The sequence below is a fragment of the Chelonia mydas genome, chromosome 18, assembly GCF_015237465.2.
Source record: "Chelonia mydas isolate rCheMyd1 chromosome 18, rCheMyd1.pri.v2, whole genome shotgun sequence".
NCBI classification, from domain to species: domain Eukaryota; kingdom Metazoa; phylum Chordata; order Testudines; family Cheloniidae; genus Chelonia; species Chelonia mydas.
This window is the reverse complement of record NC_051258.2, coordinates 15,347,277-15,469,172: the sequence shown is the minus strand read 5'-3', so window position 1 is coordinate 15,469,172 and position 121,896 is coordinate 15,347,277. Positions and strand designations below refer to the sequence as shown.

Here is a 121,896-nt window from a genome sequence, read left to right as displayed (position 1 = left end):
CTGGCTGGGGCTGGGAACCGGGAACGTTGCTCCGCGGCAGATCCCGGTGTCGTGAGGCGGAGGAAGCCCAGAGCTGATGGGCCGGGCCGGGCCGGGCCGGGCTCCCCGCGCCATGGAGCCGAGCCCGCCCCACTGTCCCCCGCCGCAAGGAGCGTCTCCGTTCCAGCGGAAGCGGAAGCCCGCTAGGGACCGGAAGCGGAAGTCGAGTGGGTGGCGGAAGTAGGGAGGCTCTGTCTCCCCTGGAAGGAGCAAGAGGCGCGCTCGGTCCCGCCTCCCGGAAGGGGAAGCCGGCTCTGGCCCGGCTCCGCCTCCCTCTGGCGGCCATCTTGGATAGCCGCGGCGGCGGAGGGGGGCAGCGGACGGACCCGGATCCCGGCGCTTGCTCTGTCCCGCCTGACGCTCCTTGTCCCCCCTCCCCGCCGTCTGCGGCCGGCCGGAGCTTCCCCGAGGGACGGAGCGGCCGAGGCTCCCGCCTGAGCAGCGAGAGGTACGCGGGGTCCAGGCCGGGCCTAGGGCGGGTCGGGGAGCTGCCCCGGCGCTCGGCGGGAGTGTGGGGCCGGCCGGGGGGGCACGGAGCCCCGCGGGGTGGGGGAGGCGCAGGGGCCGGCGGGGCAGGTACCGGCACCGACGAGCTGCGCCCTTCCCCGCAGAGCCCGCTGGGGGGGGGCCTGTTCTCCCGGGGCCTCTCCCTGGGGGTGTCTGGGCTTGAGGGGCCTTCTCTGGCTGCCGCTGGGGGGTGCGGGGCTGCGGCCCCCAGACTCTGCTGGGTCCTGGCGGGAAATCGGGGAGCCGGTCCCTGTGAACGGGCGGGCGGTGAGGCCCCCTCGGTCTCTGGCTAGGAGAAGGGGAGGGGGTCAAGCCCGCCGCAGCGCGGATGCTCCTCACCGGGATGCGTTCCTTTACTTCCCCCTGGCCTGGTGGTGTCGTTTCCTCACCTGCCGGTGAACATTTCCTCCTGGCTGTTTAATCTTTGTGGGGGAGCAGTTTATTATCACAGGGAGTTTCTTACGGGGCTGGGGTGGAAGCTCTTTTGTCAAGGAAAACTGTCAGGTTAGACATTATTATTTTTTTAAATAGTGTATTTGTTAACAAAGGTCTTTTGAAGACCTGTTGGCTAGCATTCATCACTCTCTCCTTGGTTACCTGCATTCATCAGGTAAGACCCTGCAGACCCATAGCCAAGTGAGTAAGGGTTTTCAGGATTGGGTCCCGCTTTTGGCGCTTAGACACACAAATATCTATGTAAGGTATGTAGAAATGCTACAAAGGGAAGTCTGATTCCAAACAAAAGGTGTTGTCATTGAATGTGTTTTAAAACATCCCAGATATGTTTCTTTTCAGTTTTGTAAATGTTTTCCTTTTAATATAGGGGAACTATAAATGTCTCTATTTGTGAGGGAAGCCAACAATACTGTATACAAATATATTTGGTGCTACAATATATTTTTTTGTATTTTTCATGCAACCGATAAGTAGTAAGGCACACCATTCTCAAAGACTTGCGACTGCCAGACACAGTACAATTATAACAAATGAAATACCTCACTGGGCCAGCTTCATGCAAGTTTCTCTGTGTGGGTGAACCCCCATTGACCTACACTGGGGCTTCAGAGGTCTGCCCAGGTGGAGCAGTTTGCAGGATCAGAAATCTCATTTGGTTTACAGAGAGGAAGTTGCAGGAATAAAGACAAAACAAAAATCTGGTGTGAAGGTCAGTTTTTTAGCAAATATGGATCAAACAGAGGCTTTGGTGCTTTTTTCCACCTATGTTGAATAAATTTTTGAATTAAAGTCTGAGATGTTAATTTCTTCATCTTTAATTTCTTCCCCCCAGAACTTCATTTACCTCCCCTTAGCTCCTGTCAAAAATAGGGTGTTACCACTTGTTGTCGATTAATAAAATACATAATTAATATCCATATTAGATGTCTTCAGACCTGGAGGAAAAATTTTCTGTTTAAAGCTGGGATCTGACTGCTCATTTCATACATGAGGTATAACCCCAAAACAGAAGTTTACTAATTTGACCAGTATTTCTCCCTGGGCAATGCTGTAATTGGCATTCACAGATAAAGAAATCCATTTAGAGGGTATTGCAGCTTAGTAAAAACTAACTGTGGTAGCCCACATCCTTACCAGAAATAACATTGTTTTAGGTAGAACAGAAAGTTTAGCAAGCTTTGTCAACCACCCTTGGAAGGCAGCCTACCAGTGATATATCCTTGAGTACTGATTTGTTCATCCTTAGCATCAGTCAGCTGTAAATTTCTCTGCTTGTTATTTCAGTTCCCAAAATTGGGGCTTCATGTCCAACCTGTAGTATAACTTTACTCTCCTTTTTTAAAAAGAAACAAACAAACAAAACCTACCATACCCCACAGTTATTTTCTCTGTATTTCTTTTATTTCATCCTAAGGCACACAAAACTGGTCTTTTGGGAGAACACATCCATTTGTACACTAGTCAGATTTCAAGGGACACCATGTAATAGTATGGTCCTAATAAAATCTGAAAATTGTCTATGGGATTTTATTTACTTCAGTGCCTACCACAGCATTAAATGAGCAGTGTCTCATACCTTTGTAAAAGTTGTCAAACTTCCAAGAATAAGGCCAAGTGACTTGCTTGATTTTGTGATTTATTGTGTGAAAAAAGTTGAATGGCAGTCTTTTAATTGGTGTATATTCTAGAGATGTTAGTTGAGAAGGGGTGTTGCTTCCCTTCTTCCCAGGAGAGACATGACACTTCACTTTGTTACTGACGTGTTTGATTTCAGTAGGAGCTGCATATGCGTCTGAGGGCACATAGTTTGGTTTCAAAACTCCTTTTCTGTTGATTTAATGGGTCTTAAAGCAGACAACATAATTCTTATTTTAGCATCTTTCACCCAAAAGTAAGTATGCTTTGTAATGGGTTTCTCAAAGTTTTTTAGAGTCAAAAGCAGCACAGATAAAAATTAATTTTGCTTTAAACACATATTGAATCAAGAAATTAATTCAACTCTTGAGGAACTTAGCTGCTAAAAACCCTGCTCCAGATGGCTGGAGGTTCAACTTTACACAAACTGTGTTTAGTAAAAATGTATGTTTTGTTTTTCCATTTCTAATTTTTAGATAACATTGATTGTGGAGAGAAAATAGGTCTATGTTAATACATTGTCACACTAATTAGTTTTTATTAAACTTATAGGATAACAAATTACAAATACATGACTGCCTCTTCTCTCCATTGGGGACATTATTTTAAAAATCAAAGTACAAAAAGGTATGCAAGAGTTTGAGTGTATAAAAAATGTGTTAAAATTCATGTGCACAGTATCCCTTAGTAATCTTTCTAGTGGCCCTGCTGTGCAGATCTTGTGCTTAGCATGTCAAGAGTATCAGCCATCACAATCTGTTCAGTTTGTGCTGTGGCACAAAACCAGATTGATTTTTCAAGGTGTCTTGCATAATGCAGAGCCATTCATGTAGTGTATTTTTGTTTGTCTTAACAGTAACTGCTACTCTCGGGTAACAGTCTTCTCTGCTTGATTTTAATGTTTAGAGAAACCTCTCAGCCATGAATGCATTATCTCTGGAAACTGGCTGGCTAACAGGATGTTCTAAATTTGCCATCTGTGCATACAGTGTGGTGATGTTGATATTTAAGAATCCACCATACGTAGAGGTTTGAGTGGAACTTCTTTTAAAAAGCTTTTAGGTCTGAAAAGTGGAAAATCACTGGAGAATTAGCTATTCAGAAAGGAAGGTGGTTTGAAGTAGGTTTAGGGTGAGTGTTTTCCTACTTCGAGGATGCAAGAAGGACATGAGGGACTGTGAGGCAGGTTGACTGGCGGCTGGAGATGAGGAGGATTGGGGCGGAGGGGGGGAAGGGTTGTTATGCAAAGGGAAAACTGGGAAGAAAATGTATTGTGCTTTCGACAAGTTGTCTGTCTTGTCTTTGAGTTAGGTGCTTTTTGTATTCTATATTTGTGTCGTGCCTAACACAATGGGGTTGGAGCCTTTTGGTGCTCCTAGAATATAAATAAAAAATAAAATTAGTTTGTGCAAAGTAGTCCTTGGCTCAGAATTCAGAAACATTAAGAGGAGTGTTTGCCCACCTCTTTGAAAAAATAAACATACAAAGCAAATTATTTCTTGGTACTGGAGATAATCAAATAAAATCAGGGTCAGACTAGCTGTTCGGTTGTATTTGATGTACCAGAAATGCCAAAGCACGATGTTACATTGTTCAAACCAGCCTTTGTATCCATTAATCTGTTTAAACAGAACTAACTGCATTGAGTCCTCAGGATCAGAAAGTCTAGCGCAGGGGTCGGCAAGCTTTCAGAAGTGGTGTGCCAAGTCTTCATTTATTCACTCTAAGGTTTCGCATGACAGTAATACATTTTAACGTTTTTAGAAGGTCTCTTTCTGTAAGTCTTTAATATATAACTAAACTGTTGTTGTATGTAAAGTAAATAAGGTTTTAAAAATGTTTAAGAAGCTTCATTTAAAATTAAATTAAAATGCAGAGCCCCCCCGGACCGGTGGCCAGGACCCGGGCAGCATGAGTGCCACTGAAAATCCGCTTGTGTGCCGCCTTTGGCCCGCGTGCCATTGGTTGCCTACCCCTGGTCTAATGCTAGTTGACAGGAATTTAGTTTGTTGACTGCAGTCTGTCTTGTTGGTGAGACAGCAAGAACAAGTTGTGACCGCCGTTTATTTGAGGGGGATTCTTTCATTAACCATGTTACTGGTAAGATTATACTGAGCTCATGTCTATTTATAATTTTTTTAAAAACTAGATGAGCAACAACAGTAATAAGAGAGCACCAACAACAGCAACGCAGAGACTTAAGCAGGACTACCTTCGAATTAAAAAAGATCCAGTGCCTTATATCTGTGCTGAACCCCTCCCATCCAATATCCTTGAATGGTAAGAATCCGAATGAATTGCTCTTACAAGCATAGAGATCCAGACCATCTGGATTGTCAAGTCTGAGCTTCATATACACCTTCATTTTTGTATTGGAATCTTTTTTTTGGTGTGAGGGGTAGTAAAGGGAGACAAATATGAAGCTGTTGAGCTGAGGTGATAAACCCATTTATAATTTGTGTTCCCTTTGGAAATTTGATGCGCATAAGGTGTTAAGTTTCCCCCCTCTAATACAAAATTCCTTTGTTCCTTTAGGCACTATGTTGTACGAGGCCCTGAAATGACTCCGTATGAAGGTAAACATTAGCTTGTTGCAAAACCATGTATATTGCTATCTATATTTGAGTAGTAGTAGTTCATAATTGTATGAATGGGTCGTATGTAACAGAAGTGGTTTTCAGTGTATGAGCATAACGATTTACTTCAATCATAAAACTGTAATACTTGCCTTTGACTTGTGTAATAGCCTCTTGAAATGAGATAGTGTTAGCATTGTCCTCGAATGTAATTCTAGCAAATCCCTTAGTGTTCATCAGAGTCTTAGCACAGTTCTCTCTGATCTTTTTTTGTGTGGCAGCCTTAGTTCTTTGTTTAAAGAAGTCTGATTTTTAGTGATTGCCACAGATCTCCTGGAAAGCAGAGGGAGCCCAGTTGGTTGGTAGCCAAGATGAACAATGTTAAAAATATCAAGTATTGTCAGTTTGTACTTTAAAAAGAAAAACTGAAAGCACTAATAAAACTTATTTCTGGCTTATCACATACTCTGCTCTTATTAGAGTTGAGGCATACTCCCTTTTTGTAAATGTCATCCCTGGAGAGGCTGATTATCATATCTAATTAATTTGCCTAAGTATAATAATTCACTGTATATTCCGGCCTCACCCAAAGGATCTGCTTCTGAAATTGGATTTTTCAGTGGACTTAAAATGTCCAGCATGATGATAGCGTGCAAGACCCTTCCATTTGTGCAGATGTGGTGTTTAAATACATTTAGGGAGAAACCTATGTAGATGAAATAAAGACTTGACAGTTGGAAAACATTGCTTGCCTTATGCAGATGACAAAATAATAGTACCTCCAAAATGGGTCTTTCCCAAAGGTACTGACGATCATTTGTATCCGTGAAGGGCCTAAGTTGATTAGTTCTTAAATTTTGGAGTGTGTATATAGTAAACGTTCCTTTAAATCTTATTTGCTGCAACATTGTAAGTATTTGAGGAAAGCATTTCCTTAGTACAGAACAAATCTTTCCTTTTTTTATACAATACAGGTGGCTATTATCATGGGAAACTAATTTTCCCCAGAGAATTTCCTTTTAAACCTCCTAGTATTTATATGATAACTCCTAATGGAAGATTTAAATGCAATACAAGGTAAGGATTTTCTTCTAATACTTGTAATTAACACCTGTTTTGAAACTTGTATCACATGTAACATTATTTTCCATTTTTACTAATGGCAAGGAATAAAGTGCACTGCTTGTTTTGTTTTTTGAAGGTTGTGTCTTTCAATCACTGATTTCCACCCTGATACATGGAATCCAGCTTGGTCAGTCTCAACAATCTTGACAGGCCTCCTTAGTTTTATGGTGGAAAAGGGCCCCACACTGGGCAGCATAGAAACCTCAGAATTCACAGTAAGCTCCTAATAATATCATATCTTTTTAATTTTAATTTAATAATTTATTTTTTTGTTCAGGTCAGGGTACGTTAAGCACATCCCAGTGGTTAGGCATGAGACTGGAATCCAGCAGTCACAGGTTCTAAACGTGGCTCTGCCTTTTAGTTTGGTCATAGGGCAGAGGAGAAGATGAGGGTGTTTAAAGGAGCATAAGTCAAGGGTTTGGATCACAGGTGGGAAATGTAACTGTTAAGTGCCACAGCTTCTGACTACAAAGCTAATTTTTTATGTTGAATATTTTATGCTGAATAGGTCAGTCTTTCAAATCCAAGGGAGGGATTTTGTAACCTTTTCTTCTCATGCACCCTTCTGGACAAGACCTTTTGATTTGAAGTGAAGGTTCTCCATAAAATGTAGCTACTTTATTGGACTATTTCTCCCCTCCCCCAATCGCCATTGGGCAGACACGGAATGGAAAAGCATTAAAATAAAATGCAGTTAAGAACTTTTGAAGAGTAGGGTTTATAGAAAGTCATTACCAAAGCGTCTATATTCACACAGGTGAAGTAGCTACAAATATTATAAAGTAGTAGGTTAGCACCTTTTTAGCATTCTTCTTATGTGAAATATCCTCCAGATGTGTTAAGGCTTAATGTATATTTCAAACTGATGTTACTTTCTTGTTTCCTTCATAGAAAAGACAGCTTGCTGCACAAAGCTTAGCATTTAATTTAAAAGATAAAGTCTTCTGTGAGCTGTTCCCTGAAGTGGTGGAGGTAAAAAAGTTCAGTTGATTATTTCTGGTTTTCACGTTTTATTGCTGTGTAAATATGCAGATTATGTGAATTAACTGGCCAAGATTTTCAAGAGACTAGTCACTTTTAGGTGTCCAATTTGAGACCCCTCTAAAGCATCCTGATTTTTCAGTGTACAAAAATTAGAAACATGGTTTTCTAGCTAGAAAATTCTGAATTTAGATACCAAGATCTGTTGCTTGGAGAATCAAAAGTTATACATTTAGGGACAGATTCTAGCTGTCCAATGTAGATGTGCTAGAGAAGGGAGAGAATCTACAGAAAGCACTTCCTCCCATTGGACTCATACAGAGGAGGCAGCCATAATTTGGATGCAAGCATGGGGAAGCACAAGGTGAGCCTGGCTAATGCTGTTAGCAGTATTCACAGGCACAAAGGGAATTTCTGGGCAGAGTAATCAGTCAGTAGGTCCAGACCTCCCATCAGGGCTTTTGAAACACAATGCATTAAATAGATCTAAACTTCAGAGTTTGATTACCTACATTCTCTGTTACACATCTGTGTGCATTCCATAGTGCAGTTTGTTGCCATTTTTTCCCTTGGGGCCTTCTGAGCTCTGGGGTCTCATCTCCACTTCCTCCTCCCCTCAGAATTAGTCTTGGACTGAATCATTGGAATCTGCTTTCCCTATAATTAGCTAGTGCAGTTACCAGAGAACGTGAAATCCTCTGTCCTTCACAATGCTCTCTTCCTGATAGTCCCAAAATGATTGATGTGCAGTTTGCTACCCTATTGTGGTAATGATATTGTTGTCAGAACATGAGTATCTATACCAGGGGTGGGCAAACGTTTTGGTCTGAGGGCCGCATTGGGGTGCAAAACTGTATGGAGGGCCGGGTAGGGAAGGCTGTGCCTCCCCAAACAGCCTGCCCCCTCCCACCCCTATCTACCCCCTCCCATTTCCTGCCCCCTGACTGCCCCCCTCAGAACTATCCACCTATCTAACCCCCCTGACTGCCCCGCTCCCTGTCCACACCCCTGCCCCCTGGCAGGCCCCCCAGGACTCCCACGCTTATCCAAACCCCATTGGTTCCCTGTCCCCTGACCGCCGTCCCCCCCGCCCCCCCGAACCTCCACCCCATCCAACTGCCACCTGCTCCCTGACTGCCCCTCAGGACCCCCTGCCCCTTATCCAACCCCCCGGCCCCCTTACCATGCCGCTCAGAGCAGTATGTCTGGCAGCTGCGCTGCCCGGCCAGAGCCAGACATGCCGCCCTGCGTGAGCGCACAGCCCCACTGCCCACAGCCCTGCTTGCGCGGCAGCGTATCTCCGGGGGGCAGGGGCTAGCCTCCCGGGCCAGGAGATTTACTTGGGGCCCTAACCATGAGACGGTGCTCTAAGGATTCCTATTTCTTCCGTTTCAGTTTGAGAATTGTTGGGTTATTCATAACTCTTTAAAAGTACTTGAATTACATTTTCCCACACAAGGGTCTTCATGGTGGTGAATACAGAGGGGGTCTTAAAAGACTTTTTCTGAAAAAATGTGTCCCAATTCTCAGAAAAAATTCAAATTATACGTTTTCTACACCTGGTTTAAAATTTTAAAAGTGAACATTTCAAAACTAAACATAGTTTGGCTACATGACGACCACGCAAAGATCTCGTAGTTATTGTCTGCAAATATTTGAAGGTGTAAACCTCCAAAGAGTATGAAGAATTTTTTTAGGTCTATTCAAATGGATATAAATAAACGGGTTATATTAAGAGAAAAACATGTAGGGTGAATATTATGGAAAGGTTGCTAATAGTGAAGTTCATTACTCTGTGAAATAGTTACCTCGAGAAATTGCGCAATCCCCATTGTTTAGGACATTTAGAGTGATACAGAGCATTGGAAAATATAGTATATGGAACAATTCAATACTAGATGGGACCTGTACGACTACATGACCTTCCATCTCTTAACTTTTATAACTTCATTATGGATAACAAATGAGCAAGAAGCTGTCTCTGTGGAGCTGCACCTGGATATACATTAAGAAGGAATATCTTCTGCATCAGTTTCGCTTCTTTGGATGGATAGACTTTTTAATAAGACACAAGGTGACTTGGCAGAAAGCTTAATCCACTTCACTTCCAATGATTCCTCTCATTTTTTTCCTCCAGGAGATCAAACAAAAACAGAAAGCACAAGAAGAGCTCAATAACAGACCTCCACCCCTCCCGTTACCGGATGTTGTCCCAGATGGGGAAGCACACCATGGTCAAAATGGAATACCGCTTCTTAATGGGCATGTACCACTGGCAGCTGCCAATCACCCAGGTCTTCAGCAGGCCAATCGTAACCATGGACTCTTAGGAGGAGCTTTGGCGAACTTGTTTGTTATAGTTGGTTTTGCAGCCTTTGCCTACACAGTCAAGTATGTACTGAGAAGCATAGCGCAAGAATGAGGAACATAACAGAAGTCCAAGACCAAATTAGTGGTAGTTGCAGAATGAGTGGGACTCTGGGCATCAGACTCTGACACTGGGATAAATATTTGTGCTACCATGATGCAGGTAATATATTGGTTGGCTCATGGGTTTAGTTTGGAAAATGAAGCAGGTGTGATTTGTTAGGGAAGAAAAAGGTGTTCTGCTCACAGTTCCTTTGTCCTCACTACAGTTTTAAGTGGTTCACTAGCAAGTCAAAGCATTATTGATGTGAAACTGGCATTTTGAATGCTTTGATTTTTATAGCACTTACCCCCTTGTTTTCTGAAATTAAAAATCTTTTAAGTAAATGAGGCTTTTTACCAGATTGAACAATTTTTAAAATATGACACTTGAAGATGCATATCATATGTTCAGCGTACGTTTTCAGCTGAGAATTTCATTTGCGAAGAGTCAAATGGTACAAGTTTGGAATGAGTAAAGTGCAAGTTTCCTCACCGACTTTACTTCCAAAAGGCCTGGTTAATGTGAACGCTGATGTTACAGAAAGCAGCTAGTTCACTTTGTAATAGAGAATGAATGTCATTGCATATGTGGTCAGTAACAATAATTAGATGAATTGGAAAGTAACACAATGTGTGTTGGTTAAATATGTTTTGTCTAAATTGTCACAGTAACATTTAAGAAGGTTTACTTTGGCTACAAGAAGTGCAGTTGCCAGCCCTTGAAAACCATTTGCACGCAAAAAGCAATTAAAATGGATTTAGTGATGGTGCTCATAAGCAATTTTTTCTTTTAACTTTTTGGTTTTGTTTCCTTAATTACAATTTTCCATTTTGGAAATTAGTGTGATTTAAAAGTGAAACAACTTGTGCTCAAAAAGAAAACATGTTTGCCACTGTTCTGTTTAAAATATCTGCAAAGAACAATGAAGAATGTCGTATATTTTTTCAGAAGAAATATCCTTGGATTCTGGGTTTTTCGGTGAGTGAAATGACATTGCCCCTTTAGGGCCTAATGAGGAAAGAAAAAGGAGACTGAATACTGAGCCAGCTTTTCAGAAGACTAGTGGATTCCTCTGAAGTGCTCTAATTACAGTAAATTTAAGCCATTTATTTGCAATCAGTTCAATTTAAATTACTTGACCCTGTTTTCAAACTCCATTACAAAAAGACCTTATTCTAAGAGACTTCTTATTTTGCTTGAATTATGGAAGCCCTCTGCTTCTATTCAATTTAATTCTTAGCCATGGCATATGACCACTGGATGATGATTACATTCCAGTGGGCGGTAATGAGGTTATGGTAGCATGGATATGCAGTAAAACTATTTGCGTAGTTTACAGACAGAAATGCTACTTTTACAGCTCAGACTTTATTAAAAATTGTAATTAAGGGAAAATCCTTATGACTTTATCCAAATGCTGTGACTTATCATAAAGGCAGTCTTACTGTGCCTTTCATAATTGGCAATGACTTTTAGTCACCCAGCAAATGAAATATTCCCTGTTATGATCTAGCAAAGACTGTAAAAGAAGTTGGCAGAATGGAAAGCTCTGCGCCTAGCCTCATATTGTGTTAAAATGTTCTAAAGAGCCCAATAAATGTTACCTCATGTATTTAAGAATGTGTTTTATTTGGGCTGTTTGTTTTGTTTCCTTTGGCAGGTTTTTGATGTTTGATTTTTTTCCGTTTCTGTTTGGTATTTTGAAATTATTGGATTGCGGGGGAGGAGTGTTAAACCCATGAGCCATGTAGCTTAGATAATCAGAAAATATGTGCTGTGACCAATTCTCTGAAATAGGTATGGATTAGCAGAACTAGCAGAATAGCTCCAGACAAAAGACATCTTAAAACAGACCTTATTTGGAGGCGGGAGGAGAGCGTGTGCTGGGCTTGATTTAAAACGTATTTATAAACTGTTCAAAAATTGGTTTTGTTTTTGATCAAATTTTATTTATAATTGCTCTTTAATTTGCCTCTTGTATGTGCTTAATCTGCTCTTGTAAAGAGAAGCTCCGGTTGTATCTTTTGTTTCTAGAAACTGTTCAGTTCTGTCAGTCGTGGGAAAAAGAAATGTCGTCTTGTCTCTTCTGCAATTATGGTTTTAAAGACTGATTTGCAAAGTATACAGATCTGTAGCAAAGGTTGAGCTGCCTCTTATATCATCATAACATTGAAATACGTTTCAGGCTTTTCGTTATGCCTTCTTTTGCTACCATTGTCGTTCCCTATAGGCAGATGTTTAAGCAGACTGCTACCCAGCATTGTGTATCTTTCTCTCATGAAGGCTCTTTGGGCCACAGGAATGAAGATCAAGACAAGGAGACCTTGGCTGTGGTACATTCATGCCCTGTGTGAATGTATGTACTGTAGGTGAAAGAATTAATAACATCAGGAGGATGTTGTTCAAAAATCCACCACTTTTATTGCATGGCAGTAAGTTGGCCTCGCAGTTAGCCCTTGGTATTTGAAAGTGGAGTCCTTTTTTTTTTAAAGTGCCTCAATTGGGAACGCAAAATTGATATTACTAAAGAACCCTAAATATGCTGCATTTTTTTTTTTGAAAGTTTAATTCTTGATTCTTTTAAAAAAGTGGAGTTCATCTCCGGTTAGTGATTTTTCTTGAACACCCTGAAGAAGGATGAAAAGACTTGGTAGTGATTGGGGGGGCCACCTGTGAAAACGCGAGCAGACTTGCTGCACCCTCCCAATGTTTTGGTACATGTCCTTGCTCCTTGCCTTTGGTAGCAGAATATTTATCCCTTCCTGGGTAGGTTTTAGTGAACTTAAATAGTATTTCCTATGGTATGCCGTATCCGAACTTTGATTTTGTTACCAAAGTCAGTAGATGGAATTAATCATTCTTTGCCATGCAAAAATGTTGATATCATGCCCTGAGGCAGTATGTTATCTTAATGACATAATAAAACTGAAAGTTGTCCTTTTGTGCGTCATACTGGAACAAATGGTGTCTTGACCCTTCACTTCTATGCTGCATTTCTTTAGAGTGCTGTAGGATTGCAGTGCACAGTTGGTGGGAAAGATTTGCACCTCTCTTGGGTCACGAGACATCTCAACTGTAGCCTTCTTAAATTTTTCAGAATTACAGGTTTTGGACTTGTGTGTGGTTAAATTTTGCCGCAGTATTCAGTTCACGGAAGTTACATCACCACCTATTCTTGATGCCTCAGCTGCAAACTTGAAGCATGTTTTTGAGGAGTAGAAATGACTGCATTGTAAAGTTATCCATTCATAATAAAAACCAAACTACTCATGTTTAAAATGCATGTTTTTCTATGGGACCTTTTTTGGGGGGGGAAAGGGAACGTTGGGAGAAAGAGCTGGAGATGTTGGATGGTCAGGAAAACTATTACTAAGGCAAAGACAGCTGACTTTTTGCTACTGAGAAAACAGGTGCTGACGACAACATCCCCACTTAAATATAATGACAAAACATCTGGCATACTATTTTTAATGATGACTTTGGAAGAAAAGATGTTCAATAAACCAATTTAGAAATGACAGGTGCTTGGCTTCAGTGTGGTGGTTTATTTGACATAGGCTGTTCAGGTGCACTATCCTCTACAAAGTACAGGAATTAATGTTTAGCAGCTACCTTAGTTCAGTGAATTACTCTGCCAAAAGTAATGTGTGTGGCTGGCATCTCAAATTGTTGCTTTCCTCTGTACATTAGTGGAGCATCTCATGTTTGTTGTTCTTCATGCTCTACTGTAACTGATCTGGTTTTAAAATGCAGAAATGCCAGCTCATATTGCTGATGCACGTTTAAACCCTGAAGAGGAATAACCACAAATTAAACGTAAGATTGAGCAAACTAGTGTCACATCTGCATCTCTGAATGCCAACAGTGTGTAGCCTGGTAAAGGTAAGGAAGAAATATCTTATTGAGGCTGGGTTTGGGAGAGAAAACTGCATTTCAACTTTGTGCTTCATTCATGTTTAATCAATTCATGTCAGCCCAAACACTTCCATATGAAAACTTCTAATAAACCATATATTTTCCAAGTCCAGCTAATACCTTGTTCCTCTAGTTCATTTATGCCTGGAGGTGCCTCAATTCCTATGCAAACTTTATACATCAATATCCTTTCACCACTGCAATGCAGCCACCTCTGTGGTTGGAGCACAGCATCCAGCTAGACATACCCATCAGTCTTTCCTCTGAGAAATGAATGAAATGGTGCAATAAGAAAAAGGACAATGAGTTCTAATTTGTCTTCCGTCTGAGGCAATCCTTCTGTTGAGTGAGGGGTAGCGTAGGTTTAGATACTGAGCAGAGTGGTCCTAGGTGACTAAAAATAAAACTTGAAAGCTTGTCTCTCGCCCACAGATGTTGGTCCAATAAAAGAGGCTACCTCACCTGCCTTGTCTCTCTGAAAACACAACTGTCTCAGTCTGAAACAGAAAATATTTCATGTTCCCAGTATTCCCTCCTGCATCTATAGTAGATGGCTATTTCCATCCTCAAGTTATGTGCTAGGTAAAACAGGTTAATGGCATCGTGTCACACATCTTTTAATTCTACTCTATAGAATTTAGCAGTTTGTAATGGGCTAATTCTAATATGTTGCATTCGTTACTTGAGAAAATCCATGGAAGTCAATACATTTGATCTGGATTCACACCGGTAAGAGACTGTGGTCCATTTGTATGTTCCCCAGTTTCCTTAAACTAGTTCTTTCCTCTTCAGGATATCTGCATTCCTAACTTTTGTCCAAAGAATTGTATAAAGAGTAGAACAGCATATGTGTGTGCAGAGCTCTTAGCACTGGAGTGCTTCCGAACTTGGTTGTTTAGAAGGACAGAAGCACCCATCACTTCAGCTGCCCTAAACAAAGGATCCAGAGCCTGCCAGTACTTGTGAATTAAATAGATGCATCCGAGACATTGAGTCCAATAGCCACGGCCCAAACATAAGGCCTGCTTCTGAGGTGAAATACTTATTCATAACTATATCACTTGCTGTAGCCTCCCAGAATTTTGGGTCTTGTGGGAGGATAACCCCTCATGTCATTCTTCAAAACTACCCCTCCTTGCCACAAACGTGGGGAATAATTTTCCTTTTGCTGCAGCTGTATGAATGCTTAGATGTGAATCTAGCCAGTAGGGGGCATTGGTGACACACAACTAGAACATAACATGGCAAGTTTCAGTTGCAGAAAGTCAGAGAGAGGAAGTAGAGGATGTGAGAAATTGATCTCCACCTGCCTGCCTGCAGCAGAGAGGAAGAAAACCGTTAGAATAAGGAAGTTGCAGATACCAAGAACTGTTCCTGTTTGGTAAGGACAGTCTCAATTTTAAGAAAGACATAATGGTTTCCTGCAGTCACACTGGAAAATCCATCTACTTCATTGCATTTCAGAGGGGCTAAAAGTGTGTCCATCTTCTACATTCCAATTATCCCTGCTAATAGCTTTCATCTGTTGGCATCTATGGAACCAAACAACAGCAAAGGAATTGGTAGGGAAGGAAAAGTGTGCCTCACTCTAAATTCCTTGTTTGTAGGTTGTGTGTCCTTCCATCAAAAGCCCAGAATTTTTAAAAAAGCCATAAATCATAAAAATAACATTCACCAGATGCTGAAACTGTTCCCATTTATCAGAGAAATCTCTGCTTAGGTAATTTTTTTTTAATGTGTAATACTCCAGGAGATGGGAACAGATCTTTTGATGCTATTCTGGTTTAATGAGTAAATGTTTACACAGGGTTTTTAACCCCCTCCCCTCATATTACAGGATTGTTCCAGTTTGGTTAATGGTCCAGTGAAGATGGAAAGACTCGGTGGGAGTTGGACTGGGCCCTAAATATCCCCCTCCATATGTCCCATTTCTATAATGAACCATTCTGACCTGTTGTGTAATTATGTATTTAGGATGTATGCTGTAAAATAATTGAGAATTTTTCTTGATCTTACAGTAACTTTGAAATAGAAAAAATTTGGCAATTTCTCATTCTTGCAAGATAATAAAAGCCATCAGACTATGCTATTCATTAATTGCTTGCTAATGGTCCCTTTATTTTTTTTAATTTCAATCACTTGTTTTTAAAGTTACTTGGGAACAAACAAAAGCACCTTTCCCTATTGCTCCTATAACCTTTAAAAACATTTCATCTGATTTTGTTGTCTTCAAAATTAGTAATAAAATAAAAACATGGAGCCCTTCACTGAGATTCTCTAAGTCCTTTTCCCCATGCCACATTCCTGATCGTGTTTTAAGGGCACAGAATGAAAAGAGAAACTCGAGAGTAATGCCAAATATCATAAGATCGAGTCTTGGCTTAGATATGCCTTTTGAATTGTGGTGCTTAGTCACCGGGTGGCACTGTAACACCATCTAGGTTTTTCTAAATGAGATCTGGAACCAGATGGGTGGAGAATATAAGGGTGTTTACGTTAGAAGCGTACAAGGGATCCATGGAAGGAGACTTCCCAAAATATTGAATGTGGCGTATTCTGTCATGCTAAAGTATGTTATGAAAGGTGATTGCAGTAACCCAAACCCTTGACCTTTCTTTGAAGCTGCTGTTTGTTTCAGACTTTCTATAACCCTTTGACCTAGGACTGTGAAGCTGTTTGTGTAAGCACCCAAATTGTGACTGGGTTTAAACAATGGGATATGGGCAGCGGTAAGCCAAAGACCTCGGCTTTCAGGGCCGATCCAAGTTGTTCTCCTCTAGATCTGTATAGTCCATGCAGCATCAGTGTAACCTGGCACCTGCAGAAGTGTATGTATGGGGCCCACTAGTGCATTAGCATATGGAAAACAGGATCATTAGCACCCAGGCCTAGGGTCTAGGCCCCATTGACTATATCTGGAGCAAGCAGTGCCTGGGGGATTCCAAATTTCTTCATATCTTTTGAGATTTGGAAATTGCCACCCTGTCATTGTTGGCAAGATAAAGTCACTTTGGAAGTAAAGGTGAATCACAGAGGTAAAGATTCATGAGAGTCAGGGAGGGGGTGTGGTGTGGTGTGGTGACCAGAGCACATGACTGTACAATTTCCAAAGGGGGTAAAGCTGGGAAAAATTCTCCCTCTGAACTAGTTTGCGTGGCTTTAATATTCAGTAACATACGCATCTGACAATGCACGTTCTTAGCTTGTTGCTTGCTAGCTATGTTTAGCTCCACTATTTCTAAATTCCCCAACATTTGAGAAGCTAATGCGGCTTGCTCCAAATCCTCACTGTTAGAAATCCTGTAGATAATGGCTGGGGACTGGGAGCCAGGGCTCCTGGCTTCTATTCCTGACTCTGTGTACCAGTGCATGGCTCCCTTCACTCTTGCGTGTGAGTTTCCCCCAGAGTAACATTGGTATAATGCTGCCTACCTCGTGGGTATGAGGCTTTGTGTTTTCAGGTGCTTTGAGATCCTTGGCTGGAAGGTGCTGCGAGCTGCAAAGCGGTTCTGTTTGGGTGGGTGGCCTGGTGTTGCTTTGCCTGGACGCTGTCCTATGTCTGCATGGGTGCGCAAGGTTCGTGCCCTGGAGCTGCTGGGGTGCTCTTATACTGAGTGGGGCAGGCTGCTTGTGTCTCTGCATCAGCAAGAGAGGTTGGATGGGGGGGTGGGTCAGCCTATTGTGGAGAAGGGCACATAGGCGATTAGTAGGATCTGCTAATGATTTGGGGTGGGAGGGTAGGATTCCTTCTCCAAGCCCCTAGCGGATTTCCCATGGGCATAGGGTGCCCTCAGCATGTGGCGCTAGGGATGAGAAAGGGGACACTGTGTGCAGCCCAGCACAGCCTGCTCCAACGGACTAAAAAAGAAATCGCCCCACTCCGGCCTCGAGAATGTCATTTCTTGCCATGGTGTGTGGATCTGTCAGGGCTGTTTAGCTGCAATATGACAGATTGTCCTATTAATGTGTCATCAAGTGCACTTTTACAAATTCATGGCTTGTCTACAACTAACCTGAAAAGGGGGCTTAAGTATGAGAAGGCGCCAAAGAAAGTTAAATATTATTAACAAATAAGACTGCCACATAGTTTTGATGGAATGTGAGCTGGGGGGGGGGAGGTGATAGGTTGTTAACTGTTTAGCTGCTCTATCTCTGTGTTTCAAAGATCTGGGTTTGTGCTCCCAGCTCTGGCACTGACTCACTGTCTGATTTGTGGATGGGTGGGGAGGAGAATGTTGCTTTGATGCTCTATGCCTCAGTTTCCCCATCTGCAAAGTGGTGAGTAAGGATCCTGGCCACCTTTGTGAAGCTCTTTAAGATCTGTGCTTAAATGTGCTCTGCAAGTGCTAAGTTGTATTACTTGGAGGATAATCTCAGTCATGAAACGGAGTCATACTCAGGAAAATGGAAGTGCCTTGTACTCTAGTGGATAGAGCAGAGGACTGGGAGTCAGGGCATCTTGAATTTTATTCTTAGCTCTGCCACTGCCTTGCTGGGCAACTTTGTGCCACTTCACTGGTCAGTCCCTCAGTTTCCCTATCTGTAAAAAAAAAAAAAAAAAAAAAAAAAAAGGGGGGGGGGGGTTGTTATTCCCTAGCTCGCATGGCATTGGTTAACACAAGGTGCCCACACACGTCCGCCAAGTGCTTCGAGATCTTCCTCGGGAAGGCAATGGGGAATGGCGACAAAGGCACAGTGAATCTGAGGGGGTTTGGAGAAAAACGTTTGCATGGAGCGAAGTTGAATGGAGAGGAAAAGAGGAGCCCTGACATCTGGATGTGTGTCTGTTGTGATGCTGAGTTCAATTCCAAGCCACATACTTCTAATGCTGCCACATTCCCAGGGGCAGTTTTGCGATTTTTCTGAGATAATGAAGGGGAGTGTGGTGGGGGGTGCTGATTTAAATCTCCCTGGCACAAGGGCCAGGTCCACTTACAGGGCGTCTCTAATAGGAATGTGAAGAGAATAGGCTTGACAGCTCATTAGAATGTGATCCCGCCCCCTTTTTTTCTTTCTCTTCAAGTTGATGGAAACACTCAGGAAAGAAGTACTTATTTGCTGAGATAGAGCAAAGGCTGAGGAGGGCTTTGCCAATTTGCAGCTGGAAAAAGGAGCACGGAGAGAACTCAGAGATGATCGAAACTTAGAGAGAGAGGTACCTGAAATCTTGCATGGGGTGGAAAGGAGCTAGGATGGGAGACACAAGACTCCACATCCTGACAGCTGTTTACAACACTGGAACGGATTGCTCGTCCTCTTATTAAAGCCAACGAAAGACAAAGCCAGACAGGGTTTGGCTTGGGACAAGTTTGTCTGCTCCTAATAGTCCTAGGTATCTCGGATTCCTTGCCTCTCCCAATTTTAACTCTTGATGCATGCGAGAGATCAATTCTCTCCCTAGAGGACTGAGTCCTTGGTTGGATTCTGACACATTCTGCTTCTCCAGGAGAAGAGCGATTGTAGCAGCTTTGGGTTTTCGTCGTCCAGCATTGATGAAAGAAGAGAGAACCGATGGGGGCTGGTCATTAAGGAAGGGGTCCCACAACTAAGCTGAGGATGGGCGGACCCCATTGAGGCACCCTTTGAATGGTGCATACGGGTTTAAATGACAGAAGGTGAAATCTCCCATTGAAAAGGAACAAACCCACAACCCCGCTCCTGGGCTTATGTGCTGTCAGCTCTGGCCTGAGCTACAGTTGCCCTGAGCCATTTGACTTTCTAGGTTTCATAGTTGAGTGAATTTTAATTGAGATCTGAAGACTTGGTGGAGGTGGGGGTGGGGTAAAATTTTTAAGGCAGAGTTGGGGGGAAATCTCCACGACAGTTTCCATTTATGAAAGCTCTGCGGGGCTGAGCAGACTGACTTCCTTCTTCCCCCCCTTTGCCTGATCAAACTGCAGCTGTGGATCAGAATCTGCAAACAAATAGATCCATGTCGGTTCAAGGTATCCAACTTGAACAGAGGATCTCTCCAGAGACAAGCGCGTTGGCGCGTGCTGATTTGACATCATCTACCAGAGTGGATCATCTTCAACAGCAGTAACTTCAATAAGAAAGAAAGAAAGAAAAGAGCCATCTGTATTTATTATTTCGTTTTGCTCCTGGAGAGTATTCAGCCTCAACTCAACACCCCCTTCTAAGAAAAAGCCAAAATGAGGGGCTGGATCTGGCTCCTTGTGGCAACTTTACTGTGCCAACAGCTCTCTCTCTTTAGAGTGATGGCAGCAAAGAAAGAGAGAAAGAAGATGAAAGAGCCCAATCAGTATACAGAGCCCTTCAATGCGACCCTGTCCAACAGTGAAGAACTGCATGGGCATCCCAAGGTATGTATTAAAGTAACCCACGTGTAGTCAATGCACTGAGTAGTTTCTGGATGTAATGTGTGGTTGGATTATTTTTTCATTGATCCAACCAGTTTTTTAACAAAGTCCCTTCCTCTTGCAAGAGAGAGGTGTTTAGAATATTTCTGTGGCATGATTTCTCATCCCCCCCCCGCACCCCCTCAAAAATGACCAGAATGCTAGGGATGATGATGATGATTTATTACTTTATTTACTTGCATTACTAATGTGCCCATCCTGGTAGTATCTCATCATTTATTAAGGCACCTGGTTTGCGGGAAGTTTGTTTTAAGTATGCAAATTATCCTTGCTCAAAAACAGCTGTTAGTTTCCAAGGGGATATCCGGGTAGCCCCGAGTCAATTGGCCATCCTGATGCTAACATTCCAACAGCATTAGTGTGCGTCTGTTGCACGCACGCTTTTTGAGCGTGGGATACGATGCTAAAGCAGATTTAGATGACAGTGCTCTGAGCCCCTGAGTATGTCTGAGCCCTGTCTGCGCTACAGCTTCCACCAGGGAAACTGCACACATTGGGAATTACAGGTCAGAAAAGTCCTAGTGTAGCCAGACAACCTCTGTCAGGAGATATCGAATAGCTGTGTGTGTTGGGAAGGATTTGAGACTGTAGTAATAATGCATGAAGGCAGATGTATATAGTAGGATCCTTGTGTGAAAGATCAGCATAGACTATGTCTAGTGCATTAATGCCTGCTAATGCTGTATTACCAGGCACAGCAAGTGAACCAGTTCTGCAGGGTGGACCCTTCCCAGTAAGTGTCAGTGAGAATCAATCCCATCTGAAGGCTGCAAAAATTTGCAGGTCAATTGTTCAGAGATCCCAGAAACCCTTTAAGATACAGCCACTGAGAATTCGCATTGAGTGATGGGGTGGGGGGTGGAATTAAAAGCAGGTCCTGGGATTAGGAGCAAGACAGAATGAAAGGGAACTGCAGCAGTGAGAAAGAAGGGAGTAACCTCCTCCATCACGCAGTCCCTTTCTCTCTGACACACACACAAAAATGTCCCTTGTTTCAAATGTAGATGACCTCTAAAATGTGACTTCTTTGATCACGAGCATTAGGGGCGGCAGTCACTATAGCAATGGAGGAACAAACCTGTCAGAAACTGGGGGATGGCTGGGAGGGTGCATTAGAACAATTGGGCTGACATTCTAAATATCCCATTCAAAGCCATTGTGAGAATAATTGGTTAAGGTTGGGCAGGTCTGGGAAACTGTCTTCTATATTAAAAAGCTGGTGGCTGCTCTTAAGTGATCATTAGGGGAATATAGGCTGTATTTCTTCCGTTAACCTTGCCCTGCTTATTGCAGACTTTGTCCTTGCAGACTGTGTTAATTCTTGGCGGGCTCATGCTCCTGATCTCAGTCCCTTCTCCCAGTCAGCTCTTTAAATGTGTCCTCCTCCTTCTGCACGCTGGCCCAAATTCATCATGGTGTAACTCCGCAGCAGTCCATTCAGGAATGAATTTGGCCTGCTGAGTAATTTATCAGACCGTTAGCAGTGTGTGTCTTGCTTTCAAACTTAAACAAAATCTAGTCCGGGTTGAAATTGATATAGCAATGTAGGCATTATTGCTAGAAGTAGTGTAGCTGTTTCAAGGCCCCCCCCCCCCCCCACACACACACAGTAATTGTTTAGAAGCTGCAGCTTCTCAAATTGAACTATCTTGCTGCTTCTATGGCAAACCTTTTGGCTGCTATAACAGGTTGGTGGTGCAGTGAAGACAGCATCTCTGAAATAAAGATAGTGCCAAAACTAAATTCAAACACTCCGGATCTTGTTTGATATCCAGATCCAAAGTTTGCAACTTGAACTTCTCATATGGAGAGATCTTATAAAGTGAAGAAGTCTCAGTTACTAGTTAAGGATTGTTTCGTAATATATCCAGACTGTGGCTGAGTGTGTATTGTATTTACATTTATATAGCACCTTATGAGCCAAGGGGTTTTAGACAAACTATAAACATAGAGCACCACTGAGCTGCATCCACCTCTGGGGTGAATGTCAACTGCCATCTATAACAAGCAACACTTTGATCAAGGACACCAGGGCAAGCAATTAAGTAAATTGCCACAGGACCATGCAGGAGCTGAGTTTTTAAGGTCTCATCTGAAAGACCCCACACAATAAACAGCTTGAACTTTACATATCTACTTCTGAAGCTGACCCTGTCAGGCTTTGAATCTGTGGGCCCAAGGAGTCTAGAGGTTTCATACCTGATCTCGAGATCACAAAATGCTTTACAAGGTGCACTGTGTGTGCAGTGCCATTGAAATGAGTATCTTCAGCTCTGGAGAGGAAGGCTCTAGCCAACCAGTGCACAGCTTGCTGCATGAGAGATATGATACATGTTTTAATACAGACTGTGCATTAGATGCAATTGTACTAAGCTGCCTATCTGTAGGCACAGGCAGCTCAATGCAATTAAGACTAAGTATCCATTAGTTGAAAATAATATTTTACAGCATGGTTAAATTGCCAAAGCTTTTGTTTAAATCTGCCTTTAAAATCTGGTGCTGCCTAAGTGTTTGATCACAGTAGAAGTTCACTTTTTATGGAGAATTTGCAAAAGTATACTTTCCCTTTAGCCATGGAAATGCGGATCCCAGCACCCACTCAGCAGAAAATGTCAGGATGAAGTAACAGGCCCCTGGTTCTTCCTTTCAATTCAAAGTGATTGACTGTTGAAAGACAACTGTTTAAATACCCTATACATGTGATGAGAGAGATGAGTAGCCAGAAATTAGAGGTTTGTACTTGTAATCCATACCTTACGGTGAATGGTAACTGGCATGGTTTGAAGAGGCAATTACTCTCCTTAGCTAGTTGAGTGTAGAGATCAAACAGTATGTAAAGGACTGCATGATTTGTCTGTATTGTTTAGAACTCAACATATTAAAACCCACTTCGGAAGTATCCCTTCTCATATGCTGGATGATGATATCCCTACCTCCAGGGGTGGGGTGTCAGAAATCAAAGCTTCTGGATCTCACTCGTTTAGCTTGATCACTTGCTGGAAGCTGCTTTTTCATGAAGACTGAATTAGCCTCTCTGGCCACCACTAGGATTTGAAGATATTACCTTGGAGGAGTCTCTTTTGGTAAAGGTGACCTGCCAAAGAAAAGAAAAAAAATCTGGCAGTGTGCTTTTTCCCTTTGGTATTGTGCATTAAAAAGGCTTAACGGTTTGTTTTTGTTGTTGCTTTTTGAAAATCAGCGGTCTTTTACCATACAAATTAAGATCTTGTTTACCCTTGAAGACCTGGAGAAGGCTCAAGGAAGTGAAATCTGATTAGCTGAGAGGAGAAGTGATTTTTATTTAGGCTGCTTAAAACTCAAGTGTGTGTTTTCATGTGTTTAACTAGATATCTGGGAGGCCCATCTTTGTGGTGAGACCACACCCCGGCCTTTTCAATTAGGGGCTGGGAAAGCCCCTGAACATACACGGCCTCTGAACATACACAGCTCTCTGGAATCATCCAGGGAGACCTCTAACTAAATCTGAGAAGTGGAGCACTTGACACTCCTGATATTCCTAAGGAGGAAATACTATACATGTTTAAAAAGGGCAAAATCCCATCTCTCCCCCCCCCCCCCCCCCCGTTGGGTCATTTTTAAAGTGATTTGTCTTGTTAAGTATGTGCAAAGAGCTCTTGTCTTTAGCCCAAGGATGGACTTTCCAAGCCAAGGACATGATAAATTGATAGAGATGGTCAGGGAAACTTGTCTGCGAGACAGTCCCGTTTCAGTTTGGCTTGGTGCTTCGGCCACCCCCATGTCATCCACCAGCCAGGCTTATACCCTCCTTTCCAAAGGCAGTGCAAGGCTCCCTCACCCTGATGTGCAGGGACCACCTCCAGGAACAAAAGGGGAATTCTGTCTCCACAGCCCATTCAGTCCTTAGCTGCACTGCTGAGCTTGCCAGTTGTATCCACACCCACTCAGTATGGTGCTCGGTCCCCTTTTAGGGGAGGCTGGGCCTGAGGTCAAGGAGCTTTGGCTAACAAAACTGGCTCTTTCAGCTCAGCCAGAAGAGGCTCATGCTTTCAGATACAGAGGCCCTAGGTTCATTCCCTACTGTTGATCCACCCACATCCAACAATGGAGGGGTTCAGGAATAGTCACTTGTCTGATGGGAAGATAGCCTGGCAATGCCCAAACAGCCATGATGTGGTAGCTATTGACCAGTGCTGCTCTGGGATGGATCTGAACTGGCTGCCAGGGGAAGTTAATATTCTTTATCCTATTACCAAGCCATTGAAATGTCTAGTGCCCCTCTCCTAACTCCTGTCCCAAGATAATGGCTTTACATTAGCGCAAGTAACTGATCTATGTTTTCCCCCCCGAAGGAATCAGTTATTAAATCCTTTATTCTAGGCAGGATCTATTGTAAAAGGTTTTTTAAAAAATACCCGAACAGAGCTGGATCTGTACTTAGATTCAACTGCTGGAAACAAGAATTGTACTTATATTGCAGCACTCGGGTATGACTGGGCTTGAAACCACAACCTCCTCCTAGGTGTGTTGTCCTGTTTGATGGTTTTAAAAATCTCCCTGGGCAATTGCACTGGGTGCAAGAGAAGCCTTTTGTGAGCTAATTTCTGCCTACCCTGACCACCTGAAGAGTAACAGGTTATACTAAAAGCAGACTAGATTATTTTCACACACAACACGTGAATAATGATGACATTGGACTGCATGTTACCTGACAGAGGTTAGTGCTCACTTGGTCATCATCTTTTTGCCTTCACTGGCATCTAGCTAAAGCGCTGCCCTGCTTGCCCTGGGAATGCATGAAACAAGCTGGCTAGGAAAGGGTCATTTCTAATAGGGCCTTTCAAATGGGAGCGTTTTACAGATTTGGCCCATGCAGGAGTCACATTCTGCTCATCACTGTGATGCAGCCACCTCTGGGGTTGAACACCTCCGCTGTTCAACAGCAGCAGTGTAGAATGAGGAGAATATTAAGGATCCCACTGAAATTGTGGGGAGAATTTGAGGTAAGTGGAATTTTACCCTGGTTGGAGTTGGTGCCAGAAGTGTCTATGTATCTTTTAATAGTCATGAAGTGTGCAGGAGGTGCCTGGTTTTGCATTTCCCCTGAGTGCTATTTTGGGGCACTCATTCAACACCACCAGCACCACTTCCTTCACCACTTCGGTCTTTCCTTGGCAGTCCCACAATGAGGTAGTGCCTAGGTGTGAACCTGCTTATCTTGTGAGATCTGATAAGATCAGGGCTGCAGGCAGAAAGCTAATTATCCTTGCACTCAGCTCCCATTAAAGGATGTTTGGGAAGCCAAGAATGGGAAAAGGATGGAGGTTGGAGCTAACAGAGTTTGTATTCTTCCATCAGCCATAGGAATCGGAATTGGCTGCAGCCTAAGGTGAACAGGCAGATGGAAACTGAAGGGCAGCTATGTTACTCTGTTCAGCTTTCAAGTTGTCTTTGGAGCTTAGTTTGTCCATGGCAAATTAATAGGATTCACACAGATGGGAATTTCAAAGGTTTGAGGGGTTTGTGTGTAATGGGTCAATCTTCCCTCCTTCCCCCACCCCTGAACAACCAGTGAACCAACTGGTTCATGAACAATGTAAAGGCACGTCTGCTCCAGGCACTAGGTCTAGTGAGAAACTAGACCTTGATCCTTCCCACGGACACCGTTAGCTACTGGAGCCTCATTTTGATCCACTTGAAGAAAAGAATCTAGGGGAGCCTTTTGATGGCAGAACCCAAGTCAGGCTTTCACAGCAGCCAGCAAAAGCAAATGTAGCGACCGACATCATGGGGCTACTAGCCGCGTATGAACTTGGGATTTCCAGCACTAGACTCACCAAAAAAAATTTTGTAACGTTTCGGGTTGAAGGTTTGGTTCAGTTCTTGTCTTAGCTGAACAGATTCACCCATTCCTGAAAAATAACCAGGACCTGGTCTACCTGGGCTTTTTCATTTAATCTCCTCCCCTCTCGATCTACTTCTATGCCACTTTTTCCTTTCTGTTTGAATCCTGACCAAAACCCAACAGTCCTTCCATTTAGCCAGTCCATTGGAGTAGCACAAAGCACGTACCACCTGTGGTCGTGAGATGTGCATGTTTGCCTCACTTGGGAGATTGTGCACTCAATTCAAATTCAATTCAAGGAGACTTTCTTGGCATGACAAGCTCTATGGGTATAACCAAAGCTGTCTGTCAGAGATGGGTAGAACCCACTCAGGCTAGAGGATTGGTGTTTGATACCCTGTGTCATTACTGTCCATGCCTGACCCACTGTGCTGGGAACTGTGACAGAGAAGAGGGTATGTGCTGTTCATCACCCATTTGAGGTCGGCTTAGAATGGTGTTACCAGTAACGCCCAGACCCTCAGCAAGTAATTCAGAGCAACGAAATAGTTGGACTTACTTGGTCTTTCAGTCTGCAAGCAGCTTGCAAGAGTTTCTTGAACTAATATTATTTATTTCCCAAAGGACCTCACTTGGATTTCTCTTCAGGAGTTGGAATCCTATGAGCACAGTGTAGTACGGCTCTGTCTAAACTGTCTAATTCTTCCCTTTCTGCAGTGCCTTTCCCAACCCGTGCTCTGCCTGTAAGTTCAGGGATCTCTTCACCTGCCACTTCAATACAGCTAGCTCCGAGTCCAACTCTGCCACCTTTGTTCACCCGGACTAGCACTTACTCCTGCGAGTAGGCCTAATGACTTCAATGGGATTCCTTGTGGGAGTAACGGTGACAGGTGCATGCCCTCAAAGTGGATTAAGGCAACTTTCTGAGCGACACAACAGTGTTGGAGCAGGGGAATGAAGAAGAATTCCTCCAGTTAAAAGCAGAGGGCCATTTTAGAGAGGAATTCCAGTTGGGATTTGGCTAGGAGACTGAGCTTAACACCTCTGCTGTAGTGAAAATTCTCATGAGATCCTTCAAAACCACATGTGGTCAGGTCCTCGGTTTTACGTCTTGTTAATAACCAAGAGCGTGTGTAACCATGAGTTATTAGTAGCTGCCATGGGATTTGTCAGCCTAAAAAACAGCGATACGTCATTTTTAACTAGTTCCAAACAAAATATTTTACTGGGGTAAGTCATTTGTTACTAATTGTACAATGGGCCTGATTGCGCTCTTGCTAGTGTAAATCAGGAGTAACTGATGTCCAGGGGCTTCACGCTGCTGTAAAACTGGTGTCATCAATAGCAGGATCAGGCCCAATTTGTGGCTAGTCAAAGGTTAGTTAATTTATTAAGAGAGCAGGGCTTGTTTTCCTAAACCAAGAATGTTAACTTCAGTTTACCACAAGAGTGACACAAACCATAGATACTGTGGTTCTTCATTGAAGAAAACGCTTGACTGTAGTGAAGAGGGGGAGAAAGGAGTGGAGAATCATGGCCAATGTGATTCCTGGTGGGAGACAAGTTTGTTAGCCTGTTCAAAGGTAAGGGGCACTGCCACTGTACAACCATTCTCTCCCTCCCCTCACGATCCTCTCCTGTGTTACTAATGATACGTGAAGTTATTAAAGGAGCAGGAATGTATTTAATGTTGACTTGTCTGCCTTGTAAAGTAGTTTGTTTACTTTTTTCATTTCACTCACTCAGCACAGATGCCGAAACAACACTAGTTGGTTTCATTTTGGTTTCCAATAGAGTTGCATCAACCAACTGGATCCCAAATGCACTTTAACTTCCGGGAAGTTCACATCTTGCTCAGGATACAAACTTTGACGCTTTGAGGTCTCTTCCAGTCCTACATTTCTATCACTCTGTGATTCAACCTGCAGTGCTATCGACAGTTCATTCCATGATGGGTGAGGCCAGGCCAGAATTTAAGGGCTGTGTGGTGACAATGGGCTACACAGGTTGTATTAGTCAGCCCTGGAGGTAGAGAGCCCGACAGCATCAGAGCGTCTGTCCGATCACCCAATTGCAGCCCAGTCTGTTTCTTATCTACCATAAGGGACACGATGGAGCTTTAAAAAGAAAAGGAGTACTTGTGGCACCTTAGGAGCTTTAGTTTCTTGTCTGTTTCACAGTCTGGTTCTCATGCACTAGCAGAAACACTTTTGTATCTGGGTTGCAAAGTAATGTTAAAAGGTCTGATCCAAAGTCCACTAAACACTTCAACCGGCCTTTTGGATCAGGCCCCTAGGACCTGATTTTCATCCAAGTCAACGAGAAATCTTCCACCGCCTCCAGCGGGGCAGCTTTGGGCCTATAAACAGCAAACGATGATGCCGGGCCCATCTCCTGCAGCAGCCTTTGCTTTGCCTGGATTTCGAGAGAGAGCGCTCTCAGTCCCGGGCAATACCTGAGTTGGCTGCAAGCTCTTTCTGGCTGCCGGAGCCTGCCTCTGCCAAGAAAAATAAAGAGGCTTGCATGCTTATTCCGAGGATTGCTCATGCATGCCATAGTAATTAAATAATAATACCACAAGAATGGAACATTCATTTTAACCGTCAATCACCCTTGCGCTGGAGAAATTGGGGAGTGCCACGGCTGCCTTGCAGAGGGATTTGTAATTCAAGGAAGCTGCTGGAGTGATGGTTTTTTTACTTCAGGAGGGTTTCTTTGTCATTTCTTTTGCTGGGATGTGCCATCTGGGCTTTTTTTCCAGTGGGGTGTCTGCTTTCTGGCTGACTTCCGTTCAGCACATGGAAGGCTGAAGACAGTCATCCATCTTCACTGTAAATGGATGGGTCAGCCCAGGACCATCTGCCTGTCTGCTGATTATTTAAGCAGCAGGGAGAGGGCTTTGCACCTGACCTGCCGCCCAATGAAGTCAATGGGCATCCTTGGGTTGGGCCCTTATTTGCTAGCATGGCTCAGTGTATTCTGATCCCTAAGGAACCAGCCTGTAGGTGACACTGTTGAGCTTCTGCCACATGAGCCAGCCCGTTCCACCAGGGACCAAATAATCCTGCCTTCCTTTCCGCTGGAATCCAGTCGCGCTCTTGTTTTGTTCTGATGAGGGCTTGAGAGAATATACCGCACCACCTGAGCCAGGCACATTTATTAATAGGCCATTTCCTTCTGCTGCGTGAGCTGCACCACAGACCCACAAATCCCACTCACTGGGGGAAGAAAGACACCAGTTTACCTTGGCCGAATGTCAGGCAGACACTTGCCAGCCCTTTCATAGGGAGACTTTAACCTCTAGAAAATGAATAAACAAACAACAGCTGGGCATGACTGACCTAGAGTAAGATACAGAGATGCTGCATCCACTCAGTGTCCGAGATGGGCTTGAATTGGAATCTCAGATCTGAACCCCCATCCATGCCATGAAGTTCAGAAACAACCTTTGTCCCTGTTCTTAGACGAGATCCTTATTCTTGGTGAAAAGATATGGACCAGAAGTTTTCACAGGGCCTCTCTGATTTCCTTCCTCCTGTTTCAAAAGGGGCTATGCAATGTAGGTACCCAGCTCCCATTTACTTTCCGTGGCATATTGGTGCCTAAATCCCTCAGGCTTCTTTGAAAATTCCGGCCATGATAGCAAATAGTCGAAGGTGTAGCTGGAATGAACAGTTTGCTAGCTGTAATCCAATGAAGTGAGCTGTAGCTCACGAAAGCTTATGCTCAAATAAATTGGTTAGTCTCTAAGATGCCACAAGTACTCCTTTTCTTTTTGCGAATACAGACTAACACGGCTGTTGCTCTGAAACCTGTTCTTATGAATAGTTAGTCCTGCTCTCATTTCAAAGATGTCTGCTAAACCTGAGTACGTGGGGGAGTGTACCTGGCAGCCGTGACTCTGACACTAATTACTTGATGACAGTAGAATGCACAAACAATATGGAAAAATTATGCAGGATGCCCACACTTTGGCTTACAGTACAGACACCAGTATTTTACAAGTGTCTACCTGGAGGGAAGGTGGGCTGCCGGAATAGAGCAATTCTGTGGGAGTGAATTCTGTCTGTGGATCATGCCCCAACAGAAAATCACCTGCAAGCATTTGTTGAGAAGATAGAAACATGGATTTGGTGCCAAGGTTTTCTGAGACACTGCCCTCCCCCCTCAATTCCACAAAACATTTGTCACTTTCTGATTGATTGCTGTCTAGCAGCTTGTAAATCTTCTATTGACTCATGATGTTGAAATAAAAAGAATGGTGGTGACATCATCTCTCTGATCAATGGATGGATGTACCCGGGTGCCAGGATTCATGCCTGGGGGGAATAGCTTTCTGGATATGCATCAGCTTTGAAACAACATTCTTAATAACCACAAGATGGAATTCCATCAGACTCGACTCAACCTGTCATCCTTCAGAAGGAGAAGAACTGAGTTCCAGATAGTTTACTTTCCAGGGGTCTTTCAGATGAGACCTTACAAAATGTGGTCTTCTCTCAGGGTGGACATAAAGATAGGATTTGCCCTGATGTCTTTAGTCAAAAATTTCCAGCCCCTGCTTCCTTCTTCTACTGCTGTTGTGCACTGTGCTATATTCCAGTTATCTAATACTGTCCACCTCAGGGGTGACTGCATTTTTGGCAACGTGTTTTTGGATTCTTCAGGGTGAAAACAATCTGTACATCTAAGACAGTTATATCGGTCTGATTAAAATAATGCACAGGGGTAGTACTCCAGAAAGGGCTTGTTGTGTTAGACAAGGTGGGGGAGGTAATATCTTTTATTGCACCAACATCTGTCGGTGAAAGAGACAAGGTTTCGAGCTCCACGGAGCTCTTCGTCGGGTTTTAGGCAGCTAAATGAGATGGAGCAGTGAGCAAACCTGGATGTTTTGCCAATGTCAAGCTATTTCCTCTCGGGAGCAAGAACACTGCAGATATTGAAGCATCCATATCGATTTACCCTGGGTAAAGCTGGCATGTCTGATCAGTACCACCCCTCCATATAGCATTGCAAACGTACACAATGCTTAGCAGAGATAGACTGAGCCCTGGTCTACACTACAAAATTACTTCAGTATACCTACATTGCTCAGGGGTGTGAATGATCAATAATATACTGACCTATGCACCTGTGTAGACAACGATGTGTTGGTGGGAGAGCTTTTCCCAGCGACTGCCTCTGATGGAAGTGGAGTTATGAAGCCAATGGGAGAGTTGTCTCCCATCAGCTTAGAGCGTCTTCACCAGACAAATACAGTGGCGCACGTGCATCGGTGCAACTCCGCCCATGTAAATTTCTAGTGTAGACCTGCCGTAAGCAACATTTCCTGAATGGAAGATTTTAACTTTGAAACATTGAGAGACTTCTCCTTTCCTCTCCCCCTTGTTCCCACTTTGTCCCTTTCCCACTCTCCATTATGTTGTCCGATCTGCTACTAGATAAATCGCTATTTACTTGTTTCAGACTCAAATGGACTCTTAGTGGTCTAGGAGTCCTGTCTAATATCTTTTAAATTCACTGCTGTGTTTTACTGGTTTCCTGGTCCACACCCTGGCTTCCACCTAGTCGGGAGGGGGAAGCAAAGTGCAAAACCACTCGCTTCTTGGATGAATTCCCAGGATCGACAATAGACACTTTTTTCAGATTTGATGCATTCTTTCCAGTATTTCCTCTCTTCAGCTCTTTCATTAACAAGTCTAAATTCCAAGGCATGACTCATTAATCTCTGGGCTGTCAGTTTGCTCTGATGGGGGCTGAGAATACTGGGGCTCGAGATGGATTTGTATTTTCTTCTCCTCGCTGTGATGGAAATTTGCCAGACTGACATGCAAACGGATTGGGACCTCAAAAGTCAACGTCCATTTGTTCTTGATTGGGGGCGGGGGGAATTGGACAGCTCAAAAAATTTGTAACAAATGGGCCACTCGGCCTGCCTTTACAATGCAGCTAAAAATTCAATCCTAAGTCAGCTGAATATCAACCAACAGGTGAGGCCGTCTGCGGGCTGTTGGGCAGGCAGCCTTTGAGCCTTTGCAAGATGAACACGGAAGTCTTGCTCGAGCTCCCAGTAAACAAGGGGCCAAATTGCAAAACTCTCCATCAGGACAGACCCCATTTCTTAGAATACAGAGGATCCAGGATTGGAACTGGTAATGGATAAGATCCCTTTTAGCCTCTCAAAGTAATCCTTCCCGTTCATGACTGAGGCATGTTGGCAGGGAGTATTATGTTGCTGAGAAATCTTACGGCACTTCCCATAGTGTATATGTTCTGTGCTGTATAAAAGGGCTTCTTTGCTTATGGCTGTCAGTCCTGGCATCTTTCCTTACAAAACACCATTGCTGGGGGAGGTTAAGTTAAAAAAGATGATGGACCATTTCAAATAAGGCCATAGAATCTCTCTCTCCATAACTCTGCATGGAACCAACCACTCCCACCAGAATGTCCTATCCTGCCATAGGAAGGCCGAGTGGGGTACCATCCTGGGGCTCAGAACCATAGCGCACACAGGACAACCGTCCTGGGGGGCTCCTCAGAACTTTCACATAGAAACCTCATCCTCACCAGCATGACATTTATGGCTTGTGAGGGCGATTTTTAGCCCAGGATCAAAATGTCAACCGTGGCCCAGAAGGTGGAAACTGTATCCGCTGCTTGTTTAAAAACGCCATGCAAACAGCGTCTTGGAGGTACCCATTGGCAATGCACATCTTCTTCTATTGGTTCTATAAAATCCAGGAACTGAGCTACGTGTTCTTGAGCACCATCGACTGGCTCTTTATCTGTTAACTAATTATATGCCTACGTACAGGCACAGAGCCACTCCGGTAATGCTACTGACATGTCGGACGCCAGTGAATCCTCTAGTGCTATGGCTAGAAGGAGACTTGTCCAGTAGGTCTTTGGTTGCTTTTTATTTGTATTGGACTCTCAAAAAGGTTGTGCGTGTTCTTGGAAGCCTGCTGTTAGCTTTCTGTCCCAAACAATGGGGTGAGTTCCCTTCCCCTTCCCCTTCCCCACGCAGACCCAGATTAGTAAGGGACCTAGATATTAACACATCCTAATCAATTTGCCCTCTCCTTTTTGACACTGCATTCTAGCACTTCCCAGAAAGTACATGGCATGGGCATTAGGGATTAGTGTTTAGTCTGGAGAACTGGGGATAGAATATTAACCTGTTCCCCCCCTGCCTACCTCACAGAAGTCTTCTGAGAATTAATTAGCAAAAGGTTGCAACAAAGCCGAAAATAAACGCTAAGGGCCTTATTTTCCCCATTTGGCCCCTTGTGTCGACATTTGCACCTGTGCAAAGTGGCTACTCAGAGCGGTAGCATTTCACACCTACTTCATGCTCACTCTGTGCAGGTGTAAATGATGACACAAGGCGGATGGCAGTGGAGGATCAGACGTCAAGGGTTATTAACTGCTTGTTGCAGAGATAGCACAAAACATAGTTTCAGTGTAGCTCCTGTCTGAACAGTGGCAAGGTTGAAAAAATTTCCCAGTGACAGAATGATAAATAGATATATCTATATATACACACACATGCGCGTGCTGTTTGGAATCCAGAAGACATTCTGCACCAGGACAATTTTGTAGTCAGATTAAAGGCCTGACCCTGTCTCTTTAAATTCAGCCTTGTTAGCTCTAAAAGAATGCACATGTGTAACTGGGGTTGCCTCCAGTGGACAGTAGCAGTGATTTCCCCCAAGCCCATTTACTTATCAGCACCAGGTAAAGCTATAAACATTCAGCTTTGTCACTTGGTGCTAAGTACAAATGATTTGCAGCTTCCCAGCCGAAGGAGAGGGGGGGAAAGTGACACCGCAGGCTGTACGTGGCCCCCTGTGCTGTTGTGTTTCTTTGAAGCCAATCCATCGAGGCCATCTTTGACTCCGTGAAATAAAGCAAAACCAACGGACTGGTAAAACACGGGTGGAAACTGGGGTCAGGTCAGTCATTCTAGAATAAACCTGTGGGCTTTTATCAGACTCCTATCTGGCTGCTTGGCTGGCAGGGGGCCAGGTCTAGCCAGCTTTATTGCTGGTTGGGAAGTTTAGGGAGAAGATCCTGTGACCGCGCCAGTGAAAATTCAATTTGAATGTGAAATGTCGTTACATGTACATGCATATTCCTCTGCATACATGCTTGTGGGTGTGTGTATACATATTTGTGCAGGCATATATATCACATGCATGTGCGTACATTTGTGCATGTACACAGGCGACATGGCTCTTGTATCCATGCACGTGTGTGTGTGTGTATGAGCATGCGTGTACATATGTCTGCCGCTAGGATTACTTAGGTGTTGGTCCCTATGGACTTGGCAGTGAGCGTTTTATTCCTCTCAGCGACTCTGGGGCAGAAGGATGCTGTAGTCCATCTCCTTCGCTGACTTTCATCAGGTCACGTCACCTCTCTCTCCCAGTGTTCGGAGACTGATGGGTGAAATGCCCTTTAGGAACCCAAACGATGGTTGCTATTTTAAATAGCAAGGGGTTCTGGCTTTGGGATTTTCTCTTTTCTGATGTCCAGTGTTTACTTTTAGACACATTATGGCCCAGGGGGATTTGATCCTGATATGGGAAACTCTATGCAAATTGCACATTGGATGTGCATGAATGTAAAAGGATGTTGAGCCAGGGCTAGGAGGGAGAGTGTCTTGCCGGCCGGTGTTATGCAGACCTCCTCTCCAGCTCTGCCAATGCAGTTTGCTCCTGATGTTGCTTTGGTGCCAATAGGCCTTCCCTGAGTTGCTTAATTGTGCAACGGGTGTGAGGTGTAGACAGCAGAGAAGCCCCATCTCCAGAGGTCAAGAGAGAAGCCAGTGTTAGAGATTCACTACACCACGTGGAGTCCCCACAAGTGCTAGTTCAGTAGGAAATAAAGATTCATGCCTGGCTTGGTGCTCAGAATTATTTCAGGTGTCCAAATGGACTCTACTTATTATCTCTATCCTAGAAGGACCCAGCCAAGATCAGCACCCTATCCTGCTAACCCAGGGTTCCTGAGACTCAGTCCAGCCCTAACCATTGGACCACACTGCCGCTCAACACTCTGCACCTTCCTCCCACATTGTTCTTTGCATTAAAGCAATGGAATTTCTTGTGTTTAACAATTTTATTATTTTTTTATTCCAACTTTTCATAACGCAGCTTCTGCAAGCTGCAGCCTGCAGGCTCCCTCTCTGCTCTTATGATCTGGTCTGGAGCCCTTTTCCCCACCCTCCCTCTTGACCTCTGCAGCCAGCCCTCCATCCTTTCACAACGAAAACTGCCCCCTCACCCATCTGAGCTTCAATTTCTGACTTGCTCTTTATTGGAGCTAGGCCTTGAACTGCCAAGTTCAGTTCCATCTGTGAAATAAATGTCCTGCAAAGTTCAGGGTATTTGGATCCAGGGGGTTGGTTCAGGCCCCCTTTACTCATTAGGGCCCCTGTTGGATACCAGACAGTAGCACAGTCCGAGTTTAGGATTCTTGTCAATGGATGAAGACACACAATGACATCCAATCTTTGTTCTCGTTTCTCTTTAGATTCTAGAATCTCCAGATCCTCGAATCACAGATCCGCGGCGCACCTGGATCTCATTTGTACATCGCCCAGACGATGGCAACAACTCCAAAAGGAAATGCAAAGGGAGAGACAAGAAATTAGTAGGTTACCGCTAGATATGACACCGCATCACAAAAATCTGTGTTCTGGGCCCAGAATTTCCCCTTGTACGGCTGTTGTAAAAGGTGCTCTTTGTGTGCCTTCCCACCCCAGAGATGGCTGCATTTTAGTGGTGCTATATGTATATATAGTTTGTAAAGCGTTTTGGGAAACTAGGATACAATGTGCTATATAAATGTAAAGCGATAGTTGTGTCTGTATGCACGAGTATGTGCCTGTGTATTCATATATGTGTTTATATATACTGCTATTCTCAAAAAATCTTTTCAAATCACCTATTTCTTGTGCTGAGACTTTCCCTTTAACTGACAGGTATTAAGGATCCATAACAAAGTGTTTTAGCCTCCACAGGCACAAGATATAGCAGTATGACCTAGTGGATAGAGCACTGGACTGGCAGTCAGGAGACCTAGGTTCTATTCCTGGTTTGGCCACTGCTGTTCTGGGGAGCTTGGGCAAGTCTCTTTACTGTTCAGTGCCTCAGTTTCCCCATCTGTAAAAAGGGGCTAATGATACTGACCTCCTTGGTAAACTGTTTTGAGATCTACTGATGAAAAACGCTGAATAAGAGATGGGTATTATTATTATTTTTCAAGGTTGATGTGTTAATCAGTTTAGGACCCAGGTCTGTCACGGAGACCCGCTTCCAGGGGTACGGAGTAGTTATTTCTCCTTCCCAGGAGCCCTAGCTGACATCCTTGACAGTCACACCAAACGCCCAGCCTCACGTATTTATGCCACCCTTATGTCCTTGCCATATTCTTAGGCTTGGAAGGAGTCGATTTTTATCAGTAAATGCCAGTAAACGTCGATTTCACCATCCACATGCAGATCCAGGGGAAAATATTTCCATCCATCGTGACTGAAATTTACAGATAGGCACAGTCAGAAAAATGCCACTTGAGAACCAGTCCCACCTTGACGTGTATGAAACGTATTGTCGTGCTGGTGTTAGCAGGGTGCCCGTTAGGTAGGTTTGACTTCTTGATCTCAACATCTACTGCCGTGAAATAATTATCGTTGGGCCCTCTCCGCGAAAATTGAAATGGAAATCGATTAAAAATTCTGCCAAGTCTAACTGATTTTATGTAACTATGCAATAGGGTGGCTCTGCTGCTACCCTAGGGAGCCAGCAGGTGGCGCACATGGAAATTAACAAACCCAGCCCCCAAAAGGCTGGTGACATGCTACCATCAGTGATGCTGGAAGGTGAAAACAGAAGCAGCAAACCCAAGTGTCGTTCCCCACCCCCCCCCCCCCCCGGTCCCCAGAGCCCCAAAATAAGGGCCTGGCCTTGCCACCTCTTACTCGCATTGCTACTCAGGGAAATAGACCCCTGGGTGGCATTACCTGCTGGGCAGAGAGCCAGCACGAGACCTAGGTGCCACACCAGATCTTTACTTGAACCTGTCGTGAAGAAGGTCTCCTCAGGTGACTGGTAGCTCTGCAGGATGTAGCTCTTCATTTCAAGGGGGCCTTTGGTGTGTTGTGGAGAGTTACTGCCTGGATCTGATTCCCATTGTCTTGGCTCCTTCCTTAGCGTGGCCTTGTCGGGCCCCCAGGACCGCCGGGCCCCCAGGGACCTCCAGGAGCACCAGGGGCTGAAGTTACCCAGGAAGTCCTGCTGCAGGAGTTCAAGGAGATACTAAAAGGTAAAGGCGCTTGGAGCCGCATGTCTGTCTCTCCTTCTCGCCCGCAAATGTGGCATTTACAGCCGAGTCCCAGGTTAGCAGGAGCTCTTCTTGTTAAGGCCCCGTTTCAGCACAGTGCTTAAGTATGTGCTTAAATCCCATTGACTTGAGTTCACGAAGCCAGTGGGGCTCTGGGCAGGTGCCCAGCTCAGCTTGTGTGCAGAAGGTTGCAGGATCTGGCCCAAGTAAGTCAATCTTTCCCCCTCTTCCCATCAATGATACTGGGGAGAGGAATGGCTTAGGATGGTCCAGTTAAGTGTAATAGGACGGAATGAACAATATTGCCAATGACAAGTGTTCATAAATCAGGAGACAGGTGTAAACATCATAAGACTGGGGGATGGGGGAGATTGTGAACACTTTTTATTCACCTTCTGGATTTGGAAGCATCAGGGTGCAGTGGGGTCACATTTTCAAGTTTTATCCCTGCAACCATGAGGGCTAGAAACATACTTGTTTATCGGAAAGAAAAGCGCAGATTTTCCCATGATTCCGAGAAGGCCAGGAACTGGCGCTTCAGGAACAACCCCAAACATCGTGAGATTGGTGCTAGAATCATGAGAGTTGGCAACACAGAGCTAAGCCAAGTACCTTTTTAGGCAGCGCAACTGCAATAAAGGTCCAGAGTCAGATCTTTTAGACTGAAATGGTCTGTCCCAAGGGAAGTAGTGAGAGTTCCTTCGACTGGGTCATTTAAATTAAGACTGGAGAAAGCTTTGGAGAACACGTGTAGGGAACAATGTATGGACTAGAAGATGTAAGCAGGTCTGTCCATACTGGCCACGTTAGGGTCTCTTACTATTATTTATTATTTGTATCGCAGTAACGCCTAGGACCCCATTGTGGTAGATGCTGTATAGAAGAAAAAGATGGTCCCTGCCCCAAAGAGTTTATAATCGAGTTTCAGACAAGAAACAACAGAGCGTTACAGATGGATCGGTGGGGGAGCACAAGGAAATAAGACCATACCAGGCAGTGGTCTCAGGAAACTAGCTTCCTAGCTGATGTCAATATTTTTGTAGGCATTATGATAAAGGGGGGATCTGAAGGTGGGACAATGAGGTGGCTTTGCAGATATGTTTGAATATCATTGGCTGCCAGCATAAAAGTGCCTCAGTGTAAATAAATATTTAAAAAAAAAAGTTTTTATTAAAATTGTGTAAATTAGAAAAATGCTCTCCCCCTACTGCTCGGATTGCTTTGTCCAAATCCAAGCTGGCCTCCCATTCAATCTCTCTTCTCTTCAGAAACCATTGAACGGCGGGCATCTCTGGCTGTCTCAGCCCACCCCAGCCAACTGCCCCCACTCCTGCTGTCACTGGAGGAGACCTCACCCTACAAACGGGTGGAGGAAGCGTTCCACTGCAAACTGAAAGGGCAGGTCATTGTGGACAAGAAGACCCTGGTTGAACTTCAGAACTTCCAGTCGGTGAGCCAATGTCACAGCCTGCACTTGCACTATCCTACTCAGCTCTTCTGTGTTGCCTTTTGCCCACGGGGCTCTTATGGAGAAAGGGAGAGCTGATTCCAGGAACCCATCTCAGGCCTGGCTGCTGGGAGTGAGCACTTGTCTTAACAGCTGGTCATGGTTGGGAGAAGTAGCATCTTCGTCCCCACCATGGCCAATTCTACCCCACTGAAACTAATGGGGTGTTTTGTCATTGACTTCATAGTGAACAAGAGTGAGCACTATATCTGCTTCCTGAGTGCCTACTTTGATCCTAAAACTCCTCCCCTTGCTCACCTCCTACATTCAAACAATTGTCAGTTAGGTCCCCATTGTAGAATCTTTATTACAGCTAATTCTGTTCTGTTCTCTAGTATCTAGGTTCTTACACCATGCTCATCACTGTAGTCTCTGATTGCCTTCCAGTAGTTATTATAAGGGTTTGTCTGCACATGGAGTTATTTAAGACTAGCTATTCCAGACTAACTCCATGTGTGGACACTCTTATTTCCAAATTAGTTAATCAGGAATATCTGTTCCATATTATATTCATATTTTACCCTATCCCGGAATAACTTTCATGTGTAGGTAAGCCCGAAATGGCAGCAAGGACCTTCCTGCACCTTCCAGGCCCCTGGTGTGAATGTATGACTCCAGCAGTTACAAAAATCAGCATTTGATGTTGTTTGTTCGATGGGTCACACTTTAGATTAAGCTCCCATTTATAAATGGCTTAGAAAGGGTCACTAAAGGGTTAATCAATGTGATAAGGATAGTATAGATATGAGCAGCACGTTACCGATGGTTACAAAGCCATCGGTAGGAGGTGCTATTGATGGTTTTAAACTAGGGTTATAGGCAACCTGTTGGCAATTGATTACCCATGTATTAAAACATCTATGAAACCTTTATACATTATTTGTAAATGGAAGGGTAATGTAAAGCTTGCCTGTTAGCTGCAAAGGCGGGAGAGAGTGCTAATTATTCTCATTATTACTGTTGGGCAAACTTGATGCAGGCACAATGGACATACAATTCCATGACACCATTTTTAGAGTCATTTTCCAGAGCCCGACCGAGATTTTTAAGCATCTTAACTGGCAACAAGTAGGGCTGTTGGTTGCCATCAGTCACTCAGTCAACAGTTAGGTGTGTTCATATTGTTAATTAGTGACTGTGCTGCACCCCAGAAGTGGCTGCATTTGCATGGCAGCTGTACAGACTCCTGTCTATGAAGGGGCCTATCCAACAGATCTTATTCAGATGAGTAGTCCCATGGCTAATTGGACTCCTCAGGGCTGCAGGATTAGAGACACAGGTTGTAGGCCTGCAGTGGGGACTTCTGAGGCAGGGTGAGACAGCTGCCCAGATTTTCTGCAGGTGCTGGCACAGAAGCAACGTTGTACTTGAAGCGTAGGTTGTACTTGAAGCATCCCAGCGAGAGAGAGGTGCTGCCTTGTTAATTAGGAGTGAGAATGTGAATAGACCTCTTAGCAATCAATGTGTGGGCTGGGGCTTCCCAAGCCTTGTTATCAGCGCAGTGAGTCTGATTACTCGTGGCTCCAGAGCTGATGTGGGAGGGCTGGTAGGTCAGATGGGCCTCTGTTCCAACGCTTCATTTCTGCTTCCGGACAAGAAGTGCCTGGGTTTAGCTTGTTATCTGAGGCAGTGTCTCTCAACCAGTGGTACGTGCACCCCTGAGGTACGCAGAGGTCTTCCAGGGGATACATCAACTTGTGTAGATATTTGCCTAGTTTTACAACAGGCTATATAAAAAGCACTAGCAAAGTCAGTGCAAACTATAATTTTATACAGACAATGACTTGTTTATACTGCTCTATATACTATACCCTGAAATGTAAGTACAATATTTATATTCCAACTGATTTATTTTAAATGATATGGTAAAATGAGAAAGGGGGCAATAGTTCAGTAATAGTGTGGCTGTGACACTTTTTTGACACTTTTTTGTATTTTTATGTCTGATTTTGTAAGCCAGTGGTTTTTAAGTGAGGTGCAACTTGGGAGTATGCAAGACAAATCAGACTCCTGAAAAGGGGTACAGCTGTCTGGAAAGGTTGAGAGACATGGCTCTAAGATATTGCTCTTGGTGATGGCGGACACTCTGAGAGCATCATCTCTGGGGAAGTCGGGGTGAGAAGAAGGAAGCCCATTTTCACTGATTCATAGAACTAAGATCTCAAGGGTTTGATGCTTACCCAATTAAAGTGGGGAGGGAGCAACTCAGCTCCTGACCCAAAGCCCTTTGAAGGTCATGGGAAGACTCCCATTGGTTTCACTGGGCTTTGGATCAGGACTTAGCTGTTCTAAAGTCTCCAACACTGGAGAGCGGTGCCTCCATTCTCCTGGCCTGGGGTGCATTCAGAGGGCAGCAGGGCTTTCTTCTCCCTGAGGCAGACACTTCATAAGTCCCGTCCCTCTGTACTATAGTTATTCCCCAGTGATATTCCCCGGTCTTACTATATCCTCTCCCCTCACACACACACACCTGCTGCTGCCCTTACAGTGCCCTCAATCGTACAGCATCTGAGATGAGCGGGTGGTATTTTTTCCCCTCCCTCTGAGCATTGTCTACAATGCTCCAAGCACTCTGCTCTCCCAAGACCATTGCCTCCCATGGATGCGTTGCTGGGTGGGATCTGAGTTACTACAGAGAGTTCTTTCTTGGGTGTCTGGCTGGTGAGTCTTGCCCACATGCTCAGGGTTTAGCTGATCGCCATGTTTGGGGTCGTTAAGGAATTTTCCTCCAGGGTAGATTGACAGAGGCCCTGGGGGGTTTTCGCCTTCCTCTGAAGCGTGGGGCACGGGTCACTTGCTGGATGATTCTCTGCACCTTGAAGTCTTTAAAAAAACATGATTTGAGGACTTCAGTAGTTCAGACATAGGTTAGGGGTTTGTTACAGGAGTGGGTGGGTGAGATTCTGTGGCCTGCATTGTGCAGGAGGTCAGACTAGACGATCATCATGGTCCCTTCTGACCTTAAAGTCTCTGATTCTATGATTTTGCACAGGGAAGCTTAGATCAGGCACAGCTTGTAGTGTGCAGTGAAATTCCGGCTTTACGTCTGATTTGACTGAGGTCCAGGGAACATCGCTGGAGTGATGCCAGACTCACCAAGGCTAAGAGGGTTCTCAATGTGTTGAGAAGCCTTGGGTAGGTCCAGGAGGAATCCTGGTATCTCTCATGTTTTGAGGTCAGGCTAAACTCATTCTGACAGCTGAATTTTAACACTGGCTAGGCGGTCAGAGGGCTTTGCTGTGACTGCTTCACAGACTAGTTTCCGTGTTCTTATTCTAAGAATCCGTCAATTTAATTTTTAAAAAGAAAATCTTTCCATCAGGCAGCACCCAGCCCACATCTTAAATGATGCTTGATTCCCTATTCCCACCGGCAAGTAAATTACACAGTGCGTGTGAGGCAGGGGGAAAGAGAACCTGAGCTTGGATTGTGGAGGAGGGCTGGCACTAGCTTGTTATTTACATGCTTTGGGGCTGCTTGTTGAAATTAACTGAGAGCAAGTTGCAAATTTCTCGCAGATTACTCCCCGCAGCAATTATGGCAGCTGTGAAATGAGTTGTGCTAATGTCAGGCAGTGAACTCAGCAGGGAGTTATAATTGGTGTGGCGTTTGCTGAAGCATACTGTCCAATGAGTCCTCTTCCTTCCAACATTCCAGATTGTCTGTTTCCCCTCACAAAGAGTAACAAAGCCGCAGAGGACATGAAGAAACAGGAATGTTTTAACAGCAGTAATTTACTGGTGCCTGCAGTTGCCTTCCAAATTCAGCCAGTGGTTTTGGAATTAAGTTGCTTCTTCTGTTAGTTTAATTGCTTTAATGAGAAAGGAATGGAGAAACTCCCCGGCACAGTTCTACCTACACACACGGGGCCTGACTCTCCTCTGCTTACAGGAGTATAGGTCAGGCATCACTCTGTCAAAGACTACGGGGCCACATTGAGATAAAACCAGCATCAGAGAGAGTAAAGCGCTTTGAGAGCTAGGAAATACAAGTGACTCGCACTCGAGAAATGTTGAGAATGATTTTTATTTCAATCGGTTTTTATTTTCTTTCTGTTTAGAAACAATAAGAAGAGCTCACGGGCTCTGTGCGCTCTGCCAGGGATTTAAAATGGCCACCTTAACGCCATGTTTCAATCAGCTCAACGCTTCTACCACACAGCAGCTCTTCATACAAATACCAGCATATCCATATGTCTGCCACCGCTGTGTCACCTCAAAGATGAGGCCAAACAAACAGGCCCCGGAGTGCACGGGAAAAGCTGGGGGCAGGAGGGCATTTGAGGTCCCTGGGGTGCTTACAGAACATCCTCTGTCAGACAGCTCTTCCTTGTTCTATGGAAGGGGATCTCACATCAGTGCGGTGATGGCAACTTTGGCAGTGTATCATGGGGAGAGAGACTTTCTCTAAGATAGGTCTACTAGTGTAAAGTCATAAGCATAAATACCAGGCAATTCAGTTCTGTCAAGGTTCCTTAGTTCTCTGGGTCTGGATGTGTGTACAGATAACTTAGATGTGGTACATATATTTACATATATAAGCACCAGGACACTCCAGCAGCTGTTCTGCCTGCTAGAATGGTGCAATATAAACCTTGCAGAGGTAGTGGGGATAGCGCTTGTCCCGACGCGTTTAAATTTCACATAATGCCCTTGTGGTGGAGGCAGAGTCTCTGAGTAATTTGCTTTGTTGGCCCATCAAAGCTGTTTCTGATTCTCCCTGACTCCAGCCAAACCGATCTTGAGTGGGCCAAAACTAACAATAAACACGTCGCCTTGAGTTTATTTTAGCTTAAATCAGATAATCCGCTGTGAGTCTGACTTGAGACCACTTCCTTGCGCCGGGAGACGCTGTGCTTCGCTCGAGTTTTGCCTGCTATTTTCCTCTCGGATCCAAACTCTGAAGAAAATTAAGCTAAATATAGATTCCGTAAGAACTCAGCAAGGCTGTGCAGTGCTGCTGGCGCGAGAGAATCAGTCCTGTCTTATCAAAGCCTAGAGTGGTAGGAAACCTCTGGAGGCCCTGTGTTATTGTCTCCTCTGTGTCTGCATCACAAAACCCACACACAGCTTGGCACTGCAGAGACCCAGGACTGCCGTAGCGGGGGTAAGGCTGGTCAGGAGACTCGGGAGCACTAGGGAGTCCCAGGACTGGAACAGTAGGGGGCACTACAAGTTCAAGATGTCAGTTCTTGGCAGAGCGAAGGGGCTCCAAGGACTGGAAGAGGGGGTGGCAGTAGGTCAGGATTGAGATGCATTGGCAAAGCTGGTGTTGGAAGGGGGGGATGCAGTACTAGAATTGCAGAGAGTCCGGGCCAAAGTGCATCAACAGAGCTGCGTGGGGGAAACCTGCACAGCACTCAGCTGCCTACACCTGATACTGGCCAGTTCTTTTAAATCCTCCCCTTTCCTGGGCATGAAATCCACACAGAAGGAGAGCTCTGCCCATGATAGGATAAGTTTCTAGGGAGAAAAGAGAGGCCTGGCAATCCCTTCCCAACCTTCACACTCATCTGCTCCTCGCTCACACACACTTTTTCTCCCTGCGATGGGTAGAGATAACGATGGTTCTGATTGCTGGGGGATTTTGTTCAGCCGTTCAAGGTTTGCTGTTCTCTTTTTTTCCCCTATAGCCTTTGGCGAAAGGAGCTTTCCTCCGGGGATCAGGCTTGAACCTGGCGACTGGGCGCTTCACAGCAACTGTGTCTGGCATCTACCAGTTTTCAGCCAACGTTCACATTGGTGAGTGTTGTCCACTGGAGCCTCTTCCAGTTTGGCACGGTGAGGGACTCTGGAACTCCTCAGACTGCCTCATGGAGGCTATTCAGTCTGAAGCATGTGTAACGACCACCCATTGGCATGAGTCGTCAGTATCATACAGACCTCTACCACTTGAGCTAGCAGAGTAACTCCATTAGGTGGCAGCAGCAGTAGGGTGTTATCCTCTAGCGGACCAGCCACTAACGGTATGGGGGGCGTGGCATGCACTTTGCCACTGTATTACATAGGGGTTACACCATGTCAGGGTTCCTTCCCCACTCTGAACTCTGGGGTACAGATGTGGGGACCCACATGAAAGACCCCCTAAGCTTATTCTTACCAGCTTAGGTTAAAACTTCCCCAAGGCACAGATTCCTTTCTTGCCTTGGGATCGCTGCCACCTCCAAGTGATTTAACAAACAATCAGGGAAAGGACCACTTGGGGTCCTATTCCCCCAAAATATTCCCCCAAGCCTACACCCCCTTTCCTAGGGAAGGCTTGAGCATATATTCTCACCAATTGGTTACAAAGGGACTACAGACCCAAACCCCTGGGTCTTAGAACAATGGAAAAATCAGTCAGCTTCTAAAAAAGGAGGATTTTATTTAAAGAGAGAAAGGTAAAAGAATCACCTCTGTAAACTTGGGCTGGTAGTTAACCTTACAGAGTAGCAGAAAATTCAAAGAGCACAGAGGAACCCCCCTCTAGCCTTAGTTTCAAAGTTACAACAAAACTGGGATAAACCTCCCTCTAGCAAAGGGAAAATTCACAAGTTGAGAAAACAAAGATAAACTAATACCCTTTGCCTGGCTGTTACTTACAAGTTTGAAATATGAGAGACTTGTTTAGAAAGATTTGGAGAACATGGATTGATGTCTGGTCCCTCTTAGTCCCAAGAACAGACAGTCCTCTCTGCTACCATAGGATGGTGCAGTCTAACGAAGAGATGGCATTTTATAACTCTACAGACATTTTCCTGCCTGTCTATAGGTAACTGTGCATCAGACCTTTACGTGGTTTTTGGTACTGGCTGGAGCTGGCTGAATTATTCAGAGTGAACAATTTCCCCGTTGACTCTCCAGAAAGCACAGTGTCCATGGACAGTAGATCACAACCTTGACTCATTTTTTTGCCAGTTGGAATTTTCTGGCAGGGCTTTCGTATGAATGTGTTTTGCCCTTGGGGTTGCTTGGGAACTCTTCTCTGAGAATAGCTGTGTGAATTCGCTGTCTGAATGGCACAGGACTTTCTCGGACTGGGTGGCTCTAACGCTTTACCAGCTGTCCTGCTGCCGCCCAAAATAAATCTCGTTTCTTAATCAGCCAAATCTCTGTTATGGGCCCTAAATTCACTTTCGTATGAAGAAAACTTGTCCTCCATGAATGATTGTGGAAAGCATGGGCTGGGCGTGTGCAAACAGAGGCAAACACGGCTAAATTGAAAGGACATTCAGAACCCACCAAAATGTTCACTGATGCTTTTTCCTTCTATTCACTCAACAGTGGTAAAGGGCAGTTCAATGAGAAACCAGGGTGGTACTTCTCTTATGGAATCATGACATGCTGCTTACAGCCTAACGTGGTTGAAGATTCGCCATGTTGTAGAGGGAGTTTGTTTGTTTGTTTGTTTCTTTCTTTTCATGGTTTGCTTCTTTCCAAGACCACAGTGAGCTGAAGAGCAAAGTGCAGCTCCGAGCCAGAGACAACGTCCGTGTGCTGATCTGCATCGAATCCCTCTGTCATCGATACACGTGAGTCACTGCAATGCGGTTGTTAACCTGTCACAAACTGCCCCTTTCTCAGCTACTTTTGGCAAATGCCATGGATACTCTCTGTGAATGCGGGACAAATCAAAAACCTACTGGACCAAACATCTCAAAAGGCCCAGGGTGTTGATCCTTTCAAATTCAATAAACAGAATGGCTATTACCCCTGGATCTCCTAACAAATAAAGCACTCATCCCTCCTCTATGCTGTCAGGGTTCAAGGCTATGATGAGCTATGGCAATGTTCTCTAGTGGCTGGGGGAGGGGACACCAAATCGGGACTGGAGTCTTTGTGGGCTAGTTAATGAATTTGAATGCATGGACTCTATGAGCAATGGGGCCAGGATTTTGAAGTCGATGGGAGTTTTGCCATGGTAATGAGGCCAGGGTTTCCATATTGCTGCTGTGTGAGATGAGACAAAGGAAACTGACCTTCTTCTAAGCCCTATGGCTTTTGGCCTCTCTTCAGGGCTGGGGTGAATCCATCCATGTGGCAGTTTTAACTGAAGCTGCCTGACTTATTACCTGATCTGCTCGTTAGACAATAGAGGCCTTTGATTTTCATCACTGCCCATGTGGGACCTTTACAAGCCCTCAAGAAATTCATGAAAACGCATTTCAGACTTCGATGAAAAACAGCGAGAGAGAGGTTTCTTGAATTGGCCCTAATAAAAGCAGTGACAGGAAATTTCACGGGGAACTTCGGCCCAGGTAAACTTGGCAGGTGGACAACGTAATATATTTTGTACTTGCCCACAAGGAGCATCAGCCTTGCTGCCCTACCAGATGAGATCATAGATATAACATGTTGCCTCCGTTACTGCATAGCACTCTCTCTTGGGATGGCTGAGGGGTGTGTTATTAAAGCCGTGGGATACTGCTCACCAACCTCTCCCTCGGTCAGAAAGGCAGCATTCCAGCAGCGACCTGGGGCTGCAGAACTCGGCTATGCAAAGCGAGATCACTGTTAATTTTATAATGCCATGGTTGCCCTTCTATGAAAGCTCTGAATCCAAGGTCACCTAGCAATTCATGAGTATCTCTAGGCTGCACTTTATAGTCACTCAGAACATCTCAGCAAGGCTAGAACTCAGGTCCCCCTGCTCCAAATATTGAGTCCCCTACCACCTGAGTAAGCAGAGAACCTCTGTTAGTAGCATAAGGGCTGATACACAGGTAAGCAGTACTAAGACCATCCAGGAGAGGAGCTTCCCCCTTCAGCTTTAAAAATATGATTTTCTACCACTTGAGCCACTAGCTGGCAGCACTAGTAGACTCTTTTCTTCTTCTGTGGACTAGTCACTAAAGAAGGACAAAGATCCATGATCGTCTAGTGTGGGTTATATAAGCACCTACGCATAAACATGCCCCAGTCAGAACATTCATGGGTGGTGTTTGTTGTGGCAGAGATAGTTGGTTTTTGTTTCCTCAGAACTGAGAGTGAATTGCTGGGCTGGTGCCTTTTCCCATTGATCCCCAGCTTTGCTAGCTACAGGAAGGCTTTTTGCCATTCCATAATTGCTGAAAAAATGTATGCTCCACCCTCTGAGAGATCCTGACCAAAAAAACCTTCAAACAAACTTTTTTCCTATTGGATTGAGGTGCCCGGCACCAATCCGAAGCTTGTGATCTTCAGCCGAGAAAAAGTGACTTTGATCTTTAAGACTAATCGCTTGGGGTGAAATTCATCCCTGTGCAGGTCAGCACAAGGGCTATGCCCCACTTAAATCCTATTTTGAGGACTGATCCTCTGCAGAGGGGTACATTTCATATGAATTAGGGATGCTCTAGTTCAACCAGAAGCCATGCCCTTGATGTAGGAATCACTGGGTGAGGTTGTCTGGCCTGTGTTACACAGGATGTCAGACTAGATGATCAACATGTTTCCTTCTGGCCTTAAAATCGATGAATCCTGGGTGATTAGCTGACATGAAAGCATGTTTCCTCTTTCCCCACCATGCACACGGAGAGGTCCATTCATCTTCATCGGTGTCCTTGGGCATGGGACACTCCGGGAGGCAGGATAATGGATCTGATGGACTAATTATCTGACTGGTTTAGAAATCCTTGTGAACTAGACTTCACCAGGGATGAATTTTGTGCCCAAAGAACCCCCTGGGAAATAGGATCCGTCTTCGAACAGAAACTTGGTCAGGCTCTTGAGCTTTATGTACATTTTCCCATGAGCTCTTACTGCTTTTCAGTGGATGGTGCTAACCATTGTGTGTACCTAAGTAAATATTCAGTGTGTCCTAGACAAAATGGGCTAGAATTGAATTTGGCTGAGGGTGCTGAGCGGAGAGAATGATATAAAAGTGTCAGAAAGATACTGTGTTTCCAGGAGGCAGAAATGAGATTATGGGTCTGAAATACAGGCACTGCTGTGGCTTTCACAAGTTTTATTAGCTGTGAATGGAGTTCCTTCCCTGCCCTGCCTTCAGACAACCCACACCCACAAACTGCTTCCTAAATGTAATAACATAAGTGCCCTGCTAAACCCTGGGGATGTACAAGTTGTCATTATGGTAACCGACCCAACCCACGGGCCTATCAATCTTTCCGAGGAAAGCCTCCCACAAACCCATCTCTCAGACTTCACTGCACACGCGCAGAGTGGTGCTAGCATGTTAATTTGGGGTCAGGGAGACTATGGTTTTGTTATTTCACCTGCATCCCATCTGGATAGAGCTTAGCATCTCAATGATGCTGTCCTTCAAAATGCTGGACCGATCAGGAGGGTGGGTGGGTGTAGAACAGAAGGTGATAGTTCCTGATGCTAAATGTGCCAGGACCTCTATAAAAGCATGTCCCCCCCAGGCACCCATGGTCACTGGGATAAAGACACAGAGAGACCCCGCCTTGCAAACTGAACCCCACAACTCAGGATGAGCATTGAGTTTTGATGTGGCGCCAATGATTGTTAAATTCAGTGGCCCCCTTAGTATATGCCAGGCCAGGGAGAACTTACAAGAGATGTCATACTGTTCCTCAGCGACCGAAATAAAAAGCCATACCATAAAAAGACTCTGGGGTAGAATGTTCTAATGTGCCTCAGTGATTTAGGAGTCCACGTCCCATTTTCAAAAGTGACTTCGGAGCCCACGTCTCTCAGAAAGTCAATGGACTCCTAAGGGCCTACATCGCTAGTACGCCGACATCGCCCCTAGTGAAGAGCATCAGAAAAACAACTACTAGAATCTGGGGTGGGAGGGAAGTGCATGTACACTGTTGTCTTTGCAGGATCAGGGCCAACGTGTGCGTACAGACACAGGCACCGCTCTCACCAGCTAAACGAGTCGCCAAGGCCCTTACAACCATTATCTCTGAAAAGGCAGGCTTCTCCCTAGGGAGCTCGGCAGAGGGACCTGACAAACATACAAACAGGCCTGGCATTTTGCCCGGCAGAGGGCAGTGCTTCTCCCTGAGGGCAGCCAGTCCCTTTCAGGGTTCGCTCTGGTCACTTTTCACCGTCGGAGGATTCCTGTTTAGAACTTTCCAGGGTTGCTAGACCCGCCCCAGCCCACCTGCACTATTCGCCCAAATTGTAGCGAGACTTGGGCAATTAGAGCACTGAAAATGTGTCAATAAAACAACGTTATGGGCGTGACTTAAAGCCACTAACGCCGTTAAGCGTGTTGCCGAGCTGGAACCTCCACTTTCCCTGCTCTGTGCCTGGGATGGTTGTAAATGGGATCGACCTCGCCTCAACTTTATTAGAGAATTAAATTGAAATGAAGCCTCGTACCATAAATACCAGGTCTCGGTCCCGTGTTTCATTGGGCTGTGGAAAAGACTCGGTTGGTGCCCAAGTACCCATTAGTAACCAAGGTAACGATGAGTGCAGAATGCCTGCTGACCTGCTGGAAAGGCGAGGATCTTGCTAACCAGGGCAGCGTTGTTTTGCGGTCTGCTGTAGAGTGGTCCTTGGTGATTTCAGGGCTCAGAAAAATGAGGAGCTGACGGGGCCTAAATGAGGGATGAGGGGAAATGTCTCCCCCAAATGTTTTACTGGCCCACTCTGGGCAGCTGCAGGACTCAGAGCCTCCTACTTCTGGACCCACCCCCCACACGTCTTTGTATGTGGTTGCGTGACCTGAACCAGCTAGAATCAGGCATCTGAGCAAGCTTCCTTCATAAGTGCTCCGTGCATCTCTCTCCCAGCCTGCAGCTTAGCCTTAGGGTGACCAGATGTCCTGATTTTATAGGGACAGTCCTGATTTTTGGGTCTTTTTCTTATATAGGCTCCTATTACCTTCCACCCCCTGTCCCGATTTTTCACATTTGCTGTCTGGTCACCCTCCCTGGCCTCTCCTTGCTGTCTTACCGTCCTCTCCCTACTGATTATATTTTGGGTGCAGGACTCATCCCCTTAGCCCTGAGACTCTTATGGGCAGAGACTGCCCGTCACACTGTCTCTCACATACTTTTATTAGATGGGAAAATGTCTCTGATGGAAGAACCCGAATGGTGGCCAAGGTATTTTTCAATGGAGCCTTCAGCCAGTGGGTATCAGTGGTATCATCTGAAACTCTCAGCCTATTGGTGTTGCTCTCTGAGGGCGAAAGGCTATTTTTACTTCCACTATGATGCTGGGGTACCAGTTGTTCCCATGATTTGCTTTCTTAATAGTGTGGCAGAAGATGGATCTAAGGACTTTATCCAACGCCCCATTATCATGGTATCTGAGCCTCACAATTCTTCGTGCCTTTATCCTCACAGTGGTACTTTGGTAAGGTATGGAAATAGGACTATCCCCATCTTTTCATCTCCAGCACAGTGGCTTGCTCTGGGTCGCGCAGGCCGTCTGTGGTGGAGCAGGAAATTGAACCCACGTCTTCTGAGTCCCACATCAGCACCCTGACGGCTGGACCATCCTGCGTCTCTTGGAACAGCTGAGTTCCATTTCCAGTTTTAGTTCCAGTTCCTAGTGCACATGGGGCTGTCTTGGATTTCCCCAGTCATGTTTTCAGTGGTTTTTAAACTAGAGTGACCAGACAGCAAGTATGGAAAATTGGAACAGGGGGTGGGGGGTATTAGGCGCCTATATAAGACAAAGCCCCAAATCTTGGGACTGCCAAATCTCGGGACTGTCCCTGTGAAATCGGGACCTCTGGTCACCCTATTTTAAACTGAGCTCTCCTTACTCAATGTCCTTTTTGGATTTATTGGGCCCAGGAGACCATTATCCTTGTTTATTTAAAAGGCTTGATAGTTTCAGAGCCACAGGCACTTGGGCCTGATTGTCACTTAATGCCTTTTAGAGAGGGGAAGACAGATAACCCATTTGTAAAAATTAAAAAGGGTGGGGAGCTCTCCTCCCTTATCAGGTTCTCCACACTCCTGACTGCTTTGATGAAGGCACTTGTCTTAAGGGAAAACAAAGTGCTTTTCATCAGGGAGGCTCACGCACCTCCCTCAAGGACCTTGTCTGTCTGTCTCTCCACACTAGAGCATCAGCCATGCGCGGAGCAATCAAGTATTGAAAAATGGCTGTCAACAGCAGATCTCTTTTGACATGGCTGTCGCGAGCAAGGCTGGTGCAAGGCTACCTTGTTTTCATGGATTTTCTTCTGAGAGCTTAGCCAAAACATGTCACAGACTAATCCTTCCCCCAACTAGGAAACTAGGCCGGATGTCATCGAGAGCACTGCAACCTTCTAGGATACGGCGCAGCTGTCTTCAACTGTAATTTATGGCCACAAGCCCTGGTCCTGCAAAGGGGAGCCACGCAAGGCAAGCAGACCCATCCACACACGCAGTCCCACTGAGGCTGGTGGGATGCCATGCTTAGCGTAAGGGTCCTTTTTATAGGACTGGAGCCATAACATGGTGAGGGCCTTTGGCTCTAAGTAGCAGCTGCCATGACCCCTGCCTTGTTCTTGCTTCGTCAGAACTGATCGAAGGCTTAATCACCACTCCGTAGATTAGATTAAGATCCTGTAGGGCCATGTCCACTAGGAGGCAGAGCTGTGTTTCCACTGGGTGTCTACCGTGGCCCTCTTCGAATGGTGTTGAAAACGGTTGCCCCACCAGGGTCGTTCTACAGCAAAGCCTGGCAAACGCCAGGTTCTAGCAGAGGCTGTTCTCGCTCTCTGACAATGGGTGAGGACCCGACTGTCCCTTGGAGTGGTGAGAGAATGGGAGGAGGGGTAGGGGAGCTTTTCTGTCATTATGGGACCTGTTCGGACGAGCATTCTGCTGGCACTGGGTGAACTGCAACCGAAGCCAGCCTGTGGAATTTGCTAGGGATGCCTGCTTATGCAGTCATTTGTTTTAGGGAGCTGAAAGAGCCTCGGGGCTTCCAGCTGAGACTGGGCGAGAGAGGGAGGGTGAGAGAGATTAATGAAGGAAAGTTCCCGCCCAGGTTTGGCTTTTGGTAGGATATGACACACAGAAGTAACTCCCTAGTCGGCTCTTGGTGCCAAGCGGTTTGTGCTCTCTGGGCCAAATAGTCCCCTACGCAGGTTATCTGCATGTCTGGGGGCTGGAAACGCCACGTGTTGGCACTCGCTGTGTTTCTTCACCACCTCGCTGTGGAAAGGAGCGGGGTGGGGTTGGCCTCATGGGGGAAGAGGCTGGAGGTGCTACCCACTGAACAGGGAAGATCTGGGAGGATCCAGCCAGGTGGAGGCCACGTGCCTCTGTCCTGCTTCCTACCTCCGTGACAAGCTGTTGGGATGGAGCTGTGCTCCTGTGGGTTATCCCCGTAACCTCCCCTCAGGGAGTGTTTTAGAGCACGCAGGGTGACATGGAGGGACAATGCTGGCTAGGTGATACAGAGCTTTCCAAACAGGCTGTGACTTATTGGCACTCAGAGGATGGTCTGGCCCTTGGAAATGATTTTCTGTCCATTATGATTGGGCCTGTTAAAAACACCAGGCCAACGCACCCCTCCCATCCAAAGAGCAGGCTCCCACTACAGAGCACTGTCTTTTCCATGAACATACTTTTCTTTGTGACCATCACGCCTACACAGCAATTAATAAACAAGGAGCAATAAAAGGATGCCGTAGAACCTCCCACCCATAGTGCTTGGCAAACTTGACAAGCCGATTGGAAGCAGAGTCACTTCACTCATCACTGAAATGCAGCTGGTTCTTGGGTGGAAGGAGGCAGCAGTTTAGGAGCAAACAGCAACACTGCATGATGGTTCAAGAGAGAGGAACAATAGCGTTTCCAGTGGAAACCACAGGGGGTGTTTTCAGATTTCATCTGAAGGATGGCACCTGCAGCTCACCCCCTTCTCATTAAGGTAACCAACAAACAAACAAATGCCAAAACAAAGCTCACCTCCCTTCTTACCTTAATGTTACCCCCCTTCTCTGCTTCTCTAACACTACTTTAATGTTACCTCAGTTTCCCGATACTGTCTGGGGCTTCGGGAGAGTATGTTCTATCACTTTAAAAGTGTCTCCATTCTTCCTAAAGAGGCTTTCTTTCCTGGAAACACTCCCTGTATTCAGGGGATCAGCCGCGTCTTAACCTTACATGTGTTCCATCACCCAACTTTGTGCGTAGTCGATAAATATAAATGATCATTCAGACCACAGTGACCAGTTAGTCTAAATATGAGCACGTCACTGGTCCTTTACGAACTTTGGAGTTGCGCATTATCCTCTATTTCAGGGCACGGTTCATGGACTCTCCTTCCTCTCTTCTCCTTGGTCCACAATTCATGTCATTCCTTTTTTGATGCGTTTTTTTTCTTCACTAAACTTCTAAATTCCCGCTTAGTCAAAGGAATCTTTTTATATCAATGTATCTTTGTTTTAAAGCATTTTTCACTTCCTTATCTGCCACTTCTTTACCAGGTATCCCTACACATGCTGGAATCCTTGGTAGTAATATGTTCACCCGGTTCACACGGTTTCGATGTCCAAACATCCTAACTATGTTGTCAAAGACAATATTTCATTTATTAGATCACGCCTGCTTTCTGAGGTACCCTGGGAATGGCCAGAGTTCCTGGTGACGAATCTGAAAAGATAACATCGGTGATAGGCCGGATATCCCTTACCTAGTTCAGTGCTAACATTAGTCCCACCAATTCAGCTATCATAACGGCTACAAAATTAGATCTTCTTTTAGGTTTCTTAACTCCATTCTCAGGGATGCAAAAGGTTGTTTCCACTCAATGTATTTTTTTCAATTTAGGATTCGCCTCTGTGTGTGTGTGTGTGTGTGTGTGTGTGTGTGTACATACGGCAATGGTGACTTCATTTGCCATATATAAATGGATACACTTTACCTGCGCTGTTGTCCACAAATATCGAGGTGTATTGCCCAGCCTGTATGTTCAAAACAAAAGGGGGGAAAGGAATCGGATACGGCTACCCAGTGTGTAAGGGAAAGCGAAAAGCAGCAAAGGCTGTTGTTAGGCTGGACTTGGGACACCAGGACGGGGTGGTTTCAGGGAGCTGCTCAAATAAGCTTTTGTGGGTTAAAACCCACTTCATCTGATGAAGTGGGTTTTAGCCCACGAAAGCTTATGCCCAAATAAATTTGTTAGTCTCTAAGGTGCCACAAGGACTCCTCGTTGTCACCCCAGGGTTTCTTGCAGCTCCCTCTGAGGCACCTGGACTAGATGGACCACTGGTTTCATCCAACATAGCAATGCCTACACCAACACTGGTTTCCCGCCTCGGACCCCGGGAGTGTGGAAGCTCTTTGAGAAGGGGAGGACTGTGACTCAAGCTGGATGTCTCTGTTTCTGCGAGGGTGTTTAGCTGATGTGACGAACTGGCTGAGTTAATGTGCGTATTCTGTTCTTCTTTGGCTGCTGTTTAGATCTTTGGAAGTTATTGCTGGTCTGGAAAGTAACAGCAAGATCTTCACTGTTTATGTGCATGGGTTGCTACAGCTACAGGTAAGAGGGCCTGGAAGATAACGATGATACAGTCCGCACTCATTCAGTACGCAGTGTAGCTGTAATTGTTTTGGTCCCAGGATATTAGAGGGACAAGGCGGGGGAGGTGATATCTTTTCCTGGGCCAACTTCTGTTGGTGAGAGAGACAAGCTTTCGAGCTTACATGGAGCTTATTTCACTCACACACACACACGCATGCACACTTTTCTCTCTCACGGAGTATGGTGGGATCGCAGAGACCCAAAGCCACAAAGGTATTTAGCCTCCTAGCTTCCTTTGTGGAGTTGGGCAAGAGTGCTTAATAGCGTAGGCGCTGACTTTGTCTCTACCCAGGGGGTGCTCGACCCCCCTCCCCCCACCCCAGACCCATCCCCACTCCACCCCTTCCTCCAAGCCCCTGGCTCTTCCCGCTCTGCCACAGGCCCAGCCCCCTCCACCCCTTCCCCCAAGCCTCCACCCCCACCTCGCCTCTTCCCACCCAGTTATTTCTCTTCCCCTGAGCGTGCCCCATCCCCGCTCGTCCCCCTCCCTCCCAGCGCCTCCTGCACGCCGCGGAACAGAGAGCGGGAGGAGTTGATCAGCGGGGCCAGTGGCAGGTGAGAGGCACTGGTGGGGTTGGTGGGGTTGGGGGGGTTTGGCTGAAGGACTGGAGCACCCACAGAGTCAATGCCTTTGCTTTATAGGCATTATTGAATTAAGATTCTCAACTCAACTCCCTTCCCCTCCCTTCCACCCCCGATGTAGTAGGGAAGTGTTATTAACTTCATTTTAGGATTAAGGTCCCATGAAATGAAATGGTCACCCAGGGAGTCTGTGTCAGGGCTAGAAACAGAAACCTGATCTCCTGGGTCCAAGTTCCCAACTTTAACCACACAATTAATCTTCCTCCTACAAAACTCTGACATTAATAATAGTAAATACATAAACTCTTCATCCAGCCATTTCACAGGGCTTCACCAAAATGGTTAAGTATCATCATCCCGATTTCATAGAAGGGAAACTTAGGCACAGAGCGCCACCTGTCCCAGGTCACCCAACAAGACAGTGGCAGAGTAAGGAATAGTCATCTGATTGGCGCTTGGCTGCTTTAACCGCTGGACCGCACTGCTTCCACACTCTAACCATGTCAAGCCCGGAAACGTGTACAAATAGAACTGAATAGTAACAAGCTAGAAACACAATGCTGCAATGAAAATATTTGACCAGCTCCCTGAAACCACCCCGTTCTGGTGTCCTGAGTCCAGCCTAACAATAGCCTTTGTTGCTTTTCGCTTTCCCTTACACACTGGATAGCTGTATCCGATTCCTTTCCCCCCTTTTGTTTTGAATATACAGGCTGGGCAATACACCTCGATATTTGTGGACAACAGTGCAGGAGCCCCCATCACCATTCAGAATGGATCGGATTTCATGGGCATGTTTATGGGCGTCTAACCTGGATTCCCACCACAGGTTGGGTGGGGAAGGACATGACTCAAGGAGCCTTGCAACATACATCTGACTGAAGAACCCTTTACTCTGACCCGAGAGGACTGCTCCCTGTTACCCATTGGCATCTATTTTTAATACAGTGAAGTAAAGAGCCTTTCCTTCTGCAGACACTCAACTTGCTTTTCAAAGGCTGCTGCTTTTAAATGTCTACATCAGTTCTGCCTACAAATATATTTTAAATAATAATAATAATAATTAAAAAAAGAACTGTATATTATTTAAATTGTCTGTGCTTCACCAAAAGCGCACAGGGCAATATACCAAGGTCTGGAAGGGTTACATTGTAACTATCTGTATAACACGATAGCGCTTGTATCCGGCGTGTCTTGGGGATCAATGGGTTTGGTTTGAGTTTCTTTGCAAACTAGCTAACAAAGCAAACATATATATATATATAGAGAGAGAGAGAGAGAGAGAGAGACGGATTCTGTGTATTTGGGAGGAAGAAGATAGGGATTTTCCAGCAAACTCTGCTGATGTCACGCTCTGGACAAGTCGAAAGCCCCACTTTCCGTCCTGGATGACTGATACACAGCGTGCTGACTGCTTTATCTAACATCAAGCCCGAGTGTTGCCCAGTGTAATTCTGGGGGCCCAAGGATGAAGTGACATTGTTACTTTATTTCCAAGGAGTTCCTTAATCTGTTGACAAAGCTGAACGTTTCATATTGGCCGCGTGATTACTTTTTTATGTTAGGGTAAAACAAACAAGCAAGGGCAACAGTTCTGGCCAACTCTCTGCTTCCCTGATATTCTTATGTTTTAATAAGATATATATGTATTTTTAGTCACATCCATATATGCAGCATCCCCTGGGCCCCACATATTAAGTTGTAAACATGTCAGGAGCACAGTTGCTGGTTGCCAACAGACCTGGAAAAGGCTGGGGACTGGAGGCCCCAGACTGGCAGTGTGAAAGTTGTCTTTTTGTATGGTGCTAATTTGGTGATGAAAATATCTGAGCAACAACAAGGAGTGCAACTCCCCTCCCTATAGAAGGCACCATTGAAATCCCACCTATTCCCTACTTTTAGGTATTAAGTGCTTCAAAGGCCTTGTAAATGTCACCTGGAAGGCACCGAATGAGGAGGTCACAGGATCAGGGCTTGTCCAGACCCCAGTTTGCAAAGGTAGGTGCATAATAGGTCCTGCCCCTCCCAAATTCCATGGTTGCCTGGCGCTAAGATGTGAAATCCTGATGCTGGTGAAGTCAATGGGAGTTTTGACTTCAATGGGGCCAGAATTTCACCCATGATCTGGAGACTCAGATAACCTCTGAGGTACATAAAAGCTCACTGGATGCACCTGAGTGTTGATTCCAGAGTCAGTAGACGGGATTTGGATGTTTTGTTAATGCAAACTCTATAGAAAAATGGCCCTGACAGATAACTCTAGAGAGATCCTGGCAAGGCAAAGAATGGGATTGATGTGCTTTTTAACATTGATCTAAACTGATGATAAAATAAATGAGAGATTCCAAATACCTAGTTTGGGGGTCTTGTACTTGTCTAATCTACCACCCTCCTCACCAAGCAATGAACGCAAAGAACCCATGGATACCATTTTTGTGATACCCACAGAAACGCTGTCCACTCCTCCCTCTGCTGGCTCTATGGGAGGAGATAATCAATGAGCCTCCATGCTCCAGTGAGCTGATCGATTTAAGGCACTGGGGGAAAAGTTGCGGTAGAACAGAAATTGATTCTTTTGTATCAGCTACTTTCTAAACCCAGGGAGAAAAATATCCAGCACAGAGGCAGGGGGGAGAATATTATTTTCAGTTTGCTAGGTGTCTATTAAAAAGCAATAAAGAATTGGAAAACCTGGCCTGAGGGCATCCCTTTAAACACAGGCCATATTCATCCCTTTAGTCAGCAGAGTTCCCTGGGGAGGAATCTGTCCCAGGCATGGCTACAGACGTATGAGACTATCTCTGTGACAGATATCAGCTGCCAAGGTGTGTTGTACACTGTTATTCTCTCAATGCACGGTACTTTGCCGGTCCCTGGGATCAGGCAACTGGTGGCAGCCCAGGCCTTGGTGGAAATGAATCAGTCCAGCGGCGAGGACGGACTATTCACACTGCGTGATTACAGAGTACAGGTAGCCCAGGGAAGTAGCCTGTAAGCCAGCATCTATCCCTAAACCACATTTTATAGTGTGTGAATACTTGTACTCAACAGGGCTTTTTCACATTTCTTGCTGCAGCGTACTCACCGAGTGTTGTGCCATTCAAAGTGGTGTTATACATATGAATCGTGAACAGTCTTCCTGATCTTGGCAAATTGGAGTTGAAATATTTATTTTGTCGTAGAACTAAAATGCTTGTTTGACTTGGCTTTTTTGTTTTGTTTTATTGACTTGGTGGTTTCCCCCCCCAATATTCACCCTTGGTTGGATTTTACCTACCTGCAGTGCCCGGAAGGGAACAAGCCCCCGCGTTATTTATTTGTATTACGACAATACCTAAAGGACCTAGCTGAGTTCTGGGCCCATTATAGTGGGCGCTGTACAAACACATAGCAAGAGACAGTCCCTGTCCCCCAGGAGCTTACAGTCTAAATATACAAAGGGTTGAAAGTGTGAAGGGAGAGCAAAGTGACTTGTCATGCAGTAAAGCCAGAAATAGAACCATGGTCTTCTGTCTCCCACGCTGATGTACCAACCATTAGACCAATGTTTCTCAACCTCTTTGGTTGTAGGGACCGGCTTGCTGCCTTCCTAAACTGTGTCAGGCAGATCTCCAGGATCAGAGCCGATCCACAGACCGGCCGTTGAGAAATGCTGCACTAGACCACAGTGCCTCTCTGACAAGTAAATAATTTGTGGTATGAATTTAGCGCTGATGGAATGGCTCCCACTGGCAGCCCCAGGGGGATTAAAGTTCTCTCCAGGAGCCTGATCCCTAAGGCCGCTGAAGTCAATGGGAACCTTTCTCCTTGACTTCAATGGGCTTTGGATCAGGTCCTTTATCCACAGCACAAACCAGGGTGGAATAGCCCCCCCACGCATTGCCCTGATGTCACTGGAAGGCTGCTACTCTGTGCCTCAGGGGCCTTGGCCACCCATCTGATTAGACACGTTAGAGAGAAATAGTCCGTCCAGTGGTCAGACGACAGGGGAGAGGCTGCGAGGCGTGTTGGTGGCAAAGAGCCAATACACAAGGGGTCTAACAGTGAGCTGGGAACGTACCAGGCTCTGGAATAAGAGCCACTTAAGTGAAAACAGAAGACTCCAAAGCAGGACGTGGCGGGGGGGGCGGGGGGGGGGGAAATGCATCGAACGGCCTGAGCGCCCTTTGGATGCTGTGCAGATTGATAGTGTGAGACGCAAAGGCTCAGGGCTTCTCTGTCTGTTGCCATAAAACTTATAGTCCAAGGAGAAATGCGAGGGCTTGGGAGAACCCGAGTTCACTGCGAAGGAGACGTTGTTTATAACAAAACCCGAGCGCCTGAGCTTGTGGTTTAATGGCCAAGAGTGTAAATCCCACCCGAATGGCCCCCAAGGGAAGTAGAGTCGTGGCAGGACAGAAGGAAAAACTGAAACAGGCACAAAGGAAAGGGCTTTGTTTTTCTCCTCAGACCTGCGGAGATGTCAACGTTTGCAGGCTGTCCCTTGTGTGTAGGACCCACTAACGGGTCTTTAGAGGGGAGAGGCTTGAACCAGGAGGTTGAGTGGAAGTGGGATTTATCAAGGCAAAGGCAAGTGACGGAACAGAGGACAGGAGGGGGGCTGCTGGGTCGTCAAGACCTCCTGTGGCAGGCAGCCCCATGATCTCATCCCATTCAGACACTTTGACAGCCAGTTGAATGGTGGAGCAAAGTTGTGCTAGGCATAAAATCATAGACGCTAACCTCCTCTTCACCAGTGAATGATACCACTTACTGCTCTTTGTATCAGGGGAGCACCCAGAGACCCCAACCCAGATCGGGGCCCCACTGTATTGGGTGCTGCACAGCCGTGTAGACAGACCGGAAGAGCTCATGGTTTCTGCATTTAACATGAAGGGCCCCAACCCATACCGTGTGCCGTGCTGTGTTACCAGTGTTTGGGGTCATTACTGAAGGTTACTCTAATTCATGTAGGGGTGTGTGGGGTAGGGGGTTGTTATAAGCAGACAACTGGGCAAAAACTTGTCTTTTCAGCTAAAGCCATTGTGTCCAGCTCTGAACATCCCAGATCCTGTCATTAGAGAGCCCCTGAAACTTGCCATATGAATAAGGTTTTGTCCTAGTGTCTGTGGGTAACATTTCCCCACTCTGCATTTCACTAGTACTGTATGCTATGGGACGAGAGGCCCTCTGTAAAATATGATGAATAATTATTTAAGCTCGCTGGTCTGGTCTGTTTCTTGCACCCCTTCCTTTTTGTGTAGCTTTGCTCTATATTCTGTATGTTTTACATTCAAGCTGTGGCAGATTGAAAGAGAGGTGCTTGCTGCATGACCATCCCAGCTAGGAGGTGTTAGCAGAATGGGGAAGGCTGGGAACCATTCACTGTATTTTTTTTTTTTTTTAAACCTGTGAAAAGTCTTGGGTTGAGTTCTGGACAAAATTTCAGGGAAGCAGCAGGGGGCAGGGGATGCTTTTGCTTTACCTGCATGGGTTTACCTTTTCCTAGTAGTGAGGCGTCCTGAGGGTGTACTGTCCCTTGAGACAGACACGGTCTCAATCCCAGCTCTGACACTGGCTCACCCTATGGTCTTGGTCAAGTCACTGGAATGGCCTGTGCCTCAGTTTCCCCATCTGTAAAATGGGGTGGGGGTTGGGGGATTACTTGCTTGCTTCACAGAGTGGCTTGAGAGAATGAATCAGTCAATGCTTTTAAAATGTTTTCAAGAGTAAACGCTCTATCTAGCTATCTATTCTACCCAGCACCAATCATGATAGTATCTAGGCACCAGACACTAGTCTAAGAAAAGTTCCATGAAGGACTCCCCTATCTCCTACATGGTTTATCTATTACTTAAAGAGATTTTCTTTCTTTCTTTTTCCTGCCCTCCTGTAAGGCTAATCTTCTGCCCCCACCTTTGCAATAAAATGGCCCATGCATTGTGCTCTAAAAACAATTAACATATCAATGCTAAGGGTCACCCACCCACCCCTCAGCATACATAACTCCACTGAAGTCAATGGCTGTCATTCCCCCCCCCCCGCCCCGGGGGCTCTTCGCTTTCTGCAGAAGTGAGTGGGTGGCTCACTGCAGCAGGGGTACTCCCCAGCAGGTGTGTATTGGGGGAGAGGGGGGGCTGGTAACCGCTGCCTTGCTGTCCCTCTGCATTGGGCCTGCAATGCTGAATCAGGCCCTTTGCAATGAGGGAACTGCACTGAGCCCCTTCAGCTAACCTGACACAGAGCAGCCCTTGGATGGTAACCCCACCAACCTGAGCTGTGTTAGAACTGACAGTGAAAGGCTCTGTAACCCCAAGGCTGTCCAGTCCCCATCCCCCTCCCTTACTAGCTGCTTAGAAGAAGGGGAAAAAAGCAATCTCCCTGGCACCTAGACAGTACAAGACTCCAATTTCAGGCAGGCTGTGAATATTTTCCCTGGCTGGGAGCTGACAGGTTATGGGGTTTTAAGCCCTATTCAAATTTCAGGTTTTGTAAATGATTTTGATGCCACACTTCAGACTGACTCCACGGGTATTTATGTTGGATTAGCAGCAGATTGCCTGCCTTTCCTCACTTGATAGAAGAAAGCCCAGCATATGTAAACTCCCCTTGAATGGCGTGCTATTAACCTTCAAGCAAAATGATTCGTTTGTCTTATAAAACTCTGTTATAAATAGGGACGGACTATAAATCACTCTCGGGGCCCATGATGAAATCGCACAGAAATGGAGCGCATTCCCAAGCCTCTGCACAGTGGGGGAAGGCGGCACACAGAAGGAGGGAGAGATGGTTAGTGAAAGGGTTAGCTAGGCAGTCTGTTGGGAAATATGAAAGCTCTTCTGAGTTTGTGACAGGAATGAAAAAGCAGATAGATCAGCCCAAGATGTGCTTTAGACATCTCATCTTGTGTCACATTTAAGAAAGACATGGGGAGTATAATAGAATGAATGTACTTTGGCACTGTAACTACCTTCATGGAAAAGTCCTCTGGATAGGATTTCAGAGGGCTCTACAGACATTAAAGACAGGGGACGGATTCTATACAAACAGCTCTTCCTAGCGGGTGCCGCTTTGTGCCATCCTTTACACCTGCCCAAAGGAAGTGCAAGGCGCTACCATTCCGATCTGGTAGTATTTTGTTGTTGTTGTTAAACACTCATGCAGCACGGCCGGAAAGGAGAACACAAGGCACAAGTCAGGTGCGTAGAATTCAATGGAGAATCAGATCCTGGACATGTTCCAGCAAGGAAGGGGTTAAAATCCTTCCCCAATAAGCCAGCATCCTCGGCTGGCTGGGCAGGAGTTCCCAACAGGAATGCTGATGAGTGGGCCGCTGAGGCCCTGGGAGCAGGGTATTTAAATCCGCAGGGTGCTGGTCCCCTGGGGAAATGTGTATGTCCTTTCAGCCTGCTTGGTGCCTGAAGGAGCCAGCTCCCCATGCTCTGTTACTGCGGTTCAATGCGTCTTCAGCCTTTGTTAGGGCCTTAAAAGGGCAAAACATTTTTCCCTTTCTCCTCTGCAGCCAACTGTTGTAAAATAACCTGCACAGGTGCCCGTGTGCCCCCAGGTAGCTAGAGAGGGCTGGGAGAGGCAGAAATGAGTCTTCCCCTCTGCCTTCCCTGGGAAGGGGCTTGGGGGGAACCCCTACCCCTCAGCTAGGGGTAAAGCCCTCTCTTTACCTTCTGTCTTTCTCCAGGGCTCTGCGAGCTGGCTGCAGGAGAGGAGGAGGTCTTCCAGCTGGGTAAACAATTCTGGCCACCATTCACTAAGGGCAAGATTTTTCTAAAGTGCTGAGTGATTTTTGGAGCCTAGCCTGAGGCACCTTGAAGAGGCCTGGTTCTCAGAGGGCAGGTGCTCAGCACTTCCTGAGATCTGGGCCCCAGAGACACGAGTCACTTTAGGAAATCTTGGCCTAGATGAGGTCTGAGCTCAGACGGGGTTATTTCTCCTAGCGCCAGCACCGAGTTCCCAGTTGTGACAGGCCAGCCAGGATGACAATTATCCTGGGGAAAGGGTTGGGTGGGGAGAAATGTAGGCATCTCTTGTTACTGCAGCTCCTCACAAGGTCCCTGAAACAGGAGGCCAGCAAAACTGAGTGATTAACCTCGTGGGGTCACCCAATCTGCTTGTCAAACCATTTTTGTGTCTGAAACAATTTCTGTCTAGTGTCCCCTCCCCAGCTTCTTGCCGCTGTGTGATTGCAGAGTGAAAATACTCTTGTAACCAGGCCCTTTCATCTGGCTGTCCTTATTAATTATGCCAACCCAGCCAGCTCCTCTGCTCTGGATGGCAGAACATGGCTTTGCTCTGCCTCCATAAATAACTAATATATCTGTAATTGTTTACATAAGTAACAATCCCTGGAGACATTCCAACTGACATATTTGTGTGGATGTATGAGTGCGGGTGGGTGTGCATGGGGTATGGGAGTGGGAATGTATCTGTTTAGATGTGTGTGTGTGTCTGTGTTTCTGCATGACCATGGGTGTGTGTGTGTGTGTGTGTGTGTGTGCGCGCGCGCCATGGACGTAAGTGTGTTTGTTCATCTGTGTGGCTGTTAGAAAAACATGTGTGTGCATGCTTTTTTGTACAGGCATATGTGTGTAACTGAGATCCTGCTGCGGGTGTCTGTCTGTGGCTTTGGGTGAGCAGGTAACTGAGTGTGTGTCATAGAGGCATGTGGTTCTGTGTCACTGTGGGGACTGTGAGCGTGTGTCATGGATGTGTGTGGTTCTGTGTGACAGGGTGTGAGCACCTGCGTGTATCGGCTGCATGTGTCTCTATAACTGTGAGGGTGCGTGGGGGCGGGGAGACAGTCACCCGCTAACTGTTTATAAGAAAAGGAAAATTCCTGACATAAGTAGAATAAAACCAGCATAAATCTCAGAACAAAGCAACCAAAAAGGCAATTTGGAACATGCTGGGATAAACAATGTGGACACAAAGCCCATGATGTATTTATCTCTGTCCCACATGCCTCTAGGAGCACCATGCATTCTCCACTTTAAAAGGCATCAACTTCATATGTTCATCCCTAATTCTCTTCTTCCCCTCCATGACTCCCCCGCAAGTAGCTCCCTTGAGCTTCACCCCCTTTCCTCAGCCTCTGCCGATTTGGACAGTGACTGGATGCAACTATTTTGCATGTGAGCTCGCCAAGTTGAAACTTGACGTTATTTTGACTCAGTTCCCCAAAGCTCTCCTGTGTCCCAGGAGACAATGCAGTAAGCCGTGGAGATTGGGATCTCCTTTTACTAAGGAGTTGAGCTCCACATGGGGGATCTCTACACTGCAATGTAAACGTGGGTCTGTGGGAACTGTGCTTGTGGATTTGGATTTGCCAAGCCTTAGTCTTCACTTGAGTGTCCACACTGCATACAGTTGCTGGACCCAGGTGTTATAGCCGTGCTAATGCATCCACATTGCGCTATGCAGACCTTCTGACTCAGATCTGGGCCTTGAGCTGCATCCACACTGCAAAATGACAGGGCTTGGACCCTAGTCTCAGCAGGACTCGGGCTCTTACCCACCCCCCAGCAGAGTCCTAGGACACAGGTCCTGAGCGCTTGCTGATCCAAATCAGACTGATTTGTGGGTGGACAGAATGGGGGCCGTGTAGACATAATCAGTCTGGTCTGATACCATCATGGAAGTGCCAATCACAGTTCCATAGTTAAGGCTGAATTGAGCTTTGCATTTAGGGCAGATATTTAACCACTTGGTTACATATAAAGGACGCAGGGTCCCTTCCCCAGATGTAACAGCATTTATACTTTGAGTACACAGTGGATTTTCTGAGGTTACTAGCTGTGCCCTGTAACTTAAAGTTACAATAATTGGTTGCTACCAACCCAATGCTGCCTCTAGATTTTAACTAACTACTTGTGCCTCCCACATAGCAGTGAGACGAATTATCTCCCCATTCCCTCAGCCAAACATGACCCTAAATGGACCCCTCTACCCCACACCCAGAAGATGCTATGGAGATATCTGTGCAGAAGTGGGTGCATTTGGTGTTCTGACAGTCTCCCCTAGACAGCCTCCAGTCTCCTACCAGGGAGGCACTTTTAGAAGCTGCTTGTGTTTTTCTCCGCATTAATATTAATAGAAATGTTAGTAAAACAGACAGAATATTCCAGCTACTGCTGGATTTTGGTTTAACATAAGAATATTTTTGTCTTTGTGATAACCAGCCCGTCTATTTCCGTCTGGGGCTCTTGCTTGCCTAAATAACTTGTGTGCTTAGCTTCAAGTTAGCACAAAGGCCTAGAAAATAGTCAACTACCATGATGGCAAGAAAGAAAAAACCATAGATATTTAAAATACATGGAAAAAGAACAGGAGGACTTGTGGCACCTTAGAGACTAACACATTTATTTGAGCATAAACTTTCGTGAGCTACAAAATGCAAATAATAAGGACTGCCTGGCACTGTGTCGCTATGCAGTGCCTAGCATGACGGGGCCCTGATCTCAGTAGCACAGATATTTAGTAATACAAGCCAACTTCAGATCAGGTTGGGCTTTAGCTCATACTCCTGTGGAAAGCAAGAAAAAAATAGCCCCATGCCTTCAGCCAAGCACAGAGCATTGGCTTGTATTTCCAGGCATTGCCACACATTTTGTTGCGGCTTTTGTTGGGCTATAAATCAGGCTCTTAAACTCTTTTACAAGGCACCTGTTTATTTATTAGGCACGTTTATTTTTTATTTAAAGTCATGACTGTGGAGCGTGTTTCTGGCCAATAAAATGTACAGCTTTGGTTTTGTTTTCGTAGCAGCGGGTCCAGGATCGTGTCTTTGTTCCTTGCCCATCTGACATTTGCTCTCCGCCCCAGAGGTGGCTGCATTCAGCATATATAGCTTGGAAAGGTCTTTGCATAGAAAAGTTCTATAAAGAGGTAAAATATTAGTATTATGAGGACCCTGGTTTACTGGGAAATACATGCTGCTTATAACCAGAGCAGAATCTGACCCTACAAATCAGGACAAGAAATTATTGTCTCTCTCTCAATCTTGCTCGTTTTCATGGGTGTTCTTTGCAGTACACTTTCTTGGAACTAATTTTCCTGAAAGAGAAGAAACGTTTAGGATGCTAGCACTGCTTAGCTGAATCCATACTAGGTTACTGGAAGGTAATAAAATAAATGAATCATTCAGCAGGGAGGGAGGGATGCTGAGTCAGTGTTCACAGCTGAAAGAAAGAAAAGAACTCTGTCCTAAATTCCTGGTAACAGCGCTGTCTCTCACTCCATGGCAAATGACACCCCATTTATTTATAAATGCATTGTAACACCTTCTAGCGCTTTTCTTAAAGGCCCAGCTGTGACACTCTCCATCCGAGAGGTACAAGGAAAACTGAGGAAAATGTCTCAGTCCAGCCAAACCAACATATCTACCTGGATCTAAAGCAGATGGGAGAAAGGTCCTGGCCTCTTACACTGAGCAGTATAGCCTAGTGCTCAGAGTAAGGATCTCAGAGTTGGGATTCTATCTAGGATTGTAGTGCCACCAACTTGCTGGCTGAACATGAGTGCCTCAGTTTACCCACTGCGAAATGGGTGTAACAATACCCATCTGCCCCATGGAAGTGTTCTGAGGCTTTGTTCATTAATGTTTGTAGGGCACTTTCTGTAGGATCCTTGGCTGGGTCATGCTACAAGTTTCAATACAAGAAAGAACATGCTTTATCTGGGGTAAATCAGTGTAGCCCCATTGGCTTGCATGATAGAATGGTCAAGTTACAGCAGCTGAGGATCGGGCTCCTAACACTGTCTCAGGTCTCTCCTTTGACAGGCTACAGCAGGGCTGGTGGAGAGGGAGAGGTGTGCATTTTGGACTTGGAATCTAATAAAATTGTACAGCCCGATGGAATCATTTTTTTTAAATCAAAGTTCTCGTGGGCTGTTGTAATTCTCAAAGCCTCTCTTTCCCAGCAAAGGGTACGGAGCGCTGCCAGTAATCTAAAAACCAGGAGCAACCATCAATCTCGGGAAAATGATCTCAAACAGTATAAATATCCCCCAACTGGTTTTAGTCTTGCAGGTTTACAAAGAGTAATGGAAATTCTAGAGATGTTTTCAGCTGGGGGTGGAGGGTAGGGGGGATGGCGGCTGGGCTACGAGCCTTTGGGGTAGAAGCCCAAAGGGCAGAGGTAATGCCACGGATGTAACATCCTTATAGGGTAGCCTGATGATTAGGTGAAATATCAGCTAGTCGTGTGGGAAGGCAGCATGGCTTACTGGCACTGGACTGGGAGCCAGGAGACCAGCCTACTGTTTGCAGCTCTGCCCCTAACCTGTTGTAGGAACTTAAAAGTCACGTCATGTCTGTTTTCCCTCCCACCCTTTCTCTGTATCAGGCCTCACAGATCTTGAACCCAGCTCTATGGGGTTCTGGAAGCCAGCACACGGCAGTCCTCCACACAGCAGCTCCCAGACTGTCACTGGGACCTAGATCCATGAAGCCCATCTGGGGCACAAGCCTCACCCCTATGCTATGACTGGGAGACGTCCAAGGCTCCTGATTGGGCTGCAGCCTCTATTTAAGCCAGAGGAGGCCAGAAGAAGTTGTCTCTACAAGTGGGCTTCTCCTTGCTGGTCTGATGCTTACCTGGTCCTTCTTTCTGATATCCTGACACTTGGTAACTGGTTCCTGCCCTCTGGTCTGTGTCTCGATTCTGATCTCGTGTTCGAGCCCAGCCTGGTAGCTGGCCCTCGGTCCATACCTGATGCTAACACCTTGTCCAGGCCACTCATGCCCTGGCCCTGGCTTCCTCTGTCCTTAGCCTGTAACCTCTTCAGGGCAGGGGCTGTCTGCACTCAAAGCCTGACATGAGGGAGCCACAGTCTCACTTGGGGTGGCTCGGTATTATCGAAATCAGTTCAAGATGTGTGTCCATAACAGGCAGGCGCCCATGTGTGTGACATGCAGAGCCTCATGCTAATGTTGGTAGAGTGTATGAAACCTTAACACAACCACCACATAATTCAATATCGCTCTGGGGCACCGTTCTGTCTCGCTCACACCCGTGTCGCTCTGTTCACGTGGCTGGAGTTCCTCGCTGACAACGGGGTGAGAGCCGAACCAGTCCCTGTGTCTCAAAGTTCTCCTGCTGCCTAAAAACAGTGGTGGGCTGCTTATCTAGCCTAAAGTTCTGAACCATGTGCTGTTCAGATGGGCCCTATCGTTCATTTCTGTTCCTGTCGTCCCCTTCAACTGCAATGACTCTAGATCCAAAAGCAGGATTTTCAGACTTCTGACCCTTTTATGATCTTATTTTTGCCCTTTTATAGTTGCATGATTAAAGCCAAACGCTACTTTATAAAGGTGGTGGTGTCTGACTAATGAAATCTGAGAGGCATGCATAGCTGCTTATTCTCTCCCTCTTCTTCCCCTCTGACGGCTGGACGGTTTTATTATCACCCAATTGTGTCAGAGCATCCGAGTGCCTGGGGCAAAGAGGGGTTAATATTTTATGCTGTGTTGAAAGCAGTTAGTTTTACTAATCAGTTTAATTTCTCCCATGAGCAAAAAGTGTGGGACACCCGAATTCTGCACATTAAATCCCATCTCGTGGTAATCAAATATCTTTAGGTTATTTTTCTGGAGGCTAGTCCATGAGCAATACTAGAGCACCTTAATTGGCTAGTGTCTCAGCTTCTTAGCACACAGCTTGGTGGGTGTGAGTTGGCCATATCTGAAATTATCTAAAGAAAGCCATGAGCTGTGAGGTCTTCACCCTTCAAAATGGCAGGTTTCAGAGTAGCAGCTGTGTTAGTCTGTATTCGCAAAAAGAAAAGGAGGACTTGTGGCACCTTAGAGACTAACAAATTTATTTAAGCATAAGCTTTCGTGAGCTACAGCTCACTTCATCGAATGCATCCGAGGAAGTGAGCTGTAGCTCACAAAAGCTTATGCTTAAATAAATTTGTTAGTCTCTAAGGTGCCACAAGTCCTCCTTTTCTTTTTACCCTTCAAAATGTGTTCTCACAGAGGCATTTAAAACCAGTTGCAAACATGGTGTGAAGAGAGATGGGCAGTGGAGTTATTTGACAAAGTGAATGCAGGAGACCTGTTGAATTTTCCATGTTAGACTCACAAGATGGTGCTCTTTGTTTCTTTCTCTTGATAGCCTTGGGGCATTGGCGTCTTGCAAGGTGAAAGCTCCTTCCCAGCCAGCATACATAAGAATTTACTGACAGAGGTGCTGATGTTCTGCAGAAACCAGCAAAACCTACATGGAGAACCTTAATCCTTTGGCATTTGTCCATGTCCTCAGCGCTCTCCTATCTCTTCTGAGGTGTGGCTAGTATTTGTCAAAGAAGTTCATTTGGAATGAGAGAGCAAATAGCAAGCCAATTCTACAAGTGGGCCTCCTATCTATTCCCCAAAAAGTGGTGCAGTGTTATACCCCCACCAAGGAAGAACTAAGGATGGTCTTATGGTTAAGAAACTGGCCTGGGACCCATCCATAAATTGACCTTACCTGTTGTTGCTTAGCTTGGGAGACAGGATCTCAGGAGGGAGGATCACAGGTGTAATCAGTGGTGGATTAGCCACTGGGGCCTGTGCCCAGGGGCCCTGGCCATTGGGGGCCCCCCCAAAATTGGCATCCCACACCCCAACCTGCTCCTGCCAGGGAGCATGGGACGGCCCCACACCCCAACCCCACTCCCCAGCAGTAGCACCAGCTGGGCAGGGGAAGCCCCTGCACCCCAACCCTGCTTCCTGGCAGGAGCACTGGGGGAACTGCAGGCAGAAGGGGTAGGGAGGGGCCCGCACTTGCTGTGGCCCAGGGCCCCACAAACCCCTAATCTGCCTCTGGGTGTAATGACTTCAGGCTCCTTTGACCTTAATCATTGTTGCTAAACTATGCATGTACCCTGGTCGGTGAGGGTGTTTGAAATGGATGGAAGGGAACAAGAGGGTTTATCTGGTACACCCAGAGACACTAAAGGGATTCTCAGTGGAAGGGTTTTTGGTCTCCTCTAGCGTGGGTGTAGTTCTGCCTTTTAATCATGCAGTGTTGATACCCACTGGCTCATTAATTGAATCGCAGGTGTGAACAGCATGTCTGCCTGCCTCACAGGGGAAGTGCCCTCTGAACTAGATAGCTAATTTAAGGTGGCAGCTGTCCAACTGATCTTTTTAAAGCTTGCTAAAGCCTTGACCTGCCTAATACCTTGAGGAGCTAATTGTATGGGCTAATTCCACACTCACAGATGTATCCTAGCTGTTCATCTCACAGCAGAAGTTGTTGCTCAGTTCTTCTGCTACAGAGAATTCTTCGGCAGGGTGTTTTTGTCATAGACAGACACACCAGCATAGCCTTCCTCCAGAGAGCGGAAACGCAGGTGTATCGGAGTCTTTTGTTTCTATAGCAGTGGATCTCAATTTTAGTAAATGGCTAAGCACCAGAAATAAAGTGGGACTCACCTCCCTACAGCCGGGTGAGCTTTTGGAAAAGATTTCTCTCGGGCATATTGAGAAAGGGGCAGGGAGATTCACCCCAGTGCAAAGGGCCTATGCAAGCCCCTGTTAAGAGGGGCATGCACCTCGTGCAGGCTCTGCGCACGGGGTGACTGTTACCCTTGGAAAACCTGCTGCTGCTTTTTATTATCGCTGGGCCTCTGGCCGCAGAACAGCCAGGGTGGATGGCCAAGACCAACAGCAAGAGAGAGGACTGCAGCCAGGCTGGCTCCCTGCGAGCAGGTATTTGTGGAATTGATTTGTACTTAGGCACACGCTCAGTTTCTTTTTTCTCTTTCTCTCTCTCTCTTATTTTTTTTTTTTAAAGAAAAATGCCAGTGAGACACTGTCCTGCTAGACATCTCTGTGCCAGATCTCCAGCTGTTCCCCTCCGTCTCAATGACTTACATTCTTCTGCCCCTTCCCACCTATTTTAACAAATAGGAGCTGGAGCCTTAAGGTATATTAAGGAGCGATAGGGATCTTTGCTGATAATGCTGCATTGGGCTCTGCATGAGGAAGCCATTAGCTTAAACCGCACAATGAACAGCATCTGATTGGTAATGAGGGATAGGGGGAGGAAAGAAGAGTTGATTTGGGGCTGTGCCAGGGTATGAGTCCAGATACTTATTCCACATCAAAGCCCCATAGAGTGAGGGGGTCCCTCAGGTCTGGGCATGAGGGGATGGCAGCAGTGAGAGCATGTGCCCAGCTGGCCAGCAGCTGCCTGAAGCAGGTGTGTGCAGGCCCAGGAGAGACACTCGCCCTAACGTCTGGTGGGCTTGTCTTCGTGACCAGCATTAACTCAAGCCTTGTCCCTAACTCTAATCCTGCCCTGTGATTTGAATGCCTTGGTGCTTTTAATTCAAGTTGGCTGGCCTGTCGGGCTATGTCCACGCTGCAGCTGGGAGGTGTGAGTCCTACCAGGGAGTGGCAGTGGCTAGGGCTAGCCACCAGAGTGCAAGCCTCCCTGGCCCTGATGTCCACACTGCTATTTTTAGCACACTAGCACAAGTCTACCCGGGAATTCTACCCCCCAGCTGTAGTGTAGACGCACTCTCAGGGCTAGCCCTTACCCCTCCAAGTAGCACAGCTCATCAGCTGCTCCTGTAAGCACTCTGCAGTGTGATGGTTATTTCACAGTGTAGGTACTCTCACCTGGATCTAGGCTAACGTGAGGGGCGTTCACTCAAGCGTAGAAAAATAGTGTCAACTCTGCAGCGAAGTGAGCATTGTGGGTGTGAGAGAAAGACAGCTGGAATGGTTGCATGGCTCGCTCTTAACACACATTGAACTGTGTGTCTGAGTCTCTTGCTGCCTCTCTGTCTCACCCCACCAGAGTCCAATGCGTGTAAGGTTCTCGTGTAAGGTGGAACCTCATTAGGCTAGTTCATGCTTGAGTTGTCAGGGGAGATGTACAGACTAATTAAAAAGCATGAGCTCACTTAGCGAACAGGTGGGGATTTTTCCCCCCTCTGCTTTTCAATAGACACCTTTAGGCGTTTAAGAAAAGTGGCCAATGCAAACCTTCCCACGGCCAGGGCCCTGGCTAGATCCTCCTCTTCTCCATTCTCCCCTTCCCCCTTTCTTCCTTGTGGGTGGAGAGAGGAATCTGTCTCTGCACTCAGTATTATTTACAGTAATACATGGAGCCCCCCACCACACTCCGGGCCCCAATGTGCAAGGTGCTGTACATACACATAGTGGCAGGCAGTCCCTGCCCTGAAGAACTAACACTCTCGACAAGACAGACAAAGGTTGGGAGGGAAAACCGGGCCCCAAAAAGGGCAAGTGTCTTGTTCAAGGTCCCAGCAAGTCAGCTGGGAATAGAACCAGGTCCTCTCACTCCCAGCGCAATGCCCCAGCCCCTAGGCCCTACGACCTCTCCTAAAAATAAACCAGTCACATCATAATTTGTGCTAACGATGGGAATGGTGGTGCATTATTTTAGGGAGCGCATTTCATAGCCGCCTCTCAAAAAGCTTTACAATAAACACACCGAATGGCACTGTAGTCATGGAGCAGCGCCTGGGGCCAGCTCAAACAAATATGATTGTTCTTGTGTCTCTTACCCTTGCACAATAATAATAGCCTGAAGAAACCACGCAGGCAGGGTGAGGTCCAAAGAACCATGTTTCCTGGATAGATACACCACACAAGGCCTAAGTATGTATAGACACACGGTTGCTACAGTTGGCTTCTGGTGGATTCTAAAACCCAGAACATGGTGAGGGCCATAAGAAGACTCTCAAGCTATTTAAAGGGCTGCTACCCTATTCCTATACCCTGCAACTGTATTTGAAATACTCTAATACTTTGTACTTCTCTAGCACCTCTCGCTCACGTAGCTCAAAGCACTTTTCACAAATGCACTGAGGCTGACTAACCGTGGGAGGTGGGTCAGTATTATCGCTGTTCATACTTGGGGAAGCTCAGGTCTGTGCACCTCTTCTATGCACAGTTTTCATACTGCTTTAATTATTTTGGCTTAGAAATCAAAATAGTTCGGTCGGTACAACCCCGAGCCTGGATGCAGTCACATCAGGATTGACCTGCTTACGTTGGTATAGTTTATTCCTGTCTGCTTCCTCTGTCAGTCTGCTTCCGTAGGGATTCCCTGAACATGTGTATGTAGGGGGCGCATCTGCCAATTCTGAATAGGTAGCCTGGATTTTGGGCTTTGCTGTAGTGTTGGGGTGTTTTTGGCACTCCATGACCCCGGGGGGAGCCAGAAACATCAGCTGGTTAGGGCACTCATGCCAATCCCAGTAAGGGGGTGGATGAAGGCTGCTAAGCTATGCATGGGTAGATGTGTGGCCAGTGGTGATGGGAGCCTTCTTCAGCACTGCCCAGCCTCACCCTTACAAACGGCTCTCGGGGCTTGTCTACATTTGGACATTTACCAAATGGCTATTCCAGAATCATTGTCCACATGGGGGCTTGTACCAAAATAACTACTCCAGACTACTGACACAAACTCCTTCCTAGTGTTTGCCACATGGAAATGAATGCACCCTGACTTCAGGACTCCTCAGAGATCATTTCTCTTATCCAGTCTTGAAGATACTACACAGCTGGTTTATCCTATTCTTCTGAAAGGGCCCAACACTCCTTTGCTTTCTCTTGCTCCTTCCCTCTTTTCCAAGCCACTGCTAATCAGATTAAATCTGTCCAAACATTTTGGTTTTTTTTCTTGTTGCTTTCATCGCTAGTGGTAAAAACAGAGAGCCAAGCATTTCTCAAGACGACACGGTGAACTCCCCTATGAAAACAAGATGCCATCCAAAAACCAACCCCCTTGCCGAGTTCTGTCGATCTGCAAAGTTTAAAGAATGAACACGCGAGACATTCGCGTGTGATGCCCAGAAGAAATGGAGGAAGGGGAAGAATTGGTTCCTGGTGGAGCCCCGGCCCTTGCCTGGCATAATCAGCTAGTTGACAGTGAGAGGAAGCTACACAAGCAATGCTCAGGATTGTGGTTTCCAGTACTGACAGGTTGGAAGCTGTTGTCAGGATCATCTCCAAGACAGGGAGTTCCAGACTGGCTCTGATTCCAGCGGACTATCGAGACCAACTTCCTCCCATCAGCTGTCCCAGCTAACTTTAAAGATTAGTCTCTTTCCCCCTCCTCCTCCTGTAGTCCTCCTTTATTGCCCCGTGGAATCACACAGGCGTTTGGGGTCGCAAGGAATGTTCTGTTTTGACTCCGACAGCCGGTGGGAGGGAGGGGGAATGACTGTGGGAGCTTTTTTAAAGCCGCAGCATCACAGTTCTCAGCATAAGTTGTACAAGAACCAACCCCCCCCCCGCTCCCCCCCCCCCCAAAAGTCCATGAAAAAAATACACAAATTTGCTGTTTCCAATTATGAGCAGATTCCTGCTTGCGGTATCCCTGAATTGCAGGCTGGCTCAGTGACCACCACCAAGGGTTAATCATGCTATGAACTAGCTTTCGTGTGTGTGTGTGTGTGTGTGTGTGTGTGTGTGTGTGAGACTGTGTGACTGCCCTTTACTGGATTGAATCAGAATCCCTCAGCTGTGTCTCATAGACACTATAGTCTTACTAGCTAACAGAGATTCTTTCTCTAGCTCAAGGGACAGGCTCCCGAGCTTTGGGAGCAAGAAGTCCTTGAGTTCCCTCCCTTCTGTTGCCGTGACTCTCCCTCGGAAACGGAGCGTGTGGCTCTGCAGAGGGGAGCCCCCGACGTCCCCTGCAGGAGTCGAGTCTTTGGGAAAGTTGTGTCAGAGTGGGGTTTGCGGAAAGCCTGCTTTCCCTTTTCACTTTGTGCGGGGTTAACACTTGAATTTGGGGGTTCAACAAAATCCTCAAATATTCAGCCTCATCTTAACTCTGGACTCAGGATGCCTGGGCCCTTTTCCCAGCCAGCTGGCATAATTTGGGGGGGCAGGGCAAGTCTTTTTACCTTCTCTGTGACTCACTTTCCCCATGGGGTCAATGAACCCTTTAAATGGTTGAACATCTTGTGTCAAAACTTTTTTTGTTTGTTTGTTTTATGGGGGGGGAGTCCATTTTCATGGAAAAATGGGGGAGTGTGCGTGAAAACTTGAAAAAATTAAATGAATTTTTGAAAACAAAAACGGAAAAAAAATGGATTTTGTCTAAAATATCAATGGGACAAAAAATATTTTCCAACCAGCTCTGCCCTATGCTCCCCGGTGACTTTGGTATCTCTTCTTTCTGTTCCTGGATGTGAATTGTCTGGGGAAGGGTAAAGTGGTCTTTGGCTTCCATGGAATACTTTTCAGACGAGGAAGCCTCACAGTCCCCAGGGAATTTATTTTAATTCTACATCTAGAAACCCCGATCCTGCAAGGGGCTAGCACTCTTCGCTTCCATGGGAATTGAGGGCCTGATTCAAAGTAAAGATGGAAAGACTCAAAGAGAGAGACTCCTCATTGACTTCAATGGAGTTTGGATCAGGCTCTGAACTGACCTACGCAGGCTTAGGCCAAAACTATTATACAAACAAGTCAGCTATTACCTAACATAACAACTCATCGGCTCCTGGACTTGATGGGGTGGCTAAGGGATGAAAAGAATCTTCCCAGACTATTCAAAGGTAAAATGACTCTGAGGATGCAGAGAGATAGGACTATCTCTGTCTCTCCAGGGGGTGACAATCGGCCATCTGACCTCTTGAGTGGAGTGTCTCCACCTCTCTTAGCTTCTTGGCATGAGCCATCACTCACTTCATAACCACCAGCCAGACTAAGCACTCTGGCCTTCCATTTCATTTCCTAGCCAGTTTCCGTAGCATTCGTTGCGGGGGGGAGGAGTGACTGTGGGAGCAAACCTTGGCCATAGGCGAGAGGCTCATAGATATGTGGAAATAAAATACCAACCAAATGGAATGTGCTTTTCTGCAGCACCTTCCAGCCTCAAATACCAAAGGGCAATGAACTGGACGCTGGCAGAGCAGGGTCTGTGCAGGGAAATGAAGCAACCACTCTGTTCTCAGCAGGGTTCACATGCAGTTTGGACTTTAAATTTAAGGTGCTGCATAAAGGGAGAATACGCAGCCCTTTACCTACACAAAAAGAGACACATGCTCTGCCTTGTGTTCCAGCTCCTCAGCTGAGGCACATTGGCCCAGCTTTCCAATTAACACCAGGGAGAGATCTGGCCCAATCACTTCACTCGGCCAGCTCCTCACAGCTCCACTGATCTTACTGGAGTTAAGCTGATCTGTCCCAGCTGAGGAGCGGGTGCATTCAGTTCAATGGTGCTACGGCAAATAACGCCAGCTGAAGATCTAGTCTCCAGACAGAGGGAAAGAGAGAGAATAAAGAGGGGATGTGTGTATGTGGGAGGGGTGAGGCCTGGCTTAAACAGATGTGTTTTAAGGAGGGAGTTGATGGAAGAGAGAGAAGCCACGTGGGGGATGAGGAGGGAAGGCATTGTAGGGGGCTACATGAGAGGAAGCACAAAGCCAAGAGGCAGAGGAGGTGACAAAAACAGCACTAAATGTGAACAGAGCAGCATGGGGTGGTAGCAAGAAACTGTGTGGGGAATAAGAGACCAGAGCTCAGATGAGGAGTGAGATCCCAAAGGCCTAGAAGGTGAAAACTTTCAGTGAGAAGGAATGCTGGTTATCACCTACCCTGGCTGATAATGGGTCCAGGATCTTTATTGATCAACTTCTGAACAGCCCATCAGCCCAAAGGGAGTTTGCCTTATCGCTTGCACCCTGGATTTAGCATTGCCAGGGCAGCGCTGCACTTGCTAAACCATGCTGTGACTCCATGCGGAGCACAGAAAGACATAGCTTGCATACAGCACTCTTCAGCCATAGATCACCAAGCACATTACAAAGGAGGGGGCAGCATCAATAGCCCTCTTTTCATAGATGGGGAAAGTGACTCGCCCAAGATCATCTTGCAGACAAGCCAGGAAACAGAACCAAGGTCACCTGAGTCCCAGGTGAGTTCTAGCCTCAAGGCCACTTGGCATAAACCCGGTTTCCAATCTGAGGATTAAATCCACAAACACTGAGTTTCGGAGGTCAGACATATTGACATCCATGTGAAAAACCCCATCAAAAAGCGAGGGAATTCCATGCTTATTTTTCTTTAGAAATGCTTAGTCTTTGTTGAAAGGGGCTGTGGACCAAGACTTGTTCGTGCTGTCAGTTTACCAGCAATAATGGAGAAGGTTTTTGAGTAGTAACTACAGAGCTATGCAGTGATGTAGGAAAGGGCTGCCATTCAGGGCCATACCATATAGTCATCAGCACAGGGCCAGATCTGGATCCAGTGCTGTTCCTCAGCTTGGCAACTGCCGGTCTTTACAAGTTGTCCCACTGAAACCTTTGCTCGTGAGTAACTGCACCGATATCAGAGACAGGCCCACAGTGAGGGTCATATTATAGTCACAGAAACAGGCCTGAGTTATGCAGAGCCAGCCCAAGCAAGACACACGTTTCGCAATCCGTCTCCAGATCGGTGCTGTCTCAGAGTCGGGCATTTGCGTTTCCCTTTCCGGCCCATTGCACAGAGAGGGACCTGAGTTGTGCCACTTTGAGCCAGCTCTGAACTTCCCGCAAAGGGCCAGCGGCGAGAAAAATCCCCGTGTCTCGCTCAGGGTCAGGACCCGTCTCTTATTACTACATGACTGCCGGGTTCATTCTCAGATATTTCATCCTTCTTATCTTGTGGCTGAGTCCCAGAATCTGGCATGTGACAAATCTGGCTGTGTATTTTTTAAGAACCCATATCGTTTTTCAGTTAATCGGGTGTTTGGCTACATATCGATTCCTGCCCAAAGTCTAAGAAGCCAATGTTACCCCAGCGCGATTCCTTTCTTCTCAATCACTTCCTTTCGTGCATTCCTCAGTGACGCCTCTGACAATCCCCGTGGGTTTGCTTGGTTTCACTTCAAGCCAAGATGCGGTTGACAGGTTGGGGGTGCTGGACATCAGACCTTTTATGCTGCAGGTCAGGCCCAGGCACTGAAAAGTGTAATCCACTTAGACCACAGAAGAAATCCTCCAGGCGTCGTGATTTCATGCAGTCTTCAAACTGGCTGATGCTTTACGGCACATCGATGGTGATTGTTAGAACACAGAGTTGTTTTTACAATAGATGGGGCATTTCTCCCTAGGATACTTGCAGAGTGCCATATTTGCACACAGTCCAGCAGGTGGGCAGGGCACAAATGTACTGCTTGCAAATAAGTGGTGGGGCACACTCAGTTACCCATTTTGCACGCATACGTACTGCCTTGCAGGTGTTCTGCTGGTTATTCTGGTGTATGTATATTTTGCAGATGCACCATTAGTGCCCAGCACTGAAAACCACCCTCACTTTCTGCAAATCTCGATTTTTTGTTTGTTTTAAACCATTTCCCATGGTTCTTCAGTTCGCGTTTTAATTGGTTCTTCATTTCTGTCCCCCGCCAGCCCCCAAAGCACGTCATATAACGGTGCCTAAGCTTAACTGCACGAGGGTGCGGTGTATACTGCAGAGGCATGGGTGTACCTATGTGTCTGTGTAAGTGTTAAGTGTTTCTATGTGAATCAGACACGCGGGATACCATGTGCTCTAAATTGCGCAAACATACACACTCACAGACACTTTTCTTTTGCTTTCTAACAGTAAATCAACATTTTCTGGAATAAGCTGTTACCTAATGAAATGCCACTTTTTGATATATGCAGTGAGCACTTGGGCTGTGTCCCGAGGCTGTACCTTTTCCTCCATCAACTTTATTGCAACACACACACTTGCAAATCCTTTTTGGAATTTGTGAGCACTTCAATGGGCAATTTAATATGTGCTGGAATTACAACTCTGAGCTGGAGAGTAAAGCTCCCTGTGTCGTGGTATGGAGAAATCAATCAGGGGAAAAATGGATCAAAAAATCAGAAAAGGTTTTTGGTGTCTGGGGACTGAAGGAGAGGAAATAGACTCCAACAGCTATATGCTGAAAGAGTTTGGCATAGAAGAAAAAAATACCCATGGTTCCAAATACCCGTGGTGTTATACACTAACAGGAACATACTCGGAGAACCACAAAAGAACCCACAGGGCTCTGGGGAAAATAGTGCTGTGAAAATACCAATCGTATCATAAAAATACCCAATGGAATTACTCCCCCAGGCTCCTCACCATATTCTGAAAATACAGCACCAGGAAAATCCTCAAAGTATTGTGCAAATACTCTGCCTCTTCTAAAAGTACTCACACTACTGTGAAAACGCTCACTCACTATCTTGTCAAAACATTCACGCTGGCATAAAAACACCCACGTTTCCATGAAAATCTCCACAGTGCTGTGAAAATACTTACATTGTTATGAAAACAGTCACAATAATCCCAGTGCCCTGAAAATACCAGGAATATCCAACCTTAAAGTATTGAGAACTGGTTATTTGTCATTCGTATCATTGCAGAGCTAAAGACAAGGATATTATCTGCAATACGTCATCTCTCCTCCTCTCCCCCCACAGATATTCCAGCTCCCTCTCAGGTTTTCTGGGGATAGAATGTTCATTCATTCACTCACCGCTAAAATGCAGCCACCTCTGGGGTGTAACGCAGCCAGCTGAGAACAGCTTACAAGGCAAGGTAGAAGAGGAAGTGAAGAGAGCATTATATCCACTTCAAACTGCTGGGAAATGTGGGGAGGCAGGGCGCAGTTAGCAGGTTTGGGGTATGGCACGGACCTATGGTCAACACCGCTGTTCTTACAAAAAGTGCCATGGTGCCATTAATGAGCAGCAGGGGGTCAGAAAAGTGTTTGTACCTTTTCTTCCAAACCATGGCCCCTCCCGCAGCCCCCAACACTGCAAAAGCTCTAGGGTTTATAATTTAGAGGTAACAGCACCTCTTAATGTACCTCCACCACCATTTCCAGCAGTGCCCTGGCTGTTAGGACTATCACCTCTCACAATGGGATTAGCTTCATGCCAGATGGAGAGGGGCAAGGCAGCTGTAGAATCATAGAACTGGAAGGGACCTCGAGAGGTCATCTAATCCAGTCCCCTGCACTCAAATGTCCCCATGTCCCCATAGAGGGCTGGAGCAGCAGCAGAGGAGAAGGAAAGAACAATTTGCTGGCCATGATGAGACCTACAGAAATGCAGGTGTCTGTCTGCAGGGGAACCTAGGGGCTAGGTGATGCAATCCAAGAAGGACTCCAGCAAAGGAGTTGCCAGGAAAAGCCACTGAAGGGAGGAAGTGAAGCATCATTACTCAACCAGCGCCGAGCCTAGAGGCTTATCACACCTTTCCTGATCTTTGAACTTGGCAGCATGAAGATTAGTGGGGCGTGTGTAAACCCGTGAGCCTCCCCTCACAGCGAAGAAGGCAAGGGCTTGAAAGAGGATACTGTACATCCCCCAAAAGGTCACGCAGTGGGCACTGGCGTCTGCGGCTCGGAGCCACAATAAAGAGCAAGGGGGCCTGAAGATGACCAGATTTTATTGTGGCAAAGATACTTCCAGGCCAGAGAGAACATTGCCCTGTCCCTTTGGGGGGCAAACAACTAGCCATTGTAAATCTCCGTCTGAAAGGATGTTTGCTCTGGTGGCCTGAAAAGGGGTGGGGAGGGAGGGAGGAGGGACTGCTGGGGTCCCGTGAATGGGACCAGCTAACTCAAAGGGAGTGTCTGAGACTTATGGACAGAGGCAAGAGGGAAGTAATCGCTCAGTGCTAATATCTAAATTATTGCTGACCCTAGGAGGACTTGGGTTGACCTGAGAGAAATATAGGTAAAATGATCCCTTCTGCTCAAGGTCCTTTGATGAGGCCTTGAAAATGGGGGTTGGGGAATCCCATTATTGAAGCTGATATTTACCTAGAGCTGCTTTTCCCTTTTACTGTGGGACGTCCTTGTACCCCTCAAAGCCAACCTTCCCGAAAAGGGAGTTCTCGCTAAACAACGCCCTCAACCTTCCTGGCCGGCTGTTTGTCAAGAGTTAGCTCTGGGCTCTTCCGACGAGGGTGCGAATGAGAACGATGCACCGGAGCACGGCTGAAGAAAGATGAGTCTGAAATGCAGGAAGGACCCAGGCTCCCTCCTCTCATTTAGATTCAACGTGAGAGGAGAAACAGCGCTAAAGAGATGTCTGCTGTCATTATCTGGGGGAACAGCTTGTGCTGGACAGAAATTCAGCCTGGATGATCCCAGCTGTCCCTTCTGGCCTTGGAACCCAGGAGTCTACAATTCTGCAGCACAGGGCTGAGCTGGGGAGTGGATGGGCACGGTGAGCTGCAGGGCAGGGCTGTATCAAGGAGCTGGCTGCAGTGGGGAGATGGAAATGCATCGGCGCCCTCGGCGAGGTCTCGTTCCCTCTCAGCGGCACGTTGGTGGTCACCTCCTGTGATCGTTGGCCCCTCTGAATGCCCTGCTCTTGTGAACTCTTTCTGCCTCTGAGCGCCAGAAACTGACCGCCGCTCACTCGGCAATTGTTGAAGGCACCGGGCTCCTGGCGCACTAGTTGGATACACAACACAAGTCACACGAGAGAGCACAGGCATAAAAGAAACTCCTGTTAAGCCCCGGGGTTACGAGGTTTCTGAACAAAACCAGTCTTTCTTTTTTTGGCTGGGCTTGTTCAGTCTTCAGGTTTATTTACTACTAATCCCGAGAGCCAGTTGTTTTAAGGAGCAGAATAAAGAATATGAACCTTGGAATCTCCAGGCACGACAGGAGAACTAAAATGGTTCCTCCTTGTGTTGTATTTTCTCTCTGTTTGGTGCCTTTTTCTTTCAGGCCTGTGTTTTATTGGCTGTCAGACTCTCCAGCCTGGCTGACATAAGCAAAAATAAAATGGATCTCATCTACTGCGCTGCTTTTGATTGCTTTTAAAAAGGCACTTAAGAAATCCAACTGCACATAAAGATTAGCACGAGGCTAAGCATAGCACTTCTACAAATAGGTCTTTCCACTATAAAAGTGACTTCGAGTTATAGCTTGAGCGTTGCCCCCCTAACTCATAAGAATATTATGTTCTTAAGTGCTGCTGGTCCTCCAACGCCTTCCCACAGGCCCCCATGTGCCCAGAAAGGACAGACATGTTCTCCCACGTTTCACGGGGAAAGCATTCACGGAGCGGCTCAGCATACTGCAGTCTAAAGAACCATGGGATGCGGCTCTGGAAGTCTTAGTGACACACGGGTAAGTGCAGTACCAGTGTGGACACAGCAGCTTCAGGGTTATTCTGCAGTGCGGGGGCCGCTGGCACGCCAGCTGAACTAACTCAAGAGGAATCACTTGAGTGGGGATAACTCAGGTTAACTCCGCAATGAAGAGAGACCCTCAGAGTATTGACAAGAGCATTAACACCCCTTTCTACCCTGAAATCCCAACCAAACAAATCCAAAATCCTGCCCCAAGCAGAGTGTTTATCCCCAAAAAGAAGGGCCAGAGGTTCCATGAAATCTACAGGGACTTCTCTATTGCCACTGATTTCTATTGCCATTGCAAGGTGTGTAGATATTGTGGTGACGGGTGGCAGTACAAAACCCTAAAACAGAGAGAGAGACAACGGCAGAGAATCAGACGTGAGATGTTTATTGACCAGTAGATTTGCAAATGTTTTGATTACTCGGCTTGCTCGGGCATTGTCCCTGCGCAAACCGAGCAAAATGCAGAAATAAGGCTCCAAGCCTGTAAACAGTTCAGCCAGTGGCAGCATCATGTGCTGAAAGGTAAGGCGCAAATTATATATCTTTGTTAAAACAATCATTTCAGTGTTAATAATCTCAAGTTTTATTACTAATACAGATGATACCATAATAAAACACCCCAAACCGGAGGTGGGCAAACTATGGCCCGCGGGCCCCTCCTGCCCTGCCCCTGAGCTCCTGGCCCGGGAGGCTAGTCCCCGGCCCCTCCCCTGCTCTTCCCCCTCCCCCGCAGCCTCAGCGTCAGGCCACGGCTCTGCACCTGCGCTGCCCGGCTGCCCAGAGCCTCCTGGTGCTCCAGGCTGCGTGGTAGGGGGCAGGAGGGGTTGGATAGAGGGCAGGGGAGTTGGGGTGGTGGTCAGGGGTCGGAGGTGTGGATAGGGGTGAGGGCGGTCAGAGGGCGGGGACCTGGGGGGTTGGATGGGGGCAGGGGTCCCGGGGGGGAAGACAGGTGGATGGGGAGACAGGGGGCAGTCAGGGGTGAGGGATCCGGTGGTGGTGGTGGTCGGGGACAGGGAGCAGGGGGTGGTGGATGGGGCAGGAGTCCTGGGGGAGCCATCAGGGGGCGAGAAGCGGCGGGGGATGTCGGATAGGAGGCGGAGGTGGGGGTTGGGCCACGCCTGGCTTTTGGGGAGACACAGCCTCCCCTAACCGGCCTTCCATAAAATTTTGGATACCCGATGTGGCCCTCAGGCCAAAAAGTTTGCCCACCCCTGCCCCAAACCAGGATTGTTACCCTGACTTCTATTTAACTTTAAAGCTTGGGCACGTTTATTTTGGACAGAAACTACAGTAGACAAGGAGGAACTTTTTCAAAACTAAATTTCATGAGGCTCTTTTTGGCTTATCCGAGCTCCAATAAAAACAGAAGTCTGATTTCTTAAGTACCTTTTTAAAAGCTTATACAACTCCCAAAGAGCAAAATGGATTAGGAGTGTTATTGCGGGGGATGGGTGGAACCGCCCTGAAGCTGGTAGCCGTAACGCTCAGGATAAATATAAGACGCTATTAAACTCACTGAAGTAATGAGGTAGCTGAAACAACAGCAGTCACGAAAACACAGGCCTCACACAAGGGCTGGTCAGGGCTGAGCTATGTGGGCAGAAAGCAAATGCCGGGAAGTGGAGGCCCGTCTACACTTTAAACCCTGCATCAGCGCATAAATGAAGACGCCCTACGCCACCGGGAGGGAGCTCTCCTGTCGGTGTGGTTAATCCACCTCCCTGAGAGGTGGTGGGTATGTCCGCGGGCGCTCTCGCTGTCTACACAGGACGCCAGGCTGATATAACTATGCTACTCAGCAGTGTGGATTTTTCACACCCCTGAGCGACGTAGTTATATCAATATAGGTCTGTAGCACCTGGCTCAGGCCAGGGAAGCTTGAGGCTGTTTCTGTGGGTGTTGAAGTAGTTGGAGTGAGTCAGCAGAAGAGGGAGAGAAGCTGAAGCAGACAGTTTTGGCTTGGGTCTTTGTGGGTCCCTCGGAGAGAGAAGGCAACAGAGCTGTGTTTTGGGACAGGGCAGTGGTGCGGTGCATGAGGGACTTGCCTGTGTGCTGTTTATTACCACTCCCGGGGCAGCAAACAGAAAGCAAATGTGTGACTAGATATATTTCATCAAGTAAGGACCCTGATGCCCTGTCACCGATTTCAGCTCCGATCTGGAAACTGACTTGGACCTGAAAATGACCCTGAAAATCTGTTACTGATCAGCGAAGGGGCAATTTATGAGTTCGGTGTCCAAGCCATAATGGGGATTGAGAGCAGATCACAGACTAGAGCCACACTGGGGCCTGATTCTCCAATGCACAGCACCCCAGCTAGTCAATTACACCCGAATAACTGGGGTGTCGAATGCTGCCAAATCACTTACAGAAGTGGGAGCATTTTGCACAGGTCTGAATTGTGACACAAGGTATAAGAATCTGTCTTGCTCTGGGTTCTGGGCCTCACAGAGGCTATTCCACCAGCAGCCAACAGAGCAGAGGGTTATAATGGGACAGCTCAAAGCAACGGATTTGTTCTGTGTGATCACTGGGACGGAATCTCGGCTGGTGTAAATCATCGCAGTGCCATTGAATTCAACAGAACGCTGCCAGTTTCCTCCAGCTGGGGTCCTAGCATGGCCTACTTTGTGCCTGTTCTTTAGCAGCAGTTGGGAAGGGAGGGGAAGGAGGGGTGGAAATGGGGTAGGGGAGGGAAAGAGACTCCCTTTTCCAAACCGAGGTTGTTATGAGAAGAGCAAATCACAGTGTCTGAGAAGAAGCCTTTCAGGACAAAGATGGAAACAGGGTTGGGCAATGTAGCAACTAGAGCCACTTTTCATCACAAGCTCATAACTGCCGTCTTGCACCCGGCCTGAGATGCTTTGCAAAACCCACTAGGGATCCATCCAGGATACAGTGCTGGGAGCCAGAACGTCATTTTAGCTTAATGCCAGTGAGACTGTGCTAGGCGATCTGGAGCCACAAAGTCAGATTTGGATCCAAGGAACATTTTTTTTGGCTCCAGAAGTCCAGAGCAAGGAATGTAAATTGGCTTTGCAGAAGTATGTCAATTTCGGTGCCAAAGTTTCATTCGATATCATCTCTGTCTGGCACCTCAACAGCAGGTGCTTCCCGCGGTGATCAGAGGCACGTAGGCATAACACAAACACAAACACACATCTGCTGGGGCGATATGAACTAAACACACGGTTTGCATGTCGTCCACACCAGCACCTCTCAGCTAGCCTGGATACAGTCCTCAAATACCGCTCCTCTGCTGCCGGGGCTGGAAATGTCTGTTGTAGCAAAAGCAGGTATGGTTCCTGTCCCAGCCTCATCCACTCCGAGCTGAATAAATCAATATTTATGAATTATTATTTATTAAGGGCCGATTCCGCAACTCTTCCGCGTGTTAAGTAGCACCCATTCTTGTGAATAATCTCATGGATTTCGGTGGGATTATGCAAATGAGTAAATGCTAGTCCGGGTGAATAGGGATTGCAGAATCAAGCACTAAACATTTAACAGCAGCACTAGTCTTATCTGTGGGGTGCAGTGCTTTTCTCCCAGGGGTGAGGAAGGTGTTACAGAAGTAGGGAGTAGAGCTCGGTGGGAATTTCACAACTAAATGGCTTTTTTCGCCAAAAATTCATCCATTTCCTCAACACTGAAGCTGTTTGTGGTAATGGGTCGGTTTTGATGAACTTTCTGATTTGAAAAAGTTTTGAAAGGAAAAAAAAAACCCCAAGTTCTGAAATCGTCCAAACCTCCCATTCTGACATTTTCTAACCCGACACTTTCATTTTCGGCTTCAGAATGACTGCCTGTTTTGAAAGCGTAGCTAATTTATACTAAAAAAGGAGGTTAACATTTTTTTAAAAGGTCAAACTTAAAGCAAAATGTTTTGATTGACAGAATTCAATGTTGGAGAGACAAGGCAGGTGAGGTAATCGCTTTTCTGCTGGTGACAGAGACACAATACGGCTACAACTGCACAGAATCCAGTGTTGGTTATTTTGTTATCGGGCCATGAACATTTTTGAGATTTTGACTTTTCGTCCCTATTCTGGAAGGGGAAAAAATGTGAAACTTCAAAAACTTTTGCAGGGGAAAACAGTCTCCTGCCCACCTCTAGTAAGGCTCTGGGGATCTGCCCTTACACGGCACCTTACATGGATCTTTTCAGAGATTAAAGACAACAATCGTTCCCACAGTATTGTGATCAGGGTCCACTTGAGACAAGCACTGGGCAAACCTCAGATGTTTCAGTGGTTCCCTTTGGAGAAATTCGTTGAGTTTAAGAGGAAGGGACCACGACATCATTTAGTCTGACAATAGGCACTGACTTTCTCTCTACCCGAGGGGGTGCTCAACCTATTCTCCACCCCACTCCATCCCTTCCCCACTCAGGGGCCTCTTTTGGGGTGTTTTTCTGAACTGACGCCTTAGAATGGTTTAGATTAATCAGGTTTCAGAGTGGTAGCCGTGTTAGTCTGTATTAGCAAAAACAATGAGGAGTCCTTGTGGCGCCTTAGAGACTAACAAATTAAATTTGTTAGTCTCTAAGGTGCCACAAGGACTCCTCGTTTTTTAGATTAATCAGTAATTAACAGAGAGGCGCCAGAATCGAAACCGTGGACCCCAACAACTCCTCAGACCATGGAGAGAAGTTCGTATCTGATTCCTGACCCAAACGCTCTGGCTCAAGCCTACCTCTAGTCATTAATAGTTGAGAGATTAAATTAAAATTCTTTTCACCGTAGAGCAAGGATCTTGCCTCGCTGCCAGGCTCCCACCTCACGTTATCCTCCCACAGATGAAGAGGGGTTGAACAAAACATCCCTGCAGGAAGATCTGGTTCAACAGTGGCCTTATACTTACGTAACAGCTGGATCACCAGTCTGATTCAACCCTGTGTGAGCTGATGCAACGCGCGCACCAATTAATTCCAGGGGACAGTAACTGACAGCCATTTATAAGGAGGGTTTTTCTGTGCAGACAAGAGATGTCCTTTCAAATTCCTTTGCAAATGAAGTAGGAAGCCGGAAGTTTGAAAAGAGGGAGAAAAACACATCTCAGGTTTTGTAAATCAATGGTCTTTAGCTGCAAACTCTGGTAACACGATAACCTTTTAACACAGCTAGATTAAATAATTAGACCACAAGCAGCGGCTCAGGGGCTGTTTGCTTTTCACACCACCACTTCCCAGTGCGCACACTCTCGTTTTTATTGCTGGCTAGCTCTCTTGTCTCTGTTTTTGACACTCTCCTTTTAGAATGCAATCCTTGATTAGGAAGGATCCATTTCCAGGCCATTAGAGTGAATGGCTCTGGGTTGCACCCTCGCTTGATGGGGTGTAAGTTTTGTCTCACAGTTTCTCCACAAGGGCTGTGTTTCTTTCCTCCTTCTGAGTCCACCACCGGGTGAAGGCCTCTGCAGGGCCAACTCTACTCTCCCATCCAAAAATCCACTGCAGCACGAAGACCTCTTTGACACGGCTCTAGCCCATGTCCCCAGTCTGTTGCCTGCTCCAGGATAATTGCCCCTGTAACCGTGATATCCATACATCTATCCCCCCACTCCAAAGTGAGCCTTCCTTAGTGCTGAGGCTGTCCAAATGCCCATCTGCCAGGTGAAGGCTCCCACTAAAAAACTATTCAAAGTTTATGCAGCTAAGGGAGGTGAAGGCAGGGGATAGGGTGCTGCACTGGAAGTTGGGAGATTTGTGGTCTATATCTGGCTCTGCCACTCATCTTCTGGGCAAGTCACCTCCCCTCTTTGTTCTTCTGTTTCCCCTCCCACCCTTTGTCTGTCTTGTGTATTTGAACCGCAAGCACTTTTAGGGAAGGGACTTTCTCTCATTATGGGTTGGTAGAATGCTCCGCACTAGGGGCTCCAATGGGGATTTGAGCCTTTAGGCCCTACTGTAGAATAACTAAAAAAAAATAAATCTGTCTCCAGGCATCTGGTTTTCAAAGGGCGCTGAGCACCCGACAGCTTCCAGTGAAGACAAGCTGGGAGCTGTGGATGCGTTCTCATCAGAAGCCGATCGGTGCCAAGTGCTCAGCACCTTTCAGAATCTGGCTACTTTTATTTAAGATTTCATGCTACCAACTGGTGTTTGACGAATTGGCTCCAGGAAAGCGTAGCGTCACAGCACACATTATATGCGAGTAGGAAAGCATCTCATCGCTGGCCATTGGGATCTATCTGATACTACCACCCCTTCCAGTAGTATCTGGACCCTTTCCACATCCAATCAATAGCAAAGAGTTGAAAGAAATAGAGCTGGTTGAAAAATGGTGGTTTTTTTTACTTTTTTGGGTAGGGGGAGGTAGGGAATTTTGAAAAAAAAAAAGGTTTTAAAATTCCTCGTGAACAAAGTTGTTTTGTGGCTTAACAAAAATTCAGTTTTCAGTTTTTATTGGTTGAAAAACTGGAAAACTTCAAGGAAAACTAAACATTTCCAGGAACATTTTTGTTTTAGTTAAAAAGCCCAGTTTTTGTTTGGGGGGAAAAAAATGTTTAGATGAAAAAAATATCCGCCGAGTCTAGAAACAAGCTTCCTTGCTGTAACAGTTGTCGTGACATCCCTTTCTAATGAAGGTGTGTCCACACTGCAGTCGGGGCACACGTGTAGGCATATCCGAGCTAGCCTCGACTGAAATTTGCAGAGTTGCTGTGGCAGTGTAGGGGTGGCACAAGCTAGCTGATCGAGAACATACCTAGGGTACCAAGCGGGTTGGTGTGTGGGTAGCAAGCCTGTGTTACCTCCCATGCTGCCGTGGCCACACTGGTATTTTTAGGAAGCTAGCTCATGTATGCCTACCTGTGCTGCCATCTCACCTCCCGATTTCAGTGTAGACACACCCTGGGGCGAAGTCTGCATTTGGGGCTAGGGGAGTGACTCCCAGCTTGCACAAACATACTTGTGTTAGCTCGCATCAAGCTAGCTAAATATAATAGCGTAGCTGTGATAGCATGGGCTAGCTGCCCCGAGTACATACCCACAGCTCCAGGCGAGTTTGCACAAAGGGCAGCTAGCCCTTGCCGCTGCCCATGCTAAGAGTACAAGGTGCTTGTAATAAAGGGACTAAGTTAAACGGATTTTGCCATGTAATAACAATGACGTGCTATAGATCCATTGTACTTCAGTAAAGCATTTTCTTCTATGAAATGGTGCATGTCAGTTATGTTAATAATGTGTCGACATGTCAAGGGAAAGTTACAGCTAGCTGTTTCCACCTGAACACGTCCCTCCTGCCCCAGTTCGTGGTAAATCCACTCCAGACTGAGAGTACGTATGAGCGCATGGAAAATCCAGGTTGTCATTCTCTTACTTAAAGGTCCAGCGTGTTCTTAGTCAGTGCCTTGGAAGCATGATTTTAGATGTGACGGAAAGGTATGGATTATAACATATTAAAGGAATGTTTCTTTAAGCCAGGAGCAATTTTTGTTTTGTTTTGTGTTAACCAGGCAGAGCACGGAGTGAAACCTTTTGATGTGATAAGGACACAGGATGAGACCTTTATGTTATGAAGCAGGATGTTGTTTAGCTGCAAGGACAATGAGGCTGATATGGAGATGGCTGCATGGAATGTGGAGAGGCAGGCGAATTATTGCACTAGTGTAATGTTGCCTATAGGACTGGAACAATTCTGTGACCAGCGAGAACTTCACAGTTGTCATGAGGATGCACATCCTGACCACATAGAGTATCGTGATGACAGTGGAGAGACCAGTCAGATTTGCAGCCTCTGAAACCACAGTCCCTGCCCACTTGAGCTAAAGGTGAATCCCCATTAGCTGTCAGCAAGTACAGGGTTTTTGACACACACGTGAGCTCTCCACAAAGCCCACGAGCCTCCCTGGGCTGCACCTCTGTTTTAAAGTTGAGGATGGGTCCTTGCTGTCTTGAGCCTGGTCGTGCTCTAAAAGTAACCGTTTAAAAAGAAAATGAAATGAAATGGCGCATTGTCAAGGACTTTTAACATGAACCTCTCCTGCCTCCGTAGCATATGCTGACCTTAGACACGTAGGTTCAGATCCTCAGCTGGGTACATCAGCAGTGATTTAGTGGAATCAGTGAAGTCAATGGAAGTCATTTTACACCAGATAAGCCTGGCTGAACTCCCTGGGCCAGATGCATCCCCTTCGTACCCCCATTGGCAAGGTGTATCTCCACGGTCTGCAGGGGAGTCACAGCTGGGTTGCATTTGCCCTCTTGTGCTTGATGGTGGTAGCACCTGAACGCTGTGGCTCACTGTCTACTCCAGGGAGAGAGAGAGGGAGCCAAGAAAGGCCTTGAGAAAAGACCCGACGAAAACCAGGCTGAGCAATGAAGCAGATGGCGGTGCAGAGCGAGACGGTGAATAAAAAAGCAGAAAATGAAGAACAGAGGAAAATGGGGTGGAAAAAAAGGCATCCTGCATATATCCCATTAAATGCCTGCTTGTGCCAGGCCAGCTTTAGGGGCTCTTCTCCCCATAATACATTGCATAGAGTAGGGGGGCCCCATCATGCTAACCTCTAGTGAGCAAGACGCAGGGAGAGATTCTGGCTACACTTCCACCCAGCTCTGCTCCTTTGTGGTATGCAGTGCCTCTGGGAGGGCAAGCACCAGTAAACTGGTTGCTTCCTTCATGGCGGTGGGGAGGGAGCGCCTCCCGGTGCCCTGCTGTCTCTGTGTGCATCCGGGCAAGCTTCCCCCTGACCCGGAGGCACCAGATAGCCATGCTTAGCATGCCAGGAGTGGGAGGCTGCTCCTAGCAAAGGGGGAAGAAAGGCATCAAGGAAGGAGTTAGATGGATGTGGAAGGGCGAATGGAAATAGAAAGGCCTGTGTCTAATGAATGGCTTATACAATATGGGGAAATATTTATTTGCTCCAGCCCACGGGATCTTCCATCTTGTCCCAAAACTCTTCCTTCAAGCGCTGGGTTCTCCTTCAGACATGATCCCCCAGCTTCTCCTCCCTTGCACAGCCAGACAAATTGGGCCTTGTTAAGCATCCTCTCCCTGTTGCCTGGACGCCAGGGCTGACAGTGTTGTGACGGGTAAAGAGCGTGCTGACAAGACGTCTGTCTGATGCTGAGTGACGGCTCTGGCCCACTGCCAGCCAAGTGCCGGGCGGAGCAGGGCGAGAGCTGAGCTGCTGCAGGCGGCCAGGGAAGGCTGCTCTGAAAGGGGAAGCTGCACGGGGTGATTGTTTTGTAAATGAAATCCCTAATATTAACAAAGTCACAGCTGCCCGTAGCCGAGGCAGCAGCGGCTGGTAAACGGCTTGATTTGCAACCTGTACCTGCATGCAGCACAATATCCGGACTCCTCTCGTACTCTAGGGTCAGAGAGAAGATCCCCCTTCTCCCCGCACTAAACACCCCCTCATTCTCTCCCAGAGCTGGGGGGTGGTAGAGAGAATGAAGGCTGCATCGCAGAGACCCTTGTGACACGGTGCTGCGACAATGCACTGGGTTGTTTGCAATGTGGCATTGCATCTCAGCAAGGTGGCATCATGACGCCAACACCCCAGTGCAGCCTCTCGGGCGTAGCTCCGGGATGTCTTTGGGATTCTCTGTGTCTTTGCTGCATGACATGCTTCTTCAACTCTGCAAGGTGGAGAATAGGGTGACCAGACAGTAAGTGCGAAAAATCGGGACACTTGTTTTTTCCGGGGGAGGGTATAGTTGTGTAGATGAGTCAAAACCCCTAATAGGGATGGTCCTGCTAATATCTGGTCACCCTAGTTGAGAATCTCTGTGTCACAGGATAATTTAACCCCAGGCTTGCTGTAGATTGATTGAGTATTGCATAATAATAATTAACGCTTTGGTTCCATGTCATTTACCAGTGCCTGACTATCTGCTTTCCCGTGATGAGTGACAGGCTGACAACCGTGGTCAGTTACCAGTCCTGGAGCTGAAGGAGATTTGTTTTGTTCTCATTTTTCATTATGCCTTATCCAGCCCTTGTAGAATTTGTTTTACATTTCTAAGCAAGATGCTGGACTACCCGCACTTGGAGACCCAGGCCTTCCTGCTTATCTGCTGAGCAGCCTCTGAGCAGCAGGAATGCATGCTTCACCTGCAGCATCTCTCCAGCATGCCTCACCTGGGGTGAGGCACATCTAGGGATAGGCCTGGCGGACAGTCACTGACCCATTCAGTCTTTGGCCTTCCTGTCGAAACAGACAATTGTACTCATTAGTGCCTGTGGTGGTGATTTTGGGATAGGGACTCGCACTCCCTAGAGACTGGGAACTGAGACCACCAGCCCTACCCATATAGGCCATCAGGAAGGTAACGGCTCTCAGTCACTACTAGCCTGCACTGAGTTCTGTGTACTAAGGGGATGCAGCTATGCCACCTGAAGCTATGACTTTGTCTGTCTAAGCTAAGCAAAGTGAGACCTGGTTGATAGTTTGATGAAACACTTCCAAGGGAAAAACCCAGCTGGTTGCAGAAAGTGTTTTTGGATTGGTGATTTAGCCCGTGGTGCTTTTTCCGTCTAAATCCGCGCTCACCCAATGGCCCTCTGTGATATTAGGGGCTGCTGGAGCTGCCATCTCTCAGGTGTGATGGAAAGCTGATCTTATATCCCTGAGATGTGATCAGGTACTAGGGTGCTGTAGGTAGCTGACAGAACCAGAACCCTGCAGCAGAGCTGGGACTTCATATATGGGGAAGGTTGACAATGGCTGGCACTTTGCATCCAGGAATTTCCCAAATGCAGCACCTCAGCGGTTGTGTGTTGGTATCCTTGGCCAATGGCATTTGTCAGTCTGTTTTGTTTTTGTTCTCCTGGGCGGTTTGTTGGAGAAATCTAATATTCTGTGACTAGCTCTTCCCCTGCCCCCACCCTGCTCTTTGATCTGAAGATCAAAGTGAAAAAAGAGCTCAAGCTGATGACAGTGGAGAAACCAACACACGCCTTGGAGGAAAAAGAAAACACCTCGTTATTATGAATGAATAATAATCACCATGGCTTCTCGCCTGACCTACCTCCAGCTCCAGCTCTGTTTGTTCCTCAGATTTCCTGAACTTGTCAGACCAATCAATCAGCACACGGACCTACAGTGGCAAAAGACGGGTTGGGTCCTTTGGGTACCTACTAGGCATTTGCAAGGTTAAGGGATGTTGTGCAGACATGTAGTGCAGACGCATTGTGCAGTGTGTCCCCAAGTGCCATTGAGGATGAGGGAAATACCTTGGGAATGAGACTTGTGACCATGCCAAATGGTTCTGAGTTACGGGTGGGTGTGTGTCTCTGCGCAGACAGGTTCTTTTAACGGTTTGTTGTTATTGTTAGCAACTTGGAAGCCAGTAACTTGCTCCGAGCAATTTTTCTAGGCAGGCAAAATACAACCAGCGCAGCTGGGAACTTTTCAGAAACAGGGTAGTGATGTTATTAGACAAGCGCATTGTGATTTCTGTTGAAAGCATCTCCAGAGAGGCATCTCTAGATGCACACACACGTGGACATCTGAACTCCGGGGGCTCCATTGATCGGCTGCCATTCTGTTTTCCGTTCCTGGGGATGGCAGAGGAGAGGGCTTCAAATGAGGGTTGTCTGAACAACCAACCCTCCCTTCTCTCCTCTTATGATCTGCCTGGGGTGGGCTGAATCAGTTTCCGTTGTGTTTTGTCCCGTGGAGCCCAAGCTTCAGCAACGATGAGTGAAGTGGTCTGGGCTGGTCAGATGGGAGGCAGTTTTAAATGACAGCAGGAAAAAAAAGAGCGAGAGACTTGCAAAGAAGGTAGAGAGACCGATAACACATCACCCCGCTGCAGTGTCTCTGTGCTGTGCTCAAACTGGGGAGGTTAACAGGCCTGTCATGGTCACTGAGCTGGTGCTGGTTCCAGTCTGCTGCGGGTAATTCATCGACAACCCCCAACACAGTCAGTGCTGCAGCAGGGTCGGAGGGGGTCAAGCCAGTCACATGTGAGAGGGTGTCGCTCATATGGCATGCAGCACCCATCCTGGCATGTGACCAAATCCCCCAGGATCCGCTTAGGGGAAATAAAACAAAAGTCCCATAAGCAGGGCTCTGAACAATGAGACCTGGCAGATGAGTCAATGAATTTATTGCTAGTGTTATTTATGGCAGCACACAATGGTGACAAGAGAGGTAACAAGTGGTGGGAAAGGCTGCTCTCTAAACCTCCCAAGGGGCTGTCCAGCCAGTCTCTTTTGAAGGGGCAATTCCCCCTTGTAGCTTTCCCATTGAAGGAGTGTTTCCTGGCGTGGATATTGGAGGAGTCAGAAACTGCTCCAGTGCCTGAACACTGGGGAGCCAGTGACCTCCCCTCACCTCACTGAGCTGAGTTCCAATCCCAGTCTGCCAGGTCATGTTGCCCGCTCTCTGCCTCAGTTTCCCCACTGTAAAATGAGGATACTGTGCTTTATGTTCCTCCTGGAGGTATTGGCTGGATTCATCAGTTAAGGTTTGCAAGGAACAAGCCTGTCCTTTAACAGTCGAGGGGTAAAGCTGGGATGAAATTAAGGACAGCATGATCTGAAGATCAGGCAGAATGTCCTGATGGCCAGCTCTGTTGAGCTGTGGAACGGTCTCCCAAGGGAGATGGTAGAAGCCCCATTTCATGGGTGATTTAACACTGGATTGGACAAATGGCAACTGGGTAAATCCGCTGCAGAGCACAAGGGGCCTTCGGCCAAAGAGAGGCGGGCTAGACCAGTGCTTCTCAAGCTATCTGATGTGGGAGACCGGCATTTTTTTCCCCCCAATGTGTGTGCAGACCGGCAGCTGATGGCTCGCGGACCAGCACCGGTCCGCGGACCACCACTTTGAGTAGCACTGCCCTAAACAACCCCATGGGTCACTTCCATCTCAAACGTCTCTGGTTCTGAGCCTGAGGCTGCCGCTGCTGTATAGGAGGGACCCTCATTCTTGTCAATAGGATTTCTAGCAGTGGGTGTGTGAACTAGTCCTTTACTTCAAGCAAAGCCCTTGCAACTCATGGGCCGATGTACCTCTTTGGAAAAAGCCGGACCTCCCCTGCCCTCAAGCCGTTTTTGAAATGAAATCTTGGGAAGGCTCGGCAATGATCAGTCACACTCTTGCCATTGCTTTTTATTTACGTGGCAGCCTCGTGCTGGATGAGGCCAGAACTGGCCGCACAGAAGTATGGTGAGAGATGCTGCAGCAGCACAAACAGAAGCTGGAGAGGTCAGAAGTCTCACGGGAGAAGACGTCTCTGCAGCTCTCCCAGCCTGGTTTTTGCTCACTCCGGAGGTTTGGAAGCATCCGAATTTTTGGGTGCTTTTCTGTAGCAAATCCTGACTCTGAATCACCTGTGGTTCACCCATCACAATCTGTGAAATGACTTTTAGTTCTGCTTACCCAAGAGCAGCAAATGGGCACTCTGGTTTGCCCATGCAGTCCAGGGGCTCACAGGCTGGATATGAAGAGAGGCAATGTAGTCCAGTGAATAAGCCACTGGGCTGGAATGCAGGAGACCTGGGTCCTCTTTCTAGCTCTGCTAGTGACCTACTGTGTAACCGTGGGGACTTGAGTTGACTCCACTTCTAGCTCGGCCTTAGATTTATCCTTTGGCTTTTCAGGGCAAGAACGATCTCTTACTGTGTGTTTGCGGAACACTGGCACAGTGAGGCTGTGATCGTGTTTCGGGCCCCCTACTGTAACACAATTATGAACCGAGGAACTGCCCGTTGGATTTATTCCTGTCCTCTGTGAGTTGGGGGTGAGGCCTCAGGGCTGTTCTGATAGGGCACAAATACTGGGCAGTCCCTTATCCATCCGTCCTGCTTTGACGCTTTCATCACAAAGCACGGGGATGTGTGTGGGGGGGGTGGGGTGGGGGGGTGAGAGCACAAATACAGGGCAGTCCCTTATCCACCATTGTACAGTCCTGCTTTGACACTTTCATCACAAAGAGCGGGGATGTGAGTGTGTGTCTGTGTGCCCTACCCGTTCAGTTCTCGCCATTGTCTGCTGAAATGCCTTGTTCTCTAGTGAGATTCCATAGCTTGAGAGTCAGGTGGGCCCGGCCAGGCTGTCATGAAGCAGCATTGAGGATTTTTTTGTACTTTATTACTCTTTAATAACCACCGCGCCCTTCCCAAACGTGATTAATGGCACCGCAACAGGACATATCATGAATTTAAAAAAAAAAAAAAAAATCCCCACTCTGAGAGTTTGTTCCCCTTCTTAAAGTCCTATAAATCCCTCTCTCCGCTTGTAAATAGCTTTAATACACCCGAGGCGCCAAATCACTTGACCTAAGTTAGCCTGCGAGCTCGGATGCTTTCTGCTCGGCTGAGTAGGCCGGAGCCAGGATTTTTCCTCCCATTCTCTGGCTGTCAATCCAGGTAATAGTCAAAGGCCTTATCTGAAACACATTAGACTTTCAGCGCATTGTCTGGGCTCCAGGCCCTTGCTGCTGAAGGCACTCGTGCGTGTAATGTGTATGAAGAGGCGAGACAGTAGCTTTTAACACCCCCTGCCTCTTCTCTTTTCTTGGCTCGAGTTCAGCAAATCTCTGCAGCCTGCCAAAGAGAAACATACCCCTTTTGGTTCCAGGATGTGTTCAATGTTAACCAGTTGGCCGCAAGAGGCTGCCTCAGGGGCTACCACCAGACAACAGCCCCCAGGTTTCTGGGGTGTGTTTTACCTACCCAAGGAAAACCATGCATGGCTTCAGGGCAGGGCAGGGAAGGCAGAGGGAATGGGCAGCCGAACAGGTGCACCAGACACTGTAGAACCTGGTGCCGGGAAGAATCTCGATATGTAGATTTTAAAATATGCTCAGGGATCCGTGCGTTGGAGGGTGGATGATAGACTCACAGGAGCCTGATGATTGTTGTTACTTCTTTGTATTATAGTAGCACCTAGGAGCCCCAGTCCTGGAGCAGGACCCCGTTGTGCTAGGCGCTGTACAAATACAGAATAAAGAGACTGTTTCTGCCCTAATGAGCTTACAATGTAAGTATAAGATGAGAGACAACAGATGGATACAGACAGATGGGGGAATACAAGGAAACAATGCAACAATATCGGTCAGCATGCTAGGCTCTGGTCTCAGCACCCCAGCTGCCTCGCTGTTGCCAAAAAATGTTGGAGGCATAAAGTTGAAGGTCAGAAGGCATCATTAGCTCATCTAATCTGACTTCTTGTAGACCACAGGCCATAGAATTTCCCCCAGTTACCCTACATTGAGCCCAATAGCTTGTGTTTGACCAAAGCCTATCTTCCACAAAGGCAACCACTCTTGATCTGCCCCTTCCTTTGGTAGCTGGTTCCAGTGGTGAATCACTGTCACTGTTCATTGGTTAATGTGGACAGCGAATCAGGTTCGCACTTTTCATCTGTAGATCTCAAAGCGCAATAGTTCCATCTCATTGCTGGCTGGAGTGCCTCCTCCTTAGGGTAAAATAGGGTTCAACAGGGCTGAGTGAAGCAAAGAAATAGCCTGTTACCCATCGGTCCCCTTCTTTTTGAAATGTCAAATTTCAAACATTCAGAATTTGAAGCATTTTAACTCACTCTTCGGTTGGTCAAAAATGGGAGTGGGGTAAGAAACTTGTGAAATGTCACTTTAAACAATTCTGAATTTTTCTTCAATTTTCAAATGTTGTTGGAATTTTGAAAAGTGGAAAATTTGCACCAGCTCTGCTTTTAGTTATATTAGAGGTATATTAGAATGGCACTGTGGAAATGTACGTTATCAGGATTATTAGATGCCATTCAGCAGTGTTGTCAGGGGCAACGGTGCACAGAGTTCAGTTAAATTTAGTAGAGCTGCTGAAGTTTTTTTTTTCATTTTAACAATTTTTTGACCAAAAATGGCTTTCCAACCGAATCAGATGTTTTGGTAGAAAATGTTTTTTGATCAAACTTTTCTGGGTGTTTGCCAAAAACACAAATTCCCCCCCAATATTTGGTTTTCAAAAACTATTTTTGGTTTTAAAAATGACTGAACTTTGGGGTGGGTGGGTGGCAGGGGCTTTCTGTAAAAATCTAGAGGGATTGTTTTTCAGCAACTGAAAGTTTTTTTTAACAAAAACGGAAAGATTTTATCATTTATGTTCATGAACATCCAAACAATTAAATTTTACCAACAAAAATATTCAGGGGACCCCATATGTGAATATGCACGACAACCACCATTAAATTTGCATGCATAAATATTCACAAACTTGCACATTCATTCAGTCTGGGAACAGAAGTCATGCCATGTGACTGATGGAACCAATCACAATTAGGACACGTCTGGAATATTGACTATCAGTCTATATAGTAAAACATATTATTCAAATCAATACAAATAGTGACCAAAGTTGAGGAAATCATGATCTGGTCTTTTATAGTAAAATTCACCCCTGTGCATTGTGCCAACACACTTTCTGTGCTCTGCTTAATATTCAATTAAGCCCTCAAAATAGAGTGTAAATTGGATTTACATGATGCATAAGCATTGTGCTAGTCCTCTGCAAATGGGTGATTTTCATCCTCATTGAAAATGTTTTCTAATGCGAATGATTTACTCAGTTGTAATTAGAAAGACTCTCTGGCTATCCTAGGGGATAAATTTTATACACACGCCTCACACACAGAACTCAGGAGACCTGGCTTCTACTCCCAGCTCTGCTGCTGGCCAGCTGAATGACTTTGCACAAGTCACTTCATCTGTCTGTGCATCCATTTCCCCACCTGTGAAATGGGGATAATGATACTAACTTCCATTGTAAAGTACTTCAAGATCTAATATATTAAACCTAATGATTATTATTATTATTATTTATTTTATTATTATTTCATTATCCCCAAAATCTTACAAAAAGAAATAACCCTGGCAAACTCTGTCCCCCTCATCCCTACTCACTCCAAATTCTTCCAAATTGAAATGTTATTTTCAAAAGGAGAAATGCACCTTCAGATCTTAAAAGACCAGAATGGGGAACTGTGTATGCTCTGGAATATAACATTTTATGGGTTGCAATTTAATCAGCTCTAGCTAAATCTCACATGCCTGGCTGAATAGGAGATGTCCCTTGCTACAGTCTGTACTCTACATAGTGGTATTCTGAAAAATATTTTCTACTGCTTTTTTTTAATCAATAGATGTTTATTTATTGGCAACTTCAAAGTTTCTTAGCAGGCTGAATGGGTCAGGGGATCGGTAATAAGATTACAGAGCAATCTGATTGTAGGTCACAATACTAGTCTGCTAGAATCCGTGGTGGTGGGTGAAAGTTGTTCGGGGGGGCCTACAGTAAGTAGGCAGTTCCCAGTGAATTGGTGTCCTCATCACAATGAAAATCCCATCATAATTAGCCCCCATGTTGTTTTCCATGGTGAGTACAAGAAGTGAATAGTCCAGACAGACTGAACAGCTCATCACCTGCAGGGCAGAGTTAAGGCTCATCTGCAGAGCAGGGTGGAAGAAGCTTGCCCTGCCACCACTATCCATGCTATATTTTTTCCATGGATAAACAGAGGCCTTGAGTCTCCAGGGCTGTCGCTCCTACACCTTTCCCCAGCAATAAATTCACTAAAAAATTGTAAAAGTAAAAAATAAGCCCTTTGCGCGGCTAACTGCACACTAGGTTTGGGAATACACACACGGGCGAGGTTTCAGAGCAGCAGCCGGGTTAGTCTGTATCCGCAAAAAGAACAGGAGTACTTGTGGCACCTTAGAGACTAACACATTTATTTGCGCATAAGCTTTCGTGAGCTACAGCTCACTTCATCGGATGCATTCAAGAGAGAGAGAGAGAGAGTGCCAAAAGGCAGGTTTCCTGGAGCGTAGCTATAATTTCTCTGTACCACATCTGCATCAGACCCACATCTGCATCACCAACATCTCCGTACTGAAAAATCTGCCACAGCCTCTCTTTAATTCTGCATTAGCACTCTGTAGCCAGTGCTTTGTGCGTATGTAGGGGACGTCGCCTGAAACAGGAGAAGACAGGGGCTAAGAGATTATAGAAAATCAGTTGAATCTTGTTGCCAATGGTTGGAGGGATCCTAGCTCCATCTACTGGCCAACAAGCCACTGGTGCCAAAGTTCAGGCGAGTAAACATTAAATGTAAAGAATGTAATTTATTTTTTAACCACTTACCCTCCCGCTACAAATGGCACCCAGCAAATGATCCCCAGACCTGAAGAAGAGCTGTGTGGAGCTTGAAAGTTTGTCTCTCTCACCAACAGAAGCTGGTCCAATAACAGATATTAATTACCTCACCCACCTTGTCTCTCTAATATCCTGGGACCAACATGGTGATACCAACGCTGCACCCAGCAAAGTGCTATATTACTAATACCTCCTGGTCACTATGCACATGCATAGGAGAAATGTGATAGGTATTAACTAAAATGCCATATATGGCACTGCAGCTCGGAATGTAGACTCTTGGGGCCTGATACTGCTGAAACTTAAAATGCTTTTACACCACTCTTATTCTATGGGCTTCATTGGAACTGATCCTGATTTACACCGGTGTGAGAGACATGATTTAGGCACTTAGTCTAGGCTGCCTACGGGATTTGGATACTCAATTCCTCTGTGTGTGTGTGTGTGTGTGAGACAGAGAGGGGAGGGGGAAGGGAAGGCATGAGAAAGATGTGATACTCAATACAATGCAGAGGCCTGGGCTCTGCAAACCATGTTGTCCGGCAGCACTTGATGTTAAAGAGAAGCCATTATCAAGGCTATCCAGTAGCAGTGTAAACAAACTAAGAGGGTGTGGTGGTAGATGGGGGCTGAAAGACTATAAATGTTTTGCGTATCAGTTAGAGAGCCTTTCCCCATTCCTGCACTCTAGTGGTAGGGGGAGAAGTGCTGTGTGGAAACTAGTCTGTGAAGAGCCATGTGATTGACCAAACACATACATGAATGCAAGAGGTAGAGGTGGTGGTCTCCTCCTCACAAGGGAAACAGAACATACACACGACACGCCCACTCACTCTCATGCATACCCGTCACACCTCGCTCATACAGCCATACACACAACAGCAGAACTGCCCTGCCTGCTTTCAGACCAGAGGAGAAGTGCAAGAAGAGAGCAGTTCTGATGAATCCTCCCTGGCCAAGGAGAGAGAAGTGGGTCTCTGCATAGCGTGACAAAGTTCCTCCTCTACCTTGGTGGGTCTTGCGCTTATTGGCGGATTTGCTCGCCTTGGAGCTTCACGGTAGCCCTCAGTTTGGCCGTTTTCGTGAACCCACAGTCCAGGTCAACTCCTCCTGTGTCTGACCAGGAGTTGAGAGGTTTGGGGGGAACCCAGGCCCGCCCTCTACTCCGGGTTCCAGCCCAGGGCCCTGTGGAATGCAGCTGTCTAGAGTGCCTCCTGGAACAGCTGTGCGACAGCTACAACTCCCTGGGCTACTTCCCCATGGCCTCCTCCCAACACCTTCTTTATCCTCACCACAGGACCTTCCTCCTGGTCTCTGATAATGCTTGTACTCCTCAGTCCTCCAACAGTCTGCGTTCTCCCTCTCAGCTCCTAGCACCTCTTGCTCCCAGCTCCTTACACACGCACCACAAACTGAAGTGAGCTCCTTTTTAAAGCTGTAGCACACGAAAGCTTATGCTCAAATAAATTGGTTAGTCGCTAAGGTGCCACAAGTACTCCTTTTCTTTTTAAACCCAGGTGCCCTGATTAGCCTGCCTTAATTGATTCTAGCAGCTTCTTGATGGGCTGCAGGTGTTCTAATCAGCCTGTCTGTCTTAATTGTCTCCAGAAGGTTCCTGATTGTTCTGGAATCTTCCCTGTTACCTTACCCAGGGAAAAGGGACCTACTTAACCTGGGGCTAATATATCTGCCTTCTATTACTCTCCTGTAGCCATCTGGCCCGACCCTGTCACAATAGACTATTCACACAGGGCCAGATTGTGGTACATTTACTCTCATTAAGTAGCATCTTATCCCATGAGTGGTATATCATTGGCATCAGTGGAGTAAGATAGTATTTAATGTGAGTAAAGATACCCAGAGTCTGGCTCATAGATTGTTTAAATGTTGTGAAGTCCTCATGGTGATAGGCAAGGGATAAAAATCTAGACAGATAAATAGATTGATGTAGTGGTAAAAAAGGAAGAGGGTAAACTAAATGGGATGTGAGTAAATTCAGTTCACCCATGTTAACCCTTGACTACACTGCTGGATCAATGGATGGATGGGTAGATGTGGATTTTCAGATTTTCTGCAAACTGAATGACTTTGCTTTTAGCAGGAAATAATCTGCCCAAGATAGGATGCCAACGTGTGTTGAAAAGTCATGGAGTTTGTTAGTTTGGCTTTACCTATCTCTGATTAGAGCCCTACAGGAGCCTACTGTGATGGCCCAACACACTGCATGCACTGCAGTTAGATGTTGTATTTTGGATGCCGAATGTAGCACATGGAAATATTCTCTCTCGTTTTTTTAAAAAAAGGATAGACTCATTAACCGCTGCGGGTGCTGCCCCGGGCTAAACCATTCATTCAAACCCAAATGAGATCTATCAATCTGACATGTGCTATTTATCTCCTTGTGACGCTGGCAGACCAGATGCCAGCTCATGCCAAAGCTCCAAGGGCTCAAGTGAACACTGACAAATGCATAGCCGGACCCAGTCTAGCTCCCATGCGTTGGTACTGTTAAAATAGGTATTCAAATGCTAAGTGCGTGTGTCGTGTTTCGACTTTATGACATGCTTGTACATTTCTGCAGGCATTAATCTCATGTCTATCTGTATCCCGTGTTATAAGGTAATAGTGTTTGCGCCGTAACTGTAAATCACCAGACAGAAGCGAAGCATTAACAAGTGTTAATAACAGGAGGTGTTATCTCCTGCCCAACAAAGAAGGCCCATCAACACCAGAGGAACTATTGTGGAACATCAGAGGACAAAATACCTTGTTGGTTGCTCTCTTTGTCTCCGCCCACCTCCCCGCCCCCCTGGCGCCCCATTGAAGAGGAGATGTGCAAGTGAATTCCTGGTAACTGAGGAGTTTACACTTGATCATTGGTTGGTGACATCTAAGTGTAGAGCTCACAGCCAGTTTGGGTTTGTGCCTTGCTTCTTAGCAGTGTGCCCTGAGGACAGATTGGTACTCCATTATTGCATGCTTTCAGCATCTCAGGCTACTGGTAACCATGGGGACCCCCACAATATGTATTTGGAAAGGAAGGATGATCTTGTGATCGAGACACTGCAATGGACTGAGGAGAACTGGATCTGGTTCTCAGCTCTGGCACAGAGCTCTTATGGGGCACTGGACGAATTGCTTAATCTCTTCTGTAAAATAGGGCCCAACCCTAGTTGGTCTTTAGGCACAATAATAACAATAACAGCTATCAGGGAGGGACTGGCTTCTACTGTATGTCTGTACAGCACCTAGAACAATGGGCCCCCAAACTTTGTTGGGGCCTCTAGGCGCAACTGACGAGAGAACCAGTGGGTCAGACCCCAGGATTGGGAAGCCATGATTCAGTGCTGAGTAAAAACTGGGGCTGGAGGTCTGGAATTAAATGGACTGAAAGGAAAGAACATCAAAATGTCAATGCAGTGGGATCTGGGCCAGCTAAGCAAGTGTGGTTTGGGCAGCAAATTCCTAATTTGCAACAGCGTGCTGAGGAATTTGGGAGGAATCCGGAGGCTTGTCACTCGAATCCCATTTCAGCCTTTTGGAAAATGCCTTAAAAGAGCCGTCAAAATTGTTTATGTAATTTTTTTTCAACACCCTTTTTTTTTTTAAACCTTCAAAGTATTCCTCCTCCCCCACTCTTCAACCAGCTTTGTTTTTTATTGTTATTTTTATTATTTATAACCTTTCATTCATAAAAGGTGCTTTGGAAAGGGATAATGGGCTTAATCTGCAGCAAGGGAGATTGAGGTAAGATATTAGGAAAAACTTTCTAACTCTAAGGGTAGTTAAGCTCTGGAATAGGCTTGCAAGGGAGGTGGTAGAATCCCCATCATTGGAGGTTTTTAAGAACAGGTTGTTCAAACACCTGTCAGGGATAGTCTAGGTGTATTTGTTCCTGCCACAATACTGGAGGGCTGGACATGATGACCTCCCGAGGTCCCTGCCAACCCGGTTCTATGCTACTATAAGTTGGGTCTTTGACGGAGGGTTACAAAATAAAAACTATTCTATGGGCCAGATCCACAGCTGGTGCAAATCACCCTAGCTCTGCTGAAGTCAGTGGGGCTATGCCAGTTTTCACTGAGAATCTGGCTTTTTATGGAGAAGAGTCAACTCTCTGATATGACACTCTGGAGATTTCCATCTTATCCGTATGAGCTCCACCATTGGGCTGATGATGTGTCTATGAGAGAGAATCCAGAGGAGCCCAGCCTGCTTCCCTACCCTAGCCACTCCTGCTCCACACAACTGGAACTTTATGCAGCCTTGGCAGCAGAGGTGAAAGTAAGCCGGTCCGGTCAGATGTACCGGTAAGAGCCGGTACACAGCCGACCATACTGGTGGAGGCTGGGAGCCCCGGGGCTCCGGTGGTGATTTAAAGGGCCTGGGGCTCCGTCCGCCTCTACCGCGCCAGCAACTGGAGCCCCGGGCCCTTTAAATTGTCACCGGAGCCCCAGGGTAGCAGCGGCGGCCAGGACCCCCTGGCCCTTTAAATCGCTGCCAGAGCCCCCGGCCCTTTAAATTGCTGCCAGGCCACGCTAAAGGGCTGGCTGGGGGAGTGTGGCTCTAGTCCCGCCCCTTCTGTCGAGGCCCCGCCCCTTCTGGTTGCTCAGGACCCCAGCTCCCCTGCATACCGGTAAGTCCCTTAAGTTACTTTCACCCCTGCTTGGCAGAGAGGCCGCAATGGGGTCAGGGTGAAAAGGAAGCATGGCCCAAAAAAGCCAGTTCCGCGGGTGCAAGCTCCTTTCCATGCACAGAACTGGGGCTCTCTGTCCCTCGGGAAAATCTCCCAAGAGAGTTAACCTCAGTGAGGTTTCAGAGTAGCAGCCGTGTTAGTCTGTATCTGCAAAAAGAAAAGGAGGACTTGTGGCACCTTAGAGACTAGCAAATTTATTTGAGCATAAGCTTTCGTGGGCTACAGCTCACTTCATCGGATGCATTCAGTGAGGGTGTTGTTGTCACTTGTATTCCAGCAGGGCCTAGAGGTCCCAGCACAGATCAGGACCCAGGGCCAGATTTCCAATTAGGCACAGTAGGTGCATGCCTAGGGGTGCCGGCGTCCTTGGAGCGCCTTACCTCTCAAAACTGTGTGCAACACAAAGGTCAGATGTAGGCGGGGACACACACACACACTGAAGATGCTTGTGCTTAGGGGTGCGTAAGGTGTAAATCCGGCCCTGTCAGGGCCCTGTTGTGCAAGGTGCTGTGTAAACACATAATGGAAAACAGTCCCTGTCCCAAAGAGCTTACAGTCTAAACCGAGAAGACAGGTAAAAATTGAGGGACAGGACATTATTTGTTCTGTTCTGTATTCTGCCCCAGATTTCCTGTGTATCAGGTGGGCAAATAACCAATTATTTTTGTGCCTCAATCTGCTTAGCAAACCAGTGGATTTAGCCCTTGGGGTCCAATTGTGATCATGATACTCTATGGCTGCACAGTGCCTGGCACAATGCAGCCCTGTTCTCAGGCATTATTGTGATACACACAATACATAATCATAATGCCGCCCTCAGCCGGCTAGGGAGTTGCAGAGCTGTAGAAGCCCAGAGGAGGTGCAGGATACGTCAGGGAGCACTTGTGGGCCATGAGCTGCTCTCATGCTCCTCGCATCTGGTTTTGAAAGGAGCCGAGCAGGGGAAGAATTGCTCAGCAAAAACCAAACATTGGAATTGTATTAATTTGGTGTTTTAGTTAATTAGGTTTTGTTTTGTGGTCAGAGAGAACCTTCTCAGGCCTATTTGTTTACAAACCTCAGAGGGATACGGGATGACAAGGGCCATCGCTTTTGCACAAATCCTGTTTGATTTATGTGATCAGTGGCTCCTGTCAACTACGAAGAATAAAATAAAAAGTAGCACTCATGACAGCAACCATGAAATGGGATGAATATTGTGAAAACTCTGAGGCAACCCGAAGTGCATATTCCCAAGGCTCTAGACCACATCTTTAGCAATACAATTCACTTTTATATTGACACATTAAAGGGTCTTGTGACATTCCAGCTTGCAAGGAAGCTGGCTTAAAGTGATGTAGTCAGGAGGGTTAGGCCCAGAAATCAGGTAGTGAAAAAATAGACGTTATACAAAATCTGATGAAATAAAATCATGAATATATTTGTATTTCTATTTTCTGTGGGTGGGTGTTGTTGTTTTGTTTTATGAAATTATTTAAACATTTCCCCACACGCTGGCGATTCAAACACTGAAGCATCTTGCTCATGCATGAGCACCTGGAAGTGAAACAAAGTATAAACGAACAATGAAAGACTTAAACTAAAATCGAAAGCTCTTCACGGCAGTCACTGTCTCTTACTGTGGGTCTGTACGCACCTAGCACAGTGGGGACGCTGACCCTAGCTGGGGCATCTGGGTGCTACCATTATCAACCTAAACAGCTATTATTATTTACTATTATTTAATATGACATTTCCCATACAAATATTTTATTGAAAAACTGAAAATTTTTCACAGAAGAACCAAAACTGAAAATTGGGGTTTGGTTTGGTTTGTATTGTTTTGGGGCTGTTAGTTTTCAAAAATTGTTTTTGGCATTAAAAAAAAACCCCGGTAAAAGTTTTCTGTTTCTAACTGGATATATTTACTGGGGAAAAATGATTCACTGGGAAAAAAAACCCCCAGAAAACGATAATTTTGGACCTAAAAAAGCCTTTTTGTCTAAATTGTAGAATCATAGAAATGTAGGGCTGGAGGAACCTTGAGAAGTCCCCAAGCTCCCTGCGCTGAGGCAGGACAAGTCTACGCGGGCCAGCCAATGGCTGCTAACTCATGCTAATACCAGGAGCTGCATAGGTCTGCCCAGAGGGTCACGGTCTGAAGTGTCTCTCTGACATCCCCGCTGGGAACAGGGGAGAATCTACTCCAATGGGAGGTGCAGGTGCTCAGCAGATCTGAAAATCAACCCCTTCCCATGATCTCTGCTTGAAAGAATTTCCAGTTCAGGGGTGAAGTTCTGCTTGCCTTACAGGATCAGCCACAATGAATTGGATACGATCTGTGTTGGGGTTTGGGCCTGTCTTCGGTGCAGATGCCATCCTAAAGCTGGTCAAAAACCAGGCAAATGATTGTGTGAAAAATGCCAGCTCTGTTTTCTGTTTAGCAGATTTTGAAAGGCAGCATGCCATTTCCTCCACAATAAATAATGTGAGAAAAATTCCAACCATCTCTTCTCAATACCATATTGATTATGAATCATGTATAGTGTGGTAGCACCGAGGAGCTCCAGCCATGGATAAGGGCCCCACTGTGCCAGGCGCTGTACAAACCATGAACAAAAAGACAGTCCCTGCCCCAAAGAGCTTACAACTGAAATACAAGACAAAAGACAACAAGTGGATGCCGCAGACAGATGGGGGGAGTGCAGGGATACCAATGACACCATGATCTGTAGTGGCTCAGTACACCAGCTCTCTAACCACGGTCCGCTTTTTGTAGGCATCATAGCAATGGAGACGTACAACACAAAGGTAAGTAAACCATTGCAGGATGGGAGACAGACGTCTATAGGACAGCGACACAGCTGTGTGGTAGCGTTAAGAGGTGGTTGCTCTTGGGTTATAGGCACGGGTGCCTGAATGGATGTAAAGGGTTGTGAGTGTGTCCTAATGGACTGACCATTAGAGGTGGCAGGGAGCAGCTCTGGGCATGAAAGAGTTAAAGAGCTGGCAGGGTGGAAAGGTCTCCATTCTACAGCTGCCTTTCCTCCTCATCAAGAAACTAGAACAGACCAGCATTTGTGACTGGGGGAGCCAACTGGCCCACGCAGCGGCCATATGTACATCCAAGCCCATTGGCATCCGGCCATCTCTTCTGGCTGTTCTTTAACAGGAACATATCCTGGAGCTGTGCCAATGCACATTCCTCCTGATTGGGCATTTATGCCTGGCTGGCACTGGCAAGACGTCCTGGCCATCTCAGGTAGGTAGATGACTCCCTCACCCAATGAAGGAAGAGGAGATAGAAGCTGGGCTGGATTTCAGTGCTTGTGCCCTGGGGGTGGCCCAACTCAGATGACAATGAAGGGCTTAGAAATACGAGTTAGAGTCTGAAATGAACCCCTAACCCTTGGCCTTAAAGTGATTGGAAAATGCAGGGAGCTTGAACCATTTGTGCAGCCTTTCAACCGGCCGAGTACTAACGGCTGTTCACCAGCAGATGCTATATGATGACGGCGCTAGTGCTCGCTAGTCTTTTCCCCTTCCCCCTCCAGATCGTAACCAGCCGAATCACAGGTTATTAACCACTTAGCCGTAATGCCGCTGGAATGTCCCTGTCTCCAGAACGAGTCCCCTAACAGGCTACAAGATCTGAATCTTAAATCATTAATTTATTCAAGAGCATCTGATATCCAGCGATCTGAGCCTCAGCAAGAGAGCTGTCGGGGTTTGTGGTATTTTTCAGCTCACCCGGACAGGCCTATGCTACGAGGGCATTTGGAGGCATAAGTTATTTATGAGCAGGAGACGCTAACAGGCGTGATTAATACTTGACCACAAGCATGGTAATGTGTGTATGTTATTTAATGTGAGGGTTTCAAAGGAAGGTTTTGGGGAGGGGAAATGGAAAAGTTCAGTTGTGATGGGAGAAGGGAGGCTCTGACATGCTTTGGGGATTAGTTACAAAGAAACACTTTTCTTTCCCAATATCTCTTCCTTGAAGTTCTTTGTTATGCCAATGAGCACGCAAGGATTTCAGCCTGGAGACTGGTTGTGGCGGGACTTCAAAAGCGGGCATGGGTGCCAAGGGCCAAGAGCTAGGCGCTGACCCTTGTGTTTGTAGGAACCTGGGGAGGCCTGCCAGCACTGAGTCACGCAGGGCCCAGACTCGGAGCGGGTTGAGAGAAGGGCGATGAAAAGGATCAAAAGGGGCTGGAGGGAGGAACTGATTTGTGAGGGGGAAATTAAAAGAACATGTCTAGCTAGCAGCGATGGCAGAGGGAGAGAAACGTCAAAGCATGCACAATGGAGGCAGAGGAATTGTCAAGGGTGGCAGGAAGGAGGGATAACAAGGACAACTGAGGCAGCATTTCAAGGAGAATTGCCGGGTGGGGGTGGGGTTGGGGAGCTATGAGATTGTGGAATGGTCTCCCAAGGACAGCAGAGCAAGCCCCATGGCTCAAGGCACTTAAAGCTGTAGATGAGAGATTACACTGCCTGGAGCTAGCTTGGTTGGGCTGGAGAGTGGGTCACAGGCCCAACACATCTATTCCATCCCTGACTCTCCATTTGTACACATGTGCTAGAAATGACAAGCTTAGCCATAATCTCCTGGATTATACCCTCCCGTGGGTGAAGTCCTCAGGAGAGAATCATGAGACGGAATCTCTGCAAGGCATTTCTCACGGAGGCCCTGAACCAAGCCCACTGAAGGCAATGCAAGTTTTTCCACTGGCTTTGGATCAGACCCTGAGGCTTCCTGGAATTTTCTCTGATGCCACTACAGCGTACCTCCCCCGACCCTGGAAGAAGTAGGAAATCCAGCTCTAAAACCTTGTGGACCCCCTGAGCCCTGTGCTAATCTCAAGGGATCTAGTGGGGCGGGGAGGGGGGCACCGAGCCAATGCATGCACACAAATCCTGCATTGAATTGAACTGTGGCCACGATCACCAGCCTAGAAGCATAGGCAGGAAGTCCCGAGTGGTATTGTTTCTATGGTGGGTAGGATAATTAAGCAGGTTTAGCAGCCAGATCCTGGCTATTTTGCACCTGACCATCTTAAACCCTCTCTCTCCGACGAACCACATTTGCAGGTTGTTTTACATGTGGTCTCCAATAATTCACAGGTTCCAATTTCTGATCAATGAGGAAGGGCTTTAATCCAGGTACCAACAGATGTAGTGTTGCATTTCTACCTGCTGGGGAGGGGAAAAGCTGTTACACCAAATAAGGAATCCAGATTCTCTGATTACATGAAATAAAACAGCCCTAAGTGGGGTGCTCTGCTAAAAGGATTTCTTATCTGCAAACATGACAGGGTATTTATAGCAGGAAATTGGTTACACATTCCTGCTCTGGTTTGATGGCTATTGGGAAGGCATAGTGCTATTACCTACATGTAACTGCAGCTGGCCAGGGCTTGAGTTAATCACAGCACTGTATGTGTGAACTTTGTCTCAGAGATTTCTTTGTTTTGCTTTTTCACAGCTACTTTGGCTGCTGGTGGGTGAGCTCGCTGGTGCGAAAGAGCATCAGCAGAACCAGGCTTTGCTTCTGAGGCAGATCGTGGCACAAATGTAGTTTCCCCCTTTTTATTCTATTCTGCCCCTACAACCAGATGATCCCAAATCCTACTGCAAAGGGCAATTGAGCCATCTGCAAATGTCAACAGGTGTGAGCGTTGAGGTCTCACATTAGAAGAGAGCCCGTTGCAGCAATATACCCGTAGGCCGAGCTGTCGTGGAGTGGGCTAAGTGTGGCTTGGAAAATGCACAGGTGATCTGAGCCAGCCATAGGACCTTTAAGGGGATCGAGGGAGAAAACAGGAAAATCAGAGTTTCACAATGTCTGAACTGAAAGAAATGAGAGCCTGGGGCAGCAAGTCCAAGCCCTTGACAGGAAATCCAGAGCAGGACTAATTTATGGCTCGCTAGGGGATCTTTATGAGAGTTCAGTAGTAAAATGACATCAACTGACAGGTTCTCAGACTGTTCTCTGTTCATTTAGCCCCAGAACTTGGACCATAAGGAAGTGAGGGGCCCGCCATTAACGAGACTCATGCCTGGAGGCTTGGGTTCAAACCTAGCTCTGGCTAAAAGCAACATGAGACTGTTGATCTCAGCTGCTGGGCACAATCTGGTGCAACCAGCAATCTCTGCCCATGCCTGAAATAGTAGAGGGTGTTGGAGGTCCTCAGAGAGGTGCAGGCATGGGGCTGCCAGCAGACCTGGCATGTTGGCAGTTCTGCACATAGGAACCTTGCATAGCACCTGCCAGCGTGACGCCTGGCTCGAGTCAGTGCTATTAGACCCACAAATAGCCACTACATACTTAGCTATGAAATACGGGAATTTACTCTTAGCCCTTTCAGGGAACAACCCACATTAACGTGCAGTGCTTTAAAATGGCAACGTAGCACTTGGCTAATGCTGAGGAGGCAGGAAAACACCCAACCGATTCCTTGATATTCTTGTTATTTATGTAGCACAAGAGGAGTGTATGGAGTGTGGATGCGACTGCTTTAGTCCAAGCTTGGACTTTGGGAGACCCCGCATGGTGGTGGCTGTGTTTGGGTTTGTCTACACACATGAAAGTTAATCTGGAATAAGGTAGAGTGTGAATTTAAAGTGGGTTAACTCTTCCTGATTAACTCCGTGTGTGGACACTCTTATTCTGAAATAAGAGTGCCTTATTCTGAATTAATTTAAGCCACTTCCAAAGTGGATTAAATTTATTCGTGATAAAGCATTCTTATTATGTCTTTGGGGTAATGTGGTCTAGGGCCTTGGTCTGGGACTCCAAAGACCCAGGTTCTATTCCTGTTTTATTTATTGCCTTGCTATGCAAGCTTGGGCAAGCCACTTTCACTCCTTGTATTGTCTATTTAAACTGTAATCTCCTTGGGGCAGGGATACTGTCCTACTATTTGTTTGTACAGACAGCACCTAGAGCAATGGGAACTGGGCCTCAGTTGGGCACTACTGTAATGCTACTCCTAATAATCTCTCTTCTGAGGAGACACAGAGGATTTACCATCTGCAGGGTTCAGTGCAGAAGTTTTAAAAATGATCTCAGGCAAAACCAAGTGGAGGATGCGATTTCACCCCCACCCCAAATGCTTCCTTCAAAGAAGACTGTGTGGTCGGTCATGCAGGAGCAAAACAGCTCCACATCACTTCCATTTACTGGAGGCTCATCCATGTGCTAATTTACCCTAGCAATCCTCACCCAGATAGGCTCAGCTGGACTTGCAAACAGATCTTTGGCTGTTCAAAATAACAAACATGCATCCGCAGCTATAAATTCAGCACTCACTTGACACCAGTAGGTTGTTCTTTCTGCAGGTGTTGTTGTTTTTTTTTAAATGCACCTGTTTCCTTTCATGGCCTTCTGTTTGTCTCCAGTGCTGGTGCCGACAGCCATTCTGTGCCTGGTGTGTCTCAAAGGTAGAGGTGCCAAACTAGGGAAGCTGTTGTCAAGATTTTTTTTTTCCTCTCTCCCTTTTTAATTTTTAATTTTCCTGAACAGCAGAATCTGGTTTGGAAGCTGGGCCAGCCTGGCACCTGCCAAAGAGACTTGCTGCTGGCCCTGGGATGTAGCTGAGATTGTCTGAGGATTGCAGATCAAGGTGCCTGAAATCTCTTGCAACCAGTACATCGCATTCATTGCTGCTGAATGCCAATCTGTGACACAACTTCGTACCTGAACCCTTCACCTGAGCTTCCTCCTGACCTACACCCAAACTCTGCCTTGCTGGAGCAGGTCTGGGTGCTAGCATAACTAGGTGGCGAAGGCATGGACTCAAAAGACCTGAGTTCTAATCCCAACTCTGCCAGTAAGTTATTTTTGGCAAGTCACTTCCCCTCCCACCCTGTGTCTGTCTTGTCTATTTATAGTGTAAGTTCTTTGGGGCAGGGGCTGTCTCACTCTTATGGGTATATGGAGTGCTAGCACAATGAAGGCCCCTATCATGCTGCAGCCTCTCGGCACAATTGTAATACACGTATAAATAACAGGACATCTATGTACGTAAATGGACCAGGCCCAGAGTTTGGCAGATAAGGGGTTAAAGCCTCTTCATCCTGGAAGAAGGAGCATGGTTGCTAGCCATGAGGGCAGCGGGGACTGGACCAGCTGTAGGAAATTTGTTAATTCCCCTCCTCCCTCCCACCCCCACTGCCCAGTACAAGATAAGAGGAAGAGGTGAGGACTTCAATAGCTCAGACATAGGTGAGAGGTTTATTGCAGGAGTGGGTGGGTGAGATTCTGTGGCTTGCATTGTGCAGGAGGTCAGACTAGATGGTCATAATGGTCCCTTCTGACCTTAAAGAGTATGAGTCTAACCTGTTAGGCCTTTGTTTTGGCTGAGGCAGGTTGTGCCTTGTCCCTTCACTTTGGGCTTAGGCTAAAAGAAGGCCCAATGTGCTTATGGTGGGACCTTAATAAACCCTTTGGGCCAGGTTCTCTGCTGCCTTTTACATTCTGCCACCGTTGCCACTTGGGCAAAGGGCATGCAGTAGGAGTATGTATTAGCTGGATTGTGGTAGCACGGAGGGACCCCCCAGTCGTAGCTCAGGACCCTGTGGTGCTTGGAGCTGTACAAACAGAACAAAATCCACCACTGCTCTCAGAGGGGAGTATCCTGAGCACTCATGTTGTACAGCTGTGAATGACACTGCAAGGCTTGTTAGATTTACCCTTCCATTCCCCCATGAGTCCACTGGCAAAATGTCTCCACTCTCTGCAGGTGTGCGGGACCCTTTCCTGCTGCAGTAGGCCTGGAACAGCCCTTCTGACTTCCGGAGGCACCCAGCCCCTCTTTAGGAGGAATCCCCCATTACCCACGGGGAAGAAAGAGGAGTAGTAAACACACAGTGAATTGCACCTTGATAAAATTGGAAGCGACCCTCTGAAAAAAAGCATATGTGGGGTAAACCATCTGGGAGAGTAAATTCTCTTTGGACTCATCAGAAATATATGGAATACTCCTGTGTATCTAGGCAGCATGGGCTAAACAGGGGATATGAAGCCAGGCACCAATCCTGACTGCTGTTTGATTTGGGGGTAAGACCCTCGGTCTCTCTGTGCCTCGGTTTACCCATCTGCCAAATGGGGATAATAATGTTGTCCCACTTCAGAGTGAGGAGATCGTGAGGGTTAATTAGGGAATGTTTGTAATGCAATTTGAAGATGAAAGCACAGGCTGTCACACACCGGGGGTTTAATCTGCAGTTAGTTCAGAGTGAAAATGCCTAAGGGCACACAACGCAATTCATTAGAGCGCAGTGACTCTGCGTTTGCCGCAAACTCTGGACTCCTCCACGACAGAACCCCCTAAGTAGTATTATGCCCCCACTCTATTTTTCCCATAGCCCTGTCTTTCTTTGAAAGCCCACTGCTGCCCCGTGCTGTCAGACAGATGGAAACCCTAGAGCAGAGCTCCCGCTCAGACAGCAAATCTTCCAGAGGATTAGGGTTTTACTTCAAATAGAGGAATGTAAATGTGTCTGGCTCCATCGCGGCTGGAAATTTCTTGCCGGAGCCAAGGTTGGTCCATACTTGGCGGTGACAAGCCGTTTGTTTGCCCACCCCAGTTGGACGACAGCTCTCGGGCTGGAAAATGTTAAAATGGGCTTTGCACGCTTGCAAGCAGAATCAGAGCCACCGAGGAGAGAGAACTTCACAGAGAAACCTGGATTTAGGTGGTTAGTCTCCGGCACTCGCAGGCGCTCGATGGGGTGATGTGAGCCTCGGAGTCTAGGGCAGGTTGGCTCTTTCAAAGCTACACTGCAAAGCCAGGAGTTTTAGCTCACAAATTCTCTCTTTCAGCCATCAGTGGCAGCTGGCATTATTTTTGTCAGGCCGCCAAAGGCTTACAAATAAAGGGTATATCCTGCCCACAGGGTATATCACCTGCCCACAGGTGAAACAATAAGTGGAAGCAGCAAAAAGATCCTCATACATGTTATATGAGTGACCAGAAGCCACTGAGTTATTGTACATCTGGCCCTGAGATCTGTGCCAGTCTAATGCTGACGGATTGTGTATCCAGATCCCAGGGAGGCGTGGTTAATTCAGGATCTGGCTACACAGCCTAGCAGACCCATTGTGAAGATCTGCTAGCCCAGCTATGAAATTTCCCAGCCCGCCCTTTATTGCAGTGATTCCCGAAAACCCACAAAGATTTTCTTTCCTGCCAAATAAGTGGCTCACCCTGGGGAAGTGGGTGAGTAGAATTTTTGCAAGCCTGGGCTAGCGCTCTGCTGCCAAGCCATCCTTGGCACATGCTGGCTGGCTAGCTAGCTAGCTGTGGCAGCTGAAAAGCCAGTGCGGATGCACAGGGGCCCACGCATAGAGGCTGCCGGGAAGCTCAAAACTTTGCGGCAGGTTTGTCCCAGTGTGAAAAAGTTTGTCGGGGACTTTTTTCTATGTCCGCGGCTCACCCCTGCAGTGGTAACTCCGGCAGTTCCTGTGTGCTGCAGCGTCCTGGTGATCAGAATTGCTTGTACCAGATACTCTGCACGGTTTGTCCGGGGCCATGCAGAGGCTCACGCTGTCTGGGCATTTGCCCATATTTCCAGGATTTGGTCCTAATTCCCACTTTTCTTTTAAAAATCTTACAGAGACGCTCTAGCTGCACTACCATGCAAAGGGGAGAGGAGACCTCTCAGGGCAGTGGGAGTCAAAGCCACATTCAGGCTGTGATAAAGCTCACGAAAGCTTATGCTCAAATATATTTGTTAGTCTCTAAGGTGCCACAAGTACTCCTTTTCTTTTTGCGGATACAGACTAACACGGCTGCTACTCTGAAACCTGTCATTTTGATCTCTGACATCCCCTGCTGGATAATACCAGAGGAACAGAATTGCTGATGGAAATCCTTGTGTTAAACAAAGCCATGCAAAATGTTTGCTAAAACCTCCTCCAAAACCAGCTCCAAATTCAGCCCAGGTTCAAAGAAATGTTCACAAACCCGAGCAAATCTGGGAGGATTTATGGGTTTGCTTCAGAATCCCTGTGAAATTGGCTCTTTCACATAGTTTTGGTCTCCAAAACCCCCTGATGCATTTAGTACTCAGACTGCAAGCTCTCTGGGGCGGGGACTGCCTTTTTGTTCTGTGTTTGTACAGCCTGGGGACCTGGCCCAGGACTAGGGCTCCTCCAGGCACTACGGCAACAGAATAAACACATGACATTCCCTGAGTTTTGCTCTGAGGTGTTTGAACCTGCAACCCGCAGCAAAACTCATAGGAGGGGATGTGATCTTGGTGGAGACTGACGCCAGAGGCGATATTCACACAAATCCTTGCAAAGCAAAGCCTTTAAGTCCTTCCCGATGCTAGTAATATCCTCCCTGGGTCTGCACCACTGAGCAATGTTGTGCTGAAGCCACATTCCTGCTAGAGGGGAAGAAGGGGAAGCCGGGAGCTGAGAATACTCTCCTCTTACTTGTAGGCCTTGGGTACAATTTAGCTGCATTTAAACTGGAGATTGCCCCCAGATCAAAACCGCTAACCAAACCGAGCTTTGGGGAAATAACTCACACAGGGAGCGCTGCAGCCTGACCCTTTTTGCACATGGTACAATGTGCAGCAGGAGATGCACAAGGAAGCCACAGTTTTGGTTTTGCTTGGGTACAGTTTTATAAAGCCAGGTGGTGGAGATCAGGATTCCATTTTATTCCAACCCTTAAAGTTCTGAGAGCTGGGGGGGGACTCAGAAGATCCCAACTCTGGTGCATATTATTAATCATTAGAGTCCCTACCTGAGACTAGAGCCCCTTTGGGCTAGGCACTGTACAACTGTACAATAAAAAGACAGTCCTTTCCCCCAAGGAACTTCTGCTAACCATCACCCTCAAGAGCAGAGATATCAAACGCGCACTTAATTTCTTTTTCTGATGCCAGCTATAAGCAGAAATCGGTTTTGACAAAGCTCCCCTCTTACAGTTAACATCAGCATCAAAGGCGTGGTAGTTGTAAAACCCATGGGAATCTGGCTCAGAGCAGAAGAGAGAAAAATAGGGCACCAAACAAAGGAAAGATTGTGCAATTAATGTTAGAAGAAAGTAATCACGGAGAAAAATTCAGACAGATGCTGAATGTAGAAGGACTCTCATGTTCTAAAGACTAATAAAAAACCAGCTACATTTATCCGGAGTGAAATATATATAAGCGTGAGGGTGAACGGGTCATTTGCTGGTGTCTGAAAGGAGCTGAACAGGTTAACAGTCTCTGGGAATTTTACATTAATTAATTAAGGATGGAATTTTCCAAAGCAGCACGTGCCGCACTGGCAGCCAAAGGGACTTGTGTTCCTAAAGCATGTTCAAATGTTTTTGAAAATTCCACCAAAAAAGAGTCTTTCTGGGGTGCCTCCCTAGCTGCGTCAGGGCCCAGGCCCCAGTTACCAACACAGTGTGGTCCCAGGCCCCAGCCTCTGAACCCTGGAAGTGGGCCCCACCCTTGCAGGCCGTCTTCCTTTGTTTACAGGTGGGGAAAAGCAAAAGTTCAAACTCAGAAGAGAACAAGCCCTTCCCGGGTCTGCACAAAGGGGAAAAGTCAGTGGTGCCACTGATTTCAGGGCTCGCTTTACTGGAGTGCTTCCAGCCAGGCAGCCAAATCCCTCTCTCCTTTCTGGGCTTGCCCCGGGGTTCGCTGGACTCTTTACTGAGTTGGCGAGTCACCAGCCACTCCCTCCTCAGGGCTTCTCCCTGGCTGACCACAGCGTTTTATAGCCCTTCTCCCTACCATGCATGACTGGCAGGGCTGCCTCAGGGCACAGTCAGTCCCTGTCAGTGTTATGCACCTGCTCACACCCACCCTAAAGTAATCAGTTGAAATGACCTTGCTGCTCGTAAAAGGCACTGGATTTAAGGTACCAGAGAACGAAGCCTTCTAGGTAAGGTGCAGCAGAGCCAGCTCTCCGCACACCTACCCACGGGAGCCTCCTAGGGGCATGACGAGGTGATTCTTTGCTGAGCCTGCCGACGGAGCTTCCAAATGGCACGAGGCTTGTTTCCAGTTGCTTGATTGTCCCTTAGGACCTGGACTGAGGCCGCTCGCTCATTCCCTTGGACCTGTGGGAACCATTTCCAGCCACCGCCATGTGAAGGATTCAGGCTGGCCAACCGCACGCCATTGTCATGCCTCATGAGTCATGCGTGCTTTCTCTGTAGCATTTTGTGCCCTATCCTTTCTGCCTGGCCACTGTTAGGGGTACACCTCTGTTTGCATGCGCCTCCTCTTATGTGCCTGTCCTCTTCAATGAGCTGCACGCCTCCCTCATTAACGTTAGGCATTGGTTCCAGGAACAGGGCTTCACCTCCAGGAGTGACACTGTCTTTCCAGAAATTCCAGATAGGATGGGTGGGCACTTTACAAGGAACATCATGCTGTGGGTGTGTGGCAAAAATACATAGCCTAGCTATGGCTCTGAGTATTGCCCAGGCGTTGGAGATACCTGAGTATGCCCGATACATGTCTAATGCCACCTGCACGCCAAGTCATAAATCAGGCCCAGGTTTCCTCCTTGCTATAGCAGCCCCATCTCTGCCCCAATGGGGAATTACCTTCCCAGCTGGGAAGAGCAAACAGTGTTCAGTCAGGCCTTGATCAGGTTTGCTTTCAGCCACACAAATGTTCAGAAACCACCCAACTCCTCGTCATTTGTGACCTTAGCTGTTGAGAGAGGCTTCTCTCCCAAATGGCTACCAAATGTAATATTAATTTAGTAACTACATTAGCTGAGTGAGTGGGTGTGTGATGATGTCTCCCTCTGGTGGTTGGCCCAAGTAACTATAACAGCCTACTATTTTGTCATAGCTAGAGGAGTTCTCCCTTTGTTCAATTTGTACAAGTGTTGAAGGTCATGAGTTCAATCCCCACACCACCGATTATCATGGTGCCAAGGGGCAGGCCATCTTGGTTTGTTACATCATCATGCCCAGTAGCCAACAACAAATGGGGCAGATCACTAGTCACCGGGAAATTTATTCAGGAGCAAAACAAGAAAGCTTCATTCAAAGCAGTCTCACTTTCCCCAAGCGCTTCACGGTGCAATTCTTGCTCATTCCTTGCGTTCTCAAGCACAACTGTCCCCCTAATTTAATCGCAAACATCAAAATATCTTTCACTCCTGACCTTTACTGTCCTTTCCAAAGAAATATTTTCAGCCGGGGGTTTTGTAAGGCTCAGCGCTCCAGCCCTCAACTGCAGTTTGTATTTACGTAAGTGGAACGCTAATATTTACTTAAGATTATATTGTATTTTTCATGACTGAAAGGAAGATTATGCCGCATGTTTTTATGTTTAAAAGATGGGAGGAGGGAGTGATCCCATCAGCTCGCCGAAAGGAGCGTGAGACTGGTCTGCTTTGCATTAAGGATGAAAATTGGAGTAGAACAGCGATCACTAGGGCTAGAAGGAAAGTTATGTGAATGAGGTGGAAACACGCACACTAACACGATTTCTCAAGAAAGGGGGTGGGGAGCTGAGGAGGGGAAATGTCTGGTTAACCAAGATCTATTAAATTGGTACAAAGTATCAGAGGGGTAGCTGTGTTAGCCTGTATCCACAAAAACAACGAGGAGTCCGGCGGCACCTTAAAGACTCACAGATTTATTTGGGCGTAAGCTTCCGTGGGTAAAAAAACCCACTTCTTCAGATGCATGGAGAGATAAATCTGTTCGTCTTTAAGGTGCCACCAAACTCCTCGTTGTTTTAATTTGGTACAGAGGCCCAGTTTAGATTTGGTACAGAGGCCCAGTTTAGATTAGCATTTGTGGCTACTCTTGCATAGGGAGAGACTTCTGGTAAGTCCTTCCCTGAGTCCTCCTCCTCTCCTTGTTAATTTCCTGCTGAGCCAGGTGATTTCATGTTCGATGCTTATTTCTACAGATGGTCTGCCTCAGATGTTTTAGGAACACTTGTGGATTTCTCCGTGGAGATGAAGGGTCTGAGTCAAACACTGCTGAAATCGGTCAGAGTCTTTCTTGCTATTAACTCCAACAGGCTTTGGAAAAGACCCTGGGTGGGGGAGGGGAGTGTATGGTGACTTTTTCCCTCTTGTCATGCCCAGTTTTCAAATTTGAGTGCCTAACGTAGGTATATTTGGGGTGCTAAACGCTACCTCAGGGTACATGTACACTTACAGCAACACATAGAGTACAGACACCTGCATGCCCACCCACCATGGGTATAAATAGCCATGGCACAGTTTAGGTGAGTACAATGCCCTGCGCCTGAACCCCCAGGTATATACCCTACACATGCTTTCTATGGGCCAAGCAGTGCCTCCCACGTCTACACTGCTAAAATTAGCCATGTAATGTCCTGCTGCCTTCCCCCTCACCAGAGCCTTTCCCTGCTGATGGAGCCTTTCACTGCGGCATCTCGCTACACACGTAGTGCCTGTATTCTAGACGCCACCATAAGTGTAGACATAGCATTAGTTGCTCGTATGGCCCCCATCACCATGGTATCTGAGCGCCTCACAACTTGTCCCCACAACGCTTCTGCTATTGTCTCCAGTAACAGAAGGGGGAACTGAGGCCGAGATAGGCTAAGCGACTTGCCCGAGGTCACACAGGGACTCTGTGACAGAGCAGGGACTTGAACCAAGATGTTCCAAGTCATAGACTAGTGCCCTAACCACTGAGCTATCCTCCAGCATCCTAGTGCCCTTGGTGTAACCCGCTGTTCAGTGTATATTACGTGTCTCCCTCTCTATCCGATCCACAGAGGCTCTGAGTCTGTTAGGGCTCCTTGCTAGGGGTCTGAGGACCCACTCCAACGCCAGATGAAGTCAATGGGAGTCTTCCCATTAATTTCAAGGGATGTAGCATCAAACCCTCAGTCTTTTATTTCAAGCAGTAGAGGGTCATGCTCTTCGCTCTGCGGATCCTCAGCTCAATCACTGATGATGATCGCGAGGATGGTTCTTACACGGATACAACATCTGAGATCAGGATGCACAGCATTGCACGCCCTTGCTCTTGCCGCTTTCCAGTGCAGAACCCAAAAGAGTCTGACTTTCAATTGTCCCCACACGTTTGCACCCACGATTAACCGCTGGGGCCAACACTGGCATTAACGCATAGACTGTCTTCACGGCTCACCAATCAGCTAGCCGGCGATTTCAAAGCTAGCGCTGATGCCTGCACATTTAACTGCCGGCCCAGAACTGCTGGCACAAATATATGTGGCTGCAAAAACAACAAGAAGACGAGATCCTGGGTTGGTATCCCTTGAAAGCTGAGGCCCTTAATGTCATTCTGTGTGGAGCAGGGGTTTTGTTTTTTGTT

At 46.6% G+C, this 121,896-nt stretch overlaps 2 protein-coding genes across 3 annotated transcripts; both read left to right on the top strand.

Moving 5' to 3' along the window:
* The first annotated feature begins 257 nt into the window (after positions 1-257).
* On the top strand, positions 258-13,011 carry UBE2J2 (ubiquitin conjugating enzyme E2 J2). The gene is made up of 7 exons (XM_037881138.2): positions 258-487; positions 4,787-4,917; positions 5,173-5,213; positions 6,188-6,290; positions 6,415-6,553; positions 7,233-7,313; positions 9,460-13,011. The coding sequence occupies exons 2-7, from the start codon at positions 4,787-4,789 to the stop codon at positions 9,742-9,744; spliced, it is 780 nt and encodes a 259-aa protein (XP_037737066.1). The 5' UTR covers positions 258-487; the 3' UTR covers positions 9,745-13,011.
* Positions 13,012-17,765: 4,754 nt separating this feature from the next.
* On the top strand, positions 17,766-58,928 carry C1QTNF12 (C1q and TNF related 12). Of its 2 annotated transcripts, XM_037881419.2 has the most exons (8): positions 17,766-19,970; positions 35,392-35,511; positions 37,071-37,182; positions 38,469-38,650; positions 44,340-44,448; positions 46,127-46,217; positions 55,020-55,098; positions 56,435-58,928. In XM_037881419.2, exons 1-8 carry the CDS (start codon positions 19,800-19,802, stop codon positions 56,531-56,533), a joined length of 963 nt encoding a protein of 320 aa, XP_037737347.1. In that variant the 5' UTR covers positions 17,766-19,799; the 3' UTR covers positions 56,534-58,928. The 2 variants fall into 2 exon arrangements, with proteins under 2 accessions (XP_037737347.1, XP_037737348.1); XM_037881420.2 differs by lacking the exon at positions 35,392-35,511.
* The last annotated feature ends 62,968 nt before the right edge of the window (positions 58,929-121,896 follow it).

Coding starts and splice junctions, on each gene's coding strand:
- UBE2J2 (XM_037881138.2), top strand. CDS start 4,787: ATGAGCAACAACAGTAATAAGAGAGCACCAACAACAGCAACGCAGAGA. Junction 4,918..5,172: donor CCATCCAATATCCTTGAATG/GTAAGAATCCGA, acceptor TTGTTCCTTTAG/GCACTATGTTGTACGAGGCC. Junction 6,291..6,414: donor AGATTTAAATGCAATACAAG/GTAAGGATTTTC, acceptor TGTTTTTTGAAG/GTTGTGTCTTTCAATCACTG.
- C1QTNF12 (XM_037881419.2), top strand. CDS start 19,800: ATGAGGGGCTGGATCTGGCTCCTTGTGGCAACTTTACTGTGCCAACAG. Junction 35,512..37,070: donor AAGGGAGAGACAAGAAATTA/GTAGGTTACCGC, acceptor CTCCTTCCTTAG/CGTGGCCTTGTCGGGCCCCC. Junction 46,218..55,019: donor TCCCTCTGTCATCGATACAC/GTGAGTCACTGC, acceptor GCTGCTGTTTAG/ATCTTTGGAAGTTATTGCTG.